This window comes from Prunus avium, chromosome 7, assembly GCF_965620075.1.
Source record: "Prunus avium chromosome 7, drPruAviu1.hap1.1, whole genome shotgun sequence".
Classification (NCBI taxonomy): Eukaryota; Viridiplantae; Streptophyta; class Magnoliopsida; order Rosales; family Rosaceae; genus Prunus; species Prunus avium.
This window is the reverse complement of record NC_142290.1, coordinates 34,024,860-34,128,282: the sequence shown is the minus strand read 5'-3', so window position 1 is coordinate 34,128,282 and position 103,423 is coordinate 34,024,860. Positions and strand designations below refer to the sequence as shown.

Sequence of the window (103,423 nt, the reverse complement as noted above, 5' to 3'; positions counted from 1 at the left end):
CATTGTGGTGGTGATCACCTTGTCGAAAAATGCTTTAAACTTCATGGTTATCCTGAGTGGTGGGATACACACAAGACCCGCAATATGACACCCAAAGCTGCTTGTGTCATGACTACCGATGCATCCCCGTCTCCTGCCTTGCTCTCTGACTCCAAACCCAACTCAGGTACGCATCCCACTACATGGATAATTGATACTGGTGCCACTGATCATATGACTTTTGACTCTCACCTTTTCTCTAAACTGTCTACTCAGTCCCGTCATCCTTACATTACTAGTGCCAATGAGGTCCCTTCTAATGTTGCTGGAGAATGGACCATATCACTTTCCCCTTCTCTAGTTTTACCCCATACACTCTTAGTTCCGTCTATTAATTGCAATTTATTATCAGTTGGAAAATTACTTGATTCACATAATTGTTATGCCACCTTCTATCCTTCTCATTATACATTTCAGGATCTTTTGACTCACGAGACGATTGGGCATGGTAAACGGAGAGGGGGGTTGTATTCCTTGACAGTCTCACCACCACCACCACATGCCGCTCATACTCATGTTCCAAACTCACATGCTCACCAACAGATTTGGCTCTGGCATCGTCGCTTAGGACATCCATCTTTTGCTTATCTTCGCCGGTTGTTTCCATCTTTATTTCGAGGTCTAGTTGATCAAAAATTTCAGTGTGAAACGTGTGTATTGGCCAAAAGCCATCGTGCCGTATTTCCCTCAAGTGATAATAAAACAGAATTTCCTTTTGAATTGGTTCACTCTGATGTTTGGGGTCCTGCTAAAATCTCTTCTAATGGCAAAAGATGGTTTGTTACATTTATAGATGACTGCACCCGCATGACATGGGTGTACTTGCTCGCCCATAAAAGTGATGTTACTACCACAATCCGTGAATTCCATGCTATGATCACCACTCAGTTCCAAGCATCCATCAAAGTGTTCCGGTCCGACAATGGTGGGGAGTATGTAAATGGTGCCTTGGCTCAATTCTTCAAGAACCAAGGCATCATCCATCAAACCTCCACACCTTTCACTCCACAACAAAATGGTGTCGCCGAACGGAAGAATCGCCAATTACTTGAAGTTGCTCGTGCCTACATGCTTGATAAATCAGTTCCTCACCACTTATGGGGTCATGCTCTTCTCTCTGCAGTCTATGTGATTAATCGAGTGCCTAGTAGTGTTCTGGATTTCCAAACTCCACTAGATACCTTGGCTCATCACATCTCTCTTCCTACCATCCTCAAGTTGCCTCCTCGTGTGTTCGGTTGTGTTGTTTATGCTCATGTTCCTTCTCATCAACGGAGTAAGCTAGATCCGTGTGCCCTCCGATGTGTGTTTGTTGGATATGGCTTGAATAAAAAAGGATACAAGTGTTACCATCCTCCTACTCAAAAGCTCTTTGTCACTATGGATGCCACTTTTCATGAAGATTTGGCCTACTTTGTGGTTTCCAAGACCCCTTCTCTTCAGGGGGAGAGGGGGAGTGAAGAGAAGGACTCATCATTTGAAGAGACGATCGAAAAATATACTGAAAAAAATGGAGAAGTGCCTCAGGCGACCGGTCACGAAGAATCCAGCGACCAGTCGCGTTTTCACAGAGTTGAAAATCCTGAAGATCCTGATCTTCTCAGTTCTGACCTCAGTGAAGACCTTGAGACTATTGAACCAGAAGGTGATCCAGATGCCCCAGATGATCAACTACAAAATACAACCCCTCTTGCCCTGCCACAGCATCATTCGTCTAGTGATGAAGAAGTACTTGAGGTAATCACTGAGCCACCTAATGTTGCACCATATACACTTCCACCTAGATCCACTAGGGGAAAACCTAAACCTCAGGATGCTGTGACAGATTCTAGATGGACTGAAGCAATGGCAATTGAAATGAAAGCTTTGAAAAAGAATTCTACATGGGAAATGGTTCCTTTACCACATGGGAAGAAACTAGTTGGATGTCGGTGGATATACACTGTTAAATACAAAGCTGATGGATCCATAGACCGATACAAAGCTCGATTAGTGGCCAAGGGATATACACAAACATATGGAATTGACTACCAGGAGACGTTTGCACCAGTTGCCAAAATCAATATTGTACGTGTTCTCATATCCTTGGCTGCAAATCTTGACTGGCCACTACTGCAATATGATGTAAAGAATGCATTTCTTCATGGGGACTTACAAGAAGAAGTATATATGGATCCACCACCAGGGATTCCTATGACATCCGGTCCAAATACCGTATGCAAGCTAAGAAAATCTCTGTATGGGCTAAAGCAATCACCCCGAGCCTGGTTTGGGAGATTTACTGATTCCATGAAGCGATTTGGGTACACTCCGAGTAGCTCAGATCACACATTGTTCTTAAAGCATCGTGGTGGAAAGCTTACGGCCCTGATCATCTATGTAGATGATATGGTGGTTACCGGTAATGACAATGAAGAGATGCAGAATCTACAGAAGCTCCTTGGAAGTGAATTTGAGATGAAGGAATTGGGTGAGTTACAATATTTTCTTGGCATTGAGGTTGCTAGATCTAAACATGGCATATTTCTATCCCAAAGAAAGTATGTGTTAGATTTGTTGACAGAAACAGGAATGCTGGATTGCAAGCCAGCTGACACACCTATTGAACAGAATCACAAATTGGGAATGTATCCAGATCAAGCTCCTACTGATAAAGAAATGTATCAAAGGTTAGTTGGGCGATTGATTTATCTATCCCACACACGCCCTAACATAGCTTATGCTGTGAGTATGGTAAGCCAATTCATGCATCAACCAAGTGAAGCTCACATGAATGGAGTAATACGAATAATGTGATACTTGAAAACTGCCCCTGGAAAAGGATTGATGTTCTCCAAACATACACACATGGATCTTGAAGGATACATTGATGCTGATTGGGCAGGGTGTATCACGGATAGACGTTCAACTTCTGGATATTTTACATTTGTGGGTGGCAACTTAGTTACTTGGAGGAGTAAGAAACAAAGAGTTGTAGCAAGATCCAGTGCTGAAGCTGAGTTTAGAGGAATGGCTCAAGGAGTATGTGAATTGCTTTGGTTGCGGAGATTACTAAAGAATCTTGGCATTAAACAAGTGAATGCCACAAACCTATATTGTGACAATAAAGCTTCCATCGAGATAGCACATAATCCAGTACAACACGACCGTACTAAACATGTGGAAGTCGATCGACACTTCATCAAAGAAAAACTGGAAAAAAAGATGATTAAGTTTCCGTTCGTAAACTCAGAAAATCAACTGGCTGATATTCTGACAAAGGCAGTGTCAAGTAGAGTTTTCAATGAGTCTATTGACAAGTTGGGCATGCGTGACATCTTTGCACCAACTTGAGGGGGAGTGTTAATTATGTTGTCTAGTCAATTAATGTGGCTAGTAATAGTCAATTAATGTTTGGCACCTACTATGTTTGGCACCTTGTAGGGGTCTTTTTCATTCCAGCAGCTTGACGAATGGGCCTGGGCTGCTGTAAAGAGCAAATGGCTGGAATCGCCCCTTGTGTCTGAGTTCGAGAATCAAACCCCAAGTGTGCTTCGAAAGGGTAGCTGAGCCTTAGGAAACACCTTGGTCTTCTTCACCAACGAGACTAATAGTTGCTTGCATGTAAATATTGTGGCTTGGCATGAGAGGCTTGTGGCATGGGAGTTGAGTATTCGTGAGTTTAGCATGAGAGAGAGAAAGAGCTATGATTTCCTATGAGAAACAGAGTTTTTAAGGCAAGGGAAGAGAGGATTTGACGAGGGTTTGGCTGAAAAGAGGGAGAAGGAGACAAGGAGAGGGCAATGGGTCGCTTAAGTGATTTTCTGGCAGCTTGACGAAAGCTCTGTCAAGCACTGGAACAGTTCTGCCAGGAGGGAAAATTGGGAAGAAGGATGAATAGTGCATGAAATTGCTAGGTTTTGAAGATGAGAGGGAAGCTTGCTCTCTGGATGTGTGTTATGAGAGAGAGAGAGAGAGAGAGAGAGAGAGAGAGGAAGAAGATGGAAGAACAAAGCATGAAATTGAAGGATTCCAAAGGGGATGCTTGCCTTCAATCGATTCTCATGGTTGCTGGGAGGCTTGCAGCAACCAAGCTGAGTTGTTTTGCTGGGTAGAAAGTGCCTCCTTTTATAGGCGCTGGAAACCCTTAATTTTGTCAAGCTTCCCTCCCCTTTCTCTTCACTTTCTTCCATTTAATCTTGTTTGGTGAAACTTCCTTAGCCTGAAACCATAGGCACGCAGCTTTTTGGGGTTCCAAGGTCCTCAAGCAGCAGGACTTCTCCATGTGGGTGAGGAGCCACCCACTTTTCCTTCTTGTTCTCTCACCAAAGCTTGAAGAGGAAAGAATGGGTAAGGGTGTTGGTCAAAAAGTGATTTACTTTCATCAGCACATGGGTTTGCTTGGTTTTGATGGTTTGGCTTTGATCTGGTTTTAACAAATATGTTGGATATTTTCCACAATGCTGGGCTGGGCTATTGGTATTTTATTTCCAGCGGCCTGTGAGTTTGCTCAAGCTGCTGGAAAACAACCTATTTGATCAAGGTGTTGGATATTTTGCCTGATGTGGGACTTTTCCAAGTGTTTGCAGGCCATTGGATATTTTCCTAAGCTATTGGGTTTTCTCTCTCATGCTTACCCATATGTTTGGGCTCAAGGAATGGGCTTGAGTTTTGGTGCTCCCAAGTAGCCCAAAACTTCCACTCCTTGGACCATTAATGGGCCTCGTGAATACTCGTAACCATCCATACCACAACCCGCTCAGCAAGCCCCAGGCATTCGCATGGCTTGGGCCCACTTAAGCTTGTAGCGTGGCATGTTGCTTATTTGCTTGGCGTGGCATGTGTGCAAGCGCATATGATGAACTTTCGCGTGCCCAAATCGGGTTTCTTCTCGATAAGGTATAGCATTGGGCTGAGATGATATTTGGGCCTAGCCTTGGATTTTTTGGGCCTCAACACACCTACAATATTTGGGGGGCTTGACTAGGTTGGTTGCCTAACTAGGTTGGTTGCCTAACTTGGGGGGCTTGACTATTGTAATTAATGTTTTAGGAACTTGTATATATATGTTTTAGGAACTTGTATATATATGTGTTGATTGTAAGTAATGCAAGACATAAGAAAGAATTCTAAACCAGAAAATCTCTACACAAATCTCTACACTTTGTTTGGCAGGGACTGGCGAGCGGTCTCCGATGGCTGCGGGGCTGGTTTGGGTACCTCATCAGGAATTCAAGAACGTCAAAGTCTTCTTCAGATCGTGGCTCACTCAGACTTTGCAAAATCTTGTTTCTTTCCATTAAAACGATCAGCTTAGGTCGCAATTCATTCCACAAATCAGTTTTGACGGAGTCGATATACTAAACAATGTGACTTGCATTCGAGCGCTTTTCATCACCTTCGGCATTGTCTCGGTCATTCTCCACAACTTGCTGGAATTCGTAATACCGCTTCATGGAGAGGAAGAGCTGGAATTCCAGTGTCTGTTCGTCTGCCATGGCGGCTTAGCAAAATACGCAGTGAATTTGGGGAGAAAATAAATGGTTAAAAAACAGAGTAATTTTTTTGTTTAATATATAAATCTGTGGCTTGTTGAATACGATTCAGGAGGGTTAGATATGTAAATTTCTGTTATAGGGGGTCATAAACTGCAAATCGATTGTATCGAAACAGTACTAGCAGCAAATCAGTAGAAGCCTGCTGTTCCCTTCCCATGTGCAAACTTTCATATAGAAAATTGCTCTTGCAATATGCTTTAGACTGTTTCATTATGGTGTAACCTGGTTTCTTTTTTGTGTGGAAAAGCACTGATTAATGCCCTAATTGTAAAGCTCATTGCAATGAGGGGTGCATGAGAATGAGCAAGTTGGCAACAAAGAGTTCATGTTTCCCACTTAGGCAATGCTTGATTGTTGATTGTGTTTGGAACCAATCATTACAGGTTTGAAATCATTTGTTGTATTTTTAATGGAATTCGTATGTTCCAAACAAACTGACCTCTAGGACAATCATAACAGAGTTGGGTATGTCCCATAGGTCTTGTTTTACTGTCCAATCTACCTGAACTTACTCAGATTAAGCGAGCCCTCTCAAAAATCATGGTTAAGGTGAGACATTCTGTTACCACATCCAATTTACCAAAAATAAGGCACAAGTGACTTGCCTTGCGAAAGTAGGTTTTGAAGTTGAAAATCATTTAAGGATAAAACTCTTCCCAACGTTCACATATAATAGTATTTATATCATAAGATTTGCAGTCACATAATTTAATTGGGGACTTAGGCTCGGTCACCTTTCACATGTGATCATCTTTAATAATTTATAGGCTCAGATACTAAAAGTTGAACAAATTCATCCTCAACCAATGATGAGGAGTACATATTCATTTAATAATATTGTTACCGACAACGAGATTTAGCCTAGTTGAAAATCTTTGAAAAATGATGATATGATGGATGCAATGTGCATCGCACTAATCAATAAAAATATCACTCTTCTACAAAAACGCAGGATTATTGCTCCTCTAAGCATAAGGTGGTTGTGTACATTTAAATTGCATAGTAGCTGTGTTAGGATATGATTAACCCATAACCCATAATTAATATGACTCCTTAATTTTCATGAAAGAAATGAAAGAAAATGAATGACATAATTATTTACATCCATCTTTTATTCCAGGAGAACACAAAAGCCATTATTTTTTCAGCAAGAAAACAAATAAAAATCAACAAGAGATGAAAAGCTGTTAGGCCATCTTACGTACCATTATGATAATGCTTCGCATATAACAGTAAATGATACTCAAACAAAGCTACCGGGTCTCCATCCATGAAAGTTTACAGTAAATTAAATTAAATAAATAAAAAATTGCAACGCCAAGTTACAAAGACTTCTCTTTCAATAAATCAAAATCCCATGTCCTCGATTTTGCTGCTTCAAAAATTGTCCCCCTGCGCAATTGTCTTTCAACTAAATTGCCGAAAGTCTTCAAGGAAATCATGCTGTTAGTATACCTGAAGATGTTCAAACGCGTTCGCCTCCACTCTGTCCGATGAAGATAATGAAGAGTATCATAAATGAATCTGTGGCCTGGGAGTAATGTTTTAGCTTTGATGTATTTCATGGATTTATCTCTTACATCCCAAAAGTAAAACATACCATAAAAGCTGTCAGTTAAAAATATGCCATGCTCCCATTCACCACAAGTCTCAATTGATCTAACATCAATTGGAAACATTATGTTGTCAATTTTGTAATCTAGCTCCCACTCTTTTTTTTCATAATTTTTTAGTATCCATATCTGAAGAGAAACATACCTATATGACACAATAGCCAAACACCCTCTCACGTTAAGCAAATGATTCATACCATGACGGAAACCCTGTGATGAACTAGGATAAGGGATCCAAAAAAATTCATCTTTCTCAAAATAAAAAGAAATAATACGATTGGGTATTCTTCCACTTATATCATGATCAATCAACCAATGCATGTTTCCATATGTAGATACATTCTTGCTACTAAACTCACACTGGGGAACTGAGTGTATTTCTCTCCACGATGAAGATTTTATGTCCAATGTATAAACGTAAGCCACGATCCCGAGAGCCCTTTTAACAATACAAACAATCTTATGAGTCCTAGTTATACCATCAAATCCCATACCGTACCACTTTTTATTATAAGCTTCAACAAAGTCATTAATTGGCAACTCTAGATCTAGAACTTCTCCTCTGAGAGGATTGACCAATACGCATTTACCCATCCCTTTAAAGCAAAACAAGTTGCCAAAAACAAAATCTACTTCGTAAAAACGGAGACTGCACAAAATCTGTGCATATCTATACTTGCTTTTGAAGTCGTGCTCGCCTTTGTAGTTCAGTGATTGCAAGGCAAAGCAGTTACGGTGTCTAGGATTAAAAGACGAGGTTTGAGTAAGAAGCATAAGTTGAGGTCCTTCAACAACAGGATTAAGTGAACGTAGCGTAGCAAAAAAGGGGTTATCAACTATGCTTAGAGAGGTCTTAGATACGCTACGGATGTGACAAAGTGATTTTATCGGCAGTCTTGTAAGGACGTCGAGGAGGATATCGTCGGGTAGGTCCATTAAGGTTGGCTTCTCGTTTCCCTTAGCCCTCGACTTCTCCAACCCTAGTAACAAATTTGAATATAAGTATTGAACTCATCACGTAGATGGTTCATAAGAATTGTATCAAAGGAGTCAAGATATAATTAACACAAAATTGTATTATTTACCAAAAACAAAAACACAAACAAGTATCACAGTTGATGTCAAACAGTTACATATTCAAGTAAATTAAATTGTAACAACAAATCAACAATACTTACCTTTGATTGAAAATATTAAAAGATGTGGCATCAAAATTAATAGAAGATCGATGCATCCGGTTAAAAAGTTTCTTCCAAACCAGCAACTATCAAGGATTTCCTTCATCTTAGGTCCCAGCTGCTCTTGGTCAAGAAATAAGAATAGGGTTTGTTGATGATTTGGTGTCTTCATATACTGTGTTCGTTTTGCTAACTGGAATAGAAAAAATTAGAGTTTTCTTTTTCTTGGGCGGAAAGTAAAGAGAGTTGGAATGGAAGTAGGGTTTAGCTAGGAAACAAACAATTAATCAATAAATAATCATGGAAACTGGAATGACAAATTTAGGCTTTGATTTTATCGCGTTTCTGGAATGGTAGCGGTTACTGATATTATTGTTTTAGGGGTAAATTAGTAAATTTGCAACGTCCATACAAAGTTCTAACCTCAGATTTGGGCCAAATTTGAATTGGACCATGCCCAAGCAAATATCGGCCGCTAAATGGCCCATTTGGACTTGGGTCAGAACAACAAAGTAACCGAGAAAAACGACGACATTGACCAAAGAAAACAATTAGAAAACGACGACAATGAACAGAAAAAAAAGAAAAAAGAAAAAAAAATGAAGAGAAAACGATGACGAGACAGATGTGAGAAGCAGGAGAAAGTAACCGAGAGCCAGCCAGATGCAGAGGTGGCGGTGGTATTGAGATTCTGAGAGGACGAAGAAGGGGTGTTGTTGGTACGGATATAGCAAGGAGACCATCAGAGATGGGAGAGGTGGTTGAAACCCTAGAGGGCCATAGAAGGTCGGTGGCAGCTCCTCTCGTCTTCATACTCGTCGTCGTTTTCCAATTTGTCTCCAGGTGGCTGCAACAGTTGAAGAAGGTACTTGCTTCAACGATTATCGATACGCTTTTAAGCAATTAATGCTAATTTGGCGTGAAATCATTCTCTTAATCATGTTTCTGATTCATTAATTGTATTTATTCGCAGAGGGGAGTGAAGACTGCTACGGCAAACCGGTTGCGTGGAGAAATTAAGGAGCTTTTGAAGGAGGCAAGCTCATTGTCACAGTGAGTGATTCTTACTAATTAAATCTTATTTTCCATCAATTTAAATACATGCTATATTAATTTTGGTTTTTGGGTAATTGCATCTTCAAAGTTTTTACATTTACACTAGCAGGACTATGATCTTATTTTTGTTGAATCCAGGCCTTCAACATTTGCACAAGCTGCAAAGCTAAGGAGGATGGCAGCTGCTAAGGAGAAAGAACTTGCAAATTGTACTAGTTGCTGCAACTCCACCCATTCAATTATGTTTATATATGTTTACAAATAATTATTTGCAACATGCTTGGGTTCAAAATTGTGTTTGTATAGTAGCAGCCACATACACTTTAAGAAGATGAAGTTGTTAAGCGAAGGGTTGAATGTTTAATACAGTTTAGGTAGTTGTTCAATGTCTTTAATTACTAGGTGTCCCTGTACATTCATTTTATTGACTCAAATATCAATCTCATTCAGAGATATGAGTGGTTGATTATTTAGATTAGCCAACTTGCTGTTCTTTTATTTTTATAGCATATACTCTTAATTCCTATGTTCTCAGTACAAATTTAGTCTTGTTGGACTGCCCATCAGGTGGATGTATGATTTAGAAAACATAAAGTGAGTGCAAAAAAGATCACTTGATATAAGTTATTGCTACATTTACTTAGTTTTTTACTTCTTGTATCTATTCCCCCCTCCGTCAGCCCCATGCCGGTTATATTTTCCTATCTTTCATAGCTTCAGTACTCTATTGTGGCGCGGTTTTATTTTCTTAGTGGAGATTTGGTGCCCTACTATGGATGGGAGATTCTAACACTATTACCTGACTTCCAGATCAAGAATTGCATGGCAAGGAGAGAAAACTTTCATATGAGTTGTATCTGCAAGTTTTGTTCATCTCGAAGGTAATTATGGGTATACTAGATTTTTTAGAAGTTTTCTTTCTTCCTTAATCAAGGTTTTTTTTATTGACATACTTGGTTGTCCTCTTAGGTCTTAACGTATCTTGTGCTGATTTGGTGGTTTTGGAGGGTTCCTGTTGCCTCCATATCACAACAACTTGTGCAACCCTTTGGTAATGCATTTTTGTTCCATATTTACTTATTGAGTCCCATTCTTTCTTTCAGTATGGCTATTTGCAAGAATCTTCTGTTTTCCTCTTTATATTTGTCACTTGATGATTTGAGTTCCACTTACTACAATGCGTGTTTTTCCTTGTTATATTGGCCTATAAGTCTATGTCAGTTAGGATAATTACTAAATTTTGAAAAGAAAAAGAAGAAAGAATGGAGCAACTATATACATAAATCAGAGTAAGTAGCAGGAAGTATAACAAAACTGATTGCAATTCTGATTGATTCTTCTTGTTGCTTTGCAGGGAAAGTGCTATCATGGAGGGCTGGAGGAATTTTAAATGAAAATGTTATGGTAAATAAAGTTCGACCGGATGTTTACATTGTTATTATCTTATAGTTTTCCCGGGTGAAACCTTATGTCGGAAAAGGGGTTTTAAGTGATCCCTTAAGCAAAGATGCTGAATCTCTTGGGCTCTTAGCAACTTAATGATCTAACTACTGTCAGGTGCTCTTTTAATTACTATGTAATAAGGGTCTACAGTTTTCTCATAGTGCTTTTTTCGTTATGTGTTTGCAGGTAGGAATTATACCTTGGTTGATATTATCTACTAGGGTTAGCAAATTTGTTTGTCGACTGTTCAAGTTCAAAGAATTGAAGTGATCGTCCTGTGAAGTGGTTACTATGAGAAAAGTAATTAGGACTGCTTTGCTTTACTTCGTAACAATATCTAAACAGAGCTTAGAAATTTGGAAACTACGGACCCTCTGCCATCCATTGCAGCAGAGCCGTTTCATGAGCCGGGGGGGCTAAGTGCAGTTCTTTGTTAGTCAAAGAATTTGTATTGATTTGCTGTACTTTTTTGGTCTATGTAAATTTAGTTTAGTATTTGTGAACTCTGTAGTATGTAGAAAACGGAAAACTTATTCTTTAATTTTATTTACTGAAAGAAAGATCTAGTCAGATGCTGTGATGTATTCTGTGTTTGCCACTCAGTACTCAGCTTTCTTTGAGGGATGGGTGTGTTCCTGTCATCGTTCGTGTTGAAGAAACTTGGTTATTTATATAGTTAATTCTTTTAACCGATCTAGCCATGGTTGCTTTGCTTGTATAAAGTAAGTTCTGTTTATTTTACTTTAACGATTTCAAGCCTCATAACATGGAAACAGACAGATAAAAACCTTAAACAGAGAATCACGGAGCAATAGAACATTTCGTTTTGTGTTATTGGTCTGCATAGCAGCATAGATTTTTAGGTCCATGTTCATGGAGTTCATTGTTTGTAGAATATGTAGAAAATTCAATTACATTCAAAACCCTTTCTTTGAATTTAGTTGGCATGAGGACAATCCAGTAAAATATCGTGTTGTCTTCTGTGGCAAGCATTGGCCTGCTTCAGTATTTGATACCTCGAGTTAGAAAGAGATCAGATAACTTTGGACATGTGACAAAAGGCTTAGATTAGATTAGAAATCAAAGTAAAAAACAAGACAAGAAGAGAATCTTTGGTTCAACTAAGCTGCAGTGGCAGCATGATTAAAATGCCTCCGAAAAGCTTTGGCAGATGGACGGCCAAGCATGAAGAAAGCTGCCCAAAAGTACCAGCAGCCAAGCACACAAGCCGCCACCGCAAGCCGCGGAGAATGACCTGACGCTGCATATGCCCCAGAAATGAATGCAGTCGCCATGAAAATCAAGGCGGACATGGTCGAAGATAAGGACAAAACAATGGCATCCGGCCCTGGCAAATAAAAGTGCATCAAGACAGAACAAGCCGACATACACAGGGCCAGTGTATCTGTTACAACAAAAACTATCAAAGCTGCATTTCTTGCTAGACTTGCTTGGCCTCCTCCTTTTTCGCTTTCGTAACCAGCCATGGCGAAACCCGCTACGAAAGTCACAGTTGCTATCAGTGTAGCCATTACCAGATGAGCTTCTTTCACTTCCTTCAATATTACATCAGCGTCTTTGCCACATTTGAACACACTGAATCCCCTGCAGCTACTACCACCTTTCTTCTCCTCCACCTCCTCCATTTCGGCTTTTGCGTTTGAGCGCTCCTGTATATATGTACGTATATAAATGTTAGGTGTACATACGGAGTTGTCTAATTAGAAAAGTGCAGCTAGCTAACCTTTCTAAAGTAAACAAAAAAATGCGTACTTTACATACCTTCAGTGTCGGCAGCAGAGAATCATCATCAGCTATAATAATATGTAAAGCGTTCAAGTTTTCCTTGTTATAAACCAGTAGCTGCTCACAGCAACCAGGACAGTGAGAAAGAACTGCTGGTAGCTTGGCCTCTTCTGCAGCATTGTGTACATCAAGATCCATGCCAGCTTCATGGTTTCTCCGATCTGCTGGTAGCTTGGCCTCGGCCAAATTCCAAGCCTCCATTTTCATTTTTCTGGTTCCTTGTTTCTCTTGGAAGCGTGATCTATCTGAATCTACCAAACGAGAGGCCTTCTTCCAAGTCCATCTTCTGTGGACTGAATTATTGGGTAGGTCCTATATTATATTTATTCAAGTGGGTCTTATATTTATTCAAATGCAGCTTTATGCTGTTTTTTTGGCACGTGGGGAGATTTCTACTTTTATTTTTTATTTCTTCTTCTTTGGGTATGGATATTTATAATTCTTGGGTCTCCTCTCCTCCAGCAGACTGCAGACTTGCTAAAAGGATCGTTTAACAAACATAATTAATTTACTGCTTTAAAATGGATTATCAAATGCTAATCAAGCTGGCATTTTCTTAATCTATGTCCCATTTGCCAAATCTTAAATTTTTCATTGGTTTGTAAACTGGACCCTCTTCGCAGAGCAGATTCCAATACTTTTGTTCAAATGTTTTTGCATTGGGGTTCGTCCAAAGATGCAGTAAAGATGCTCTTTTGAGAAAAAAAAAGGGTCTTTCTTTTTTAATTTTTAATTAAAATACTATAAAGATAAAAGTACCTAAATATAGATAGTCGGCAGACGTTCATTTAACTGTTGAAGGAGACCAAACCCAAAAACGTTAAAAATTTGGGGAACCCGAAACTCGAGCTTCCTTGGCTTCGGTTTGGTTTCTGGACTTCTTTCTTCCATGCTTTGTGTTTGTGGGCTTCTCCCTCCATTTGTTTTCTTCTGCCAGTTTTGTGGCTTTATGAAGTTACTCTTTTACCCCAATAAAGGTCTTTGTCCATTTGCAAACTAGTCCCTGGAAGAGTCCGTTGGTTTTGAGGACTATTCTTATTCAATCTAATCTACGAGGATTTATCTTTTGAAAAAAAAATATATATATGGGAATGGGGATTCAAACTTTGGTATAAGAAGGTGAACTCGTTACTCTAGCCAACTGAATAAACTCATGTATACTATTGTGTTTCAGTTTTTTGATTCAAGCCTAAATTTTAAAATGTCATGCCTCGTTGATTTTTATTCTATTCCAAAATTGCCCCTATAATCAATCAGGCATTTAATTCCCACAAATTTTGGAGTTTAAAATCTCTCAATTATGACGTTCAAATAGTAGAGAACTCCAAAAAAAAATCCCACAAATTTGGAAATTTAAATCCAAAAACAGAAAATACACATACATCAAAATGACTTTGGATTGCATCACATGTTATTTTGGGTTGGACCCAGATCATAGTGTAAAGGGTCGGGTCAAAGCCCAAGAAACTGTTGGGCCATGAACCCAAGTAAAAAAGCAAAACAAAACAAAAAGGCAAATATTTAAGGAGCCTCTCGATAATTTTGGTTTCCCCTTCGAACAAGCTTGGTTAGGGTTTGGTAGATAACAGTTAAACAATTCGATTTTTCAGTCGTTCCTTCTCCTTTAGAGAGTCGCAGCTGCCTTCGAAGACTCAAATCGTCGCAGCCATGTACGGATCGAGAGGGTAAGCCTAGTTCGATTTTGGTTGCATCTTTCAAATATCTGTGTGTTTCTTGTGATCTTCTTGTCACTGTTTTGCTGCGTTATGTTGCTAAATTTGTGATTGATTATCTTGGAAACCTGATTGATGGTTTAATCTGATTCTGAAGCGTCTTGGATTAAGAAAATTAATGAGGAAGAGGAATTGGTTTATTTGATAATTTGATTTCGTGGCTCTTGTATATTTGCACGTAGAATTGAGTTTTGGGAATTTTAGTTTTTGATAGGTGTTTGCTTTCAATCTAAGCTATAAACATAGTTGGGTCTTTTTTCTCATTCGTCAAGTTAGTAAAATACGTAGAGCTTGGCTTGGTATTGACCGTTTATGTAATTCATCAAACAAAATTCCTGCAACTCTCATATGAGAAAGACAGGTGAACCATTGCAAAGCTCATTGACTATGCAATGGGAACCCAATTTAAATAAATAAGTAAATGGCCCATTTTACCTGTTCGGAAGTAAGGGCGAAATAGAAACTTAATCTATCTTTCAAGGACTAAAAGTGTAGTTTTTGAGCCTAAAATTTACTGAATTTATGATTTTCATGAGCAGTCTGTGACATGTTGGAATGGATAGAGAAATTGATTCTATATTATTAAAACCTGAGAGTATATATAAGCTATGTTCAATTGTGTGAATGCGAACGTAATGCTTCTGCATGTGACATGTCATATGGTTTCTTGCGTTTGGTAGCATCAGTTGGTTGATATCTTATATAGGAAAAGGTGTTTTCTTTTCTATGCTTTGCTATGCATCTGTGGTTATTTCTGTTTTTGTCTGTTTGATATGGGGCTGGTAGATATAATTATATTTTTTGAGAATAACAAATGTAAGGTTTTAGACATTAGGTGTCAGGGAAGTGTGGGTTGGGTTTGGTTTTATTAACAGGTTTAGTGGGGGATTTTTTTCTTTTTTGGGTATTAAGGGCAATGTTGGGAACCGGGGGGGTTTCGGACGGGTACGAGGTCGGCTCAAAGAGACCAAGAATGATGGACTCGAATCCCTACTTCGCAGTGAGCAGCGGCACAAGTGGCTTTCAACCTTACAACTATGGTGGGGGTTATCAGCCCCCTGCCTTTCCTGTGGCCCGTCTCAGGGGGCTTCCTTTCAACTGCACTGATATCGACATCTTCAAGTTCTTTGCGGGACTGGATATTGTTGATGTGTTGCTGGTCAACAAGAATGGACGCTTCTCAGGGGAGGCCTTTGTAGTCTTTGCTGGACCCATGCAGGTTGAGTTTGCTCTTCATAGAGATCGTCAGAACATGGGGCGGAGGTATGTAGAAGTTTTCCGGTGCAAGAGGCAGGACTACTACAATGCTGTTGCAGCGGAGGTAAACTATGAAGGTATTTATGATAATGACTATCAAGGAAGTCCTCCTCCATCTAAATCAAAGAGGTTCAGCGACAAGGACCAAATGGAGTACACTGAGATATTGAAGATGCGCGGTCTCCCCTTCTCTGTAAAAAAATCTGAAATTCTTGATTTTTTTGGAGAATTCAAGGTTGTAGAAGACAGGGTGCATATTGCTTGCCGCCCGGATGGAAAATCTACTGGAGAGGCATATGTTGAGTTTGTTTCTGCGGAAGAGGCTAAAAAGGCAATGTGCAAGGACAAGATGACAATTGGGTCGAGGTACGTGGAGCTGTTTCCATCGACACCAGATGAAGCTAGACGGGCTGAATCCAGATCAAGGCAGTGATGATCAGAGACAGTGTAAACTTTTTTATGTGAAATTTCCATTGTGGGGCTAAAACATTTTTCTCTTTAGGTTATATACAAACATCATTTGTTATCTTTTTAAATGGTTAAATTGAAGTCCATATGTGGACAAAAGGAACATGTGGGTTATCTTTACTAGCATCTGCTACCACAGTTGTTGTGGTTCTACTTTCTGTTTCGTAATTGCTTCATTTTTCTGCTTGGTTATCAAACCGCCCGCTTAGCCATATGAGCAAGCAAATTTGCTCAATGAAAGAAATTGGATGGATATGATTTCTAAGTGGCGGGTGCTGTCATAATTCCTTATTTTTCTGTGTGAAAAATTAAAGCACTACCAAGCGCAAATCAAATTTCAAGGCAAGTGCTGTGCTGAGCTGATCATAAGTAACTGTACTGCGGGGATTATATTTGATCTCAAACTCCATAAAAGGCAATGAAAAGGAATGCACTACTTCCTTCCAATGGGGAAGATCCTCATAGAATTTATGGAGCACTTCCTGTTCCTGAGCACTAAAGCTCACCTGACCTGAGTCGGACTCGTGATTTTAGACATTATACTAGCTGGGCTCTGTTCTTCAGGAACCAAAAAAAGAAATGAGAGTATCATTTCAAGGTCATTTTTGGTATATTGAAATTATTCATTAAACTCTCCGAGCACCGGTCTCATTTCACAGTTTCACTTAGCCTTGCTTCTTCTTCTTCTTCTTTCACTGCGGGTCGCCGTAGCTTCTTCCGCCGAGTACAGAAATTCTATTTGCTGAGAGCTCTTCCTTTACCCTCTGAAATTTCTTTCCATCCCCACCCAGTGCCATGACTGAATTACCTTCGTACCTTCCAATCGAACTTGAAACCACAACCTTTGACCTCATCGTTGTCGGGACAGGAATCCCCGAATCAGTAATCGCTGCCGCAGCCTCTGCCAGCGGAAAAACCGTCCTCCACCTAGACCCAAACTCCTTTTACGGCAGCCACTCCGCCTCTCCTCACCTTAATGACCTCACTTCCTTCCTAAATTACCATGCTACCCTACCCTCCACCACCGCCGCCAATACCACCTCTGCAAGTAGCAGCCATGATTTCACCGCCCTATATCTCAGCCTCCAATCGCTATACTCCAACGTTGAGACTGCCAACTATGCCCCCGAAACACTAGCACAACACTCCACACAATTCAGCGTCGACCTTGGCGGGCCAAGGGTTTTTCTTTGCGCCGACAAAGCCACCGACCTTCTGATCAAATCGGGCGTAAACTCGTATTTGGATTTCAAGGGCATCGAAGCGAGCTTCATTTGGGATGGAAGTGGGAGGCTTTGTGATGTGCCGGACTCTCGATCAGCAATATTCAAAGACAAGAGCTTGAGTCTTCTAGAGAAGAACCAGCTCATGAGGTTCTTCAAGCTTGTTCAGCGGCATTTGGGAGCCTCCAACGGCGATGATGAAGGGAGGGAAAGTTCGAAGATTTCAGAGGAGGATTTGGAGAGCCCCTTTGTTGAGTTCTTGAAGAAGATGCACTTGCCGCCCAAGATAAAATCGTACAGATCGCATTGCCTTTCTCTATCTGTTAGTGATAGCACTTTTTTTTCCCATGTCTCATTTGTTTTGATAAGACTGCTTTGCTTTACTGGGGTTTTGAGTTTTCCCCATTGCTTCAGTGAGCTGTTGGCGATTGAAACATTTATAGATACCCATTAGTACTCTTTGCTGCTTGTTACATTATTTATCGTAAAAAGGAAAAAGGGAATATAGTTTTTATTATTATCTATAATTCTGTTGTTTTTCCTTCAAATAAAGCAAGCATTGGTTGTCCTGAAACATGTTTCTCAAATGAGTTATTCTGTTTGGTTTTGTCACCTCGAAGAGTTTTATTTTCGGTATTCTGAGATATTTTTTTGTTTCTTCCATATAGGATTATTCTGTATGCCATTTGCTTGGTAGATTATGATCAAGATAACTTGGAAGTTTGTAAATCTGTGCTTAAGACCAGAGATGGGATGGAGCGGTTAGCTCTCTACCAAAATTCGATTGGCAGGTTAGTTTTGTTATTAGGTTTTGTACTTAACGTTTATTATATGACATTTTAGGTACTGTGTAGTACTATTGTAGTGATGCTCGACCCAGTACCTCTGTAGTATTTATACTATCAATGAGTTTATTTATTCATCCATGATCTAGGCTCAGTTTGAATATTTTGAAGAATAAGTCTTTGAGCAATAAAAAAAACTGAAGAAACTCCACAATGTTTATGGGAATGGTTTATGATTGTGGAGAATATGTACAGCTGTCTAGAATGGGAAGCAATAAGGAAGTATGAATGGGCAGAATCCTGTCAATTTCATTGAAATTAAAATTTCAGAAAAGAGAGCTTTTCTTCTTAGATGTGTTGTATTTCTTACGTGAGCCAACTGATTTTGATGTGTCCCTTGAATCAATACTTATTGGCCTCAAAGTTATATAAAAGAAGCTAGTATGCCACAAATAGGTTCTTTATCATTCTTGTTCTTCTTAGGTATGGTGCGTCTGGGGCTTTGCTTTATCCTACTTATGGTCTTGGGGAGTTATCACAAGCCTTTTGCCGTCGCGCTGCTGTTAAAGGTTGCATTTATGTAAGTTTAAGCGGAAGTATCTGTTACTTAATTTCAAGGAAAAAAGTATCCTAAAGTTATTGGCCTGTACATACTTCTTCATATCTGTCCACCCTTATTTATTTATTTATTATTGGCCTATATGTGTGGTCTTATTTAACTTTTACTCATTTCTTTGTTGAAATTTTTGGTTTGTCTCCAACTCTGTGTATTTTGCAAATTGTGAATCATGCTATTTGTAAAAAGAATGGTGGGTGAGCTTAATGTTTTAGCTCTACTTATTTACTTTTATAGGAGTTGGAGTTATGTTCATGTGCATTAGTTCCTACTGCTTAATCCATAGCATTCACTGGAAGTATAGATAAACATACATACATACATACATACAGTTGGAATGCTTATCCTTGTCTGAAAAATATTTTAATGCAGGTTCTGCGAATGCCAGTGACTGCTCTGCTTATTGACCAGGTATGGGCATGAGGGTACTTATTGTTGTTTCTGATGTAACATATTTATGGAAATAAATTTTTACCTGAAAGTTGTGAATTAGTTAATGTTTATCAAGGACTTTTGCAGAATAGTGGACAATACAAGGGTGTTAGATTAGCTTCAGGCGAGGATTTGTTTAGTCATCAGCTGGTTTTGGATCCAACCTTCATAGTCCCTTTGCCGCCAGCTTCATCTCCACCAGACCTGAGAGAAAGTTTTCAAGTTTTAAGTCTGAAAGATGATAAAAGAAAGGTGGCTAGGGGAATATGTATAATTAGCAGTTCCTTGAAGCCAGATATATCACATTTTTTGCTCATATATCCTCCTAGATGTAAGAATTAACTCTGGTTATGTTAGTGTGCTTTGTTGAAACTGAATAATAGAACTAAAATTGTTTGTCTCCTTTCCTCCCCCCTCCTCCCCAGCTTTGTTTCCTGAGCAGGATACTTCAATTCGGGCTCTCCAGATAGGAGGCGGTTTGGACAAACTGGCTGTTTGTCCATCAGGCATGTATGTTTATGCTAAATTTTTGAAGATAATAATTCTCTCCCTCTCTCTGCATTGACACAGAGATATATACACATTTTCTTTTATCTTTTATCTTGACATTCTTTTTAACTTTTTTTAATATCTTGATGGCTAAATATTTGGCAATTATGCATTACATGTACAACTTCAAGTATATGTTAGGCACATCATATCTGTTCTCCATGCTATAGCAATGAGATCTGATAGACCAACTACCCTGAAGCAATGAAAAAGAACTACCACTTGCCACCTACATATGTGGATTTGTAACTGTATATTTAATGAACCCAAGTTGGTTGACTTATTAAGCTCTAAAAATAAAAATGGTCAAGCCTTTGGTTTCCTGTAGTTATGATATGGAACTGCCTAAATACTTGGTCCTATTGCCTAGAAATGTCTAATGTTAGGTCGCGAAGTATATCAACTTGTTAATAGTTATTGACTCTTATCTAGTCATGGTTGCTATTCTTTCTTCTTTTGGGATTGTCTTTAAAAAAAGAGTTTCTATACCGGGTATTTACCATTGTATATATGGATTAGATATTAGATACCCACCCTCACACTTTCCAGGAATCTGTTAAATTTGACTTTGTTTACCATCTCTTCTTCAGGTTTGTGTTGTACTTTTCTGGTTTATGTGATGATGCAGGACAGGGGAAAAGGTTGCTACATGCGGCCATGAATGCTCTTCTCACCCTTCCTGTTTCTGCGAATCCTGAAAGTTGTTCTGCAGCTGGTAGTGAAGATGCAGAAGTAAAACCCACCCTGCTTTGGAGCATGTTATACATTCAGGAGCTCACAACGGTGCCCACTGTATGTCTGCACTAAAGTTTGTTTCTCAGTAATTCTATGTCTTGCATTGTGATTGTTCGCTTGTTTAATGCTTTTTTGTTCTTTGCCGCCTTTGATGTTTAGCAATGATGATGAGGATGTTGATGTGTTCTCATATATGTATTAAATTTGTGGATGCCAATGTGATGACTTGTTCTCATCTGTGGATGATTTGAGGATCAAACTGAAAAAGGGCACATGTGATGTAGATATAATATTTACCTTTTTGGAAAGACATTGGAACCATGTTGTAGTTGTTTTTGTTAATGCGACATGAATCTTGATAGAGGTATGACCTGTGATGCCTTTTCTGATTTGCATTGATTTCAGGGTCAATATGAAAATATCATCTCCACTCCGATGCTAGATGGAAATATTAACTTTAGTGATCTGATAGAATCAACTGTGGTGGTATTCCCTCTTTTAACTGGCTTAAGTTTGATAACTTTCACCATGCCTAATTACTTGTTACATATCACCTAATGTTAAGCCCTTATAAAATTTGGTGTTGGTGCTGGTACTTGACAGCTTTTCCAGAAGATGTATCCAGATGAGGTATTCTTTCCGGAGACACCCTCCTCCCCTGAGGTGCCTGAGAATTCAGAGGATGTTACCGAGCTTAGTCTAGAGAACTAATGGTGGTTTGTTGGACTCAAGTCAGTGTCTGCTGTACTAGGGCATTAAGTCATCCCCTCAAATGCATTGCCGCAGGAATTTGCAGACGTCAAAATATGACTGCTAGCATCTTGTATACTAGAACAACAAGCAGGGTACTTCTTGCTTCCTATAATTCGGCAAGCATTACCCATTATCAATTGTACTGCTATTGCCCGGAGCCCTACTTTGACTTTATTGTGATATCCAAAAGGGCCAACATTTTGTGTCAAAGTTCAAAAAATATTTAGTTAACTATCTTGCCTCCAGTTACAATTGACAATTCATTTCTGACTGCATGTTTATTTTTCATCTCCATTGAATGAACGAGAACATCGTTCTAGTTGCTATGCTAGTGTCAATCGCGCATGATGCTATCACAACTCTTGTTTATAGGTGATGCAGAAAATTTGGAACCAGCAATTTTGTTGACAGATTTTACTGGAGATATAGGTGAAGTCCAACCGTCCCAATTTGCAATTTAGAGAATAAGAAAGGCCTTATTAGCAAATCACAAAAAAGAAACACTGAAGTTCCGGTGAGCCCAACCGTCCCAACCGTCCAATCTCATAAAAAGGTGCGCTTCAATGGCAGTTTCTGGTTTACTGGAAATTGCATACTACTAAGGGAGCTGAATTTAATTATTTTTATAATTCATTTGTAACGCCCTTTGTGCCACTTCTCAAACATGCCCAAAGCCAAAGGTGGTTGCTCTGGCTTTCCTGAATCGGGACCCAGTTTTCTTTTTCTTTGATACATGTGCCCCTACCATCGCGCCATAATTTAATAATCCAGCATTCTGAAGCGGAATATTTTTGGGTCATTCCAAGGTTAATTTAGTAAGTGCAAGTTTTTCCATGGCATAACAGGTAATTTAAGAGATGAATGATGCACAATTTTGAGGGTCAGAACAGTACAGAGATTGGAGTGGCAGTCTGCGTGTATTAGTAGCTACGTGACAAAATTCAAAACCTCGGAAGTCCATTTTACAAAGTTTTCGAAGCCAATTTTGTGTCCTCTCTCTTAATGGCTAGGAGCAATTACTAACAACAAAAAGAAAAAAGAAAAAAATAATATTTTTTTAGTCAAATTACCATTTAGAAAATATATTTATAATGTTAGCCAAGAGGTTTTTATTTAAAGAAGCTCTTTCAAGTTAAGCACCAACATTTATTGGATGAACAATAAATATTATTTTCAAGATACAAACAATCATTGTTGCGAAAATTGTTGTAGGAATTGTAAACAACTAACTTAACTAGGATGAATGACTTTATTTTTGTACACGTGTAAGTATGTGTTTGCATATGCACATAAGTCATAATTATCGTTTTATTATATAAAAAATTTACAATTATAGTCGGTTACATAAATAATAAGGTAAAAGTTCGTTTCTTGTTACGACATTGTATGAGTTCCTTATATATTTAATAAGTTGCTAAAACTAATTATTCATTAATGTGGTAGTCCACTTTGGATTTAGGTGAGGCATAAGTTTTAAAATTTTTGACCAAGGAAATTTTAATTCCAATGTGACATCTATATGCCATTAAACATTTTAAAAAATTTAGAAAGAAAAAAAACTTGGAATAATGCAATAAAGATTTTGGTAATCTCTATCTAAAAAGGAAGAAGAAAAAAAACGTTTTTGGTCATCTGGTAACAAAATATAGAAAAAGCCAACACAAAAGAAAGTAGAGAAAAATAAAAAAGCTTGGCTTGGCAGGACTCTAGAGAAATGGGCAAGTGAAAGTAACTGTGAAACTAATCAAAGGTCTGCAACCTGAGAACAAAAAAAAAAAACCTTGTTCCAAAAAGTTCAAAGCCTGGGTTTTCATTTCATCCCATTCCCTCTTTCTGCCCACGGTTTTCTTGTCACTACTTAACTGGTAATGTAGTGTTGCTTACCCCATAACCATGATATTTCTTCCGTCCTTTACATGGATTCCAGTGACTGTGAACCCCATTTGCTGAGATCTCTCTTAGTCTTCAAGAACACCATCAACCAAGGTAAGCTTATCAAAACCCAGCATTCTCAGCAATCAATTTCAGCTGTTGCTCTCCAAAGATTAGTCCTTTATTGTTCTTCTTCTTGTTGGTTTTTTCTTTTGTCTTTTAAAAAGCTTTTTTTTGTTGTTGTTGGGTTTTTGATAGAGTTGATCAGGAGCTTGCATGTGTACCGATTAGATGAGGGGAAGGAAAATGAGGTTGAGAGGGAGTTTGTGTTGTCCGCCAATGAGCCATATGTGGAGTTACCAGCTGACCCGCTTCTTAGATTGATGAAATTTCCAGTTTCCCAAGTGCACGAAGGACATGTCAATGGCTGTTGGGTCTGCATATTTGCATTTCAGGCCAATTGTCCTCCTAATTTTACATGCATTCCTTTTATACTTTCAGTCTCCAGGTACCCAATTCAGTCTAACAAATAAAATCTGATGTTGTTTCTCTGTTTTTGCTTTCTTAAATTTGTTTGCTTTTATTTTGGTTTGGGGTGTGTCATTGTCTATGCTTTGCATTGTTAAACATTGTAATAAAGTGGTTAATGATTTTCTTTCTGTACGTATATCTTTGAATGACTAACTTCATGTTTGGGCCTGCAAAGTAGAGGAGATGGTTGGATAAGAAATTTATGGTGATACTCACCTCATTTCTCCATGGTGACAATAGGCGGTTTCTTCGAATATCTTTGTTGTGTGCAGCTTTATCTTCCTTTCCAGGCATTACCAATCCTAGTTAAGTAGGTACAGACAAAAGAGTAAAGATACCCTTTATATAAAGTTTTAGCGTACGAGAAATTCTTACATGGAACGAGTGTATAAAACGCCCTTTCACCTTCACCCCTCACCCCTTATGTGCTGTATACCCGGGACATTCACACGTGTTGGTTACGTGACCAGTTATTATGAGGAGGGGTCAAATGCTCTTCACACTTGGCCATTGTATGTAAGAATTTTCGGGATTGGTTTGCAAAGATTGGAGCATGGCCAAGTGGGCCACTTTATTAGTGTTGCAACTTGCTCATAATGATTTATGCTCTTTCAAACTTAGATGAGAGTTTGATGTGGATCCCCTGAGGTTTTCATAGCTGTTTAACATAGATAGTATATATTTAAAATTCACCTAAAAGGAGAAAATTCCTGGATTTTAACAGAATAACTTGCTCAATTAGCATAGGACATAAAAACACTTTTATGGAAAGTATTTTCCATTTCTAACATTTCTCTGCAAAACAATTCATCACATTTAATTGGTTGCTGAAGATATTACCCTTATTTGCTCTGGACCTAATCTCAACCCCAGCTCCAGCTACCCCACACCACCTCTATCAAAAGTTTTGATCATTTCAAATTTCTTTGTTTTCTCTCTAGTTTTGTTCATAATTCTAACAATCTTTCCTCCCAATTGATCAGAAATTGGAAGTTGAAGTCGATTCCAGCTTTGGCTAATGATCTTCAGATGATTTTCGAGTTGAGCAACAAAAAGGATGACAAAAAACCATTGCAAAGGTCAGGGGAGGAAACATGCCAAGGGAGTAATGACAATAACCATCAACTAATAAGAAGTTCGCCCGTACTTGATCTGGATCTTAACAGTCTTCCATGTCCAGTCCCAATGTCTGAATCGTCTGAGGATCAAGAAATTGGAAGAAGTTTACCAGGTTAGTTGCCATTGCTTTCTATCTCTATTGCCACACGAGTTGAACTTAAAAAAATATGCATTCTTCAGTATTTTCTTCTATGGCATTGCAGTAATATGTAGCTGAATCTAGAGTTTGTCTCAGCAGAAGCTTACTTTAGAATGCTAGAACTTAAAAGTTTCATTAATTTCCATAAACTAAAGCAACTAACAAGTGATATGTTTATTTTAATTCTGACTAACATTTGCTAATATATGAGGTAGTAAAAGACTGGATCTTTCATAGAAATTGATATTCAATAATATTTTGTCTTAAAAAAACTTGAATGTTTTTCCCCTTTGAAAATTCTGCTGTGTTATTACCTCAAATAAAAAAAAATGTTCTGCTCGTTATTTAAATTTGATATCTCATAGGTTAGGTGCAAGGTTGCAGGTATTATGGAGAAGAAGAAGAAAAGGGCACCAAGTGATCATGTAGCGAATATCGCTTTATCAGATCTGGCCAAGTATTTTGATCTCCCAATTGTGGAAGCTTCGAGAAATCTGAATGTTGGACTTACAGTACTTAAAAAGAAATGTAGAGAATTTGGTATTCCTCGGTGGCCACATAGGAAAATTAAATCGCTTGACGGTCTCATTCGTGATCTTCAGGTCGGTCCTCATTTACCCTTCCTGATATGTTTTACTCACTTTTATTTTGAGTGATTATTGACATGCTTTTACTAAGTGGCACAATCAATCTCCCAAATCCAAATAGTTTTCTACCTTACTAACTACTAGTGGTCAAAAAATGAGTGCGAACAAATTCACCAACATTAAAAAGATGAAAGATTATGTATGTAATGAATGAAGTCCTTCCGCATCAAGAAAATGAATGAAATCCTTAATATGCACATTTGACATATTAGCAAATACAAGCACACAGACGTACATATATGGACACCTATTATCCGTGCACATTTGTTTATAGATATGAATGTACAGGAAGAGACAGAGATTCAACAGCAGGAAAACCAGGCTGCAGCCTTGGCTGTTGCAAAGAGGCAAAGGATGTTGGAGAATGAAAAAGAAAGTATAGAGAGGAAACCCTTCTTGGAGATGAAGACTGAGACCAAGAAGTTCAGGCAAGATGTTTTCAAGAGAAGGCATAGAGCTAGAGTTCTCAGAAGCCAGGGCCTATCAAACTCTGACAATTAGAACATCTGTATAAAATATTAGGAGAGCTTTTGAACTCATTTCCAAATGGTAAAAACATCAACTTCTGAATTTCTTGCATTGGTGTTCAAGGCCTTGAAGCTCTCTTCTTTAGTTTCTGATATTTACTTTTTGGTAAACCAATGGATCTTATCTGCAGTTTCTTATATTTATTAGTGTTGTGTTTCCATCGCAGTTTCGTGGCATTTCCATTTCAGTGTTTTTTAGCTCATGTTTGACATGTCTTGTTTGACATGTCGTAGCTTCATGTATGCTTCCATTCCATGTAAAAACACTGTAAATCTCAGGTTCTCGTTTGACAAGCCGAAACATGCCTTCATCCCCCCTTGACGATTATCTTAAAACTCTGCTCTTTTTCCTTTTCCCTCATTCCTTGAAAGTCAAAAAATAAAGTACAGCTTACATGACATTCATACTTGAAGAACATGTCTCCGTCGTACTTGAATATCTCCCCTGAGGAGAGAAATATATAAAATGTTTAATGAAACCTGCTGGAAAGAAGCTTCCTCTCCCCCAGGGGGTGGTGTGTGTGCAAGAGTGCACGTCTCGGGCCTTAGTTACCTTAACATGTGTAAAACGTGGCAGTTGCGGCTGTCTATGTTTTTTCGGCTGCTGCTTGGCCATAATTGCGGCTGGGTTTGACTCACTCGGTTGAGGTTCACGATTGCTAACCGAGGTCCGAGGATGTTTCTATCGCTTTTCTTCTTTCATATACAAAAAGTCTCTCAAAACATATATATATATACATTTTAGGAAATTCAAAAAGACAAATCCTTTGTAATAAATAGTAAGGAAAATCCATGTTCAAATCCAAAAATAGATCCTCGTCAACCCAAATCCTTGAATCATTCTTTTATTATTATTTTGTTTTCTTTGGTCTTGTGCTAGAATAATTGGATCCCTCATTGAATCAAAGGGATACATTTTCTACTAAAAGTGACCAATAGACCATAAGACTATGTCATAATTAACCATGATTTGGGTGCTTGCTAACAATATGCCAGTGGAAGAGAAAGCAATCAATCGTCAAACCCCTTTCATTTGCGTTTAATTTCATTTAATAAAAAAAGTTTAGCATGTTTCAAGTTACAATAATTTTTTTCTTCTAAATATGTTACATGTTAGGTATGTCGCACTAGTTCATCCTAATTTATTCGGAGGAAGACTTACATAGAAAGAGTACATATGAAACTTGATGAGGAGAATAAATGTATGAACTTATATGAAGCCGTGAGAGCTAAGTCTTTCTCGTTCATTTGACACACATAAACTTTGTTCATGACGTATTAGATAGTGTAACTAAATTCATAAATAATGAGAAAGGTATGATTGGACCATTGGTAGGGTCATCACCTACAAAAATCAATGATGTCGTCCGACTGAGAATTGCTCTGTTGTAAGCCATTCTTTTTCTTTTTCCTTTTTTTATAAAAATTATTTATTAAAGCGACTTTTGTAGGTTGAGTGGCCATCTACTTTGTCAACTGCATACATACATCACGTTGCCACTTCCACCACGTATGTACGGAGACCAAGCAAATTTTTACTTCTTGGTTTAGTGAATGGAGACTAGTAACACTTGATTCAACCTTATTGACTTATTGTATGTTTTAATTTTAATTTTGAACCCAAAGGAAAAAATAGATGCAGAATTTCCAAATGCGGGACCGACATTGCTCCTATAATCAAGCAGATAACAATACAAATATAAACTTGTCGTGACGTATTGTGGGTTTGTAGCAGTCCACGTTTAGGTACTCTAATATAATATATCTAGTAAAACAAGATACAATATTGAATAGGTGTTGTGTTTTTGTTTCTTCTCCTAAGTCTCATAACATCAATATTCAAAAGTTTAGAGCATTTAGTCAATGCTAAATTTAAAAGAGACGGATAAAGACAGTTATGTATAGACTCTCGAATAAAGTTTTATTGTTAAAGCGTTTATTTTAAATGGTGGAACCACTCACCTATGTATTGTATCTTATGTTGTAAGTTTCCGACGTTGTATTTTTACTTTCTTCAACAATGCAAGGTTTTTTTTTTCAAATTATTAATTCAACAGGTTAGGACATGGTTATGTTTTGTGAGTGCTTCTATGCAATTGAACATTGTAAATATATTAAAGGCCGATGATAAAAATGTTACTGCTGCTGCAAGCCTTGGTAGAAAACTCTGCTGTCACGCACAGAACGTCGATGATAACAGGGCGTTGACTATCAAAAACCGGTTAAATATCCGTTGCTACAGCCTACAATTGGTGCCTGCCATTGCCAACCAAGTGAAAAGAAAAAAGGCCTGGATAAAAAAAAATAGTTGACTAAGGAAGGAAACAAAGGATACAATTTACAAATAAAACAAGTATGAACAGTTAAAAACTGAATTGAAAGTTTTGGTCTTTTAATGGCCAGAAGAATTATCCAAAATCGGCCTGTTTAGAAATTAATAATGAAGCAACCAAGTGGCTTCATGGCAACTGCTAGGAACAGAAAGTCCAACACCCCAACTATATATAAAAGGCCAAAGCCAGCCAACCAGATGATTCCACTTCAATTCTCTTTATGCACTCTTCTTCTCCTTTTTCTCCTTCCCCACAACTACCATTTGCAATTTATATACTCATCTTGTTCTCAATTTACTCCAAAGGAAATTAGTTAACAAAGATTGAGTTATGGGTATTTGCTGGACATCTCCTGCTTCTCCTCCTGATCCTCATCCTAACACCAACATATCATCAACTACAGGTACAGTTTGCTTCAACATTTGAACAAAGAAATTCAAAGGGGTCATGGAAAATTTCACAAATTTCTCTCATTTCTTCAAGCAACATACTTGGATCCTAATATTTTAACATGCTCTTACATGGGTTGTTTCCTTAATCATCAAAATTCATACATGATTGATGCTTGTTAAGTTGTTAACTCTGTGCCAATTGTTTTTCAGGGACATCTGGAACTCACAGCAGCAGCAGGAACATATTTTCAAACACAAGCAGCAGTGCAGGAAGAAGTCAATTTTCAGAGGCATCAAGCCCAAGAGTGGAAGAGCCACAGCAAACCAATGGGCAGATTTTGGACTCACCCAACTTGAGAGTTTTCACTTTTGCAGAGATGAAGGCTGCCACTAGGAATTTCAAGTCAGATGCAGTGCTGGGTGAGGGAGGGTTTGGGAAAGTTTTCAAAGGTTGGGTGGATGAGAAAACACTTGCACCTTCTAAGGTTGGCACTGGAATGATGGTTGCTATCAAGAAATTGAACCCAGAAAGTGTGCAAGGTTTTCAAGAATGGCAGGTTCCGTTTTCAACTCTGATTGCATTATTGAGCATTTTTAATTTGGACCAGTTGTATTTTTTATCCTATTTCTTTATCAAGACGGCAACTTTTAAAATGAACTGTCATGATTTGGCAAAGCCTTTGCCTCACTTTAATTAGTATAATTACTGTTTTTTTCAATTCCATTGGAATTCATCAGATGAAGATGTGGGTCCCACTTCAAAAAAAAAATTATATGTCCTTTTCCAATTTATTAAAAAGTTAGCTGTTGAGAAAGAGATAGTGAGCAAGTCATGAGGGAAAAGAATTCTACAATCATGAAAGATCAAGTCATGCATTGAATTAGTCATGTTACCCTTGTAATAGCATTTAACTGGAAACTTGTTTTCTTAATAATCCCTGTCCTTAGCTTTGATAATGTATTAAAATTTTCTGCTATTGCTGACCACATTAGTATGACGGCATGCTGGGACTTCAACTCATTTTCATCTGGTAAACACTTTTTGTCTTGAGATCATTCAGCTTAAAAATCTAGTTCATTTTAACTCATATATCCTTTAAAATCCCAATCCTAGTTTGCGGTGTGATTTTAATTCCATATTTGTGACTGCCATCCTAGTTATAAAATTTGGCACATGCTGCATAACCCATTTTCTTCTTCCTGCATATTTTCAGAATTACATTTTCTGTTGAAACTAATTATGTTTTTTTATTGTTGCCATGTTTGATAATGCAGTCAGAGGTGAACTTTCTAGGAAGGCTTTCTCATCCAAACCTTGTCAAGCTATTAGGATACTGTTGGGATGACAAGGAGCTTCTCCTTGTTTATGAGTTCATGCAGAAAGGAAGTTTGGAGAATCATCTTTTCCGAAGTATGAAATCAATGTGAAAACAGAGAACTTAAAAATTGAAGTTATTTGCTTGTTCACCATTTTGTTGACTCTAGAATTTCCATTTTGAGTAGGGAGCGCGGGCATTGAACCACTATCTTGGGACAGAAGACTAAAAATAGCTATCGGAGCAGCTCGGGGCCTAGCCTTCTTACACGGTTCAGAAAAACAAATCATATACAGAGATTTCAAGGCCTCAAATATATTGCTTGATGGGGTTTGTACTCTTATTATAGCTTGGCCTTTCTACCTCTCATTAGTATTATGTATTCTGCTCTATTATCTTCCTAAGAAGATAGGAACAATCATAACATATGAGAACATAGCTGCCCCTCTTTTTTCTTTTTTCTTTTTATCTTCTGTACATGCACATAACATTGATCAAACACTCTTTTCTTTTCTGCAGAATTTCACTGCAAAAATCGCAGATTTTGGATTGGCAAAATTGGGGCCAGCTGGTGGAGAGTCACATGTTTCGACTAGGATTATGGGCACGTATGGCTATGCTGCTCCAGAGTACATTGCAACAGGTAATGTATCTCTAACAAAAATGAAAGCTTTCTGGAAACTTCATATATGATGCATGGTTTAGAAAAATCCACTAATAATAAGATTCTTGATAAACCCTCTTTCTCACTACCAATACTTACTAGCCCTTGAGCCTTTGACTTTGAGAGTTTGGTTGCAACTACCAGGGTAAAAAGGGGTCTGATTTTGGAAACCAAGCACAAAGAAACCCGAATATTTTACATTTCTGCTAGGGGGATTGACAAATGCGACAGCTTTAAAATGCATTCTGTTATGAACATGCGTTTAAGATAAAATTAATAACAGAAGTGCAGCTTTATCTTCTTTTAGTATAGTAAATCCGCTGCCTAACATCCACGCCTCAAATCAACAGGTCATTTGTATGTGAAGAGCGATGTGTATGGCTTTGGAGTTGTGTTGCTTGAAATTTTGACAGGGTTACGAGCACTGGATACGAAGCGCCCTAAGGATCAACAACAGCTGGTAGAGTGGGTTAAACCACTTCTCCTTCATAAAAGAAAGCTGAAAGACATTCTGGATGTGCGGATGGAAGGTCAATATGCCTTCAAGGCAGCATTACAAACAGCACAGATTACTCAAAAGTGCCTAGCACCGGATCCTAAAAGCCGGCCCTCCATGAAAGAAGTTGTGGAGGAATTGGAAAAGATTCAAGCAATCAAGGAGAAGCCAAAGCAATCCAGACTTGCATCTGCGCAACCTACTTTTAGTTTTGGAAGCAATAAACAGTCTGTTCATCGGTCTCCGCTTCACTTTAGGTATCATGGCACTGAATAAATGAGGTAAAATGTCAATTACATAGGAACCTGTCATCAAGACCAAGCGCTAAGGATACTGCAAGTTGGTATGTTCAGGCATCAAAATTTAAAATGCTTGAACATTCATTTTTTCTCTCTCTTGTCAATTTCCATGGTGATTTTTTATTTTTTTGTGTAGCAATTGTTGAAATTCATAACCAATTTTGTACCTGTAGTCACCACCAGTTGTGATGAATTGGAGGATTGTTTGTTAAAACATACAGTTTTTTTCTTTGTTTGCCAAGCAATCAACAAATTCACAATATTCTTTAGTCTTTAGCAGAGCACAAATCTATCAAGCTCCACCTGTCAATCAACTATTGGTTTCACACATTATAATCATTGTTAACAACAATAATGCAATTACGTGGAAATATTAAGCAGCTGTTGAGCATTTGGAACATGCAGGGTTGGTTTGTCGCCCAACCTATGCAGCCACGGCACCAGATAATCCTTAAAAACAGGCGGGTAGGGCAGTTCATGTTAATCGCATGCTGTTCTCGAAGATTAATATATTAAGTTTTGTTTAAACTGGTATTATGACTTTCATAACTGCAAAGAGAATGTTCAAACGCAATTGATGAATCATAACTTTATGGATCACCTTAATTTTGTTCTAAGTTAAACATTCTTAAATAAAAACATTACAAAAACATTTCACAAAATATATCATCGTTTTCTACAATAATATATTATTTGTATCGTATTTACGGACCACAATTATCTAATCAACAACGCATCCAGTGCGCCACGAGTCTTGAGATCTCATTTTACACATCAGTGGATCATATGATGTGACAATTTTTTAATATCAACGCATTCACTGCCATGTTTTAAAATTATGGTGGCACTAGAATAATTCTTTTTCTTTTATAATTTAAAAAAACCCCACAAATGACAAAGCGCAGAAGAAAATGTTAAAAAAAGGGGTGACATATGGAAGTACCTGTCCTTTCGGCTTCTTTTGAGTGCTTTTGTAACTTTGTAGTGTTGTGTTTCTGTGTGTATGGGTGGATGCTTTTGGTTCCTCATTTTTATACGAAAAACCAAACATCACTTTCTTCTAAACTCTTCTTCTCACACTCGTATTTTACGTGGTTTTCTGTGTTCTTCACCATTATCCTCCATTTTCTACGATCACAGTTTTTCTAAAATAAATGGGTGTTTTTGTGGCTCACTGGCTCACTCTGTATGTTATATATAGGCCTCAACTCTCTTAGTTCTTCATTGGGTCGCCAGAGGCCGACGCTCAGTGGCTCATTGATCAGTATATTCATGTAAGTCCTTTACGCTTATTCAGTTGCTTGTGTTGTGTGATTGGATTGGATGTTTCTTCATGAATATTTTCTTTTTCTTCTTTTGGCTGCTCGCAGAAACTTTAAATTTGTTTTGGGGTTTTATGTGTTCATTACTTGGAAGTTGGAACCCAAAATTAGCTTTTGACTGCTGAAAAAAGTTAAATACTTTTAATGGTATTTTTGGACTAGGTTGAGGTGGTTTTTCTGTTTTTACGTACAAAAGACGGTACTTTTAACGTATATGACTCTGAATTTCTCAAGTATATCTTTGTTGCTTGAGCTATTTTGTTGAACATGAAATTGATCACCGAGAAATACTGATATATAATATGACTTGAGGTTCTTGAAATCCGTGTAGTTGGGTGTCCTCCCTCGTGTTTGACAAATTGCTTCAGACAGGGGCCCGTTCGGTATCATCTTCTAGGGCCATTTTCTGTTTTCATGTGAAAACGTGTTTGGTGGGTTATTTTGAGAAACAAGCTGATATTGTTTTCTGAGAATGAAAATAAAAGTATGAACAAATGTTGAAAACGCCAGAAAGTAATTTTTGTTTTCAGTCTCTCGGAATCAAAGCCAACTCTTGTCCATTAAATGAGCAAACAATCCAATCAAATTATATCCAAAACAATCAAATCTCCTCCTTCCAACCATAATCAGCCCCAAAAGTTCAAGAAAAAAAACTCATAATCACACAAATCTGCAACTGAGAAAAAAAGACAGAGAGGAAGAAGAAAAGAAAAAAAACAAAGAGAGGAAGAAGAGAGGAAGAAAGAAAGAAAAGGAGATAAAGATAGTTTTAGCTTTTAAAAAGCAATAGAGTTTTTTATTTGTTAAATTATACATTTTTTAAAATACTTTTTCAAAACAGAAATTAGCAAAAATACCCCTGAAAAATAACTCACATAATATTATTCTCAATTTGTACTACCAGACCCATTTTATTTTCTGAATATGTTTTCTAATTAATCTACCAGAGTCATTTTCAAATCCTGAAAATGCAAATTTGTTTTCTTGTTTCATTCTTCGAAAATACTCTCCCTCCGTAAATATTCTTCGTTTTCTTGTTTCTATGTATCTTTGCCTTCCTTTCCATTTTGGCCTTGTTCTCTCAAGCAAACAAACATGTCTTGAGAATTTTCTACTATTTATGGAGGGTGTTAAGTTTTCATGTTGACTGAGGTTTTATTAGTCTTCAGCATCAGCAGGGTCTGTTTCTGTGCCAGATCAGACGATGGAGAAAAGCGTTATTGGTGCAAGCCAAAGGTTGGGGGGTTTAGGTACTTTCTTGAGGAAATGTATGTTTAGCGTTGTATCTGTGGGCCCCATTCCTGAGCACATTGCCTTCATCATGGATGGGAACCGAAGGTATGCAAAGAGGAGGAACTTACCTGTAGCGGAAGGTCATAAAGCTGGATATTTGGCTCTCATGTCCATTCTGAGGTACTGCTATGAATTGGGAGTCAAGTATGTAACAGTTTATGCCTTCAGCATTGATAATTTCAAGCGACGGCCCGAGGAGGTGCAAACTCTAATGGATCTGTTGCAGGAGAAGATTGAGGTGCTGCTTGAGAAAGAAAGTATTGTTAACCAATATGGTATCAGAGTATATTTTATTGGTAACTTGAAACTTCTGAATGAGCCTGTCAGGGTTGCTGCTGAAAAGGCAATGAAGGCTACTGCCAACAACTCCAAGGCTGTGCTTTTGATCTGTGTGGCCTATACTTCATGTGATGAGATTGTTCATGCCGTACAAGAATCCTGCAATGAGAAAAGGAATGAAATTCAGGCATTGAAAGGAACCAAGGTTAGCAATGGTGTGATTTATGGAGTTGAAAAGGGAGAGATGATTAATGGTGTGATGGAGTGTGATGTTCATAAATCATGCAACGGCAGTTTGGATGGAGAAGCAGCATTAGATACCAGTAAACCTTGCAGTGAAAGAGATGAGGCGGTTGAGAAGGAAAATACGACTGTTAATCATGTTGAAAAAGATAAAGGGGATGAAGTTGCAAGTAGAATTTGCAACGGTCTGATTGAAGATGTTCAAGAGAATGAGAAGTTGCTACACAAAATTCCTAATGTAAAGCTGGTTGATGTTGAGAAGCACCTGTACATGGCAGTGGCACCTGATCCAGACATTATGATCCGAACTTCAGGTGAGACTCGCCTGAGCAATTTCCTACTCTGGCAAACTTCTAACTGCCCATTGTACTCCCCTGCTGCTCTGTGGCCAGAGTTGGGCTTATGGCACCTGGTTTGGGCAGTTCTGAATTTCCAGAGAAACCACTACTATTTGGAGAAGAAAAGGAAGCAAATGTAACATTTTTAATGCCACAGAGATTTTGTAAATCATGTGGTAGCCATGCATAGATATACAGCATAGTGCTTAATATTACCCTGGAAGCTTGGAAAGCTTGAGCATGGGATACAAGCTGAAAATTTCCCTGTATTAGACCTAATTATTTGCTAATTAGATTGAATGTAATAATAATAACAGTATATCCATGTTTATATTCTTATTAACCATCCTAATTTCGTGTTGCGATTTACAAGTTTAATGTCTAGTGGACTCCGGATCCGGCACCAAATTTGATTATTCAAATCACTTTGCTTGGATTTATAAATTTGTGATCAACAATTGTAATCGCAACTATATACAGTTAAAGGCGGCTATAGCTTTTGAAAATGAAGCAGCAACCAAGTCAACTTTTTGATAATTGTTCCAGCCTAAAATTCGCGGCAGATATAAAGGCCACTTTTGTGGATAACCAACCTAGCCCCCCTTTCAATGGTCTTGATCAAAACCCCCTAGTTTGGGTTTTCTAGATGCCAGATAATGCCGTGTTGACTGGACTGACCCTTTTATATTGAGACAAAACTCACACCACTGCTTTATGCTGGAACCAGACTTTCATGTAAATTCAGTCTTTTCAAGTTCTTTGCAGCATTGTATCTCTGCATTCTTAACTTTGTCATGGCTCTGTCTCTTCGTTTCTATGGAGTTTTTGTTGTTCTACTAGTTTCCCTCCTCTTAAGTAAAGCCTCCTCTACCTCTCACCACGAGCATCACCACCAACTCAAGTCCCTCCACTTTGCGCTCTTTCAACACGAAACCATAAACAGAACCGGATATATTGTAGTGAACGGTGTAGGTGGAGCAGGCATTAGTCAAACCACTACACCTTTTGGCACCGTGTTTGTTTTCCAGGATCCGATGACCGTCACAGCCAATCGATCTTCGAAAGTAGTTGGAATGGCTCAAGGAACTTCTGTCACCTCCAGCTTGGATGGGCTTCAGAGCATCTCAGTAGCTAAGATCACTTTGCGTTTAAAGCACCACTCTGGTTCGGTTTCCATAGTCGGAGGCACCCATAACGTTAAGCCCTCTGATCATCCTGTTGTGGGAGGCACTGGTGATTTCCTGTTTGTGCAAGGCTATGTGACATCATCCCCAGTCAATCTTAAGGGACTTACTGTTGTCTACAAGATTGAATTTCACCTTTACTGGCCTCCATATGCAACTCAAGGTTCTTAGTGGTTTGATTAGTATCTCAACTTTAGCTTTAATGTTATTCTTATCTTAGGATGTAATAAGATCGATTAGATTGTGGATTATCTTTAAATCCATTTAATTTCAAAAATAAATTTACATAACACGAATCAAAATTTCGATCCTGTAATTAACATCATAATGAAAATACAGAATTTCCAAGTTACAACTGACAAAAACCACATCCATGATAACACCACCTGAAAAGCTTGAACAAAGTGCAAGCATTTACACAGAAAGGAATGATGATAAGAAGGCACTACCAACGCAGCAGGTGTTTACATGTGGTATTAACCTTCACGTATAATTGATAATAAAAAAATTCAAGACTATGTGGACTACAAATCAAAGAATCAGGTACTGTGAAGCAAACAGGAAATGCTTCACAGGAAATTGAATTAACCATAGCATTCTGAACCCAGAATCAACACCGAGGCTTGTGTAGACGGGGTCTATTGCAGAAGATACGCCCATTGGCCCTCACAAATGCAGCTATAGCAACACTTAGACCAGCCCATATCACTGAGAAGAACAAGTGCCGTAGATCGTACCTTACTGCAAAAGAATGGAAGACAGAAAAATCATTTGATTGCAGATTCACAAAGATGTTTACAACTCTCTCCAGAAAAGAACCCACTATGAACCAACATTATACCAGTCCCATCCCACCACCCTTTCATCACCAAGCCATGAATTTCTCCAAATCTTATTTCGTCATAGTATAAACTGTTTATATTTACCTTGCCTCAATGACAATGTTGCGAAAAAGAACCCTGTCAAAACGAATGATAAAGCCAGTGGAAATGACTGCAAAATGAGATAAAGTGAGTTAAGAGGCTGATAAAGGTCATGAGTTGGGTAATAAAAAACAAAGTAATGTAAGACGCAAAGTCGGTTTTATTGTGAGATTTATGAAAAATTACATTTGAAACTGTAATGAAAAATCCTAAAATCTTAATTAAAAAACTAATGGACACAAAGCTTCTACTTACAGCAACAGCCTCAAGTCCTCCCTTTTGAGATGATGGTGTCATATCTCTGCTGACAGAGACAATGTAATGTCCTTGCAGGAGGTCAATTGCATCCTTCAGGTATTTCCACCCAAAAAGAAAATATTTAATACTTAAAAAATGCGAGATTTATGCACAGAGAGAAGAAGAGATGATAATAGGAAGCACACCAACCTGTTTGGTTCCATCAACAAAGTTATTGAAATAATAGCGTAGAAGGGCATTGATTCCATCCTTAGCAATCCCTTGCATTGTTCGCTTCCCACATCTAATATCCAACCAAATAGAAAAAAAAAAAAAAAAAAATTAAAAAATTTAATTGTCCAAAACAAAAGCTAAAAGTTTAAATCTTATTTTATGTCAGTTCTATAATGCTTGTCACATCATAAATATAGCTACATGCTCCCAAATATTCCAAAGTTTTCCACCCATGTTTTCCTCAGTCAGAATCACATATTCTTGAATAAGAATGCATCACATGCAAAGACAAAGAATTTCAGAGTAGATCCACGTTCACGTACCTTACAAAATCCCCTTTCAAAGCAGCAGTGCCAGAATACTGGATGCTTATATCATCCCCATGATTAGCCCACACTGGAAAAAAGAAAAAATTGATAGTAACACACACGTTCGTGCACAAACCCACAGACATGGTAAGCATTCTAACTCTAATCTTTATATGCTAGAGACACACACACACAGATGGTAGAAGAAAAGTAAGCGAAATGGATGTACTCACGGATTTTAAAGCATTCGTCTAAATTGGGATGTGAGCTAATAGTTTCTTCAGCAGCAAAAATCCCAAGCCTTCTAAGTTGGCATTCCAACATATTTCGGGCTATCATGCTCTGCAACCAATAACAATTTTAGGGAATGAGTGATGGCAACAATATTGCATAACTAGAACCATCAAGGTGATTATAAAATAGTAGTAGTCTGGCTTTGGCTGCTTAACTAATATGGATTTTAATCATAGAAAAAAAGAAGTAATAATAATAATAATAAATATTTAAAAATGTGGCATCCCTAAAAGTAGCCGCTTTCTTGCTCGTCTTTTCCTCGAAAATGGGAAAAACAAACTACTTTGGTTGTATTTTAACCTACCTGGGTAACATTTGTACGATCTAAGCAATCAATGCAATTGGTCCTTACAACTCCTAGTTGCTCCTTCATTTTCTCACCCTTTTCATTCAATAGAAGATACCTGCATGTCAATCCTCGTAAATAAGTGAGAAGAACTAAGATTACAGCGTGCTACTGTTAGGCATTGAGTAAATAATTGACTTTTGATAAATACATCGTCATACATATGCATGGGAGAAAAATCATTGAATATCAAAAGAAATAGGAGGAGAAATATGAGCTCTTTAGTTCATTTATCAACCAGCACTTTTAAAAGGAAATTTCTGAATATCTTCTTAACAAACTCTGAGGTTACATAACAATTTTGGTCTTGGTGTTAGCTAATGTATATGTTGTAGGTCCATTCCCTAACAAATTGAGATTTTTCTTTTGGGGTACAGTAGTAGTCTAACATTTGGTAATTATCAAGGTGATTTGTCACATACCATGCATCTATGCCATATCCACATCAGATATTAAACCTGTGAATATGTCCTCGTTGCCTAGTATCACAGATTACAGCGTATTAAAAAGCCACCTATGCCTATACACCTATTCATTAGAAAAAGTTAACTATGCCTACACATTTCTCTGCAGGATGCAACATAAGTGTCTAGGATTAATCTATTTCTGTGAAACTACCCTCAAAATATAAATTTGAAAAGGGCAAATGAAGTGATTTATACTCGAGCAAATGTCAAGGAGTGAAATTAATGGACCATTTGATGAGAAACATACCCATTCCTGTCGAGGAAATCTACAATTTGTTCATAAAGGATCGAGAGGCGCTCAAAATGGACGTGCCCACAGATATGATGAAAATCGAAGTGCCAATATCTACAATATTCAGCAGGTCCCACCATGAAACATATCTATTACTACTGCCAAAGAAAAAAAAAAGGAAGGGTGAAAACGGATGAGGTGAAAGGTACTCTACCTTAGATCATCACTAACAATATGCTGCATTGCATTTGCAAATTTCTCACTCAAGCGTCCTTCACCTCCATGCTGGTAAGATAAGAAAGCATCATGAGAACACCCAAAATTGTGTGCAAACTGACTTATATGGATGTCAAATAATGAAAAGTTCAATAGTGTGCACACCTATGAGTATACTGACCCACAAACTTGTGTGCATATCCACAATCTTTACATATATATATATACAGTTATTCTTTTATTCGGATGTCCGCACGTTATTATCGTGCGGATGCTATTGTAAACAGGCAGCAAAGTAGGGAGGGGTGGTACACAATACATGGCGTCCGCACGATAATAACGTCTAGATGTCTGCATAGGAGAATTTCTGTATATCAGTTATTCTCTTGTTCGGATACAGAAATTCTCCTATTCGGATGTCCACACGTTATTATCTTGCGGATGCTATTGTAAACAGGCAGGAAAGCAAGGAGGGGTGGTACAAAATACATGGCGTCCGCACAATAATAACGTCCGGACGTCAGCATAGGAGAATTTCTGTATATATATATATCATGCACACATACATTTGTATGGAGTACACATGCGTGCGTACTGGTTGTCTATTATCATATAAGTTATTCCACAAAGTTTCGAAAAGAAAGAGCGCACCGTGTTCACAAGATCAACAGCTAACACAGCCCCATACTTTTTTCTTAAATCCAGAAAATGCCGCTCGGCCACTCGGGGCTGCATAACATTGAGTACACAAGCAGTCAAATGGAGATAGAATGCTACAGAAAGAATCTTAGAATGTAAAAACAAATAACCATCAACTCACAGATTCCTCAAGTTGCACAAGTTCAAACTTAGGCTTATATGTTAAATCAACAATTTGCTCCCAAAGCAACGGAATTGACCCCCTAACCTGCAAAACGCAATTAACGATGTGTAAACCATTTAGACAGTTAACTTTACCATTTAGGATTAGGACAGTTGATCAGAAACCCCCACAAAAAGGAGGAACCAAGTAGACAAAAATCCATAACATGATTGCATATGTACAGTTAGACATCATTTTACCTGGACAAATGATGCCGTAAACCCATTCAAGTGCATAATCTGCTCAGTTTCCACAAAATTTGCTACATACCCATCAGAATCAGCTCCTCTTCTCCACATTCGAGTGCCTTTCGAGAATGCAAATTGTTAGACTAGATTAACAATGACATAAGTTTTATCTCTGATGGATTTCACGCCCCTAACTGCATAAGATTATATAACCTCTACAATCCCAAGTTTTAGTATAAATATAGTTCTGCTGAAAATGCATATGCTATCCACATATATCCGCACCAGAAATCACTAGATCTTTTACTTCCTCCTGAACAGAACAGATGCAACAGAGTTAAGTTCAGCACAACACTCTAGATGTTCTAGTACTTTCTTACTGTACCATTCAACTGTCCTCTTTCAGTTACGTATTGAAGTGAAGAGTAGTTGGTCCATAGCTCAAACACTTTTAAGTCCATGCCAAAATAATATTTTAAATATCCAAATCTTAAGTTCTCCTTCATAGATAGTATGGTACTAAAACTAACATCTGTAATATCCACATATCTGCAATTACATGCATATGACAATTATAAAATAAGCAGACCATAGCAATAAATAAATAACTGAAAAGTACAAGCTTTGAATACCATTTCTCCTAGTGCATCTCCTAGCAATCAGAGTAACATCAATAATATCTTTTCCAATGGCTGCTTGAAAGTGATGAAAGCCTGATGATCAATTAAGGAGAACCTTCCAATGGAAAAACAATTTATAATTCCAATACCAGCACACAAATGGCAATAAACAAACTAAACAACACACTTGTGTATGTGTATATTAAATGTATGCTCATGCATCCATGTTCTATGCGTGGATGCAGGCACATGCATGAGAAACATCTAAAACTGAAAGCAAAAACGAGAAAAGGATACTCCCTTGAACAATAGGAAGCAGATACGGGTCAAGCTGCAAACAAAGACCGTATCAGTGCTCAGCAGTTAGTAAATTGGGAAGTAATAGTTCTGCAGAAAACTGAGCAGGTAACAGTAAAACTTGGCAATGACCTCACCTTACTATCTATAAGCCCTTCCAACATATAATTGTTCCAGAGAAATCTAGGCTCTGCCTGTGGCAAAACATTTGGAGATATGAGATTGAAACCATGAAGACCAAGCATAAAACATGGATATGTGAAACCATCATTTATACATAACTTTAGAAACAATAAAAAATAGGATCAATTTCAGTCTTCCATTGTCAAACTCAAAACACTTCAGAGAAAAATAATAATAAAAGTCAGTCAGTTACTGCAAATTACCTGTCTCCAAAGTGGAAGCAATTTGGATTCATCACCTAAATCATGCAATCGCTGTGCACTGCAATTACACACAAATTTTATCATAATGACTAGCACAATTTTGAGTCAAATATAATGTAACCCTACTTCTTCTTCTTGTTTCTCATGGGGGCTTGAGGGGAGGGTGGGCAACTTAATGTAAAAAACAGTTCACCTCAGCGTTAAATTGGTCTCATATGAGAAATAAAGACCAGGAGTCCTCTCTGCTATATTTAGCAGCCCAGAAAACTCAGTCTCCATCTTTTTCTGCCAAGAAGGTATAACAATAATAGAGTCACATAAGCACTCCCCGATAAAGAAAAAAAAAATCAATAGGAACCATATAAGAGAGACTAAAGAAGTGGTAAAAGGTAAAGCAACAAAAGATTTACCTGTTCTGTAGGGGAATTCTTTAAAGAGTGGTCACAGGGGAAAACCTTCAACGATGAAACTTTAAAGATAGGATGCCCCAAGTAAGAACCGACACATTCACGGTCTGTTATAACCATCAAATATGATCCTGAAAGAATAATGGATTAAGATAAGAGAATTGGAAAAGCTGAAACTCCAAGGGCAGAAAGAATTACACAATTTCTCAATAATACTTAGTCAGTGTGTAACAAAAAAAGGATTGGTTAATGTACAAAGTCACATTATAAATAAATAAAAACATATTAAAAAAACGGGGACATGGGTCTCAGATGGGCAACTAACCGGCATATAAATCATTACAAATATAAGATTCCAAATAAAAAAAAAGATAGGCAATGTTACCTGCCAAAAGCTTTAGAATTCCAACGACACCAAAAATAGTTCGAATTTTAGGAACCCGAACAGAGTTTGAATCTGGAAGCTTCTCTGGAGAATTGGAAAACCCAAATACACAAAACAATAAAATGTCTAGCATTAAGCCAAGAACTGAAATCAAGATTCTTAGTTTACAAAAGGCCAAGAAAACCCACCAATGAGTTGCATAGACCCATCAACCCTACTAACTGCCAAAGAGGAACCATGAGAGCCATCAGTGGGCTCAATCACATACTGATCCGGAAACTCCCATAGCCGCATTCGTGTGTATAGCTTCTGCCCAGAGTCAGCCTTCTCCATCATATTACTTGGTAAAAACCCAAATCACTGAAAATCAAACAGTCACAAACAGACCCAATATTTCAATTTCATCTCAGAACTAACAGAGTTGAATAAATTTCAAATCTTTGTCCAAATTGAGAAACTGATCGAGACATAAACAACATTACAATTTGATAAAGATACCTGTTTAGAGATCACCGCGTGAAAATGGCGTGTAAAGGAAAAGAATAATAATGAGATCCAATCTCTCTCCAAATTCTTGTGAAAAGGCAATGAAAGAGATCAAAGAGCAAAGCTAAAGCTTTTGGGAGGTCTGACAAATTGACAAAGTAAAAGAAGAACTTGTGAGGCTAAGGCCGTGTTTGCCTGCGTGTCTTACGAAACGCATAAGCCGGTAACGGTCTCTCTCTTCTCTCTCTTCTTCTCTTCCAAGCTTTTAACGAAATTTTGGGCGGAAACTCTTATAACTGATTTTGCCCAAAAGAGTGTCGGAGGACTTGAATTAGTCAGAGAATTAAAAATTAAAATACGAACGTGGAAATTTTTGATTGGTGGGTCAGCCAAGTATTTGGGGGACCCAGAGAATTGGTCGTTGTGGAAGTTGGATTGAACACCGTTAGATGTACATACTACTGCTGAACTTGGACGGTTCTAAATTCAGTTTGTACCCTTTTGGCACCGGTTGCACACGTGTCAACAGTTTTTACTCCACCGGTGTGTAAACGGTAACACTTCTTTTTTTTCAATTTTGTTTCTTCGTGTATTTTACAATTTCCTCCTCTTTAATTAAATTTATTTTGTTCAATTACCATTCTAGGTTTTTAAATTTATTTTTGTTCAATTAGCATTTTATGGTCTTCAAAAGTCTATATCCAAATTTAGATTCTCGTACAACCTTAAACTCGAAGCACTTAATGAAAGTAATTTTTTATCATAACATGAATCAACAAAATATTCGGAAATATAATATCAACAAAAGATATCCACACGTCCATATATATGTACTAATTAAGTGTTTCGAGTTTAGGGTTTAAACAAACTACTTGAATTGATATTGAACTATCTCGTACTTCCACCGGTCTAAACCCTTCAAACTCACGCATCCCGCCCTAACCTTAATTACAAATCCATATATATAGATGGTTTTCCTTTTTAACCTGGATATTATACCACACATGCATGTATATAGTTATGACCCCACATTCATGAAATCCAACGAAGAAATGTTTGGTTTTTGAGCAACAGACACTAAAAAAACCAAGAAACGAAACACGTATATCAAAACAAAAATTATATACATTTAATAACAAAGAATATAGAGAAGAAATAGACTTAACATCGATAGACTCAAACATATATTAATCTGTCTCTCCGGCTGACGGCCACCGGTAATGAAATCACCAGGGCACACCAGTTACAGAGAAACAGTGACACAAACAAAGACACTCAAATTACTTAAGAAACGCCAACGCGCTTATTACGATCTATGCCAAATGCGCGTTACTTAACATGCATGCTTGCATGCACGTTTAATTAACCAGTCTTGGCAGCGCCACCACTACCGCCGCCACCATCCTTATCCTCGTCTGGGGGAAGCATGTTGAGGTCGAAGCCGCCGCTGCCACCACTTTCATTTTCCTCTTCTGGATCACTTGCCTCATTCAGGTCAAACCCACGCAGCGCACCGAGCCTTTCCCCTGCACAAACCAAGAACATCAATTAAAGATTATAAGAAAATTGATTAATTAATGTTTAGTGTTACTGCGCATCCATGCATGCAGTGCCATTTGTCAGTTGATATATTATTTATACCTTGTTGCAGGGCTCGCTGTGCTTCTTCGAATCCAGGGGGTGGGAAGCAGCCCCTCCATTGACGCTCTGGGTGGCAACGCATGTGCCCAAACAATGCTTTCCAAGAGGAAAAGTTTGAGCGTTTGCATACGCTGCAAACCGGGCTCACTCCTTCGGGGGCAGTTATCTCCGCTTTGCGCTTGGCCCGTGGTGGAGAGCCGCTGCTGCTGCCAGGAATCAAGCTCCCTCCTGAGGTCCCTGACCCTCCTCCTATAGTGATTTCCACACTGAGAGGAGTGAAATTTCTCCCACCAATCTGAGTGATTTGTCCCGCTCCAGGAGAAGCGTTAAAGGACGATGACCCTCTCCCAGAAGAGGGTGATCCTCTGCCGCCAGGAGGAGACTTTCTGCCAGAGGGCGAAACCCTCCTAGGGGTGGATGACCCTTTGCCAGAGGGTCCTCTATTGAGACCAGGAGGACTCACAGAGGACCCTCTAGCAAAATTGAGTTGAGCAGTGCTCGGAGGGGGAGGGTTTGGAAATGATGGAGTACCAGTAGCAGCAACACCCGTAACGTTAACATTAACGTTGTCGTTACAGGGTTGCTGCTGTCCCTCAGCGGAGGAGGCCAGGCGGTTGGTGGTGTTCTGCTGGTTAGCCATGGTGTTGTGAGAAAAATAGGTAACTATATGTCCGTGCGCACATGGTGCCCTAAACGTTTATATAATATTTGGTTGGCAAAACCTTGAACTTTGTTTACAACTAGTTAGGGTTGTAAAGGATGCGTCTCTCAATCTCAATGCGCACATGGTGTTCTGTATAAAGGATGCGTCTCTCAATCTCAATGGGCACTCCAATGCGACTCTTCATGTTGTAATGGGAACTTCTGGAAAATAATATGCAGGGCGCCACTTTGTGTAGGGTTGTGTTCTTTCAATATCGGCCGTTGAGGTTCATGTGTGATCCATCACACGGTGGTAAGTGGTGGTCCACGCATGAAGGTACGGCCACATCGCCGATCACGATTGGGTACCTTTTCATAGAGGCAGGAAGCGAACCGGTTGGGGATGAGAGACGCAATGAAAGCTTTGGTTATTGAAATGACAATTATGACCTTAGGAAAATAATTGTTGCAAGTACACCAAATATGGAAAAATCTTCGTTTGTAACAAGCTAAGATACATTGCACCTGTAATTCGAATTTGGAAAATAGGTAATTAGTATTAAATTACCGCAGGAATGAGCTAAGTATCACTTGTCATATTACTTGTCTAACCAGATATGGTACATCCATAAATTTCATACAACAAAGTGAGAAGTAGATATATTTATGAGTTGGCCAAATTCAACTTCAATGGCTAATTAACATGTCATATGTATTGACCAGCTTTCGGATTTTTTTTCTTTTCAATGTTGAAATAGGTCTTAAGTTGTTGGAGTCATCTCTTATTTATTGGTTAAAAGAAAAATTACATGCCAACGAGGGTTGGTTAAGTTAGTAAGGATTGTTCTCTTCGCTATCAAGGCATATGTTCGAGTCCCGCTGTCAACAATCCTTCTTGGTGAGTAATCTATAAACCAAAAAATGGACTAAGACCCCCTATGTAAGTCCTCAAAGAGGTCTTGATATGCTCTAGTTTAGGGATGGGGTAGCCTCCCCCTAAATTTTCGTTCATCCAAAAAATAAAAAATTACATGACGGGATTGATTAGGTCAATGACACAAGCACGGACCTGTAGCTTCACCTGGGCTACAGCCCGGGGGCATTAATTTTTTTACAGTCCAAAGTAAATTTTAGCCCGCCTACTCTTTAAAAAAATACCCACATGTCTTGGGTTAGGGCATAAATAGATGTGATATATAGGTTAAAGGAATAAAAAAATAACAAATGTTTGCCCTGAACTTGGGCAGGCCGACACGCATGGGTAGTATAAAGATAAACAAACTATATATAATTGTTTGTTGGTTAAGAATACTATATAATTTTATTATAAGAGAGAACTAATGTTTTCGGTCAAAGGGAGAAATAGAGCTGATGAGAGAAAGTGTGTTTTTAATACTTTTTTTTTGTTTGTGTTGTATTTAGGCTTGTTTTACTTCTTCATTTTTTGACAAAAAGACGTTGCCTCTTCACAACAAAAAATTTAGTATTTAACATGTAAATTTTGCTTAGTTCAACATAAAATAAAATTAACTTATACCATTAAGTTGAACATGAAATTTTTTCGTACCGTCGAGTTTAACATGTAATTTTTTCGTACCGTCGTATCTTGAAGATTTAGCCCGCCCCAATTTGGAATCCTGGGTCCATCCCTGCAATGACATGTAGGCTATTTGCAACTTTTCAAAAAGCTCATGCCAAATTATCAAATCATTTTTACCATCAGACAACTTCCACTTAGCTAATTAGGATTAACTAAATGAGGGAATACTTTGAATTAGTTCAATATTGTGGCAACGGAATAAATTAAAGAGAGATATAAGTTAAATGAGTTAATCATGAGTTGGGCCAGTTGAACGACATGGCGTTTGGTTAATTTATAATTTTATTGAGTTCGTTGGAAGTTGAAAAACAAAGATAAAAAAAGATGGGATATTTGTATAATTTTGCAAGCACTCCTTGGTAAACAAATTTTTCCAAACCATTCATATGACGAAATTTTCTTAAGTATGTACACTGAGGACTGCCAGGCCTCCGGAGAGAGAGACCATAATCCATTGAGAATAGCTTGTGCCACAAACTTAAGGCTCGTATTATCAGCTTATTCACACCCAAAATGGGCACTTTAATACATCTCAGGTCCAGCATGACCAATCTCAGCAGCCACCACATGAACATAACCAGATTAATAGAAAAGTTGCTACTACAACCTATAAACCGGAATTCCCCAAAAGTCGCTCTACTGCTGCATGGACGTTTCCTGCAGTGGCCATCAGAGCCCTTATGTTCTCTTGTCGGTCAAAGAAACCCATCTCCTGAAGTTGTGAAAGCTGTGCAGCATAGAGTTCTTCCGGTGGCACTGAAATATATGGGATAGGATTAGTACAGAACAAACAAAGGAAATCCTTTTCTAAGAAATGATAAGTAAGTAGTAACCATCAGGCCTATTGTGAACAGCCAGGCTGCCAGTGCCAAGCCCACCAAACATGTTCATCAGCGTCTCTAGCCCCGTGTTATTGAATGATCCTGTTTTCACAAAACCATTAACATGCAACCAATTACCGCGATGAATATATTTGAAACAGAAAAATGATTGCTCTCCTCTTTTAAATTAGGCAAATGACAGGGAACGTTTTCCTGGAATCTCACTTCACAATATGGTTTTCATTCATTGAAAATTAGAAATAATAACCCACCCTGTACCAAATTTTAACCCAACCCATCACAAGTAAAGCATTCAGTGTGACAAACACTGTTAGGAATAGTTTCAAGTGATGCAATGCAGACAAATTGAATTGCCTGTGCAAACATCATCTCCTAAAATCTGTCAGGCATACAAGTAGTTCTGAAGAAAGGCAAATAGAAATTGGATATTGACTTGGATACCTGCGGTTCCACCAGTTTGACCTGTTTCCCTGCAAGAACGACTGATTTAGTACAACTCTATGAGCAAAAACCAGTAATGACAACTGATCAAACAGAAGCAATGCAAATAGTATTATATGGCAAAAAATAAAAATGGCCCAAGCCAGGCCTGCAGGTAACAGAAATAAACCAATTAAAGTTATGAGATGCAGCAATCTGAAACATAGCCAAAGCCAAAAGTCAGCATGAAGCTTAATTGGAAATATCACTAAACTAGGGGTTTTTGTTTACTGTGATCTTCCTGACCACCGAAAAGGAAGCACCAATGAACATGCACAGTTATGTTATGTATTATTTTCCCATCAGAGTTGATTCAATGATCCTGAGCCAATATTTCTAAACTAAGTGACTAAATTTATTATTTGTCCAACCAGTTGAACCAATGATCAGCACCCAACTTTTTTACAACTAAATGCAAGGTCAGGACAAATAATGACAATAACAATTCAAAGCTTAGTCCAGAGGAGAAAGTAAAACATCCAATTGAACTGGCCAGGAACTGTTGACATACAGTTTCAGACTTCAATCAAGTTGCATAATTAATCCATAGTGGTCAATATGGAATCCTCAGGCAGCTAAGGGAGAAATATCAATTCAGGATATATCTATCAGACATATCGAACATAAAATTATGTCACTTCTTACTGGGTTGACTGTTGCTGTTGCCGACCAAACTGAGACATAAGTGATTGCTGCACAGTCAAGAGCAGCTGCAAGAGAGGAGACAAAATAAAGGCAATGAAGAAGCAAGAATCAAATAGGTACCGTTTTCAAGTTTAATCATTAATTGGACATCATACGTCACTCTTACATATGCAAACATTAGCGGCTCTGTCTCCCAGGTTAAACTCATTCAAAACCACAAAAAATAAGGTTTACTATTTATTCCAGTTGACAAGATTCAAGTGAACTAGGAGAGAGAGAGAGAGAGAGAGAGAGAGAGAGAGAGAGCACATGCATGTGTCAAAAGCTTAGGCACACTGAACAACTATACCTGCATAGTCTCAGGAGAAGCCAACTGACGAAGAAATTCAGGGTTTTGCATCATTTCTCTTAAATGAGAATTGGAATCAAGCATGCTTCGAAACTGGGGGTTGGAACCTAGAATCTGCAGACGGGTAATGTTAAGAAAAGAGAAATTTCATCCTCAAGCTTATTCTATTAGAGAATAAAATGATACCTGGTTCATATACTGAGGATTGGAGATGAGGCTTTGCATTATTTGAGAAACAGCTGGATTTTGCATAAACTGATTCATTGAATTGTAATCCTGTGGCGGGGCACCCAATGCTTCAAACTCTGGAAAGTTAAGTCCAGCTATGGGAGTTGGTGTCTGCAGCCTAGCATCACCGATAGGATTCGATGCTGTGGTGTTCGTTTCGGCAACTCCAGCTGCTAGATTCAGATCTAGTTAACGACTGATTTAAGGACTAAAACAACATTGGAACATAAAAATCTTGACCTTAACCAGAGGAAGCAAAAGGTTGGAAAGTTTCCTAAAGTTCTTCATTGTATTGTGGCTAATATTGTTACTACCACAGCTATTTTGGACAAAGCAGCAACCAATTCAATTATAAGTTGAAATCAGAGAAGATGCCTGCTAGCTTAAGTGGTATCTTCCGCTTCACCAAGGATGAGAAAAGCCTAATACCTCTTATCTAGTCCACAGCCCAACCCTCCTCTTATCTAGAAAAATTGAATACTTTTCTGCCTCGTCATACTTTGTGCCATTGACTGATAGATGAAATACCACATCTTTATCCGGACAACATAGAATGTTATAAAAAAAGGATCATTAAGAGATGTGCAATATGTCCCAACGAACATAAAGGACTCAAAGCAAACAGAGTTTAAACTGTATCTTCAAAACCAAAACATTGTAGAACAGAAACAAGTGAGCAAGGGCTTACTGCCTGTAGAGGACCATGGGTTGGGAAGCGGGTTAGTATTTGGAGCGGGAGAACCATTCATTGAATCAGATCTGGTTTGGTTGCCACCTTGGGCCCCCAAAAGAGATGCAAATGGGTTTGAACCATCACTCCCAGCATTCCCAGCCATTGTTGTTGCATTCATAAATGGCTCTTGTACGTTTTCATACATCCGCCTGAGCATGTTAAATCCCTCAGGAGTAGCTTCAATGTTGCTCATGGCTCTGTCAGTGTTACGCATCATCTCACGCATAAGCTCGGGGTTTCTTGCTGCTTCAAGTGTCTGACGGAGCGTGCCAGGATCATTAAGTACGTGTGCTAGCTCGGGATTTCGATCAATAATTTCACGCATTTGAGGGTTGTTCATAATCAAGTTCCGCATTATGTCAGGGTTATTCATAAGATTTTGAACGGCAGGCGTGTTCATTATGTCTCTCATTACGCTGGGGCTCTGAGTCAATTGTTGCTGCACTTGTTCAAAGTCAGGAAGCCCAGCTCCAAACAGACCACCAGTGCCACCCATACCATTAAGTCCGAGTCCCGGGAATGGTGAGGCTCCAAAACCAGACCCTCCCAATGTTCCACCATCATTGGATCCAATACCCCTTGCTTGGGTGGAATTTGCAGCTCCAGCATTGGTTGCACCAGCAGGGTTGGCTGACACAGGCGGTGCAAAACCACGAACCAAGTGAACAGTGTGATCTGCCTCCAAACCTATTGATACCAAAGAACAGAAGCCACGGTTAAGCAAGACTTATCTTTCTTTTTTTTTGGAAAAAGTTAAGCAAGACTTATCATAATAACAGAACATCTTTAAAGTCTGCAAATGTAATCAGTACTGCTCCATTATAAATCTTAAGCTTCACTTACCAAATAATTTAAGCCTAAATTGTTGTCTTCTACATGACAAAGATTTCTTCGCTGGGAATTGTCAAATGTCTAAACAAAAAATTTCAGAGCATGCACCCCAAGCAACACTACCAGCAACCACAAAGACAAATAAAACAAGCAAGGTTCCCAGAAATTATTCTTTAAATGAGCTTCTGGCACACGTACATTTATCAATAAGAAAAAAGAATTTTAAAAAAATTCAAAATTAAAAAAAAAAAATTATAGCCCGGTAACTTCAGAGCAAAGGTTCATAGTCAAAAGCCTTTTGGGGAAAGGAGATGCAACCAGATTCTATGCGTGTGAGATGAGGAATGCTCTCTGCTCCTAGTGACACCAGCCCTATTATTCAAGTTTTTAGTCCTGCTTTCTCTAATTCTCTCAACCATAATATCAAAGGGTTCAAGTCGATTACCTAAGGAGCAAACCCAACATTACACATTCTGGTATCTGTATAATCCATAATTACACATTGGATGAAGATTGAACTTCAACTATATCACCAAGCCTCTGCCACAATGTAATGTGAACTAGCACCCTAAGTAACTTGAAAATGCATCTATAGTGGAAAGAAAACATAACACAAATGGATCAGAGAACACATTGATTCAATCACAGCAGTGAAATGAAAACCCATCTCAATTCTGTACCACAAAACACACACCAAAATACAAACATACATGAAATTGTTTAATGTGGTGAAAAAATAAGAAATAGATAGTACCGTAGCTTTGGACGGTTTGATCGTCCTTTAAGATCCGACCCTTGTAAATCAGACGCTGCTGCTCGGCCGGAATGTCGCATTTTGGCGAGAGAACTTCCTTGAACGATCCAACGGTGGATTCGAGGCTAATCTGAACGGTGAACTTGGAGCCATTGGAGCATCTGACGTTGACGTTGACCTTGACTCCATCTCCATCGTCGGAGTAGGTCCCGTCGTCCACAGAACCCTCACCTCCTCCTCCCATAGTCGGAGGTGTCTCACACTCTGAAATTTCAAAAACTCAGTGACAATATCAGACGGATCAGAGCGATGCTAGAAACCCTAGCGGAACTAGACTTGGACGAAAATTTGGGTCGTGATTGGGGGGTTTGAGGTACGATGAGGGATTGAAGGGGGAGAGAGCTCACAGGCTTCAGCTGGTGGATGAATGCCAATGGGAAAGAAGAGAAAAATAAATAAATAAAGAGAATTTTATAATCAAATAAATAAATAATTGGTGGAATCTGAGGTGCCTTAGCCCACCCAAGCCAAGGAAGGTATATAAAAAAAAACCAATGGGATTTGTCCTTTTTTTTTCTTCTAATAATATGTTTGATATGAGAAAGTAAAGGGTTTAAAAGAGCATTATAAAATTATTCTTAAAAAAGAAAAGAAAAAAAAAAGAGCATTATAAAAACTATTAAACCAAAAAAGGATTATAAAATCATCCTATAATCTTAAATTGAATTGTAGTACTAAATTGATAAATTTAAATCATGTAACCCTTGATTCTCAGTTGGGGATTAGTGGCATTTTCTAGAGAAATCCTTTGTCTATGAATAATCCATCCCTTAAAAATTTAACAATTATTCTAACAATTGATTTATTGATTTTTTTTACAAACGGTATTGAGAGAGGATTTGAACATAAAACTTTAAGGGGAGATATAACTGCTCTAAACTATTTGAGTTACATGCCTTTTGCAATTGAAAAAAATAAACTAAACATGAAAAAATTAAAAGTTAAAACGGAGTTAGTGCATGAGTTGGAGACCTCGTGTTCGACTTCAATCCACGTTGTTTAAAAAATTATTGACTTTGAACATTGTTATATAGAGTCAATGCATGAGTTATTACCATGAGTCTATATTTTAATTCACGTCCTTTAGAAATTTTTTTTTTTTTTTTTGGACATACTTTAGAAAATTAGTTAGTTTGAACAATGCTACATAACCCAAAGTTTGTAACATTTTTTTTCATAACCTAAGTTATTGACTAATATGTGATGGTATGTGTGTGACTCTAATTATGTGCCATATAAAAGTTGAAAAGTCCAGACAAAAAGGTAAAGATAAAACTGCCATAAATAGCTCCATAAGAAATTTGGTTTTCAATTGACATGGCATGCGTAAATCACCTAAACTTCAGGGGTGTTTGCGCAATTAAACTAGGTTTATAAGAAAGACAATTGTAAAGCACAAATTCTCACATTTGCTTGTGCTGCAAACACATAATCAAAAGGTACCAGAAAGCGCGCCATGATATTCATCTTCCGATGGCGATAATAACCCCGGGAGGCTCCAATAATTACTTGTTATCTCGCCTCAGAGCCCTAATAAAACAACAGGTCTCTCTCTTTCTCTACTTCCCTGAGCTTCTGTTTTCGTTCAGGCATTTTGTCGAACACGTGGGTGACAATGGTTTCCTAATGAGCAGAGACTCTTCCATGCATTGTCTGAAGGAGGATTGCAAGCTCAATTTCACACTAAAATGGTGCCAGACTCGGTTCCTGACAAAGGTATATTCATTAAACTCTGTACATTTCTTTGAAAGAAACGTTAATTGCATTGTGTACATTTGTGAATTGGTAGGCTGCATTGATATGTCAAAATGGAAAAAGTTGGATTCGAGGAATCTTGGGATAAAACCCTCCATGGTTTCGCAACCCTCTTGGACTGTCTTAAAAATTCTTCAGAGTGAAGGTAACATTTTGTTCTACTTTTGCCTTCATTGTCATTATATGTATTTGTGTTGATGTTGCTTTGTATTTGTATTAAGTTAAGAACTTATGTGTTCTTCCCCAGTTCAAGGATTGGTCCAAATTATTCAGCTAAAGACGTTATTCTCTTAGGCTGGAGTTGGATGGTTTGCTTATCTTTTTATATATGCAGGGTTTGAAGCCTACTTAGTGGGTGGATGTGTCAGAGATTTGATCCTCAAAAGAGTACCTAAAGACTTTGATGTGATCACTACAGCTAATCTTAAACAGGTTTTGTTACATTGTCTTTCAAGTTTTCTTCTCTACTCCGTTAGGTTGTGATAATTTGCGGATGAAATTCAGGCTTTTTGGTTGTTTAATGCTTTTACAGATCAAGAAGCAATTTTATCGTGCAGAAATTGTTGGACGACGATTCCCTATATGTAGGGTGCATGTTAAAGGTTCTGTCATCGAGGTTGGTTGGTGAATTTTGTAATTATGTTAACTTGTTGGCATGACTTTTTCTTTTTTGACATGTCTTAAACTTGTTCAAATAGTATGCTCTTGCATTTAGTATCCTACCTTGATGATGTTCTTTTGTTCTGCATCTGATTCCTGTAACAGGTGTCCAGTTTTGAAACGGTGGCAAAACATGCTGGAAAAAAGGAAGCTGATTCCCCTTGTAGGCCACCTGGCTGTGATAAGAAAGATTTCATCCGTTGGAGAAACAGCATGAATCGGGACTTCACTATTAACAGGTAACTCCGTTCTTCCATTTTTCAATTTACTGTATATGACGGTATGGTAGCAATTTTAAACACTCTTGATTCATTTGAACTGTGTAAGTTCAATGCCATCTAACTTCAGGAGACATTTTGAATTGTGCATGCAGTTTATTCTTTGATCCTTTTGCAAATAAGATCTATGATTATGCCAATGGAATGGTGGACTTGAGGTCCTTAAAGGTATCAATTTCCATTTGTTAATAGTAGACTTCATTTCTTACCAATATATCATTTGAAGTTTATTAAGATGAGTTATTGCTGGGTGACATGGACTTAGCTACGGACGTTAGGCTCTGCCAAGTTGTCATTTGAAGAGGATTGCGGTAGGTGTTTTTTATGCAAACTTTGACACCATTTGGATGCAACAGCTGAATGATTGTATTGGATTAAAAAAACGGGATCATATGCAAACTCTGTAATGCAGCACGAATCTTGCGGGGTTTAAGAATTGCTGCTCGTCTGAGTTTGTCAATATCAAAAGAAACTGAGACTGCGATGCATAGGCTTTCTTCATCCATTTTAAAGTTGGATAAGGTATATCATAAGGACTGTATTTGTTTAAGTTTATTTGCTGTACCTTCTCCTTTTCCAATTGTTTATTGGAGGGATGAGATCTCATGTCACTTGTTTAAACTGACATTCATTTTCATTTCAGTCCAGAATAATGATGGAGTTGAACTATATGCTCTCTTATGGAGCTGCTGAGCCATCATTCTGTTTGCTATGGAGATTCGATCTACTCAAAATTCTACTTCCCTTTCATGTATGTGTTGTCGCAGTTTCCTGAATTGCCTTATTATAAAATAATTTCTTAGTCATTAGTTGCATATATGATAGATTGTTAGCATTGCAGGCAGCATACTTTGATCGACAGAGCAAAAATATGAAAACTGCTCAGAGTTCCACGATGTTGATGGTAAGCATTGCACTACAAAAAGTTTCTTCAGTTTTAACTGAAAAAAAAGGAAATCCATAATTCTGGAAATCTTAGGAGATTATGAAAGACAAGAAAATATAGGTCTCTAGTGTATGACTATTTTTTTTTCCATGTTGAGCCAAATTAATGTATACCCAGCACTGAAATTTAGTTAGACTTTGATTGTTCTTTTCTTTTTCAACAGAAGCTATTCTCTAGTTTGGATAAAGTGGTTAGCTGTGATCGACCTTCTGAATCCAGTTTATGGTGAGATAATTGTTTATTGTTTGTTTCTGTTAATTTATAGTATTTAACACATCATGGAAAGTTCATTTTATTTGTTTAGTTTATAAACTTGTTCCCGGGGACTAGTTTAAAATTTTGAATTTAGGAATTAACAGTTTTGCTCCCATATATATTGGCAATCAACTTATGGAAATGATTTCAAGTGAGGTTTGTAGTACAAGATTTGCAGGACTTGACACTTCCTAAGCTAGTTTTGCCTGTTCATTACTCCTAATCAACTTGGAATTCAGCATTTGGTACAAACTTTGGGTTTTTATGTGTACTGTAGTTGCCACTACTGATTTTTTTTGTCTATTACAGGGTCGGACTGTTGGCATTTCACCTTGCACTAGTCAATAACCCACAAGATGCTCTTGTAGTGTTGACTTTTGCTTCTGTCCTCTATCATGAAGAATGGGAAGAAGGTGTTAAATTTTCCAGAGACAATGCTGAAGGGATCTTTAATTATGTACCTGAGATCTTATGCTCATCTGAATTTAAATCAGACAAAGAACTTGCAAAAGAAGTTTCCCAATTAGCTTCTTTTGTGCTAGATTCTATTTCTGCTTTAACTGCAACAGAGAGTCTTATTGAATCAATGTCCAGATATCCTGTTTTCCCATGCTCTGGGTTGGTAAGTACATCTAATTGATATTCAATCCCTAAGCTGTAACTTGGAGCAGAACAAAAAGAAAAAGAGAAGTATGTTATGCAGTGCCTCTCATGTCACTTATCTGCAGTTTGCTGATCCCACCCTTAAATGGTGTTGTTATCACACATAGCATTAATATTCAACCATGGTGCAGAATGATTTTATCTGAACTTTTGTTACCTTTTACCTTAGCGTGCCTTGATTTTTTCTCAAAGGACAAAGTCACAAATTGTTGGACTATAGACTAAATGATAGTTTTTTTTTCTAGTTTCTCCTTATCTGACTCTTTTAATGGCCTACTATGCGCTGTTTCTGTCAAATGCCATCCCAGGCGGTAACCCTTGTAGTGGTTCTTTTAAAAATGTTCGTTGGAGTGCTTGTATGTAGTTTTTCTTTGGTTGGTGTGCTTTTATGTTTTATAATATGTCCCTAATACGAGTAAAACTTATTTGATGCTTTAGGTATTTGTACCAAAGAAAATGGCTGAAGAGGTTGCTGAAATTTTTAAAGGGCTGGTGAACATCAAATCTTACAATAAAGGAAGGAAGAGTTTTCAGATTGATTACCACTCACTTGGGAAAGGCTATTTGAGTGAGGTTAGATTTGTTATTGGAAAAGTTATTTTAGAAACCATGGACAGTGGGATTTTGCAAGGGAAGGAAGTTGTTCAGGAGTTGGACTACCACCTGCTGCAGGAGAACGTTAAAAATTACAATAAGGGTAGAAAACGCAGCCTTATACCAGATACCCCTGAAGTAAAACAAGAGATGTCCAAGAAACTGAAGTTGAAAGAACAGAAATGCAATCTGTTCAAGCAAGATACAGCTATCAATAAGCAAGAGGTCGTTGAATTGTGTCAAGCACCCCAGAGAGAGTTAATTGCAGTTCTGGGAAATATGTTGGAGAAGAGAAAATGTCAGTTACAGGAAGAGGAGGGGATTAAGAAAAATCAGGAGCTTTCTGAGGATGAGAAGTTCCAGAATAAGGGAGAGAAGAAGATGCACTTGAAGACGATAGAGAAGCTGCAGGAATGTATGCCACCTGATATGGCTACCAAGCAGCAATTAAAGAAAGTTAAGAAGCATAATTCAGGTCAGGAGGATACCATTAAGCTGAAAAACATGTTACAGAAGAAAACACAGAAAGTGATCAGTGAGGAGATTGTGGAAGACAGACAAGTAACAGACAAGGGGAAAGGCAGTCTACCTCCGTTACCTAGTGTCGTCAGCAGTGAGGAGATTCAGAAATGCAAACAAGTAGCAGACAACAAGAAAGGCGGTCTACCTCGACTATCTAGTCTCTTTAAGAGATAATATTTTCCAAAACTAACAAAATGACATGTATGTTTTTGTACCTCCCCCCTTTATCCTCTTTCTCATATGCGCACAATTGGCACGAATAATTCTTCCATTTTCGTCTGCAGGTGTATCATAAAATCCTAGGAGCTGGGGGAAATACCCTCAAAAATACCTCAAGGTTTTGCTCATTGTTTCATTATGCCGTCTGCCCTCTTTTTCTCTTCATTCTTCGGTTTAACAATTTTGATTAGCCGTAGTTAATACTGATCTTTGATTAAGGAGCATGATTGTATCACAAATTTTGTATCTATTTCATAATTTATTCAAGGATGGTTCTCTTTTTTTAGTACAAACGATTTTGGGGAGCGGGATACAAATTTTCAAGGATGGTCTTTTGTATAAGTGTGAGTGGCGCTGAATTGAGTATGTTTTCTTATTAAAGGGGTGTTTTAGACTCTCTTTCTCCTTGATTTGTTTGGTTATAGCCCAGAGCGGAGCAATGGAGTGGGCCTGAATTCGCGAAATGTACTTTTCTCTTTTCTTTTTCTTTTTTGTGCTCAGACCAAATGTACTTTCTCTGTTCTTGTTTAATTTTAGTTTTGTTTTTCGTGTCAACTTTTTTTTCAAATGACAGGGAGATTGTATTAATAAATTACATCACGAGGAAAATTCACAATCCAATTTTTATCATATCATTTGTAATATTTTGTGTATCTAACAGAAATATTTTTTTTTTTCCTTTTTTCTTGTTTTGTCCAACTTTTGAATAGCTTGAATATTTTTCGGGAACGGGTATGCCAAAAGAGATGTCCCATCTTGTCCAGAAAAAGTAATTTTACTATCCTTGGTTTGGATATGATAGTGTCTATCTATCAATGGTTTTTTATTCATATTCTGGACAATAAAACCACATACTATTTTCGTAATGGCCCACTCTTTGTTAAATAAATTTACATGCAACTTATTTTTTTTAAGAAAATGAGAGATTTCAAATTTCCCTTTTTTTTTCGTCGAATAAAATTCAAATCTCCCGTTTAATTAATCAGTCAAATTTGTATATTTTTCAAACACCTATCAAGTTTATAAATTATACATGACTTTGGTTAATATAATAAAATTTCTAAAATCCAGTTAATCAATTTCTACTACATTGTTGAATCTAAATTTTACAAAAATCCATCCAAATAGGAATTTTCAATTCTAGTCTACTTATGGCTTTGGCTATTATGTCATCTTGTTTACTAATTTCCCTATTTTAATTATTAGATACTTATGGAAAGTATTTATTGTGCCACAAAAAGCTGCTATGATAGCTCCTTCACACCTAACTCAATGAGTCATTGCATTTCATTGCAATAAATTTGGTGTATTGCATGCAACACTCATCACTCCATTTCATTGAACATGGTTTTGCTTTTATTCAAAAAAGGAAAATAATAACTTGGCTGGCCAACTCACCATTATGTTAATATTTCAAATAAATGAAACAACAAATTCGTTAATGCTTTTATAAATTTTTCTTGCAGTCTTCTAACGGTCATTCCCACTCTACTAGATTTTATCAACGGTTCTTCAAATTCTTTCCCGCTCATTAGCGCGAGAATGCTTTTATAACTTAAATAACGTTCTTCAAGATATGTAACTCCGCATCACATTAAGCAATCGTATTAGCAGAAGTAGTATTACATTTAACAATTCCAATTTGTGGTTAAATATAAGAAAATCCCCTTTCTACACAATTTGAAAAGGAGATTACGAGAGTCGGATTCTTAATTTCAATAATAGGTTCAAAATCTTTTGACAAATAAGAAGTTACACAAATTGGTCAGATGCTAAATCATTTAGACCTTACTAATCTACTAAATATAACCATCCTAATTAGGTCAATAGGATTATTTACTTTTAAAATTTTCATGAAAAATAGAAGGCTCCGGTGGGCTGGAGCGCATATGATTGTCCTGTGGCTGGAGGTAGCGTAACCAAAAAGCACTGTCTTCTACCGACCAACCCCCAATCATTGGATATCATAAAATAAAAAAGGTTAAAAACTCTCTCTCTTTCTCCCTCTCTCACTCTGAGACATAAAATTTTGTTTAATTTGAAATCCCATAAGACCGTACCACATGCCAACCAGGTGACCGTTGTTAGGACGGAGGCACACATAGAAAGTCATCTCAATCCGCATGATCCAACGGTCAGATTACACTAGCCGTTGTATTTGAAAAAAGTGAGGGCTTTTGGGTCACTCTCCCTTCAGACAAATACCCACAGTTTCTGCCACTTTTATTTCTACCAGTACCTGTATTTGTGGGCTCTCTCAGTCTTAGATGCTCTCTTGGGGTAAACTATAGAGGGTGACTGAGTTCTTCAAAGCCTCCGCTCACTTGGGTTTGATTTTGATTGATTGTTCCTTTCAGATAACCATCATTAACAGCAAAAATGGTTATTTCTGATGAGAACCGTTCTAATCTGGTCAGACCAACAACTATGCAAGGTGAATGGGGTTGATTTTGCACAATCTTGGCATTAGATTTGTGAGATTTAAGGGTGGAGATGGATGTAAAAGCCAAAGATTCTGACTTTTTTTTTGTTCTTTTTTTTATAAAAATTTTTGGAATAAAATGTAGGAGGACTAAATGTGGGTACCGGTAAGCTTGGACAACAGCAGGTTAGGCACACCAGGAGGGCCTTAGGAGTCATTAATGAAAGTTTAGTGGCAGCTCAAGGATACCCCTGTGTTGTTAACAAGAGAGCCTTCCCAGAGTAATTTTCCTTGTTTGCCCACCTTTGAATTCTTCATCTTTAGGACAGCCTTTGTTTTTTTGAACTGATTTTTGTTTTTGTTTTTTTTTCTCTACCCAGAAAACATGAATTCTATGAAAAGAAGCAGGCAGATCCAGCACATAGACCAATTACAAGGTTAGAATTTGACCCTTCTGTTTTTCACTTTTCTTTTCCATTTTTGGGTTGTCAAGAGAATGCGGGAAAAAAAAAAGGAATGAAATTCAAATTTTGATCTCAGATCTTTCATGCTTCAACTGAGACATTTTCATTTTTGTTTGTTTAAATCTTAAGACAACAATGTGAAATTGCTAATCTGTATTTTCATCGGAATATGATTTTGATTTGCATTTTTCTATAGGAAGTTCGCTGCACAAATTGAAAGCACTCAGCAGCATTGTCCGAAGGTACCATTATCCCTCCTATAAAAGCACTCTATTTATCTGTTTTACCTTATTTGATGGTTGCTGTGATTTATATAAGCAGGAAACAAAGTTGCCCGAGCTACCAAACACATCAGCCACCAACTCAACTGGTTTTGGAGATTGTATATTCATAGACGAGGAATGCGAGTCACCTGAAGAACAGGCTGACCAACCAGAGCCCATGTTTTTAGAACAAGCAGAAACAGTGCCGGATGAAGCAGATGATACGGTACTTCTTTGTTTCTGGAAAACATGTCAAGTTTTGGATTGTGTTTATTTATTGGCAAACCCAATTTACTGATTCAATTAAAAATTAAATCTTTTAGAAGGAGATTGAGATGGAGGATATTGTGGAAGAGCCGATTGTGGACATTGATGGCTGCGATTTGAAGAATCCACTTGCAGTTGTAGAATATGTTGAGGATCTTTATGCTTACTATAGGAGAATGGAGGTAAGTTGCTCTCTTTTTTTCCAATGCGGTTGAAAAGTTAGCAACATTCCGTGGTTGAAAAATTAGCCTTACTGTCAATTCATTTTCAAACATTCATAGAAACAAATTCTACAAATTACACAAGAAACATGACCTACCTTAAAATTATATTTTTAAACTCATCCAATTCGCGCTTTGAAGGAAATAGCGTAGGCTTATGCTAAGGCTTGTTATGTGCTTATACTATATGCTAACCTAGCTGCCACATTTAGAATTGCATATCTAGAATGACAAGTAAATCTGTTTTGGATTTCTTTTTAAGGTCATGAGAGAATAGCAATATCTACATACGGGGGAAGCATTTATGTTAGAGCTAAAGCTTTATTTAAAATTGGTTGGCTTACATTCTTAGTTGACATGAAAAGCTTTTCTGTAAGATGCTTGTACAATTTTTTCACTTAGGCTTCTCAGCTGAAATTGATTTATTTCCTCTTTCAGCAAAAAACTATTGATGTGCTCTTTGAAACTGAGTAGGAAAACATCAGATTCAAACCAAGTGTGACGACTAACCAACACTCATATGTGCAGGGTTTTAGCTGTGTCCCACCTAACTATCTGGAACAACAATTTGACATCAATGAGAAGATGAGGGCTATACTAATTGACTGGCTTATTGAGGTATACTATCCTTTCCTACTGACTCAATATGCCTAAAATGGCAGATGGTTTCTGGTGCATTAATCAGCAATGCATATTGTTTTAATCAACCTCATTCGTAAATGATTAATCTGCTTATTGGAATCAACAGGTGCACGACAAGTTTGAACTCCTGAAGGAGACGTTGTTTCTTACTGTGAATCTTATAGATAGATTTTTATCCAAGCAAACAGTCGTAAGAAAGAAGCTTCAGTTGGTTGGTCTGGTTGCCATGCTTTTAGCATGCAAATATGAGGAAGTTTCTGTTCCAGTTGTTGGGGATTTAATCCTTATATCGGATAAGGCTTACACAAGGAAGGAAGTCCTGGAAATGGTAATTCGTTTTTCTTTATTTGGTTGACTATCCTTAATGGTTTTTGATACTTTGAAAATAAAGTTACTTCTCTAAGCAATAGGTCTAACTGAAATTCTCTTTCTTTGCCTTTCTTAAACCTGCAGGAGAACTTGATGCTTAATACATTGCAATTTAACATGTCAGTTCCGACGCCGTATGTTTTCATGAAAAGGTTCCTCAAGGCTGCTCAATCTGACAAGAAGGTAAGCTGTGCTTCATCTAATATCAATCAATTAGTTTCTCGCGGTAATGGGATTCTAATTAAATTTTTTTAATGACCTCAAAACAGCTTGAACTGCTATCCTTCTTCTTGATGGAGCTTTCTCTGGTGGAGTATGAGATGCTCAAGTTTCCACCATCTTTGTTAGCTGCTGCTGCAGTCTATACTGCTCAAGCTACTCTTTATGGGTTCAAGCAGTGGAGTAGAACCTGTGAGTGGCACACAAGCTACTCAGAAGATCAGCTTTTGTGAGTTCTTCCTTCCCTAAATTAGAGCATTACATGAGAAGATTTTTAACTATTAAGTAATTTCTTGACAACTAACATTTACATGAAGAATTTACTAATGAGTAGTAATTTCTTGAATTGTGCTAACAGAGAATGCTCAAGTTTGATGGTTGGCTTCCACCAGAAGGCACCAACAGGGAGACTCACAGGGGTACATAGGAAGTATTGTACATCCAAGTTTGGCTTCACCGCAAATTCGGAACCAGCACAGTTTCTCATACAGACTCAACTATAGCAGAGCATATACTACTAACATTACATATGACTTTGTAACTGGGTTTCATTGGGTGGGGAAGAAGAAGAAGAAGCAGAAGAAGAAAGAAGAAGAATTGCACATAATAATTCAGCAGCAACTGTGGTTGCACCTGGGGAAATTGGGTTTTCTAGATTTCTAAGCTTTGCAGCCTCAAGTGTTAGCTTGATTGACAGCCATGGTTGTATGTTCTAATTGAACATACTCATTTTTCATTTGAAATTTTTTACTTTGAACTTTACTTCCATTGTTGTTCCTTCTTGGAGAATAAATAATGTGATGATACAAATGAAATGACTTCATTTTCTCAATTTTTCTGTTTGATATAAATGCCCAATTTTTCTATTTATTATAGAGCAAAATACCAATTTTTCTTTGTTAACCTAACCCTTAGGAAAGAAGTTCTTGTGCGGCAAGTTGTTTGTCTCTTCCACAACTGAACTACCTCTGACTTAAATGTAGACCCCCCCAGCTGATTAAATTAAGTCAGAAGAAGACACCAAAAACACACAGAGATAAATACTTGGCAACGACGTCGTTTCCTCAAAACAACAATATTTTTGCTAATTTCAAGTTTTTAACCTTTCCACCAACCCCCGCATATCAAAATTCGAAACTATCAAATATAATACATGTTGATTAATATATGGCCTTGGCTTGGCAGTGTATCATTACCTATTTCGAATATCCAATTTTACCATCCCACTAAATATTAAATTATAAATACCCCCAACATGATTCAGATCTTCGCCACCAAACCCTTCTCTCTCTCTCTCTCTCTCGTCTTTCTGTTTCGCCTTGCTCTGAAGCAACAGCTCCACCATGGCAATGGCAACCTCACCTCACTCTCTCCTCCTCCAAAATCCAAATACCCAATTCCTCAATAACACCAAAATACCCTTCACCACCATCCCCATGACCTCCACTCGTCTCACCACCACCCTAAACCCCAACAAGGCCATCTCCGTCAAATGCTCAGCCACCACGACCCACATCCAGGATCGCCCACCGCCCCAGCCCCAGTCCCAAGATCGGGTCTTCAACTTCGCCGCCGGACCCGCCAATCTACCCGAGAACGTCCTCTTGAGGGCCCAATCAGAGCTCTACAACTGGCGCGGATCTGGGATGAGCGTCATGGAAATGAGCCACAGAGGCAAAGAGTTCCTCTCCATAATCCAGAAGGCCGAGGCGGACCTCCGAACCCTTTTGAATATCTCACCGGAATATTCCGTTTTGTTCCTCCAAGGCGGCGCCACCACCCAGTTCGCCGCCATACCTCTAAATCTCTGCAAACCCGACGATAAAGTTGATTACGTGGTTACTGGGTCGTGGGGCGACAAGGCCTTCAAGGAGGCCCAGAAGTATTCTCAGCCCAAGGTGATCTGGTCCGGCAAGTCCGAGAAGTACACAAAGATCCCAGCTTTTGAAGAATTGGAGCAGAGCCCAGACGCCAAGTATTTGCATATATGCGCAAATGAAACCATCCATGGGGTTGAGTTCAAGACCTACCCAAATCCCAAAAATGGCCTCTTGATTGCTGATATGTCCTCAAATTTCTGCTCCAAGCCGGTGGATGTGTCCAAGTTTGGGATCATCTATGCCGGAGCCCAGAAAAACGTGGGCCCATCCGGAGTGACCGTTGTGATCATCAGGAAGGATCTGATTGGCAATGCCCAAGAGATCACACCTGTGATGCTGGACTTCAAGATTCATGATGAGAACAAGTCTCTGTACAACACACCACCATGCTATGGCATTTACATGTGTGGGTTGGTGTTTGAGGACTTGCTGGAGCAGGGTGGTTTGGGTGAGATTGAGAAGAAGAACAAGAGGAAGGCTGATCTTTTGTACAACGCCATTGATGAGAGCAAAGGGTTTTACAGGTGCCCAGTTGAGAAGTCTGTGAGGTCACTGATGAATGTGCCGTTTACTCTCGAGAAGCCGGAGTTGGAAGCTGAGTTTGTGAAGGAGGCAGCGAAAGAGAAGATGGTTCAGCTCAAGGGGCATAGGTCAGTGGGAGGGATGAGGGCTTCAATTTATAATGCCATGCCTTTGGCTGGGGTTGAGAAGTTGGTTGCTTTCATGAAGGATTTCCAGGCAAAGCATGCTTAAGATTTAGTAGCATACATTACTGGTAGAGTTGTTAGCATCTTTGGTTTGTTGTGTTTGCTATATTTTTGTTGTTGAATGTGAGTGGACAACAGCAAGAAGTTTGTATGCATATGTTTATGAAATTCTTGTCGTGTGGGATGAAGTTAATGCCCTAACAAGTTTAGGAATTTAGGCCAATATCCTCTGTTTAAAACTTTGTTGTCATAAGCTGAGACTGAGAGTAATGAATAATTCAATTCTGGGCTCTTCTTTCATATCAAGTTAAACCTCTCTACTTCTTGAGGCAATTGTGCTGTATCCAAGTAAGAAAAACTTTGGGCAATGAATACTCTATCAAGGGCTTATTTTGATATCTTGTATGATACTTTTTTAGTCAAATAAAATTAGTAACATCGCGTGTAGGGAGACTGAATGTTTATTGAAAAAAAGGACCCATCATCATCATCTGCCTGCAAACCACCATATGGTGAAATGGAAAATGGATGGTTCCCCAACTCACAAATTGATTCACCACCATGGAACTCATTACTTCAACGGCAACGCGAACAAGAGTAACAGAGTCAAAGACACAACCAGCTGTCCGCTGAGGCTTTACGTCAAATATCAGTCACCTTTGCCAGTTCATCAGCAATTTCAATTTCGGATATGCTCCATTCATACACATCCTCTATAATTTACTACAACTTTCAAAAGGAGTTTCCAAACAACCGAAACAACCAAGCCGAAACAGCCAATTGCTGGCTAAAATGTGCAAAAATCCAGGCTTCTTGATACCTGTTGGCTATGCCGCGGATTCTCACTCCAGCTCCTCAATTTCTTCCTGACTTGAAACAAAAAACATGCATCAGAACTCACCTAAAGAACAGTAGTAATCAAGATGAGGGATTACATAGAAAAACAGAGAAATAAGAGAGCGAAAAAAAAATCACCTTGGTTATATCAAGAAGCCCATTTCGGCCCGGCCCGGCCTGGTGCGCCTTAGAAAGCCCAGCCCATTGACGAGCCCTAACCTATTCTATTACCTCATCTATAAAAGGACGCCACATCTCTAACCCCCAAAATTTTCACGCTTTCCTCTCTTTGGGCGCCGCACTCTCCTATTCTGCGTTCTCCGCTTCTCGACTTGGCTTTCTTGCACTCTCTACCCAGAGGCGGAGCCACAGTGGGGTCAATGGGGTAGCGCGACCTCTTGGACGCCATGAAAATAAGCCTAGAGGTCCCTTGGAGCTGCTGGTGCGACCTCGTGGAGCTGCACGCCAAGTGGTCGACGAAATGGCTGAAAGAAGAAGAGTCTGCAAGCTGAAGAAGAAGAAAGAAGAAGATGCGCGCTGGTTCAGTTTTTTTTTAAAACAACCTGGGCAAAACGACGTCGTTTTGGCCCAGGGAATTTTTTTAAATGACCTGGCCAAAACTACGTCGTTTTGGGCCAGGTTGTTTTAAAATTTAAAAAAAAAAAAAAAAAGGGGCCAGCATCCTTCTATGATAGACAGACCCGATTCCTCAAACAAAAACCCCCAATTTGTTTTGTGTTCTCCTCCAAGGCTCCAACCCTAAGTTCCCAACTCAATCCCCTCTCCTTCAAACCCTCAACTCCATCTCCTCCCTTCCCTTGCTGCCGCCAGTGTGCTTCCGTCGTCGTCGTCGTGTGGCGGCGCCAGCTACTCTCTTTGTTTTTGCTCAAGCTTATTGTGAAATTTCACAATTCAAGTAAGTTCTAAACCCTATGTTGCTATGTATGATATATTTAATTTAATTGAAACCCAATTCATAGTTATTTTGATTACATTGGTGGTTTGATTATATTGTGAGTTTTTATTTTCATTATTTTGTAATGTAGAATATATTTAATTTAATTGAAATCCAATTCATATTTATTTTGATTATATTGATATTTTGTTTATATTGTGAGTTTTTATTTTCATTATTTTGTATATGTAGAATATATTTAATTTAATTGAAATCCAATTCATAATTATTTTGATTATGTTGATGGTTTGTTTATATTGTGAGTATTTATTTTGATTATTTTGTATATGTAGAATTATTATGGGGAAATTACTTGGAGCTATTGGGGAAATTACTTGGAGCTATTGCAATTCCTTGCAGATAATGATGACAAAGTTAGAGAAGTTGTGATGGAAAATGCTCCGGGGAATCTAAAATTACTAGCTCCTTGCATTCAAAAAGATCTTGTGAGTGCATGTGCCCTTGAAACACTTGATTCTATCATGGATGGTATAAAAGATAGATTCTTTTCAATATTGGTGGATGAAGCACGTGATGTGTCGGTGAAAGAGCAAATGGCTATGGTGTTGCGTTATGTGGATGACAAGGGGCATGTAATTGAAAGATTTGTGGGCATCCAACATGTTACCGACACTACTTCAAGTTCACTAAAGGATGCTATTGACACATTCTTTTCTCACAACGGTTTGAGCATTTCCAAGCTACGGGGACAAGGTTATGATGGTGCTAGCAATATGAGAGGTGAGTTGAATGGCCTTAAAACAAAGATATTGAGAGAACAACCTTGTGCATATTATGTTCATTGCTTTGCTCATCAACTTCAACTAGCTCTTGTTGCCGTGGCAAAGAAAAATATAGACATTGCCTCTTTTTTTGCAACGGCAAATAGTGTGGTTAATCATGTTGGAGCATCTTGTAAGCGGCGTGATTTACTTAGAGGGCAACTCCAAGAAGAGCTTGTGATAGCATTTGAAAATGATTGTCTTATAACGGGGCGAGGCTTAAATCAAGAAACAAATCTCAAACGTGCCAGTGACACACGATGGAACTCACACTATGGTACCTTAATTAGCATCATATCTATGTTTTCATCAGTGGTTCATGTGCTTCAAATGGTTATTGATGATAATCCCAATGATAGTGCGGGTGAAGCAAATAAGTTAATGAGAGATATACGCACTTTTGAGTTTGTGTTTCACCTTTTCTTGATGAAAGTCATATTGGGGCTCACAAATGATGTGTCACAAGCATTGCAAAGGAAAGATCAAGAAATTGTGAATGTAATGGCTTTAGTGAAATCATGCAAGGAAAAGCTATATTGGATGAGGAATAATGGGTTCGATGCATTGGTTAATGAAGCATCTTCTTTTTGTGACAAACATCATATTGATGTTCCTAACATGGAAGAGGCATTTATACTTCCAGGGAGGTCAAGGCGTAATGCTCCAATAAAGACCAATCGTCATCATTATCGTGTGGAGCTCTTCATTTATGTCATTGATGAGCAAATTACGGAGTTAGAAGATCGCTTTAATGAGGTAAATACCAAGTTGCTTATTTGTTTGGCATGTTTGAGTCCGAAAAATTCATTTATAGCTTTTGATAAACCAAAGTTACTTCGTCTTGCTCGATTTTATCCTCAAGACTTTTCGGATGAGGATTGTTTGGCACTTGAAGATCAACTTGAGATTTATATTCATTATGTGCGTTCCAGTAGTGATTTCTCTAAATTGGAAGGGGTTGGTGATCTTGCAAAAAAAAATGGTGGAGACAAGGATGCATCAAGTATTCAATTATGTGTATTTGCTCATTACATTGTCTTTAGTTTTACCGGTTGCAACTGCTTCAGTGGAGAGGGCATTTTCTGTCATGAATATTGTTAAGGGTCCACTTCGGAACAAAATGGGAGATCAATGGTTGAGTGATAGCTTGATTGTTTATATTGAGAGAGATATTTTTGCTTGTATTGAAAATGAAGCTATAATGCTACGTTTTCAAAATATGAAACCTCGTCGTGGACAATTATAGCTTGTAATGTTGTTTCTCTTATGAATTATGAATGAAATTACTATGATTTCATTTTCAATTTTTTTTTCCCACTTTTACACTAAGACCCCGTGTGGTAAGATTCCTGGCTCCGCCACTGTCTCTACCCTTCCGCTTTCATCTCATGCTCGATTTCCCCGGTTCAGTTCTTTCTCAGCCAAATAGACATCTCTAGACTAGTTCTGTCCAACTCTCAAACAGTTACAGCTTTGCCTCTTCTTCTCTGTCACTGTAAGTTGTGAGAGCCTTGAACTTCAAATCCATCTAAGCTTTTGAATTTGCTCAGAAGAAACAGCAGCAAGATCTGCATATTTACTATGCATGACAAGACCTATGAAATTAAACACTGCCGGCTCTCTTTCCTTTGAGAATAATTAAACACCGCCGGCTCTCTTTCCTCGTATTTTGAGAAGTATTTATTTAAAGTTTTGTTAACCGGGAGAGGTGGTTGTGGTGGATCAAGTCGGATCGACGCAGATGGAACAAAATCAAATGGAATTGGATTGCTACCCGGCGATGAAGCGGATTCGCGGGATTGAATCCAAACCCTCCGACGTTCGAGTCGGATCGACACAGATGGAACAAAATCAAATGGAATTGGATCGCTACCCGGCGATGAAGCGGATTCGCGGGATTGAATCCAAACCCTCCGACGTTCGAGTCGGATCGACGCAGATCGAACAAAATCAAATAGAATTGGATCGCTACCCGGCGATGAAGCGGATTCGCACTACAAAAAAAGAAAGCATTAGTCACATTTTTATAGCAACAAAATAGTTTTGGTGACATTTGAATGGGTGGTCAATGACTTTGGTTACTAGTCACCATTATTTGTGACTAATTATCTCACACTTTAAAGAATTGGTGAGTATTGATTTAAATATAATAAATATAAAGCAGCTGACACATGAACAGTAATTTATTGAATATAATATTTGAGGATAATCAACCTTGATAGTAGTAATCCAATTAAATATGTATAGAACACAGCAAAAAGGAAATACGTATACAAAAGCAATTAAATATTACAATGGTTAACCAATAAAGTATTGCAAATTTATCCATATTCAAAGAAAACAATTTATTACAATTTAAATTAACTTTCCAATACTTCCAGCAAAACAGAAAAACACTCCAATAAAATTACAATTCACAATTGCTTCTAATTGGTATTAAAGAATACAACTTCTTGTCGCATCCATCCTTCCCTGCGAATATTTTAGATCGCATCCATTCCCAGCAGCGGCTCCATTGCTAGCGCTCTTGAAGAACACAGTTTGTTCTTGCCCAAGTGGTTTCTTCAAGGACTATCTTCTTACTCCTACTCCACAGCGGCGATTGAATTTCTAAAGGCGCCTCCATTCCCAATCCGAGGTTCTACCTCTTTATTTCTGTATGTTGTTTTATCAATCATAAAATCTTAATCCTTACTTGTTAGGGCTTGTAGATTCTTAATTTGATTTTCGTGTATTATTTGGATCTTAAATGGTTAATATTTACATCATCAAATTTGAGTCCTCCCTACCTTCTTGACAAATTTGATACTATCTGTTCAACTGAACCCTTTTCTTTCATCCTATCATGTGGAACGTTTTCTTTGATCTTATCATTTGGAACTTCAGTTCAGTACATTGGTTCACCAAAGTCCAACTTACATTTTGTAGTTGGACATTTTTTATGATGTGGTTTTCTTGGAGCCTTTGGAGGATTTGGAAACTGATTCATTGCCACAAAAAGAGCAAAAGAACAAGAACGAAGGCTGGACCAAAAAGAGTCCAGGCAAAGATAAACAAAAAAGAAGGGGAAAGTGAAGCAATAGTTAAAGGTTGGTAGGTTGAAGAAATATGTGTCTGACTTGATTAAACTTGCCAACTCTTTTTCACCCTAAATGTTGGGAAGTGTACAACATAAATGGTCAAAAATATAAATATCCCAAAATTTTTTTTTTGGGGTGAAATACCCACATCTCTTTAATTAATTTTGGACAAATTTAATTGGTTTATTATACTTTTGTTACTTTAAAAGAAGGTATCTCCTTTTTTTATTTATTTAAAGGAAGTTAAATATGAAATTAGGATATTGGGCGCCAATATAGTGTGTTTTGGCGCTTGATGAATTATTTTGAGTTTTAAATATATTTTTTTCAAATGTTAATTATGCTTTGGGAATGCAAAACTGGCATAAGTGCTTTTTTATAAACTCACTTTACTCTCTTGACAAAAGAAAAACCCACTCTCTCTGACAAAAGAAAAATCTACTTTACTCTGTCTCTTTATAGAATACATGGATGATACTGCTTTGTTGGATATAGACAACGACTCGCAGTTGCCCCTAAGAAGCACACATACAAGTATTAGGAACACATAAATTGACAATGGGGAAGAAGATGACGTGCCAAGAAATGTGGAAGGAATCATAAATGAGGCTACTAACGACCATGAAGACGACAGTAGTATCGTACGTAATGGTAGAGCCCGTGGGTTAAACAGACCAAATTGGGCAACAGAGAGCATTGAGGTGGTGGAGTTTAATGCAAGGGGTCAAGCCATTGCCCCCAAAAAAACAGTAGCTCGATGGCAAAGGTTTCTAGGGCTCATGGCTGTGGACCAAGGTTTGTTTCCAATTGATGTACAAGATTGGCGACGTTTTGAATGTGGAACAACACTAGGCGATGCATGGAAACGAATCAAGGTATAAAGTATTTTGTGAGTTGGTTTTGTTTATAAATAATTTTATCTACACGATATTCTACTGGTATTATCTGTTTGAATCACATGTGTTAATATGTAAAGGCTTTTTATCAGGGGCCACGTTGACCCCTGGGACGATGGAAAACACCATTTAAGTTGGTAACTTGACCCATTGATTGGTTGAGTGGTTGGGCAAGAACGGCCACCACTTTTTTGTGGAAAGGCCTGACTAAAGGGAATCAAAGCAGCGTCCAGCTTCTGCTGCCTTGCTCGTTATAATCCACGACATGTTCATCTATATTTAATTCATATCTTGTATATGGTTCATTCTTATATCTTGTATGGATCTGCCACTGCTTCATATCTTGTATATGACTCATTCTTATAATCTATTCTCATAGGCATCTTGTATACATTCTACAAATGAATACAACTCAATAACCTCAATTATCTTGAGCTCTACCAATCATGATATGTAACTTATAGGGTTGTGGTAACCCACTAGGTTATAGTGGATTGCCCTTTAGTCGATGCTTTTATGAATCTGGTATTCCATTTCAGATTAGTATGTTTCTTCTTTACTTCTTTTGATAATCTGGTCATATGTTCTCTTTATGTAAGGCTCATCACCATGCATATAGGGCTTACATCACATAGCAGCAATACATTTTTGTGCATTAATGAGGTTAAAACCAGCAGGAAGTAACAGGTGATGCAAAAGTATAATAACCAATTATTTGTCAGGAATGTAACTTTTCAATGGAAGTTAAAAGGTTTCTTGTACTTTAAGTGATTTGTCAGCGCTTTTGGTCTTCGTGTTTCAGTTGACTACTCTGATTAACTTATACATGTCAAACCACTAAAATGTTAATGTATATAGTTGAATATGAATGCAGAGGACAATTGATTGGTCTGATCCGGAAACTAAAAAGAAGGCACCCAAAATATGGGCCGTGGCTGAGCAGAAACTCAATCATCTTTGGAAGAAACACAAGGCCAATCTAAAAAAGAATTGGTATGATCCTTTTTCGAATTCAGAGGAGCGATGGAATTGCAATGATGACAGGGTTAGCAAAGAACAGTGGAGGTTATTGGTGAAATATTGGGAGACTGGTCCAGCGCAGGTAAAACATGAAATATGTCTTTGCTTTTTGTTTTTTCAAATGGTCAATTGTTTGACGCTGTATAAAATATTCATACAGAAACGATCAATCACAAATAAATGTAATCGTGTGAAGTGCAGGATGCACCACACAACAGGGACAAAATCATATGCCCAAGTGAGGAACCAATATGTAAGTGTTATAGTTTTTGTAGTCAATTAATGTGGAGCATGTTATCATATTGCAAGTCTGCTTATGTAAGTTCTCATAATTTTTTGATCGTATATAAATGATAAAAACATAGAACAGCTGGTATGTACTTTTAATTTTTTAATTAATGGGCCATGAACACACAACCGACATCAGTATTAAAATTGCATCAAACCTAATGAGTAGATCCTATGATCATTACAAAAACATTGCATGCCACATGCTAATGTTGAAGAAGAGATTATAGCAACCTTTATCCACACTACAAGCATGTCAATACCCACCTTCCACAAAATAAATTGTCATTAGCTTTACCTTGAAAATTTAAATTTCTCTACGACTATAGAACTAGCAGTGATTTAAAATGATATTTGATATGTGAACTGCCTGGTGGATTTTAGAAGGTGAATCACAGGGGTGTCTCCCCTGACAGATGCAAAATGTTTGAACTGTGCCACCTAAGAAAGAATGGAACACCTGTGAATGAGACAGCTGCAAAAGCTATGGTGAGGCTGAATTTGATTGTATTTTAGGATCTGTTATCTTGTGTTGTTTGTTATAGAGGCATCCATGTAGTAGAATGCACAGTTAACAAATATATATATTTTTTGTGATTACTTCATGCAGGAATCAATGAATTCAAAGATCATTGATATTAGGGATAAAAAGAAGCAAAACCAACTACCAGATGAAGTAACAACAGAGGAAATCAATATTGTATATGCTGAAGTGCTTGGAAGAGAGAAGGGTAATCGGGTGAGAGGATATGGCATAGGGTTGAGAACTGAGGATGTTTTGGGTGCGTTGAGAGAAAAAAGAGGTTTGAGGCTGGAGTTTGATGATATGCGTGAGTCTTACGAAGAAAGAATAGTGCAGGTTACAAAGGATGCAAATGAAAGGGAGGAGAGAATTAAAAGGGAAATGAGAGAGGAGGGGAGAGCCACAACGGAAAAAGTGAAACGTTTGGAGCAACTTTTAACGAAACAACAAGCCATCATGGAAAAGGTTTTAGCTAGTGCAAGCAATGTTTCTAACATTGATTCTGAATTGCTACTGGGACATGTTTCATCAAGCACTCTGCAAGTAGCACTTGGTTCTAATAGATTGGAAGAAATTATGACTGCAACCTTACATTCACCTTACATGCCAAGCCAAACATTAATTGATCAAGATGGTTATAGACCAATAATAAGGGGGATAGAAGAGGAGGAGAATGCAAGGAATGTAGGCCATGTGTTCAAAGTTTGAAAAATATTGTTAGAGTTTATGGTATGTAGACCATGGAGTACCATTATGCTTTTTGTTCACACCATGCTTATCAATATATATGTGTTTTGGTATTATGAACTTCATAATACCAAAATACATGTTAGTTTGGTATTTTTATTATAACTGCTTCGTTGGTACTAGAGTATGCCATTTCCTTTTTGAAGACCAAGTTCAAGTGGGATGAAATTAGTTGTTTTGAAAGTAGATCCCAAATGATTGTATATTTAGTTACTAGTGACTTAATATTTTGGGAGGTTTAATCCTCCATATGTGTAAATTGTAATGAAAATTATGAAATGAAAGGTAATATGTTTATGAAATGTTTACTGTATTGGAAGAAATTGCAATGAAAGTCAATATCTTTATTAAATTGTTTATTGAATTTTAATGAAATTACAATAAACACCAGACATCAATAAAAACAATATTTTTATTAATTAATTATTGGAAAATGAAAAGTAAGAAATGTACAAATAGAAATTGTAATTCTTTTTAATAATTCTAGTACACATGTATTGTCAATTTGTTGAATTTGATGGGCCCTACTGTATTTAAATGCTATTAACAATCAAATACGTAATATCAAGTTGATTGGATAGTCAAATAAGTAATAAAATATTATAAACTGAAGTTGATTGGATAGATAATGGGCCCCACATGCTGTTAAAGAGTCAATTTCCACAATGTCACGAATGTTATTATAACGGTGACAATAGCCTTTAGTAACGGCTTCATATGTAATGAAGCCCAAAATTGTAACTGCACCGTTACTATTGCTTTTACTCACCCAAAAAGGTGTCTAATGATGCCAACAGTCACCAATAAAAAGGTAACAATTGTTGACTTTTTTTGTAGTGTCGAGGGATTGAATCCAAACCCTCCGACGATCAAGTCGGATCGATGCCGATCGCAGGGAGGGTTTTCCGGCGGCTTGTAGAGGAGTTAAGAGCGATTAAATCCAATCCCTCCGACGATTTTGACTGCCGCATGCTCGAGCGGAACCCATATGAATGGCAATTTGGAATCAGAGGCGCTAGTGGAACTGAATTCGAGGGTGGGATTTATCATGGCCGGATGCAGTTTCCGAAGGAGTACCCATCGAAGCCTCCTTCATTCACGCTTTTGACGGAAAATGGTCGCTTCAAAACCCACAAGAAGATCAGGATAAGGCGACTGAATGATTGGCAGCCATCATGGGGGGTGCGAGATGGTTTAGATGCACTTATCGATGAAATGCCCACCTACCCAGATGATGAATTGGGTTCAGTAGAATACAATAAGGAAGAAAGGCGTGATCTGGCCATCAAATCTCGTGCAGCAGCCCCAAAATACGGCACTTCTGAACGTCGGAAGTTAATTGATGAGATTCATAAATATCTGCTAAGCAAGTCACCACCTGTTCCTGTTCCTCAACTGAGCCCCTCACGGGCCTCCAACGGCACAGGCGGCAGCTATGTCGTCAGTGGGAATACATTTCATGCTACCAATTCCAACGGGGTAGGAATTTTGGATTCTATGAATGCCTTCTCCGACGAAGGCCACAAGCTTTTACCTTCTTGGCTAAAACTTTTTAGGTGGAGAAAGCAAAACTAGACGTCTGTAAACACGACCAAGAGTGATGAACTGAGGTGATAAAGTCTGTAGCGTAGCTTCTGTCCTGTAGCTGTAGTACTATTGAAATTGAAAATGTGCATTCTAGTTTAATGAATATTCTTGTTTATTCTTCTTTCATATCAAGTTAAAACCTCTTTGCTTCTAGTTAATGAATACCCAAGGCCTTATTTCGATGGATTCAAGTATAAAAATCTTTGGGCAATGAATACTCAAATATCCCTTCTGCTACTTTTTTAGTCAAATAAAATTAGTTATATCGCGCGTAGGGAGACTGAATACTCATTGAAAAAAAGGGCCCATCATCATCCGCCTGCAAGCCAGCAGATGGTGAAATGGAAAATGGAACTCATCACTTCAATGGCAACGCGAACGAGAGTAACAGAGTCAAAGACAAAACCAGCTGATATCTGTTGCGTAAAACCGCACCTTCAAATTTCCAATAGGTATCGTTGCCCAACATAATCTCCAAAATCACGCCTGTGCTCTTCTTTTGTTACACTCTACGTATAATGGCTGTCGTAGTTTACATTTTCTGGACATTGTTGATAAACAATAGTTCGACGTTACAAAAGAATACTTGATTTACTATGATCGCACCTCCGCCTTTGAATCTGAAGGGAAGCAGTTGGTTAGCTGGAGCAGCTAGTTTCCGTGCAAAAAAATTATCTACAATCTTCACTTCTTTGGTTACGAAAATAAGAACATTGAGAAAAGAGAAGTCGCTGATCCTGAAGCATCACTCGCCTCCACTTCACCTATTTGAGTAATAAAAACAATCAGACGACATTCCAATATTAAACATGTCTCACTAGGTGATTGCCGTTGAATATAAAAAAGGGCAGACGACTTTGATTTTTACATCAGTCTATAATAAAAAGGGAAAAGCTTCGCTCCTTAACATACCTGTTTCAAGAAGCTTTAAGATTACATTTTTTAGGTGGGTCATATCTACTCTTTCCCTCTTCTGCGTCATAGATTCCTACATATATGTCACAACATTCAAAGATAAATATATATCAATAAATATATTCATAGAATGGAATTGACCACAAGGGAAGTGTGATGGTTTCGGAGCATCATAGACAACTAACTAACTAACTAAAACTGCAGCATAGGATACAAGATAAGAATTTGACCTCGTCCGGACTAAGTTGAAGAATCATACCAACTACAGGTAATAGGGCCTCCACTTCACCTATTTGATTGTTACATCAATCTATAATAAAATTACCTGTTTCAAGAAGCTTTAAGATTACATTTTTCAGCTCTGTCATATCTACTCCTTCCCTCTTCTGCGTTCTTTCCAGGTTGCGAACCTCAGCCTTGAGCATAAATTAATTGTGAGACGAAAAGCATAACTTACTTCCCCATTCATGCAAACAAGAACATCACCTGGCTCCAAAACACTTGGAAGTGGTATCAAGAGGAGTTTGACCGTCGTAGATTTATAAGGTCGGTTCTGAGATTTTGAGGGCCATGTACAAACTAGAGCCCTCATATAATCTAACACAAACACACACCATTATTTAATGTCATACAACAATTTTTTAAAAGTAAAAGTTATTATCAATTATAAAGTTTTAAAGGTTCAATATTTGTATATAAATTATATGCAATGTTTGTCATCTTTCATCATATAACCAATCAAATTGATACTGAAGTAAGTCATTTAGTATATATAGATTGAAATTTATACACACACATATATATATATATATATATATATAAATATATCTGAATTTGAATTGAGATTTAAATCTGACTATTAAATTTTGAGTGACATTTATGATTTTAGAAATTAGGTTTTTTGATTTTTGGTGTTGAAATTCTTGAAATTAAAAAAAATTTGCCAAAGGATTGAAAAAGAGAGAGATTGGTGATGATTATTACTTACCAAAAAATAACGTGTTTGCCTTTTTTCTTTTTTAAATTGTTGTTGTTACAGAAAATAAAATGAAATAGAAATTAAACTATTTATGTACACAAGCTGGCTTTGAACCAAGGCCTTGAAGAGAAATTTAAGCCCCGCAAAACAACACAATCAGAAATATATTTGTGTTAATATCTTGCGCGATCATTATATATATGACATTTATAATATTCATATATATAATATACACATAAAAAATTATGGGGCACACCCTCAGGGCCGCCCTGTAGATCTAGTGCGATGGAGATTGGGGTTAGTGATGAACAATTCTATGATGAAATTTGTAAGGGTCACATCCTCACGTGTTAAGAAATCTTGTATGTGTGTATGGCCCACCAAACTTTTTATCACTTCAACTCAACAATAAAAAGGTTAATGTTCTTTTAGAATCTTCACAGTCCAGTCAGTCACTCTCTCTCTCTCTTCTCTGATGCGGCGTTTTTTCCATGCAAATAGCTTCTCGGATTGCATAAACATCAATCAAATCGCGGGTCCCCCAAACAAGCCTTACTCTTTTCCATGCTAGTTATTGGTGGAGTAAATAGAAAAAAGAAAAAAGAAAAGAAGAGATTTTCTATTTAAATCCTATACTTCACCCAATATTTTAAGTTCATCTCAATTTTTAATTTAAATTTTCACAATTTCTAAGAAAACCCCACTATCTTCCCAAATACCCTTAAATACACCCCAAGTTGAAAAATAAGAAATAAAAGAGATTTTTTATTTAAACCCCACAATTTTCTTTGTTCATCCTAATACTTAAATCATTAAATCATTAAACAATATTTGTAGTATACATCAAATTTTGTTGTTTTCACAAGCTGTTTTTATCAAATGAGCGTTAAGTCTAAAAGAATGAAAGTACAAGAGTTAGAGCGAGTTGGCTTGATAGGTAGGAGGATGTGGAAGTATATTCGATCCACATATCCAATACCCAAACACAAAAGTGTTGGTAAAGGATAAGGTCTTAGCTAGCTGGGTTCAAGTCTTGAAAGCTAAAAAGAAGTACAACTAAATACAACAATGTCGTCAAGCATATCCATTTAAATATATTCAAGAATAAAAGTCAATAATGAAAAATCATGTCGGCAATACATTGGATTGAGATCATAAGGGTGCTATAAGTTGTAACGTGAAGGCTCCATTGTATCACTAAAAAAACAATGCAATAAGAAAGGGTGCGTTTAACTTATGAGGAATTAGTGGTATCAGCATACCCTGAAAACTCAATTTCACATATTTCAAAACCAGCAGTGCTACAAGAAGACATTAACAATGGGAGTGATGGTGGAGGAGTAGAATAGGTGGCCACTGGCATCCTTGGCGGGTGAACGAGCAATACAGCTTCAAAGTTAAGCACATGAATTGCTCTTTGTATTGAAGGCCTCATATTGTAATCCGGGTGAGCACACCACAACCCAACTATCATCAAGCATTCCATTTTGTTTCCAAGTGAGGATCGAAGGGTTTTCTCTCACAGGCTATCTCTGTTGCAATAACTCTGAAACTATAAACATCAGATTCCTTGCTAGCCTTTCTGTTGGTAAGACATTCTGGAGCCATGTAACAAATGGTTCCAGACAAAACCATTGTTTGTGATTGTTCTCCATGATCCACAAGTCGAGCCAACCCAAAATCCCCAAGTTTTGCATTGAAATTTGAATCCAACATAATGTTGCTGGATTTGATATCCCTGTGCACCAACCAAGAGTGCAAAAAAAGAAAAAAAGAAAAAAAAAAGCAATCAATAGCCAAGCAATCAACAAAGGAAAGAGAATAAGATCATTACAACCAAACAATCAACATGTCTTTCCATCATCTCCCACGCATATTTTAAAGAGGTAAGCTCGTTAATGTTCTACGTCTTTAAAAGAAAAGAGTAATCTAGAAATAGGATGTAGAGGAGTTTGTATTTTTCTAAAACTTAATATGAAAAGTGGTGGGGTGTGTGTATACATATACTAGGGTTAAGTATTAAGTTGGATGAACTTTTTTGTCTTTTTACACAATAATAAAACGTACAGCTTAATGATATAAGTATTGGGGTGAACAAAGAAAAGTGCAGGGTTTAAATAGAAAATCTCAACAAAAAAAAAAAGTGAGATTAGTGGAAGAAAAACATGGAACATATTTTTTAATGCCTATTATTATTATTAATCTAAATATATTTAACTTTTTCTGTTTATTTTAATTTTCTTTTAATTTCTATTGGTTTTTTCAGTTAATTACTTTCTTACATTAAGTTTTCATATACATAAACATCAACCCAAAAGAGAAATTAATAAATAAATAAAAAATAGCCTACTACGCTTTTTGTCTCCCTATTTTTTTTATGGGTAATGCTAGGCTTACCACATTTTTCATACCACATTCATACCACCTCTCTAATAGAGGTGGAGCCCACCAATACAATGGGGCCCACCTCTATTAGAGAGATGGTATAAATGTGGTATGAAAAATGTGGTAAGCCTAGCATTTTCCTTTTTTTATATAGCCCACGTCGGCTGTCAGTTTTTCTGGTTTGCCTTTTCTCTTTCTTCCTTCGACAGTTGTGGGATTCAGTTTCACTTGTAGAACTTTCGAAGTAAATACCAATCCGTTACCCACACCTTCTCAGCAAACCAACTTCCGACCCTCGCCCCTTCTAAGAAACACCAACTAAAACGCGTTTTCCCAAAATGGCAATGGCGCTGGTGTCTTATAAATAGTGGGCATACAACAGACAAATATTTTCTCATAGCTTCCATAAAATAGTTTCTATTCCTACAAGCAAATATTTTCTCACAATTCTCATATTTTAGCAACTTCTTTCTCAGCCTAATTCATACACTTGTTTAGACATCTCTAGTTCTGTCCAACTCTCAAACAGTAACATCTCTGTCTCTGTCACAGATGAAGTATCAAAGTGAAAACGTGGTATCTGAACACACAAGCATGGTGAAGGACAAGTTCTATTTCTTATGTCTGCTTAGTATTTGGATTGAGATAGCGGAGGACAAGTACAACATAGATGCTCTTGATGCTTTATTTGCAGTTATAATGTCCACCTACCCATATGATGAATTCGGTTCAGTAGAATACAATAAGGAAGAAAGGCATGCTCTGGCCATCAAATCTCTTGCAGCAGCCCAAAAATATGGCCCTGTTCCTGTTCCTCCTCAACTGAGCTCCTCACAGGCCTCCAATGGCACAGGCGGCTTCTATTTCGTCTTCAATAACGTTACTGGGAATACATTTCATGCTACCAATTCCAACAGGGTAGGAATTTTGGGTTCCTTCAACGAAGGCGCCAACCCCGAGGAAGGAAAACTTTATTGGTTTTGGTGGCAAAACTACAAAACTCAGCCCTATTGGCAGAAAGCGACCAAGTTCTTTCTTCTGCTAGCCCGCGAACTTATCTTCCTCTTAAGCCAGTCAGCAGGACTGCTTACGGTGCTTGCTTTACATACTTGTCTCTAGACGTCTGCAAATAGGGCCATTCATTTTGTTGTTACTTGGATTATAGAGTTTATAATTGATTGATTGTTATGTTTTATTTATTTATTTTATATTGTTTTCTTGATAATGTATTTATTTCTTGCACTTGATTTCACCTGTTCAGTTCTTTCTCAGTCAAATTCATACTTCTTTAGATTTAGTGGCGGATCCAGGATTCTTAGGCCATAGAATCATAGTGTAAAAGTTATGATTTTTTTTTTTTTAGATGAAAATAACATTGAAAAATTAAAGGATAGCACTTTCATTCCTAATCAACTAATCAAAACCACTACTACAAAATTGCTCTAAAGACACATTTTATAGAGTACAAAAGAAGGGTCCTTTTCAACTTCATTTAGCACAAAAATGTCTTAAACATGTCTTTTACACCAAAAAACACTGTAGATTTGTGTCTAAGACAAGCACAAAAAGAATTTATTTGTGCCCATTGAAATTTGGACACAAGATTTCAAGAAGCTTTAAGACTACATTTTTTAAGTAGGTCATATCAACTCTTTCCCTCTTCTCGTTCTTTCCATGTTGCGAAGCTCAGCCTTCAACATAGATTCCTACATATATATGTCACAACATTCAAAGATAAATATATATATCAATAAAAGCGAACAAAATTGGCGGTGATTTCACCTTATGTCAAATCTCAGTCACCTTGACCTTTGCTAGTTTCATTTTCGGATATGCTCAATTCATACACATTCTATAATTCACAACTTTCAAAAGGAATTTCCAAACAACGGAAATCAACCAAGCCAAAAGAACAAAAGAGAAACTCTCATGCAATGGGGATAACTCTTTTTGCTATGTCCGGCCAATAACGCAATGACACGTAGGATAACTTTTCCACATGTCATTGTGTTATTGGCCGAAGATAGCAAAACAGTGTTATACCCGTTGCATGTAAGTTTATTTGAAAGAACAAAGGCTCAAACCTGCAAAATCCAGGCTTCTTGATACCTGTTGGCTATGCAGCCGATTCTCATGAGCTCCTCAATTTCCTCCTGATTTGAAACAAAAAAACGTGTATCAGAATTGACCTAGAGAACAGTAGTAATCAAGATGAGGGATTAGACACTTGAAGCGCTTCTTTGGGCTTGCTGGCACGCCAAAATCTAAAATTCATTATTATATGGGGTTTACTCACATTAATAGCGTCGAACCCGTGGGGGACGTGGGGAAGGCGGAATGGGCCGTCACTCTTACCTGGATCAATATTTTTTTAAAATTTTTTTGGTCAAAATATTGACCAGTAGGTTATCTTTTGGACCAGCCTGCATATTTACGTGGTATTTCAACAAACAGCAACAACCCAGATCTACTACATATTTATTAAAGTTTTGTTAACCGGAAGAGGTGGATCTGTGATGGAGGAGGAGGACAAGTGCCACTCGGCGCGGAAGCAGTTTCGAAAGGAGTTTGACCGTCGTAGATCGAGTGCGATGGAGGAGGACAAGTTGTACTTGGCGTTAAAGCGGATTGCAGAGGAGTATGATGAGATTGAATCCAATCCCTCCGACGATTTCAAGTGCGGCCTGCTCGGGCGTAACATGTTTGAATGGCAATTTGCAGTCCGAGGCGCTATTGGAACTGAATTCGAGGGTGGGATTTATCATGGGTGGATCCAGTTTCCGGAGGATTACCCATGGAAGCCTCCTTCATTCATGTTTTTGACGGAAAATGGTCGCTTCAAAATCAAAACCAAGATCAGATTGAAATGGCGGCCATCATGGAGGGTAAGAGATGCTTTACTTGAACTTATTGATTTAATGTCCACCTACCCAGATGGTGAATTGGGTTCAGTAGAATACAATAAGAAATAAAGGCGTGCCCTAGCCATCAAATCTCGTGCAGCACCCCCAAAATATGGCACTTGTGAACGTCAAAAGGTAATTGATGAGATTCATGAATATATGCTAAGCAAGGCACCCCCCATTCCTGTTCCTCCTCAACTGCATTCCCAAAATCATGGAGCCAAAAGAAAGCACGGCACAGGCAGCAGCGGCGGCGACAACGGCTATGTCGTCAATGTTACTGGGAATACATTTCATGCTATCAATTCCAAAGGAGTAGGATTTTTGGATTCTATGAATGAGGCCTTCAACCCCAAGAAAGCAAAACGGTGTTGGCTTTGGTGAAGAAAGCAAAACACGGTGTTGGCTTTGGTGAAGAAAGCAAAACTAGACGACCATGTTTAGGATGCCAATTCTCCAGCCCAACACTTACGTTTTAGTCCACCGTTGGTTGTGCTTGTGTAGGTAAGAATAAGTAGTTAGGCTCAGTATGAGTTGCCCTCCAGGGATCCCATGTGGACACCTGCCTGGGTCAATAAGTAGTTGGGCCTAAATCATTCGGTTTTTATTTTAATTTTGTTGTCGTCGAAATTCGGTTTTTATTAAGGGGGCGTTTGGTATCCTATTCAAATAGAGAACTCAAAAACTTTTATTTTTTTAAAAAACAAGGAGTTCTTAATTTTTTGGCTTATTATCACAAAACGTCCATGACGTTTGCGAAACTATCACATTGCGTCCTTAAAGTTTTTTTGTATCACTCATGGTCCCTAACGTTAATATAGGTGCTCTTAAATAGTCCCTCCGTCAAAAATACTGTTAAATTTAGGGATATAATCGTCAAATCAATCCAAAATTATATAAAAAATATATTTTTTATTTCCTTCCCTTCTCTTTCTTTTCTTCTTTTCTTCTTTTCTTTCTCTCCGCCCTCTCTTTTCTTCTCTTCTTCTCTCTCGCTGTTTCTCTTTTCTTCTTCTTTTCCTTCGTATGGCTGTTTCTTTTTCTTCCTCTTTCCTTCTTTGTTCCTCATTTCTTCTTCTCTCCTCACTGGAATTGTTTCGTTTTCCCAAAGATAATGCTGCAAAAGTAAGCCCCACAACAAAAACGGCTCCTGCTCCTTCAGCTCCCACAGTCCCTGTGAGCAAACTACTCCACAAGTGTCACTAGCTATACAGAGCATAAGAGGTAAAAAGAAAACGGCAATCTATTCAAACAAGCATTACCTCCAAACAATTTCCTCCTCTGTGAATCCAATGCATCTTCTCCATTATCGGAATCGGACCACCCCTTAAACCCAACAGTCGAGTTTGACCCGACCCATGAACTACAATTACGATGGGGTTCCAATCCATTCCCAGGCCTCTCTTTGCCTTGAGCAACACAGAGAACTCGAGCCCGATGATCCAGCTTTCCCAGTTGCATCCGTACAAGAATGGGGAAGGTTTTGTTGGATTAACTATTGAAACTATAAACTTAAGCTTGCTGCTAAAGAGATGGCTAAGAAGCTCTGAATTTCGTTAATCTAACTGAATGAGAAAATTACAACTTAAATAAGAAAAACAAGTCTGCTGCTGCAAGCAACATAACATCCACTTTGCAGATTTTGCGGAACTACATACCACGACTCCAGCATGAAAAATGAACCTGACCATGACTCCTAAAACTTAGGGATTCTCCTGTAGACTAGGTAAACAAGTCTCCTAACTACATACAACCACTTTATTGAAAAATAAATAATCAAAAGATAAATCTTAACAGGTTTTAGTGCAATTTCAGTAATTTATAGCCAAACGAAGCTGGGCGAGCTCGGAGACCATCTTGCAGTCACAGTAGCTTTTGGAGAGAGAAGAAATGAGGAACAAAGAAGCAAACAGGAAGAAAAAGAAAATGCCATGCGAAGGAAAAGAAGAAGAAAAGAGGAGGAAAGAGAGAAAAGGAGAAAAAGAAGAAAAAAAGAGAAACAGAGAGAGAGAGAAGAAGAGAAGAAAAGAAGGGCGGAGAGAAAGAAGAAGAAGAAAAGAAAGAGAGAAGGGAAGGAAATATTTTTTTTTTAAATTTATATAATTTTAGATTGATTTGACGATTATACCCTTGGATTTAACAGTTTTTTTGACGGAAGGACTATTTAAGAGCACCTATATTAACGTTAGGGACCATAAGTGATACAAAAAAACTTTAAGGATGCAATGTGATAGTTTCGCAAACGTCAGGGACGTTTTGTGATAATAAGCCTAATTTTTTTTTTAAGATTCAAAAATTTGTTTGATATGCAACTTGAAAACTGTTTTCAAATCTTAAAATTTTGAGAACTTGTGGGTTATTAGAAAAAAACTGAAAAAACAGATACTTTTTGTTTTTAATAATTGAGGTGTTTTTTAGTTTTTCTTGAGTTTGAGTTTTTAAAAATAGGGCTACCAAACAGGTTTTCTTTGTTTTGTACTCAAATTCTGTTTTTGAGTTTAAAAAGTTGGATTCAAGTTGTATGCCAAACAGGGCCTAAGTTTAATCTATGGTTTTTATGTCGTTGATGAAGACCCACTGCATTTATATCTCTTTTTTGTTTGTCTCTTTCGCCCTTTGAAATACATATAGTAAGAAACTTAAAATCCTGATTTAATGCATCTTTCACTACTAATTCAAAATTTGAATTATGAACTTGGTAATTTACTAATTTCGTCATGTAACCCACCTACAGCAAGAAAAAAATAAATTGTCAATAAATAATTGACTTGTTTTTATAGTAAAATAATTGACCTTTATATATAGTAAATAGCGTACCATGTAACAATTTAAATAGCTAAGTTTAATAAATACCTATGTAAATGGGTTGCGTTTCAATGTGGAGTTAAATACCTAAATATGAGGTACGTATGAAGCACATTAAGTATATAAATGGGTTTCATTTTTTTTTTTTATCTTCTCCAGAAGATGCTTCATTTTGAGCTCTCAGTGTGTCACATCTTACTGCAAAAATTATTATCTCAAGAATAACTCCATTCAAACTTTGAACAATAAGCATTTCCTACAACAAGCAATTAGATAAAAATTGTTGGAGGGAAAAACATCAAGAAAACAAGATATGTAAGTAGATTAACATGGAGATAGTACCCCGCCATGTTTCTTCAAAACTCTTTAAGGTTCACTTCCCAAGTTTCTTTCGCTGATCGGTGATGAGTATTGTGGATTCAAGCAAGGTGTTGTTAAGAGCAACATATCTCTGTAACAAATGTGGAACTGAAAGATGAAGATCATTGCTTAACAATTTACAGTAGAATATTACCTTACTCGTAATAAACAACCAAACGACGCTTGATGAAGAGCAGGTAAGGAACAGCCACCATGACTCAAGTAGTTATGATCATGAAATGGTGAATAATCGACTACTAGTCTAAAACAGCTAGTTGTTGAAATTGGTTGCGTCAGAGCAATAGTATGTACTTGTGGTTAAACACATTTTGGTGCCTTTTATTTTAAGAATCATCTTGGCGTTTTTCTCTTACAATAACTAATAAATTATAAAAGGAATATCTATAACATTTCTGCATTAAAAATGTTATGATATATACGTGTGGGTTGGTGTTTGAGGATTCTTTGGAGCAAAGCAGGGTGGTTTGAGTGAGATTGAGAAGAAGAACCAAGAGGAAGGTTGATCTTTTGTACAACGCCATTGATGAGAGCAAAGGGTTTTACAGGTGCCCAGTTGAGAAGTTTGTGAGGTCATTGATGAATGTGCCGTTTGTAAACTAAACTGACTACATGATAGAACACACATCAAGAATATACAAGAGTACATCTCCTCAATCCGATCCCTTCATACACTTATTCTAGATGGGATGAATTCTTTTGTGTAGGTTGGCTTGATCGGTTGAGCAGGGGCACTTGTGTTTTATATGCATCTGACTAGGAGTCTCTCCCATCAAGAAAAACTCTCAAGCAGTCCTTATTGCATTAGGAAATAAAAACCCTAGTCCATATTAAGTAGGAATCCCTTTGGCCCATGTATTTAACTTAAACACTCATACAAAGGCTACGGCCAGTAGTAATTGACATTTATGATTTTAGAAATTAGGTTTTTTGAGTGACATTTATGATTTTAGAAATTAGGTTTTTTGATTTTTGGTGTTGAAATTCTTGAAATTAAAAAAAAATGCCAAAGGATTGAAAAAGAGAGAGATTGGTGTTGATTATTACTTACCAGAAAATAACGTGTTTGCTTTTTTTCTTTTTTAAATTGTTGTTGTTACAAAAAATAAAATGAAATAAAAATTAAACTATTTATGTACACAAGCTGGCTTTGAACCAAGGCCCTGAAGAGATATTTAAGCCCCGCAAAACAACGACACCAGAAGTATATTTGTGTTAATATTTTGCGCGATCATTATATATATGACATTTATAATATTCATATATATAATATACACATAAAAAAATTATGGGGCACACCCTCAGGGCCGCCCTGTAGATCTAGTGCGATGGAGGAGGACAAGTTGCAATGATTGGGGAGGGGTTAGTGATGAACAATTCTATGGTGCAAATTTGTAGAGCCATCTATAACAATATGATGAAATTTGTAAGGTTCACATCCTCACGTGTTAAGAAATCTTGTATGTGTGTATGGCCCACCAAACTTTTTATCACTTCAACTCAACAATAAAAGGTTATGTTCTTTAGAATCTTCACAGTCCAGTCAGTCACTCTGTCTCTGTCTCTGTCTCTCTTCTGATGCGGCGTCTTTTCCATGCAAATAGCTTCTCGGATTGCATAAGCATAAACATCAATCAAATCACGGGTCCCCCAAACAAGCCTTACTCTTTTCCATGCTAGTTATTGGTGGAGTAAATAGAAAAAAAACAAAAAGATTTTCTATTTAAACCCCACACTTCTCTTAGTTCATTCCATGTTTTAAGTTCACCTCAACTTTTAATTTAAATTTTCACAATTTCTAAGAAAACCCCACTATCTTCCCAAACTACCCTTAAATACACCCTAAGCTGAAGAAATAAGAAATAAAAGAGATTTTTTATTTAAACCCCACAATTTTCTTTGTTCATCCTAATACTTAAATCATTAAACAATATTTGTAGTATACATCAGATTTTGTTGTTTTCACAAGCTGTTTTTATCAAATGAGCGTTAAGTCTAAAAGAATGAAAGTACAAGAGTTAGAGCGAGTTGGCTTGATAGGTAGGAGGATGTGGAAGTATATTTGATCCACATATCCAATACCCAAACACAAAAGTGTTGGTAAAGGATAAGGTCTTAGCTAGCTGGGTTCAAGTCTTGAAAGCCAAAATGCAAGGGACCAAGCTCTTTTGAAGGTCGGCCTACCACCCTCAAACGGACGGCCAAACTGAGGTGGTCAATCACATGGTTGAACATTTCCTTGGTTACTCATTTGGTGATAAACCCAATTCTTGGGTCAGCTAATTACCCTGGGCCGAATTTTGGTACAATACCACATTCCATAGCAGCATACGCATGGCAACCTTCCAAGCTTTATATTTCAATCACAGCCTATCTTCCAGGGACAAGTGATATGTCCATCAAGCAGATGTGGCCCTCAAGGACCGTGACCAACTACTTAACCTCCTCAGTCCTGAAGCAAAACATGCAGCAAGCCCAGAACCGATGCAGAGGACTCTGTATCTCGAACTCAGAAGCCAGATACTTCTGAAGACTCTGTATCTCTACATGATCATCTCCAGTCACAATCATATCATCAACATAAATAATTAAAGCCGTCAATTTACCTTTATGACGCTTCAGAAACAAAGTATGATCAGAGTTACTTTGCACATACCCAAACTTCTTCATGGATGCAGCAAATCTTCCAAACCACGCTCTTGGAGACTGCTTTAATCCATACAAGGATTTCCGTAGCTTGCACACCACACCCTCCTTAGAAGTCACAGGGATACCTGGCGGAGGATCCATATATATTTCTTCCTTGAGATCACCATGGAGGAATGCATTTTTTACATCAAATTGTAGCAGCGGCCAGTCACGGTTAGCAGCTAAGGATAAGAGTACGCGTACAGTGTTGAGCTTAACTACTGGAGCAAAAGTCTCTGTGTAATCCACTCCATATGTCTGAGTATACCCTTTTGCTACAAATCTTGCCTTGTAACGGTCAATGGAACCATCAGCCTTGTGCTTCAAAGTAAACACCCATCTGCACCCAACTGCCTTTTTTCCTTTTGGTAAAGGAACTAACTCCCAAGTAGCATTCTTGTTCAAGGCTTCCATCTCAACATGCATTGCATCTACCCAGTTTTGATCAGATAGAGCATCCTGCAACTTAGTTGGCACACATACACTAGATAATTGACACAAATATGATGCATATGACTTAGATAAACGATGAGTTGACATATAATGGTTAATGGGATATTTAGACTTAGCATGTATATCAGGAGAATATTATACTTTAGGTTTCCCACGGGTAGTACGTGGGGGAAAAGAATAAGTAGGCATATCACTAGAAAGTACCTAATTATCACAACTTGATTGAGGCAATGGCAGGGCAGAGGGGGGTATATTATCAATTTCATCTGTACGAGAGTCGCCAATATCACTGTTATGTCCTTCTGAGAGAGGCTCGAAAACACCATCATTTTCGTCTGGCGACCGGTCATGGCTTTCCTCGCGACCGGTCGCGTCACTCGTATCGGTACTGTTATCGCTCGTCGACGCGGGCGACCAGTCGTTTCCTATGTGCGACCGGTCGTTTCCAAGCAGATTCATTCGCGACCGGTCGCCCACTTCTACACGACCGGTCGTATCCAGACAGATTCATTCGCGACCGATTGGTTCCTCACTGCGACCGGTCGCTTCGCTCGTATCGGTACTATAGTCCCAGCTCGACGCGAGCGACTGTTCGGTTCATTTTTACACATGATTTTTTCATGTTATTCACCTATTATTTTGAGTTAGTTCTTGACATTTTATAGCTTTTTACTTCCTTTTTGTGTTTTCTTAGATTTTACCTTGGTTAGAATGAAAATGAGCTAAAAGTGCATTATTGGTTATAAATTCTGTTTTTGTTCATTTTCGTAGGTCAACTTCTTGGCCTGGGATCAACATGCTCTGGTGCTCGGATGAGGTGAAGATCTTCATGAAACTTGTTCCAATGGATGTTGGCTACAACATATCCAAATTTGAGCTCCATTGGACAAGTATTGCCTATCCAACCAATCCAGCATGTTACCACAGCTCTGGAAATCCGAAATTGGCCAGCTTTTACCTCCAATGTGTCACTTGATTCTTCTTGTTACCATAACACTTGGTAACAAGAATTTACCTTAGTGAAAGAGATATTTTCTGAGGCAAATAGCATATTTTCAAGGACAAAGTTTCATCATGGCAAAGGGGACAAGGGCAAAGGCTTTAACTAAAGCATGAGTTTTATATTATTTCTTTGAGCTGGAATTGATGGGCAAAAGGCATATGGGAGGCAATCTGAAGTGGGAGAGCTTCTTGAACGTGGAAAATGAATTCATTCTATTATTCTACACATTGGGAGCAGATTTTGGAGAGCTTGGAGCTAGGAAAAAGCCAAGGTGCAGCCAAGCAAAGTGGAGAAGAAAGCTTCCACCATTGATGACCTTGAAGCTTTCACAATTTTCTCAAAATCTGTAAACTCTTTCTAATTTTATTTTGAGTTTGGATTTGGAATAAGTATGAGCAACTAAACTCCATAGCTAGGGCTTAGGTTGAAGCCCTAAACATGATTACCTTATTGTTTTGATGCTTGAGTGGATGAATTTCTAGACATTGTTGATGAATTCCAATTCACCAAATTAATCTATCCTTGATGTGTGTTTTTCCTTGGTTGGCCATCTTTGAAAGCATGCTTCTTGAGATTGTTGGGATTATGTGTATCTTCATGTTATCCTAAGCAATAAATGGATGAAGTAAGAATCATCCATGTGAATTGGTTTCTTGAATTCCTAATGTAAACACCATGCTATTAGGATTCTTGTGATGTTCATATTCTCTTTGAACTTAATGGGTTTTCCTTGTAATTGAATCGAAGTACGAACCATACCTAGGTTCGGTTATGGGGAGGGCACAAGTATTGTAGCACGAACCATGCACTTTACGTATATTAGAGAGAATCAATGTGTCTTGAGCCACGACCCATGGTCTTGATTGCGAACATCTTCTTCAACATGTTTAGAGTTCATCACTTGAGTATTCATGAACATAGGTAGAATTGTTTAGGGTGGATTCTGAAACCCTAGTGTTTGTTACATTTTAATTCCACATTTTGATAATTCATCTCTGCCATTCTCATTTAAATTCAAAGTCCATTTACTTTCATGCATTAGAATTAGGTCACTTGAACCAAAACCAACCCCCCCCCCCCCCCCCCCCCAAATGTGTGTGTGTGTGTGCGTGTTTGACACGTTATGTGTCTTTGTCACCGATTTTATTTGTTTCCGTAATTGTTTTGGACTTTTGGTCTGCGCAGTGTTCTTTCATTTTCTGTGCTGAATCCAACCGTATTACGAACGTGAATTTTGGACAAACGGTTGGAAAGTTATAGGTCAAAAACTGGACAGAGGTCGAAACTGAAAAACAAAGAAAACGACTCTGTGCAAAAACGACCGGTCGCTTTTACCTGACGACCGGTCGCTCATCACGTCAAAATTTGAGTTTCGACTCTGCCCAAAAACGACCGGTCGCTTTTACCTCATGACCGGTCTCCATACACTGTTCACGCACTATTTTAGCACTGTTCACAGGTGATAAAATGGTGATAGAAAATGCTGTTTGTGTTTTTCTTTAGTTTTCTTGTGTTGTTTCATTTCTTTTACACTTCTTTACTTATTTTTAGTTTCCATTTTGAATTTGTGCATTTGTGGTGTGTCAAGTAAGTGTTCTTTACGTACTCAAATTAGAACTTATAGGAAGCCGACAAGTTCTTCGTGGGATCGACCCCGTACTTACATAGTCTATACTTCATTAGATTCGTGCACTTGCGGGTATTTTTAATTGGTTGTTTGCACATTAATTTGTGTTCTTTTAGGAATGCAACAGCGACCCGTCGCGTCCTATGAGCGACCGGTCGTTTTCATCCTGTTCGCCAAAAAATTCCATATTTTCCACTTCGAAACTCTTCAATTCACTCCCCCTCCCCCTGAATTGAAGAGGAGGGAGAAACATAATAGGATACTTCTTCATGAAATGTGACATCCAAAGTGACATGTACCTTCTGAGTAGGCGGGTGATAACACTTATAACCTTTCTGAGTCGTAGAATAACCAATGAAGACACAGCGGAGAGCACAAGGATCAAGTTTACTCCTTTGATGAGAGTAAACATGAACATACGCAACACACCCAAACACCTTCGGAGGTAACTTAGAGACCGAAACCGGAGGAGTAAGAGCACATAACACATCAAGTGGAGTCTTGAAATCAAGAACCCGACTAGGAGTACGATTAATCAAGTAGGCCGCGGCCAAGACACCATGTCCCCAAAGATGATGGGGAACAGATATATCCAACATAAGAGAGCGGGCAATTTCAAGTAACTGACGATTCTTCCTTTCAGACACGCCATTCTGTTGAGGAGTGAATGGAGTGGTAGTTTGGTGAATGATACCGTGATCGCGAAAGAACTGATTCAATGTATGATTCACATATTCACCGCCATTATCGGTCCGAAAAACTTTAACATGAGCATGAAACTGAGTAGACACCATGGCACAAAAATCAGGGAGAATAGAGGCAACATCATGTTTATTCTTCATCAAATACACCCATGTTAAGCGAGTGCAGTCATCAATAAACGTAACAAACCAACGGAAACCATTTGAAGTCACACGAGTAGGACCCCATACATCAGAATGGACTAACTCAAAAGGCAAGGCAGCTTTATTATTACTTAAGGGAAAAACAGTACGGTGACTCTTGGACATTACACAAGTCTCACATTTGAAGCTAGACTCATCACAGGAGCGGAATAAAGATGGAAACAGACGCTTAAGGTAGCCAAATGACGGGTGTCCCAAGCGACGATGCCATAACCAAATTTGCTGTTTGTCTTTGACACTGCAACGTTGAACAGTATTAACGACACGATCACGAACTGGTGCAGAAGGTAATGTCAAATAATACAACCCCCTATCCGTTTACCATGCCCAATCACCTCGTGAGTCTTGAGATCCTGAAAAGAGCAATGGGTAGGATAGAAAGTAGCAGAAGCATTAAGTGTATCAAGTAAGCGACCAACAGATAACAAGTTACAATGGATATTGGGAACTAATAACGCACGAGACAATGACAGAGTTGGGGTGAGAGAAATGGTGCCCTCGCCAGTAATTGGAGATGGCAAACCATTAGCGCTAGTTATGTATGGGTCACGGGTGTTACTAGACAACTCATCAAAAAATTTAGCATTATAAGTCATATGATCAGAAGCATCAGTGTCAATTATCCAAGTATTAGAGCCAGTACCTGGAATAGAGTCAGAAACACGCAAATTTGCAGAAGCAGCAGCAGCACCAACAATAGAATTATCACCCATGATTGTAGCAGAAACTCAACAAATCACGTAGGGTATACAACAGATCACAGCACAGACACAAATATGGCAGATGCACGAAGACAACAGAGGCACAAACACAGTAGAGGTAGATGCACGAACACAGTAGAGGCACGCAGTAAAGGCACGAACACGACAGAGCACAAGGCACAAACACAGTAGAGGCAGATGCACGAACACAGTAGAGGCACAAACACGACAGAGCACACAGCGGAACACGGCAAAGGCACAGACACAAGAACCCTAAAAGAAATTAGGGCACACAGTAGAACACGGGTGGGCACAACACACACAGGTCACCAGAAAGTCGGCTCTGATACCAAGTCAAACAATATGGGTAGAATATTTTCAGATATATTTCATTCTCCGAAATGAGGTATTTATAATACAGGTTACAAACCCTAGTAGGGTTTAATTAGGAAATAAGTGGAATCCTAATTACATAATATCTATACAAAAGGAAAAATAAATAAAACCCAAATAGAATAGGATATATTCTACTCGCCAACAAGGAGCTCCTAGAAATAGTATCTAATTAGAATAAGTAATATTCCATGAGCTAGGAATTAGCTGTCACTCTTATCTGGATGAATATTCTGTAGCAGTATTTATTGACCAATAGTTCTTCTTTTGGAACAGTCAAGTCGATGAATGAATACTATTTTCTTTTCTATAGTAAAATAATTGTCAATAAATAATTGACCTTTTTTTTATAGTAAAATAATTGAGCTTTATGGGGTCGTTTGGTACGGCGGACTGTTATGGATTGGACTAAATCTTGGGACTGTCTTGGATTGGCTTGGCATGGCCTAAGCTGGATTAAGTACTGGCCTACGTTTGGTGCTGCGTCGGACTAAGAAGCTGGATAACAAAAATAGGACTATCCTATGTTTGGTTTATGCTCGGACTGGGACAAAAAAATTTAAAATTTTCTTTGAAGTGATAATATTTTAATTATCAACTATTTTTACTATAATTCCAAGACCAAAAATTGGTATTAAATTTTCCAAAACTTGCCTTTATTTTAAGAACATTTCCAAAATGTAAAAGCTCAACTTCCCTAATGCAAATTGTCAAACCGTCACTAAGTAATTGCAAACACAACATGCAATTGCAATCACAGTTTGCAAAAACCAAATGTCTGTTTGCAAACACAACATGCAATTGCAATCACAGTTTGCAAAAACCAAAAGTCTGTTTGCAAACACAACATGCGATTAGTGTTGCATTCCTAAGAGGACACAAATTAATGTGCAAACAACCAATTAAAAATACCCGCAAGTGCACGAATCTATTGAAGTATAGATTATGTAAGTACGAGGTCGATCCCACGAAGAACTTGTCGGCTTCCTATAAGTTATAATTTGAGTACAAAGAGAACACTTAATTAACACACCACAAATGCACAAATGCAAAATGGAAACTAGAAATGAGTAAAGAAGTGTAAAAGAAATGGAACAACACAAGAAAACTAGAGAAAAACACAAACAACACTTTCTATCACCCTTTTATCACCATTTGGACAGATTCGTTTCTCTATTTTTCCAGTTTCGACCTCTGTCCAGTATTTGACCTATAACTTTCCAACCGTTTATCCAAATTTCACGTTCTTTACAGGGGTTGGATTCAGCACACAAAAACGAAGAACATAACGCGGACCAAAAGTCCAAAACAGTTACGAAAATAAACAGAATTCAGTAAACAAGACACACAATGTATCAAACACACAACTCACACACACATTGGGGGGGGGGGGGGGGTTTTGATTTGGTTCAAGTGACCTATTTCTATTGCATGAAAGTAAATGGACTTTGAATTTAAATGAGAATAGCAGAGATGAATTATCAAATTGTGAAATTAAAATGTAACAAACACTAGGGTTTCGGAATCCACCCTAAACAATTCTACCTATGTTCATGAATACTCAAATGATGAACTCTAAACATGTTGATGAAAATGTTCGCAATCAAGACCATGGGTCGTGGCTCAAGACGCATTGATTCTCTCTAATATACGTAAAGTGCATGGTTCGTGCTACAATACTTGTGCCCTCCCCATAACCGAACCTAGGTATGGTTCGTACTTCGATTCAATTACAAGGAGAACCCATTAAGTTCAAAGAGAATATGAACATCACAAGAATCCTAATAGCATGGTGTTTACATTAGGTATTCAAGAAACCAATTCACATGGATGATTCTTACTTCATCCATTTATTGCTTAGGATAACATGAAGATACACATAACCCCAACAATCTCAAGAAGCATGCTTTCAAAGATGGCCAACCAAGGAAAAACACACATCAAGGATAGATTAATTTGGTGAATTGGAATTCATCAACAATATCTAGAAATTCATACACTCAAGCATCAAAACAATAAGGTAATCATGTTTAGGGCTTCAACCTAAGCCCTAGCTATGGAGTTTAGTTGCTCATACTTATTCCAAATACAAATTCAAAATAAAATTAGAAAGAGTTTACAGATTTTGAGAAAATGATGAAAGCTTCAAGGTCATCAATGGTGGAAGCCTTCTTCTCCACTTTGCTTGGCTGCACCTTGGCTTCTCCTATCTCCAAACTCTCCAAAATCTGCTCTCAATGTGTAGAATTCAGAATTGAATTGCTTTCCACGTTCAAAGGCTCCCTCCATATCTGATTGCCAATTGCTTTTGCTCCTTTTCCCATCTTTTCCTACTCACACTTTTAATATAAAACTCATTCTTTCTCTAAAGCTTTTGCCCATTGTCCCCTTGCCATTATGAAGCATTGACTCACAAAGATGCCAAATACTTCAGAAAATATCTCTTTTACAAAGGTAATTCCTTGTTACCAAGAGTTATGGTAACAAGAAATTAAGATGACACAAAGGAGGTAAAAGCTGGCCAAATCCAGATTTCCAGAGCTGTGGTAACATGCTGGATTGGTTGGATAGGCAATACTTGTCCAATGGAGCTCAAATTTGGATATGTTGTAGTTAACATCCATTGGAACAAATCTCATGAAGATCATGACCTCATCCGAGCACCAGAGCATGTTGATCCCAGGCCAAGAAGTTCACCTACGAAAATGAACAAAAACAGAATTTATAACTAATAATGCACTTTTAGCTCATTTTCATTCCAACCAAGGTAAAATCTAAGAAAACACAAAAAGGAAGTAAAAAGCTATAAAATGTCAAGAACTAACTCAAAATAGTGGGTGAATAACATGAAAAATTATGTATAAAAATGAACCGAACAAACTTCCCAAACTTATCTTTTGCTAGTCCTCGAGCAAAACAGAAACTAAAACAAGACTCGAAACAAACTTTCCGAACACTTTCCAAAGAGAGAGCGACTCATGCAAGCGACTCATGCAAACGACTCAAAAGTTTTCACAAGAAAAACTCAGTTTAGACATTATTCACAAGGCGGCAAAGTTCAAAACACAACATGCTTAAGTGTAGTAGTGTGATGGCCAAATGGAACTCATTCTCCAATTTCAGTTTTCACACAACTTCAAAAATCATACCCAACACAAATGTAACTTCAAATCTCACCTAAGTTGTCCTCTCACAAATGAATCACTCGGAAGAGGGTTACAATGCATCACTCAATAATAGACATGAGAATAGAGTTAAACCATAAGGGACTTAACTCAAAATTAGCAAGCTGAAAAACATGCATGAATATGATCTCAAGAAGGATGCTAAACACTTAAAAGAAGAATGTGTGCAATTCAACCACATGACATCTAGGATCAATTTAGGTCTTTATTATAGGTTGTAATGGGGCTAAGGGTGTAAGGTGAGTAAGAAATGAAGGATAAGGATACAACAAAGTCCAAGGAACTCACAATGTAAGAGCATATAATCGTTGACTAAAAGACTTTGAAACAGCACGCTTGAAATTTTCATTCTTTTATTATTTTTTGGGTGATCAAATAGACCACAAAGCCTTATACCTCCACTAATTATGATTCACACTCCTTCCTTCCATTTGAACAACCAAGAAACATGGAATTGAATTTGAAACCATTGCCACTTAACCACGACTTTTCTCTTTTCTTTCACCTTTTTTTTTTTTTTTTTTTTTTTTTGAAAGTAATAACCCTTCCCAAACTTAGCATGAAAAACACATCTAAATTAAAGCTCACGAGTTCCTTAGAAAGGTAAATTCTTGTTTTTCAGGCTAAGGCTAGAAGTAATAACTGGTTACTTGAAAGAAAAGGCATACATATAGGCTCAAGGTGGTTAACAATGGAAAATCATGCTTAAGCATGCATAGGGTTAGCTTGAAAGGCACAAACGGTCCAAAGAGGGCCTTAATATCATTTCTCAAATGTCATGTAATCAAATTGCACAAGAATGAGTAACTTTTAAGTGCTCAACCAAATCAATGAATAATGAGATCAAACAACAACTCAGATGACAAGAAAAGTGGAATATGTGTATAACACTCATGAATTGAAGCACAAGGCTCAAAGCTCACATTATATGGTTATACAAGTCTAATTCATGCTTGATACAATTCTTTGGATCATGCAAGTCCCTCAACTGGAGAATTATGAAACAAATGGCAAGTGCGTAGAGGGTTTCAAACATATCATGCTAGAACGATGCCATTTAGTGAATAACAAATTTTTTTTTTTTTTTTTTAATTTTTATTTTTTTAGAGCATTTTCAATCAAGTCATTTAAACATTCATCACAATCTCATCATATATGTCCGGAAAGTGACTTGAAAACACAAAGACTCAAAACTGAAAAGAAAACAGAACAAATTAAAGCAAGAATTAAAGCGAAACGAAAAAGACTTGCTATCCCTTCCCAAACTTAGAAATAAACATTGTCCTCAATGTTAAAGAATTCAGGCATCAACAACGTTATAACAAGAATTAAAGGGAATAAAGCAGTTAAATACAAGAACAAACACGAAAAAACAACTACAACACGGTTGCAAAAACAAAAACAAAAACGAAACCAAACAGAAACAAATAAAACAGTAAGCCCTAACAACAGTCTTACACATGCAGAAATCCAACCCAATGAAACGCAAAAACCAAATGAAAGCCCAACCCAAACGAAAGCCCAAAAGCGAAGAAAGTAAATAAAACAAAGAAACCAAGTCAGAAGCACAAAGAGCGAGGACTCAGTAAAATAGAAAAAGTGGGCCCTGAAGTCTCGACACCTGTGAGTCACGGGAAACAAAGGGAGAGACGTGTCGACAAGCAGAGGTCTCTCTCACGGTCCCAAGCCAGAATTATTGGCTTCATAGGAAGGCGTGACGACTTTCGTTTCTCAAAAACGCTGAAAGGCGGAACTGTAATTAAAGGGGTTGGGGACCAGGTGGGGTGACCTAAGGGGATAGGCCGTAAGGGCCGCGCAAAACGCAGAAGCGCAGTGGCTAGGGTTATGTAAAAACTAACTCTATAAAAGAAGAGGAGAAAGAGTTGGGGAAGAACACACAGACTCAGAAACACACAAAAGAGAAAAGAAAGACAAAAGAAAAGAAAGTTCAAATGGCCTCTTCCTATCCATTCTCGTTGGATCTCAACCTAGCTCCACCGACTCAGACTCGGGGCCAAGCAGTGGCACCAGTGTGGATGCCCTACTTTGCCTCTGCACGGGGGCACGTGACAGTGAATGACTCGATACTGCTGGACAACGATGTTGCCCTTGGAGTTGCTAGAAATCTAGTAACTCCCAAGGATATACGGGTGCTGGGATCAAGGGATGACAACCGGGTCGTGAGCGATGCTCTGGCACTAAGCGTGCAAAGCTCGGCAACAGTCGCAAGTGTGGGTCATCGCCTAATTGCGAAGTCCCATGAGGTGGAGGTGCTAAGAGGTCAGCTGGCGGCGGAGCGAAGTATGGTGGAAGAATGCCAGAGTATTATTAAAAGCTTAAAAAGGGAAAGGGCAAGGATAGTGGAGGTGAATCGACACCAACTGGAGGCGTTGCGGGAAGAGAACCAAAATCTCTCAAAGATGGTAAGTGTTTACGCCCATGACATGAGAAAGCAGCTGGAGGACCTGGACCAACCGGGTAAACGCAAGAAAACAGATCGCGAAAGTAGGTACGCTCAAGCTAAGAGTGCGATCTTTGGGAGCTCGAGTGATGAGCCCCAAGAGGCTGTGCGTGAAGCCCCGGAAGAGGATAGCCATAGGGCTAAACTCAAAGGTCCAATGGCCGAGACACCGAGCACTGTGAAAGAATAATTTCTAATGTATTAGTGGTGTGCCTGGTTGTCTTTGCCCTTTCCGTGTATTTGTGTTTTTTTTATATTTTATTTTAATTTTTTAAATTTTAAATTTCTCGTTTCTGGAAATAAAAGAAAAGAAAGTTGCAAAAGACAAAGAAGAAAAACAAAACGCACTTCCCCAAACCGGAATAAAAGGAATGCGACAAACGAAAAAGACACAAATCACATTCCCCAACTGAAATAAAACAAAAACGACAAACTGAAAAGAAATCAAAACATAATGCACCAGAAAACAGGGAGGAAAAGAAAGCAAAGCGAAAGTAGAAATGCTTCCCCTTTTAACCGGACGCAACCGCAAATTGCGCAGGAAATGCAAAGTGGTGTCGGCTCCCTTATGAGCATATGGCTATTTAAACCACTTCTCGGTTGAAAGAAGGAGCATCCTGGATTTCAACCTGCAAACTCAAAAAAAACCATCAAAAAGCCCAGACAGAAAAATCAATGGCATCCCCAGATATGCTTGTTGATGACCTTAACCTTGAGTTGTCCCTTGCACCACCAAATGCCCAGACACGGGCTCCTCCAAACCCTATCTTCCCAAACTCCTCTTACCATCATGGCTCAGCCTCGAACTTCTCTGAGGTGGTGCCGCGTAGGGCAGTATTGCCGGAGGGCATGACTGTCAGCAGACTTACAGTTGCAGATCATCTGCATGTGGCGCAGAGGTCTGACCAGATGGCAGTGGACGAGTCCCACAATCTAACCGTGCTCAACGCGGTCTCGACCACAAATTTGGGCATGCGCCTACTGGCGAGAACACGAGAGTGCGGGGCACTGAGTGAGGAGGTGGCGGCCATGAAAGCTCTGGTGGCGGACCTGCAGAAACGGCTCTACAGCGCCAACCAGCATGTAGAGATGCTGCAGAAAAGGAACGAAGATCATGTAGAGCTGCTGCAGATTCTACAAGCAAGAACAGACAGAGGCAATTAGCAGAAGCCTCAGGTGGCGCAGAATGCAACAAAGAGCATGTGATTAGGAATTTAATGTACGCATTTTCACTAGTGTTTATGTAATCACATGTTATGAAATGAAGAAGTATTCACGCCCAAGTTCTGATTGTGCATTAATGAATTGAAAACACTTCCCAAACTTATATGAAACACTGTTTATAACTGATGGAGATTTAAAATTAAACAATGCCATATAGAAAGATTGGGATGAACAAAAAGAAAATAAACAACCACAAACTACAATAAAGAAGAAAAACAAAGAAAAACAAGTTAGAAACACAAACAAGTAAAGGAAAGCAAAAGTAAGAAAAACAAAGAGAAACAACAAGAAAATCCTAATTACCTTGGTTGGAAAATTGTAACCCTAACTCAAAAGAATAAAAATAAAATAAAATAAAATAAAATAAAAGAAAGTTTGAGTCTAGAGAAACTCCACTTTGAAGCGATTAGGATGACAACAAACTTCTTCTCTTCACCTTGGGTTGCCTCCCAAGAAGCGCTAAGTTTAAAGTCTTTTGCCGGACTTCCAACATACTTTGGTCACTTGGGAGGTTTTGGCTCAATCGCCTCCTTGTGCCGAACATGAAGTTTCTTCAAATCTCTTTGCCATCTAATCAACCCATTTCGTATTCTTTTCTTTTTATGCGCATGAGTAGACTTCAAAAGCAATTTTAAGCGCTCTTCAATACGTGGATTAGATGGAGGAGGCACATATTCAGGATTAGGTAGCCTTTTCACTTGAGTAGAAAGGATGGCATTGAACATGTGATTGGTGCTTGGAACATGGATGTTCAGCTTGTCTTCCTCTAGTACTTCAAAAGCAGAATAAGGCATTAGATTAATTGAAGCACCTAAATCAATTAAAGGTTTTTCAAACAATTTATCACCAATGACACATGGAATTGTAAAACTTCCTGGATCTTCCAACTTGGGAGGAAGCTTCCTTTGCAAAACAACAGAAATCTCTTCCGTTAATGCAACAGTTTCGCATTCCTTGAACTTGTTTGCATCCAAGAGAGGAATGTTGACTTGCACCTTCCTACAAGTTTCCAATATGTCCTTGGCATGTTGAATTTTTTTGGAACTCATAAGCCTGTGAGGAAAAGGAGCACGTAAGATTTCTTCATCAGTAGGTTCACGACTTACCTTTTCCTTTCTTGCCCTTCTTGCAAGTTCATGCTTTGGGATCCATTCGGATGAAGAAGCTGCTTGTTTATCTTTCTCTTTGTTGCTTTCATCCTTTTCTTTAGGCTCAGTCACTTGTTCAACCTGCATGTCATCAACATTGTGAATCAAATTTTTAGAACCATCAATTTCACCAATTACCTTACCAGTTCTCAAGGTAACTGCTTGAACATGCTCATGCCCGGTTGGTATCACTGTTTGGTTAGGCATCATCCCAACTTCCCTTTGACTCAAAGCTATAGCAATTTGCCCCACTTGATTTTCTAGATTGGCAATGGCCTTATTCATTTTCTGCATGTGGGTATCATTCCTCTGCATGTGAGTGTCATTCCTCTGCATGATGAAATTATCTGTGTTTCTAACCATTGAAGCAACAATTTCTTCCAAAGTTGGTCCTTGAGGTGGTTGGTGAGATTGACTAAGTGGTGGTGGATTATAATATTGGGGTTGACCATAAGGTGGACAAGTATTATGTTGGCCTTGATATGGTTGATATGACCCTTGTTGAAAATTTGGATTGTCGGTCCACCAGAAGTTTGAATGATTTCTCCACTCCGGATTGTATGTTTGTCGGAAATATTCATTCATAGGCAACTCATTATGAAATGAGCCAAAAACATTTGCTTCCTCCATCACAAATTTATTGGAGTATTCTTACATAGTAAGTTCCACAATTTCAGTTGCGGCTGCCATTGGAGATGGTGGAGATGACTCCTCGGATGTTCCTGTAAGAAAAAGAAACAAAAACAAATCAAGATAAAATGAAACAACAATCAATAAACAAAAATAAAACTAAGTACTCTAAACATACTCAAACAAAACAGATAAGCAACCGTGCCAGTTCCCCGGCAACGGCGCCAAAAATTGTTGCATTCCTAAGAGGACACAAATTAATGTGCAAACAACCAATTAAAAATACCCGCAAGTGCACGAATCTATTGAAGTATAGATTATGTAAGTACGGGGTCGATCCCACGAAGAACTTGTCGGCTTCCTATAAGTTATAATTTGAGTACAAAGAGAACACTTAATTAACACACCACAAATGCACAAATGCAAAATGGAAACTAGAAATGAGTAAAGAAGTGTAAAAGAAATGGAACAACACAAGAAAACTAGAGAAAAACACAAACAACACTTTCTATCACCCTTTTATCACCATTTGGACAGATTCGTTTCTCTATTTTTCCAGTTTCGACCTCTGTCCAGTATTTGACCTATAACTTTCCAACCGTTTATCCAAATTTCACGTTCTTTACAGGGGTTGGATTCAGCACACAAAAACGAAGAACATAACGCGGA

General features: G+C 38.0%; 14 protein-coding genes and 3 pseudogenes across 20 annotated transcripts; 14 read left to right on the top strand and 3 right to left on the bottom strand.

The window, feature by feature from the left end:
* The first annotated feature begins 8,955 nt into the window (after positions 1–8,955).
* LOC110754762 (tail-anchored protein insertion receptor WRB-like protein) lies at positions 8,956–11,446 on the top strand. Its single transcript, XM_021955873.2, has 7 exons — positions 8,956–9,232; positions 9,341–9,420; positions 9,562–9,632; positions 10,234–10,304; positions 10,393–10,474; positions 10,778–10,827; positions 11,053–11,446. Exons 1-7 carry the CDS (start codon positions 9,116–9,118, stop codon positions 11,134–11,136), a joined length of 555 nt encoding a protein of 184 aa, XP_021811565.1. The 5' UTR covers positions 8,956–9,115; the 3' UTR covers positions 11,137–11,446.
* Positions 11,447–11,916: 470 nt separating this feature from the next.
* LOC110754746 (protein ACCELERATED CELL DEATH 6-like) lies at positions 11,917–13,022 on the bottom strand. The gene is made up of 2 exons (XM_021955860.2): positions 12,649–13,022; positions 11,917–12,536 (listed from the first exon to the last, which is right to left on the bottom strand). The coding sequence occupies exons 1-2, from the start codon at positions 12,877–12,879 to the stop codon at positions 11,988–11,990; spliced, it is 780 nt and encodes a 259-aa protein (XP_021811552.1). The 5' UTR covers positions 12,880–13,022; the 3' UTR covers positions 11,917–11,987.
* Positions 13,023–14,199: 1,177 nt separating this feature from the next.
* On the top strand, positions 14,200–16,250 carry LOC110754742 (uncharacterized). 2 transcript variants are annotated; one of them, XM_021955855.2, is made up of 2 exons: positions 14,200–14,357; positions 15,318–16,250. In XM_021955855.2, exons 1-2 carry the CDS (start codon positions 14,341–14,343, stop codon positions 16,093–16,095), a joined length of 795 nt encoding a protein of 264 aa, XP_021811547.1. In that variant the 5' UTR covers positions 14,200–14,340; the 3' UTR covers positions 16,096–16,250. The 2 variants fall into 2 exon arrangements, with proteins under 2 accessions (XP_021811547.1, XP_021811548.1); XM_021955856.2 differs by having other exon boundaries at positions 14,203–14,357; positions 15,407–16,250.
* A 296-nt stretch (positions 16,251–16,546) lies between these two features.
* On the top strand, positions 16,547–21,482 carry LOC110754741 (rab escort protein 1-like). Its single transcript, XM_021955854.2, has 9 exons — positions 16,547–17,647; positions 18,022–18,144; positions 18,622–18,718; positions 19,127–19,165; positions 19,274–19,517; positions 19,612–19,696; positions 20,326–20,527; positions 20,876–20,956; positions 21,074–21,482. Exons 1-9 carry the CDS (start codon positions 16,926–16,928, stop codon positions 21,179–21,181), a joined length of 1,701 nt encoding a protein of 566 aa, XP_021811546.2. The 5' UTR covers positions 16,547–16,925; the 3' UTR covers positions 21,182–21,482.
* A 1,454-nt stretch (positions 21,483–22,936) lies between these two features.
* On the top strand, positions 22,937–26,196 carry LOC110754727 (protein RKD5). The gene is made up of 5 exons (XM_021955835.2): positions 22,937–23,209; positions 23,354–23,603; positions 24,610–24,857; positions 25,269–25,486; positions 25,820–26,196. Exons 1-5 carry the CDS (start codon positions 23,140–23,142, stop codon positions 26,030–26,032), a joined length of 999 nt encoding a protein of 332 aa, XP_021811527.1. The 5' UTR covers positions 22,937–23,139; the 3' UTR covers positions 26,033–26,196.
* A 2,367-nt stretch (positions 26,197–28,563) lies between these two features.
* LOC110754749 (putative serine/threonine-protein kinase PIX13) lies at positions 28,564–31,772 on the top strand. The gene is made up of 6 exons (XM_021955862.2): positions 28,564–28,794; positions 28,994–29,340; positions 30,059–30,194; positions 30,287–30,429; positions 30,619–30,742; positions 31,114–31,772. Exons 1-6 carry the CDS (start codon positions 28,722–28,724, stop codon positions 31,533–31,535), a joined length of 1,245 nt encoding a protein of 414 aa, XP_021811554.2. The 5' UTR covers positions 28,564–28,721; the 3' UTR covers positions 31,536–31,772.
* An 818-nt stretch (positions 31,773–32,590) lies between these two features.
* LOC110754726 (dehydrodolichyl diphosphate synthase 6 pseudogene) lies at positions 32,591–35,385 on the top strand (annotated as a pseudogene). Of its 3 annotated transcripts, none has more exons than XR_015825627.1 (2): positions 32,591–32,832; positions 34,082–35,385. The product of XR_015825627.1 is annotated as a dehydrodolichyl diphosphate synthase 6 pseudogene, transcript variant X3 (transcript). The 3 variants fall into 3 exon arrangements; XR_015825625.1 differs by having other exon boundaries at positions 32,592–32,832; positions 34,050–35,385; XR_015825626.1 differs by having other exon boundaries at positions 32,592–32,832; positions 34,043–35,385.
* A 333-nt stretch (positions 35,386–35,718) lies between these two features.
* On the top strand, positions 35,719–36,509 carry LOC110754737 (dirigent protein 2). The gene has a single exon (XM_021955848.2). It carries the CDS (start codon positions 35,828–35,830, stop codon positions 36,386–36,388), a length of 561 nt encoding a protein of 186 aa, XP_021811540.1. The 5' UTR covers positions 35,719–35,827; the 3' UTR covers positions 36,389–36,509.
* Positions 36,505–43,388, bottom strand: LOC110754736 (phosphoinositide phosphatase SAC6). The gene is made up of 21 exons (XM_021955847.2): positions 43,118–43,388; positions 42,808–42,979; positions 42,620–42,703; positions 42,238–42,365; positions 42,021–42,112; positions 41,828–41,885; positions 41,579–41,635; positions 41,442–41,475; positions 41,157–41,237; positions 40,537–40,643; positions 40,295–40,381; positions 40,126–40,203; positions 39,473–39,543; positions 39,274–39,372; positions 38,518–38,617; positions 38,153–38,261; positions 37,935–38,007; positions 37,588–37,681; positions 37,396–37,488; positions 37,144–37,210; positions 36,505–36,958 (listed from the first exon to the last, which is right to left on the bottom strand). The coding sequence occupies exons 2-21, from the start codon at positions 42,953–42,955 to the stop codon at positions 36,828–36,830; spliced, it is 1,791 nt and encodes a 596-aa protein (XP_021811539.1). The 5' UTR covers positions 42,956–42,979; positions 43,118–43,388; the 3' UTR covers positions 36,505–36,827.
* A 3,956-nt stretch (positions 43,389–47,344) lies between these two features.
* LOC110754734 (ubiquitin domain-containing protein DSK2b) lies at positions 47,345–52,338 on the bottom strand. Of its 2 annotated transcripts, none has more exons than XM_021955845.2 (8): positions 51,851–52,338; positions 50,221–50,952; positions 49,491–49,705; positions 49,305–49,418; positions 48,956–49,020; positions 48,272–48,300; positions 47,822–47,911; positions 47,345–47,744 (listed from the first exon to the last, which is right to left on the bottom strand). In XM_021955845.2, exons 1-8 carry the CDS (start codon positions 52,092–52,094, stop codon positions 47,596–47,598), a joined length of 1,638 nt encoding a protein of 545 aa, XP_021811537.1. In that variant the 5' UTR covers positions 52,095–52,338; the 3' UTR covers positions 47,345–47,595. The 2 variants fall into 2 exon arrangements, with proteins under 2 accessions (XP_021811537.1, XP_021811538.1); XM_021955846.2 differs by having other exon boundaries at positions 49,491–49,702; positions 51,851–52,335.
* A 944-nt stretch (positions 52,339–53,282) lies between these two features.
* Positions 53,283–58,444, top strand: LOC110754751 (Polynucleotide adenylyltransferase family protein). Its single transcript, XM_021955866.2, has 15 exons — positions 53,283–53,455; positions 53,545–53,626; positions 53,700–53,810; positions 54,000–54,097; positions 54,198–54,281; positions 54,431–54,564; positions 54,699–54,771; positions 54,869–54,914; positions 55,016–55,125; positions 55,247–55,354; positions 55,445–55,507; positions 55,713–55,774; positions 56,114–56,426; positions 56,906–57,784; positions 57,868–58,444. Exons 1-14 carry the CDS (start codon positions 53,384–53,386, stop codon positions 57,755–57,757), a joined length of 2,208 nt encoding a protein of 735 aa, XP_021811558.1. The 5' UTR covers positions 53,283–53,383; the 3' UTR covers positions 57,758–57,784; positions 57,868–58,444.
* Positions 58,445–59,838: 1,394 nt separating this feature from the next.
* LOC110754739 (G2/mitotic-specific cyclin-2-like) lies at positions 59,839–63,501 on the top strand. Its single transcript, XM_088255966.1, has 11 exons — positions 59,839–60,236; positions 60,370–60,505; positions 60,605–60,661; positions 60,885–60,930; positions 61,010–61,177; positions 61,275–61,400; positions 61,968–62,057; positions 62,188–62,409; positions 62,535–62,633; positions 62,720–62,898; positions 63,028–63,501. Exons 1-11 carry the CDS (start codon positions 60,182–60,184, stop codon positions 63,170–63,172), a joined length of 1,323 nt encoding a protein of 440 aa, XP_088112092.1. The 5' UTR covers positions 59,839–60,181; the 3' UTR covers positions 63,173–63,501.
* Positions 63,502–63,931: 430 nt separating this feature from the next.
* LOC110747207 (phosphoserine aminotransferase 1, chloroplastic) lies at positions 63,932–65,556 on the top strand. Its single transcript, XM_021947391.2, has one exon. It carries the CDS (start codon positions 64,013–64,015, stop codon positions 65,300–65,302), a length of 1,290 nt encoding a protein of 429 aa, XP_021803083.2. The 5' UTR covers positions 63,932–64,012; the 3' UTR covers positions 65,303–65,556.
* A 1,800-nt stretch (positions 65,557–67,356) lies between these two features.
* On the top strand, positions 67,357–69,076 carry LOC148293362 (uncharacterized; annotated as a pseudogene).
* A 464-nt stretch (positions 69,077–69,540) lies between these two features.
* On the top strand, positions 69,541–76,118 carry LOC110747206 (ubiquitin-conjugating enzyme E2 32-like). The gene is made up of 2 exons (XM_088244797.1): positions 69,541–69,845; positions 75,280–76,118. Exons 1-2 carry the CDS (start codon positions 69,572–69,574, stop codon positions 75,957–75,959), a joined length of 954 nt encoding a protein of 317 aa, XP_088100923.1. The 5' UTR covers positions 69,541–69,571; the 3' UTR covers positions 75,960–76,118.
* On the top strand, positions 70,272–74,664 carry LOC110747208 (uncharacterized). Of its 2 annotated transcripts, XM_088244795.1 has the most exons (7): positions 70,272–70,468; positions 70,759–70,923; positions 71,406–71,785; positions 72,681–72,908; positions 72,987–73,079; positions 73,499–73,603; positions 73,725–74,664. In XM_088244795.1, exons 3-7 carry the CDS (start codon positions 71,690–71,692, stop codon positions 74,343–74,345), a joined length of 1,143 nt encoding a protein of 380 aa, XP_088100921.1. In that variant the 5' UTR covers positions 70,272–70,468; positions 70,759–70,923; positions 71,406–71,689; the 3' UTR covers positions 74,346–74,664. The 2 variants fall into 2 exon arrangements, with proteins under 2 accessions (XP_088100921.1, XP_088100922.1); XM_088244796.1 differs by lacking the exons at positions 70,272–70,468; positions 70,759–70,923 and having other exon boundaries at positions 71,652–71,785; positions 71,899–72,908.
* Positions 76,119–82,841: 6,723 nt separating the features above from the next.
* Positions 82,842–83,537, top strand: LOC110747205 (ubiquitin-conjugating enzyme E2 32 pseudogene; annotated as a pseudogene).
* The last annotated feature ends 19,886 nt before the right edge of the window (positions 83,538–103,423 follow it).

Bases quoted from the DNA above. Each gene is read 5' to 3' on its own strand.
- LOC110754737 (XM_021955848.2), top strand. From the start codon at position 35,828: ATGGCTCTGTCTCTTCGTTTCTATGGAGTTTTTGTTGTTCTACTAGTT.
- LOC110754749 (XM_021955862.2), top strand. From the start codon at position 28,722: ATGGGTATTTGCTGGACATCTCCTGCTTCTCCTCCTGATCCTCATCCT. The intron at 28,795-28,993 runs GTACAGTTTGCT...ATTGTTTTTCAG, and splicing joins CAACATATCATCAACTACAG to GGACATCTGGAACTCACAGC. The intron at 30,195-30,286 runs GTATGAAATCAA...CATTTTGAGTAG, and splicing joins GGAGAATCATCTTTTCCGAA to GGAGCGCGGGCATTGAACCA.
- LOC110754739 (XM_088255966.1), top strand. From the start codon at position 60,182: ATGGTTATTTCTGATGAGAACCGTTCTAATCTGGTCAGACCAACAACT. The intron at 60,931-61,009 runs GTACCATTATCC...TTATATAAGCAG, and splicing joins CTCAGCAGCATTGTCCGAAG to GAAACAAAGTTGCCCGAGCT. The intron at 62,410-62,534 runs GTAATTCGTTTT...TTAAACCTGCAG, and splicing joins GGAAGGAAGTCCTGGAAATG to GAGAACTTGATGCTTAATAC.
- LOC110747206 (XM_088244797.1), top strand. From the start codon at position 69,572: ATGGAACAAAATCAAATGGAATTGGATTGCTACCCGGCGATGAAGCGG. The intron at 69,846-75,279 runs GTCACATTTTTA...TGCCGATCGCAG, and splicing joins TACAAAAAAAGAAAGCATTA to GGAGGGTTTTCCGGCGGCTT.
- LOC110754751 (XM_021955866.2), top strand. From the start codon at position 53,384: ATGGCGATAATAACCCCGGGAGGCTCCAATAATTACTTGTTATCTCGC. The intron at 54,282-54,430 runs GTTGGTTGGTGA...TTCCTGTAACAG, and splicing joins TTAAAGGTTCTGTCATCGAG to GTGTCCAGTTTTGAAACGGT. The intron at 55,508-55,712 runs GTAAGCATTGCA...CTTTTTCAACAG, and splicing joins AGAGTTCCACGATGTTGATG to AAGCTATTCTCTAGTTTGGA.
- LOC110747208 (XM_088244795.1), top strand. From the start codon at position 71,690: ATGGCTGTGGACCAAGGTTTGTTTCCAATTGATGTACAAGATTGGCGA. The intron at 71,786-72,680 runs GTATAAAGTATT...ATATGAATGCAG, and splicing joins ATGCATGGAAACGAATCAAG to AGGACAATTGATTGGTCTGA. The intron at 73,604-73,724 runs GTGAGGCTGAAT...TACTTCATGCAG, and splicing joins AGACAGCTGCAAAAGCTATG to GAATCAATGAATTCAAAGAT.
- LOC110747207 (XM_021947391.2), top strand. From the start codon at position 64,013: ATGGCAATGGCAACCTCACCTCACTCTCTCCTCCTCCAAAATCCAAAT.
- LOC110754736 (XM_021955847.2), bottom strand. From the start codon at position 42,955: ATGATGGAGAAGGCTGACTCTGGGCAGAAGCTATACACACGAATGCGG. The intron at 40,382-40,536 runs GTAAAATGATGT...TGCGTTTTGCAG, and splicing joins TTACGGCATCATTTGTCCAG to GTTAGGGGGTCAATTCCGTT. The intron at 38,008-38,152 runs GTGAGTACATCC...TCTTTTTTCCAG, and splicing joins AGACGAATGCTTTAAAATCC to TGTGGGCTAATCATGGGGAT.
- LOC110754727 (XM_021955835.2), top strand. From the start codon at position 23,140: ATGGATTCCAGTGACTGTGAACCCCATTTGCTGAGATCTCTCTTAGTC. The intron at 23,210-23,353 runs GTAAGCTTATCA...GGTTTTTGATAG, and splicing joins CAAGAACACCATCAACCAAG to AGTTGATCAGGAGCTTGCAT. The intron at 24,858-25,268 runs GTTAGTTGCCAT...GCAAGGTTGCAG, and splicing joins AATTGGAAGAAGTTTACCAG to GTATTATGGAGAAGAAGAAG.
- LOC110754741 (XM_021955854.2), top strand. From the start codon at position 16,926: ATGACTGAATTACCTTCGTACCTTCCAATCGAACTTGAAACCACAACC. The intron at 19,518-19,611 runs GTAAGAATTAAC...CCTCCTCCCCAG, and splicing joins GCTCATATATCCTCCTAGAT to CTTTGTTTCCTGAGCAGGAT. The intron at 20,957-21,073 runs GTATTCCCTCTT...GGTACTTGACAG, and splicing joins TGATAGAATCAACTGTGGTG to CTTTTCCAGAAGATGTATCC.
- LOC110754746 (XM_021955860.2), bottom strand. From the start codon at position 12,879: ATGAAAATGGAGGCTTGGAATTTGGCCGAGGCCAAGCTACCAGCAGAT. The intron at 12,537-12,648 runs GTATGTAAAGTA...ACATATATACAG, and splicing joins CTCTGCTGCCGACACTGAAG to GAGCGCTCAAACGCAAAAGC.
- LOC110754762 (XM_021955873.2), top strand. From the start codon at position 9,116: ATGGGAGAGGTGGTTGAAACCCTAGAGGGCCATAGAAGGTCGGTGGCA. The intron at 10,475-10,777 runs GTAATGCATTTT...GTTGCTTTGCAG, and splicing joins ACAACTTGTGCAACCCTTTG to GGAAAGTGCTATCATGGAGG. The intron at 10,828-11,052 runs GTAAATAAAGTT...ATGTGTTTGCAG, and splicing joins TTTTAAATGAAAATGTTATG to GTAGGAATTATACCTTGGTT.
- LOC110754734 (XM_021955845.2), bottom strand. From the start codon at position 52,094: ATGGGAGGAGGAGGTGAGGGTTCTGTGGACGACGGGACCTACTCCGAC. The intron at 49,021-49,304 runs GTATAGTTGTTC...CCTCTCTTGCAG, and splicing joins CTTCTCCTGAGACTATGCAG to CTGCTCTTGACTGTGCAGCA. The intron at 48,301-48,955 runs GTAAGAAGTGAC...TCGTTCTTGCAG, and splicing joins CAACAGCAACAGTCAACCCA to GGAAACAGGTCAAACTGGTG.